Below are 144179 nucleotides of genomic sequence, written 5' to 3'. Positions count from 1 at the left end.
CTAAAATTAATTGTTTCTTGGCTGCCACAAGACATCTTAGGGGTGCAGAACTGGTCCTGTAGCAGCATTATCTTCCAATATAATATTTGATAGTCATCATGAGAAAGACTGTGTGAAGAGTCTGTATAATGTGTGCAATATTAGTTAACGGGATTTGCATTCATCTTTAATATTCTTTAAAAATTCCTTATATGCTACCAATTCCAAGACACAGAAGTCCCATCTTTGCATACAGTTAAGATTCTAAGCAAGGGTCAATGAAATCGATTGAGAGTCCACCCATAATGACCATAGTATTTGCTCAATGACCATGGCAGCCACTTTACTAAAAGCTGCATTTGTTTAATGACCACCACAAGAAAGGTCATAAAATTGGATCATTCATGTGACCCACCCATTTTATGGCCATTACAACTTACAACTGTGATGGGCAGGCTCTATTATTGTTGTAAGTCAAGGACTATCTATACAAATTATATGAACATATTTTTGTGGCCTATTGCCAATAAAGTTATATTTGTAATCTTTTAAACTCTTTCTGTAATTGTGCCATCCTTACTTTCATCCCCCGATTTAAAAATACAGTTTACTTCCAGAGTTGTTGTTATGGGAAAAATTGGAAGAGAGAGTTCTACCTGGGGCTCCTTGAAGAAAAACAGAACAAGATAACACCTTAAAAATGGCAACCTTTTATTTGTATATAACCCTCCAAAGTAGGTGCTGCAGCTGCCAAAAAAGCCAACACAGTGCTAGGCTGCATTAACAGAGGGATAGGATCAAGATCACGTGAAGTACTAATACCACTTTACAATGCCTTGGTAAGGCCACACCTGGAATACTTCATCCAGTTTTGATCACCACAATGTAAAAAAGATGTTGAGACTCTAGAAAGGGTACAGAGAAGGGCAACAAAGATGATTGGGGGACTGGAGGCTAAAACATATAGGGAACAGTTGCTGGAATTGGATATGTGTAGTTTAACGAAGAGAAGAGCAGCCCCCAATATCTCAGGGGCTGCCACAAAGTAGAGGGAGTTAAGCTATTCTCCAAAGCACCTGAAAGCAGGACAAGAAGCAACGGATGGAAACTAGTCAAGGAGAGAAGCAACCTAGAACTAAGGAGAAACTTCCTGACAGTTAGAACAATTAACCAGTGGAACAACCTGCCTCCAGAAGTGGTGAATGCTCCAACACTGGAAGTTTTTAAGAGGAAACTGGACAGCCATTTGCCTGAAATGGTATAGGGTTTCCTGCCTGAGCAGGGGGTTGGACTAGATGACCTCCAAGGTCCCTTACTTATTATTATAATCTCCTGGTTTCTAACTTTGTGCTTAAACCACTAGTTAGAAGCTCCAGAATTACCAGGAGTTCTCCTAATGCTTGTCTGTATTTTGCTAACCTTGTTGCCACAGTGACCCTCAAATTTTACCATCATAAGTAACAGACCCATTCAACAATTTACGAATCGAGAATAATTACAAGGAAGTTAGAGTGCTTGGGGCAATACTGCAAATTAACCCTACTGGCTTCCCTCATGCGTATGCATGTGCTGTATGAAAGAAGAATTCAGTTTTCAATTTTATGGGCACGTTGCATCAGGTTATACAAAGTTCAGTTGCATCAGCTACTTTATAACAATTGCACAGTTGTGTCCCAGACCTCTTCCAATGCCAAAATATACATTTAGCCATAAAACCTACTTACAGTGCTAAACTCTCACCAGTTCAGAGGGTACTCAATATTGGATTTGGACAATTCCCAAGGATCGTGATTTTGTTGGGCATTAACATCTAGGGAGAACAGTTTATTATGAATCTCAGGTGCACCCATACATTTATCATTTTGGCTCCAATTCACTATTACTGGGTGATTTTTATCGAAAATAGCCTACGGATGATGAAATACTACTGCAAATGCACTCATGCACTTATGACAAAAAATATGACAGCAGATGCTGCCTGAATAAGCAGAATTTGTGTAAACTATCACGTTCTCAGAGAAATAAGTTTCCAAGCTGGAAACTTCAGTACAGTCTTGACTAATATTTTTTATTTAGAAATTCTTCATAACAGTTTGTCAGCAAATTTTACCTTATTAGGAACAGACCTTGCTGATCCTTTTTCATTTCCTTTTACCTATTAGACTAAAATCACATCAATCAACAGTTTCTTTTATTATGCTTACAACTATATGCTCCAAAACCATGTTAGTGCATTTTTCAGGGCTTAAAATTATCATCTCAAATTCTGATAAAGATGTCCCTATCTAACTGAGGTTTGGTTCAGGGACTAGTAGGGACACAAACTTGTCAGAGGTAACATCACAAATGTGACTTCCCCCTACATCATATTTATTTATTTATTTATTTATTTATTTATTTATTTATTTATTTATTTATTTATTTATTTATTTATTTATCATTTTTCTAAGCCACCTATCACACTTGAAAAGAGACTCTGGGCAGTATCAGTTAAACATCAACATATGGAATACTATGTAAAAATTAAAATGTTAAGAGTTAAAATTTTAGAATTAGAAATTGTAAAATAAAAATTAAAAAATCAAGCTGGCAAGAAGAATTAAACCCTGTTAAAAATCAGTTGACAAAAGCAAAGAGAGGACTGTTATGGGACCAACCAACCCCACAACTGCATCTTCTTTTGAACTCCCCAAGCCAGACCATAGAGCTATGTTTTAACTTCCTTTTGGAAGACCAAGAGAGTCCATCTCACCTCTGGGGGAAGAATATTCCATGGGGCGGGGGCAACAGCAGAGAAAGTTCTTTTTCTAGACCCTGTTAGTCAGAGTTCTTTAGCTGAAGCTTCTATTCATTTTCTATTCATTTTCAACATGATTTCTACTTCTACTGTCTTATTTGGTCTTCCCTATTTTCTTCTCCTGGAAGCATTTACCCTGTCTTCAGAAGCTATTAGAAATGGATTACTGAACAAAATAGACTTTTAACTGATCTATCCAGCAAGGCACTTGGGAACCATTTTATGTATCAATGAGTTTTCTGGTTTTGCTTCCTGCCAATCCCATCTTAAAGTGCTTAGAAAACGTAATTAGAGGAGGCATTTTTGAAAGATGGATTCGGAATATAATTCTAATGAGAAAGATGATGTCTCTATCTGCTAATTCAAATATAGAGAGAGCCAAGTCATATAGACTAATAGCCTTTTGCACTTCAAAATCAGCTTCCTGTATAATATGGAAGTGGTTTAAAAAGCATCAGTGCGAATATAAGTGCTATCCATATCAATTTAATAAAACTTATCAGTGTCATTAAAACCAGTTGACTGGGTGGCTAAAGTGATGGGACATATGGGAAAGGAAATAAAATGGAAACCCCAGTTTGACTATTAGTCTTGGATAAATGATTGCCCTCAATACTGCAGGTTGAAAACCAGAGAACATACAGCATGGGAGATCTATGAGCATTCATTTTCTTCTGTATTGCAAGCATAGTAGCTCCAAATTTCTCATCCAGGGAAATCACCTTTTCCTACCACTACAGTAGCTCTCACAAGGAAAAATGCAACAACTCTGCCCTCTTTCCTATTAGCTTTGTTCCAATCAAATTTGTAGCTCTCTTTGCCTGCTTAATTTTATTTTGTTTTTATTTTAAATAGCATTTGCTATTGGAGTCATGGTGGTGCAGTGGTTACAATGCAGTATTTGCAGGTTAAATCTGTCCACAGCCAGGAGTTCAATCCTGACCAAATCAAGACTGTCTCAGCCTTCCATCCTTCTGAGATCGATAAAATAAGGACCAGATGCTGGCATTGTAAACGCCTCAGAGAGTGCTACAAAGCACTATGAAGCAGTACGTAAGTCTAAGTGCTATTGCTATTACTATTTGCTGATGCAACCACAGATTTTCCTTGTTCCATGTGATTTCCCTAGATTAGAAGACTTGCATTCAATGAGTTTGTTTTACTCAATCTACGTCTGTACCTTTGCCCCATGACTAAACTTGGTAAACATCTCTCAATGGAAATGAAAAGATATTTCTCTAAACTACATCTTTTCAATTAGCTGATAACAACTATTACCAAATCTCCTCAAGGAAAGCATCCATTTCCTACTAAATTTCTTAGGAAAACTTATGCAGCTTTCACATTGACGACAGAAGTGCAAAATATTATATTTGCAAAACATTATAGGAAGGAAAGAAGGAAGGGAGGGAGGGAGGAAGGGAGGGAGGGCTGGATTAAGGTGTCTTAAAAGGCTTCAGGTTCCCAGTTCAGCTTTGACAATGATGCAATTTTTGTGATATTTTCATAAGTCTAGAAGAAGGGAAGTATCACTTTCCTTGCCAAAATTATGGTAATACCTATGGGAAGAACCCAAATGGAAAATGCTTTGAGCCAAATTTAACTAGGTGCAAAGCCAACAACCAGTCTATATTTGTGATATAGATTAGTTTCTCATTTTTCTATTTGTTTTTCCATGTTTCCATTATCTTTTGAGAAAAGCTTTATGTATGCTTACTTTAAATATTTGATTCTGACAACCATTTTATCCAATAGATTCCACTTCATGAACATGCAGATTCTTGTGGAAACTTTTTACTAATATTCACATTTTTATAGGAAACTTGGAAAATTCATAGAAGTGCGTACTAAAGAATAAGCAATTTTTATTTTTCAATTTAAAAAGTGCAAGATTTTTAAGTATATTAAAATGTGAACTGCATAAATTTGTCTGACAAAACCATGTCTTTGCTTTTATGATGTGTTTTCTTTGCCTCATGGATATATCAGATTAATTCAAAATAACAGGATAGATCTGTGCTGTTACAGATCTCCCAATAGATACTAAAGATTATAACCATATTTGATATCTCATTTCTTTATTAATTACTGAGGCTTCTTTTTCTAATTCCCTTTAACTTTTCTGAGTACTCTACATTCCTTAATATCTCTGAAATTTTATCAGCTATTTCCTGTAGCACCTTGGGCTGTATGTCATCAGCCGCCATTGACTCCATATTAACAAAATACTCTGTACATTCTTTTGTTCTCCCAAGTTATACCACAACCTTTTTGTGTTTCTGCCAATTATGCCAATTATGTGATCGTCATTTATTTCCTGAATAATGAGGCACTGTGAGCACAGACAGACTCTGCCTTCACTAAGCTTTATTTAGGTATTCAAAGCCACAAAAATCATGAGAGAAGAGAGCAGGGATGCCCTGACTGAGTCTCTTCCATTGCTGGCCAGTTTCAGCTAGGAAAGCCTTCCATTTGGGTTTGTCAGTCAGGTGACCAGTCTATGCCACAACAACAGGTTCACCCTCATCTCGTTCAATTCGTGATGGGAGTGTGATTGCATAATTAGCATAAAATTGAGAGTGCATTTCCACTGCTTCCCTCAGTGAAGAAAAACCAAAATAACTGAATAGGAGCAGGACCAAAAGGACACTCCAAGAGCACCACTTGAAGAAGGCAGTGTCAATCAGGCCTAGTTGATTTTCTTGTTGCTGCTGCTGTTCAGTCTTCAATTGCTTCTGACTCTCCATGGCCTGATGGACATCATTTCATCAGGATTGTCTGTCAGTGACTGCTTTATTGAATTCTTATTAGCTAGTGCTTGTGTCATCAGTGACAGTGACTGGTCCCTTCATGTTAACATTTTGTCTATATCTATCATACTTTCTCCCAAGTAATTTGTTAGTCAGAGGAGATGCTACCAGTTTCTTTCTGATTTTTGATTCCCAAGTAGCAGATGTCTCTTCATTTCATTATAATTGGTATCCCTGTTAATTTTTGAATACAGGAAGCTTTTTTCTCTGCCTCTTGTCATTGCCTTAGCACAGACATGTCAAACCCAAGGCCCGAGGGCCAGATCCGGCCCACGAAGTGGTTTCATGCGGCCTGCGAAGCCATCCTGGAAACAGTGAGGGAACAGCCCCCACTGCCTTGGCCCTGGCCCAGAGACCCTCCTTCTGCCAGAGACCCTCAAATCTGTCCCACTCCTGCCCAGGCCCCCATCGGCACCCTTGATGCAAACAATGTAGAGCTGGCCATGCCCACCCAGTAGGCCATATGCACTCTAGCCACGCCCACCCAGAAGGCCACGCCCACCCAGGCCATACCCACCCGGCCCCCTGAGGGCAACCGCAATGCTGATGCAGCCCTCAATGAAATTGAGTTTGACACCCCTGCCTTAGCATATCCTACTGACACAATCTTTTTTTTTTTAATACTAAGCAGCAAGGCAACTTTTGTGCTGTCTTCTTTAACCTTCAACAAATGATTCCTAGTTTCTTGTATCTACCCACCAAAATGGTATCATCACCACATCGGAAGCTGTTTCTCCCAGAAAGTTTAATTCCAGTTACCTATATCTTCCAGTTCCAAATAAATGTTTTTAGTATAAAGTACCAGAAACAGATTCCACTTTATTCTGTAGTTATGATGATAGCATGATTTACATGGGTTTATGGTGTAAAATTGCATATACCCAAAGCTTGGTTTATAAGGGACGCGGTGGCTCAGTGGGTTAAGACGCTGAGCTTGTCAATCAGATGGTCGGCAGTTTGGCGGGTCGAATCCCAAGTGCCGTGTAACAGTGTGAGCGCCTGTTACTTGTCCCAGCTTCTGCCAACCTAGCAGTTCGAAAGCATGTAAAAATGCAAGTAGAAAAATAGGGACCACTACGGTGGGAAGGTAACAGCATTCCGTGCACCTCTGGCATCTAGTCATGCCGGCCACATGACCACAGAGACATCCTTGGACAAGCGCTGTCTCTTCAGGTTTGAAACGGAGATGAGCACCGGCCCCTAGAGTTGGAAACGACTAGCACACATGTGTGGGGGAACCTTTACCTTTACCTTTTTAAAGCTTGGTTGGTTGGGTTGATGTATCATTTTTGCTCTAGTGTGTCAAGAGGTTAAATGGGACACAGCAGGAAGAGGAATGTTACTTGTATGCTTCATAACAAACATCATATGTGACTATCTTCCATCTTCAAGCAGGACTTTATGCTACCCATTTAGCATAGAATCTATACAATAACTCTTCTGCTATGAGCATTTTTCTCAAAATGTTTGATATACTTGACTCTTTCTTTAAAAACTCCCTTACTTTTAATACCAAGCCCTTACCTTCCCCTTCCTTAGTCCCTAAATGTGCCTAATGTTCAAAGCATAAATGTGTGCTATCAGTAATGCTTAGAAATGCATGTGGTAAAGTAACTACATTGTGCAGTAAATTGATTTGTTGATGCTGAATGGCACTACATTTCTTACAAGTGGCCTTCTTACCATTCATTTATTTCTTTCAGCACATAAATATGCTGGCCTGCTTTCTATAAAGTCATATCTTGGTTCCAGTTAGCCCGGGATCAGCTCCTAAGGTTTCAAACAGAGGTCTTTTCCTTTCATATATTTTGTCCCTCTGAGCATACGGTTGGGAAACCTTTTGGATCCCAAGGGCTGCACTGCAACCAATTTTGCTTTCAGGTCAACTCCAACATATGCACCCTTATTCTGTGTTGGAGGATAATTTCCCATCTCTTTGTTAGAAGAAAATATAAAGACATGAGAATTTTATATCTGTGAAAAGTTTGAAAATCATTTCCTGATGTGGGTGACTTTATCACTGGGAAAAAAGAGATGCCTCTCATTTTGTGACTGGGACAGCATTTGCAGAGATGATCCAATGCATTGTGGGGAAGAAATTTGCCTGGCAATATAGCAGCCTCTCTCACTGGAAGTGATCCTCTCTCTTTTTTTTCTTTGTTGAGGACAGAGAGGCTTCCAGACATACTGTAGGAAGGAAGGTCAAATAGTTCCAAAGCTTCCTTACTCCTTCTCATCTAGAAATCCTGTCAGTTACACTTTATACTTTGCTACATGCGATTTACAGGGACGCGGTGGCTCAGTGGGTTAGGACGCTGAGTTTGTCAATCCAGTGGCGTAGCGTGGGTTGTCAGCACCCGGGGCAATTTGCGCCCCCTAACCCGGTGACGTCATGGCACCGCCGAAAAGACGCGCCCCGCAGCGGCGTAGACTTTCCAAGAAGAGTCGCGCGCATGCGGGATGCTTCCGGGTCCCTCTCGAGGGCGGCTGGGCGGGGCTCCGACCTGCAAAAGCCGCTGCATTCAAGCTCGCACGTGAGCCCCGCTAAATAAAGCCACGCATGCGCACGAAGCTAGGCCAGCCGGCCGGCGGGTCCGTCTTCGCTCGGCCAAGCCTGCCGGGGCGCCTGCGGGGCGCTTGGGGTTGGCCTGAGCCTGGGCGGAGAGTTGGGCGCTTCTATTTATTTTATTCAGTTTATGTGGCCACCCATCTCACCTGCCGGACTCGTTTCGCTTTGCAAGAAAGAGCAGCTCGAGAGCGGAGCCAAGCCACCTTTGTGCAGCCCTTGGGGCTCCCTGAGCAGCTCAGTGCGAGCGCGCCCCCCCCAGATGTTGCGCCCGGTGCGGCCCGCCCCCCCTGCACCCCCCACGCTACGCCACTGTGTCAATCAGATGGTTGGCAGTTTGGCTGGTCGAATACCGAGTGCCGCGTAAACAGAGTGAGCGCCTGTTACTCGTCCCAGTTTCTGCCAACCTCGCAGTTCGAAAGCACGTAAAAATGCAAGTGGAAAAATAGGGACAACTATGGTGGGAAGGTAACAGCATTCCGTGCACCTTTGGCGTCTAGTCATGCCGGTCACATGACCACAGAGACATCCTCGGACAAGCGCTGGCTCTTCGGCTTTGAAATGGAGATGATCACCGGCCCCTAGAGTTGGAAACGACTAGCACACATGTGCAGGGGAACCTTTACCTTTACCTTTACATGCGATTTATATTTACAAACTCAGGGTCTCAATATTTCCTAAATTATATGCATCCTTTGCATGTATTTATTGCAGAATCTCAATGTATCAAACCTAATTTATTTATTTCCATCCCTTTCCATTTTTTTTCTTCCTACAAAAAAGAGATAATGAATACAAATAATAAAAATGTGATACCATGTGTGCATGTGTCTGTGTGCACATTTGCACACAGCTTGCAGAATTTATTTTCTGTCTGTACAAGATAGGCTTCTGGCTTCAAATAGTATGATTTTCTGGAGCCCTACTGTCTAGCTGCAGAGCAAAATCCATTGCTATAACCAGCCTCTAAATCAGTTCCTCTAAAACATTAATAACTCTCTCCTTATTCTCCCCTGGCTTTTTAAAGAAGGAAAGTAAGTAATCCAAAGCCAGTGAAAAGACCAGAGTTGATTGACTTATGGAAGTGTTGTTAACCATTTCTAGGAAGTTATTTGGAAGCCAGTCAAACAGTGGCAACACACTTAGCATAAGATTTCAGCCAAAATTACAAAGATGGCACTGGGTTTTGTCAGAGATACAATGACCTCTGCTGGCTGCCTGGAAAGCAGAATGTGTGTGAGCATCTGTCGTTTGTTCTCATGATCCCAGCAATGAAAAGAGGGTTCTGCTGCCAAACATCCAAGAGAATGACATATCTGCCAGACTAGATTTGTGAAGGGATTCTTCTTAGAGGCTGGTCATCCCATTCATTCATAAAAACAAGCTCATCCATTCTAACTTGGTTTTCCCATTCATTAGAAATGACAAAGGCAACTTCTTAACTCCAAGATTTTTTTTTATAGGCTTGTTAATGATTGTGGTTTAAACCAACGTTTTAATGAGTTATGACACTGAGGAGATGGTATTTGGGCAGAGGCCTTCAGAGTTGGCTGACAGTCTGTGGGAAATGATTTGGAATCAATAGTTCTACCTACTGTGATGGCAGATTAATTCAGGACTCTTGCAAACACAAACAGTGTTTCCATGGAATTTCAGATGGTATCATCTTTGTGGTAAAATACTGAAGGTAACTTTATGAACTAGAAGTTGATGATTCTCTCTGTTTTGAATTTTCTAATGTTTGCATTTTTCCCAAGTATGAATTTATTCCAGCTCATTACAGCATATGTTTACAATGTTTTAAAAAGTCCATATGAAAATTCATATGTGTTTTATAGCACATTTATTTATGCGTGAAATTCGTAGGCATTTTCCTTTAATATGCACATTATTTCCAAACATTTTCCTAATATATTCCTGTTAATGTACTCTGTTTTTACTCATTTGCAAATTTCTATATGTGCTTTAAAAAATAGCACTGCAAAATTCAGAGAAGTACAAAAATGGAAAGATAATTATATCAAGACATTAGACCAGTTCTTATTACTTAAAAGTCGAGCAAATTCATTTTCCCCATTTCAGGTCTGCAATTTCAAGCTGTAGTGTTTCTTGTAACAATATTGATGGCACTAGATGAAATCGCTGCGATAGTTAAGAGGTACGGTAAGTAGAAAAGCACAGTTACATAGAATGGGTGAAATTAACTATCAGGAACATTCTTGGCACCATGGTGGCGAACCTATGGCACGGGTGCCACAGGTGGCATGCAGAACCTTCTCTGTGGGCATGTGCACTGTCGCCCCAGTTCTAGGTTTTATAAAACCTTTTCACTTTAGGCCTCCACTGTCTGTGCAAAACAAAAAAGGTTCAATCAATCAATTTCAACTTCTCGCAGGGAAAAAAAACCTTGCAAAGTTGGAATTGACTGAACTTTTTAGTCCCACCCAGTCTGCCATTACCACCACAGCCACTCCCACCCAATGGGCCACGCCCACCCAACGGGCCACGCCCACTCGGCACCCAATGATACATAAGTGGGTTTTGGGTTGCAGTTTGGGAAATGTTAACAAATACAAGATTTAAAACTGTCCTACAGTTCTCTATATTCTTCATATCTCACTTGGTCCCTCAACACCTGTTCCATAATAAGGAAGGCCCATCAGCGTCTTTACTTTCTGAGGAAACTGAGGAAGGCACAACTTACACCACACATCCTCACAATCTTCTACAGAGGGACTATTGAGAGCACCCTGAGCAGTTGCATTACTGCCTGGTTTGGAAACTGCACCGTTTCGGATTGCAAAACCCTACAGCGAATAGTGAGGATGGCAGAGAAGATCATCAGGGTTGCTCTTCCCTCTGTCATGGATATTTACATCACACGTTGCATCCGTAAAGCAAGGCTGATTACACACACCCCTCACGCACACTCTTCACTCTTTTGCCATCTGGAAAGAGGTACAGGAGCATTCGGGCTCGGACATCCAGATTGTGTAACAGTTTCTTCCTACAAGCCATTCGAATTCTCAACACGAAGAAACTGGAACTATAAATACTTGTATTTGTAGTTTTTTAAGTTTTTAGTTTAGAGTTATGTGTAGTTTGTGTTCTGTTCTTCTTTTGATTTGTGTCGTCTGATGTAGCACCTTGGTCCTGGGGAAACGTTGCTTCGTTTCACTGTGTACTGTACTGTATATTGTTGAAATGACAATAAAGACTACTACTACTACTACTACTACTACTACTACTACTACTACTATATAAGCCTTGTTGTTGTTAGTTGCGAAGTCATGTCCGACCCATCGCGACCCTATGGACAATGTTCCTCCAGGCCTTCCTGTCCTCTACCATCTTCTGGAGTCCATTTAAGCTCACGCCTACTGCTTCAGTGACTCCATCCAGCCACCTCATTCTCTGTCGTCCCCTTCTTCTATTGCCCTCATATAAGCCTAGCATCTGAAATATCTGGCATACTGGGATTTTGGCCAGGATCAAATACTGTACCTAAGCAGACCCCATCAGAGCTGATTCCTTGTCTCCTAGGATAATACTAATAGCACCGGACAGTCATCTAATCCCAATTTGTGGTGCTATTGCAAAAACTAAACCTGCTTACCTGAGGCAGAAACAAGGCCGTAGTGCCAGATCCCAATGAGGCATCAGTGGAAGACTACAAAGTTCTTTCAAACCCTGGAGATGGATCAGTCTATGGAATTAACACGATGTCCTCTCTGTAACATTTAAATATATGTAACAAATGATAGAGGGGCAGCCTTTGCACAAGAAATGTAAAATAAACAAAAAGAATAATAAGCCACTGTCACCTTTTCTCCACAGGTGTACTACAAGATGAGAATCCCTAAAATATTTAGAAGAAACATTTTTGCTTCGAAGTTCAACCAAAGAAGGACACAATCTACAAACTATAACAGGTTGAAGGGAGAAGGGAAAGATGCAAAATAACATTCCTTTAGGTCACAGTTGTTTTGTATTTCACAGAACTGCAGGAGGAAAGCAAACTATCTGCAGAAGTTTCTTTTGGGGTCTGCTTGCTATGGTATTCTACCTGACTGGCATCCCTGTTTACTGGGGTGTCCACAAGATTTGGTCAAAGGAGTAAGATAGTGGACACCACTGTGCAATCAAGGCTCCATCCATTGTTTATGTGTGTTTTATAGAATGGCCAGAGCTTCAGTTGCATCATTGCAGCTGCCATCATGCCTTTTTTGACTGTACCCTCAGGACATCTCTGTCCAGTTGCCTGGATCAGAAGCTGCCACCCTTCAGTTCTGTGGTCTGTTGTTCTTTCATATAACATCTACACTGAAATAAAAACCTACAGGAAAAAGCTCTTAATGTCTGAAGGGAGGGAAAGATAATAACAATGATAGATTAAATGTAAAGAGCCGGGGGTGGTTGGAGCCAGAAGCGTCAAGGACAAATTGCCAAAAGACAAGGGGAGAACTGATGCTTTTAGAGAGTCTTGCACAACAGATTTCTCAGGACCTCTGATCATGGCTGGGAAGTAGTCTTTGGGGTCCCAGTAAATATTTTGGAAACTTATTTTAAGTCCGTGATTTTCTGCTTGAAATATATTTAGCCTGACTGATAAAAATGCATTAAATTCAAACTAAGGCAGCAGACATTTCCCATACCAAGACACTCTGCTTTGTTGTTCTTCAAGAATAACTGAAAGATGGTTTTCTCCGAGAAAAAACTGCCTACCAGCTGCACAGAGAGCAAGGATCTTAGCTGCAGCACTGGAGAATTCAAGACAATATGCTCAACTATATAGGTCTGAGTCTACTGGTCAAAGACTAGATGAGAGACTACATAGAAAATTCGCATTTATCACTTTGTATTCTGTGTTAGAAGTAAAATGAATGTATTCTTTAATATTGGGCCTTGGTGGAGCAGTGGGCTAATGCCTCCTTAAGTAACACCAGCTGCCTGCAATTAGTGCAGGTTCGCATCCCACCAGGCTCAAGGTTGACTCAGCCTTCCATCCTTCCGAGGTAGGTAAAATGAGGACCCAGATTGTTGGGGGCAATAAGCTGATTTTGTAATAATGCCGCTTGGGGGTGTGTGTGAAAGCCCTAATAAGCAGGCATATACATAGAATGAAGGCTACTGCTAAGCTTGTAAGCCGCCCTGAGTCTTCGGAGAAGGGCGGGATATAAATGGAATTAAAATAAAATAAAAAAAATGAAATATTAATGTGTTGGCCATAGCAATACACAGGACCCTTCTGGGATAGGGCCTTTTTATGGAACTTCCTAACTGAAGTAACTTTCAGACTGGTTGTGAGTATTCCACAGTACCAGAGTTGGATTGCAACAAAAATAAAGCAACTGAAACACCAGAGACAAGAGAATGAAGCCATTGAAAGAGCGGAATCACAGCTTAATTCTCAAGAATACAGGATAAGGAAGAGGAACGGTACCAACAGCAGAGGAAAAAGGCTTGCAGGGGAACAGCCATTACTAAGGGCACATTAATTTTTTCCTGGTCCAGGGATGCTTGCTAAGATGAACTTCCTTGAAGCTGTTTGTAGCTTCTGGAAAAGGGAAGTGTTTTACCCACATGTCATAAACTCCATCTTCTTTTTCTTTTTATATATTTGCAAGGTTTCTTTTAACAAGGGATGGTTTATATGCATAAATAAAAAAAACCAGATATTTGAGTTGAATGCCTATGATTTCTTGTCATATTTCAGTATTTCAGAAACATGGGTTGAATACCACCACATTTAATATCACTCTAGCCCATGGTCAGTCCAATATTTTTTCCCACCCTTCTCCTAGTAGTATTTTCCTTGGGGCTAAATTAGAATAGAAAATGGACATTGATACTGTCCTCTCATTCTGAATAGAGTTCCTGGAAACTATGCTATTCAGCACTAATAACAACAGTTCGTAAATCTTGGGTCGTAATGCCAGAAGGAGTGGTTTCACATCATCTTATCTCTCACACATGAGCCAAGGGCCTTCAGTTAATATTATTTATTAAGAAGTCCTTGAAGTAAAGTTCTGTCTTGCCCAATTCGCTAAAGCTTTTTGGCGAGAGCTAGGAAGACATTTTGAAGTCTTTCCATTACTGGCTGAGACACTGAGTTGATAATATGCTGTCCTAAGGAAAGAATTTGTGTCTAAATCTCTTCACTGATTGCTGAAATAATTTGCCTGTTCCTACTTCTGCCTGACTTTCACAGTGTTTTTCCAGATCAAGGTGGAGATCTCTTACAGTAGTGAGGAAAAGCATACCTAACACTCACATTCCCATGAAAATACCCATGGAGTATCTATTATTGTGCTGGATCCCAACTTTCTCTTGCCACAATCAACATTTTAAGGGAGCTGAAATATGGAAAATTATATGTGCCCTGTGACAGGACATGGCAACGTTGGCAAGGGGGCTCTCTTGATGGATCTATACCCAATAAAGAATAGGCTAAAGGTTTCAGCTAGATCCAAAGAACTGTATCTAGCAGATAAAAAAGCAAACCTAATTTCCTTTATTAATAGGTGTTTTCTAAAGGAGAAGATGTAAGTTCCATCAATCAGCAGGATATTAAACATGGACTTTAAGAATGCATTTTAATAAAAAGAAGAAGAAGGAAAAACTCAACTCAGATGGAAAGATATGGAAAAAAAACCATGTAGCATTAACATGCAGTTTGACTTTCTCAGGCAAACTGAATGGGAGCTGTGTCCCCTATGACCTTGCCTATACCATCAACCACAGCTTCCCCAGGGAACAGTGTTGGGGAAAGGGCCTTTCTATTTATACAGTGAGATGGTAGATGCAAAAAGCTAAGGCCGTTTCCAAACTCTAGTGAAATGTGTGTTATCTATGAATTTAGCTGCCTTATTCAACCTGGCTATGAACCACATTTCTCATCATCCTTAATCCCTCAAAAGGAGGATAATTAGAGTGCTCTTTTCTGTGTAAACATTGCTTGAAGTGGTTATTCTTATTTCTCCTATGTGATGCATACACCAACACAAACTAGTTAAAGGTACAATTTTAGAAAAAAGCACTAAAATGTCAATCGGTGCTGTTTCCTCGCCTACTACAGTAGTAGGAATCACCAAGTCCCATTACTGTTTGCTCTGCTGGATAAATCTATAACTAAGGCATACTTTCTCTAACAAGAAAGGAAAAATTGGGCAATGAAGGTAGAAGAAAAGTATTATCTCCACACACCCAAAACTTTAACCTGATCTAGATCAGGCCCTCCTGCAATTTAATTTGCCCCCCCCAAAAAAAGGTGATTCAATTCCATATACTTCTTATCTCTTATCTCCTCCAATTTAGCCTATAAATACTTAGTCAGAAGGTAGTATAATTGTGTTTCATTAAAAGCTCAATTTATTGGCTGTTCTAAAAATATGAGGCTGGGGAATCTGAGGTCCACTTGACTTTACTGAACTGCACTTCCCAGTAGTCTACATTAAAGGATGTTGGGGGTTGTTGTTCTTCAACTGTGGCAGTACAAAGCCAGGGATGATATAAATGACTTGGTGCCATCCTCATTTAATAAGGATCCCTGGAGTAAATAATTATTGGGTTCCCATCTCTAAATCAAAAACTTAAGAGTGTCTCAAAACTAAAAGCCCAGTGAGTTTCCAGGAAGAACCTCTCTAAGATGAGTGGGTTTCTTCTTCAATGTCCATGTCTTCAAGAACTGGAGCAATTAGGAGCCAAGTGTACCAGATAACTTGCTCCCTCCCACTGAATTGCTGTCATAGGTCTGCAGAAGGAAAGCCTTCATATTGTACTTGTGCAACTCCAGGCTTTCTCTCTGCAAACAGCCACTGTGATCCTATAAGTGCTTCCAAAGACTTGGGATAATTTGACTGACAATGGTGAGGGGCAGAGCTTAACTAGAGCAATTACTTAATGAGCTCTTGCTGTTTGAATGTCTCAGTGGATTCATTATGCTACAGTGATAACAGAGTCCAAGCCTTTCCCATCATGTAGTCCTGAATTCCAAGATGTGTTGGATTCAAGCATATATAATAGCAACGTGCTGAAGGACAATCTAAGCTGGACATTTATTTCCTTCTTTTCTTTAGAAATCCCCCTGTATCCAAATTACGACTTCTGCCAAGAAACTAAATATAAATTTGCAAATAAGTAATTTCAGTTGCCAACAGCTGTACTAGCGTACTCTGATTTCAACATCAAGATTTAACAGAAAGGATTTGTTAAAGCTGAACCAAAGCAAATAGGAATCTATTTGCCTAGCCCCCCAAAACAGAAATACCGGTACTTCCTCTACCTTCTCACTGTAGCAGCAAAAGCTAAGTTAGGTACAGGTAGCCCTCAACGAAAGACCACAATTGAGCTCAACATTTATGTTGCTAAGTGAGAAATTTGTTAAGTGAGTTTTGCCCCACTCTTCTTGCCACATTTGTTAAGGGAATCACTGCAGCTGTTAAATTAGTAAAACGGTTGTTAAGTGAATCTGGTTTGCTTGCCAGAAGGTTGCAGAAGGTTGCAACCATCATAAATCTGAGTCAGCTGTCAAGCGTCTGAATGTAAATCACATGACCATGGGGATGCAGCAACAGTCATTAGTGTGAAAAATGGTCATAAGTCACTTTTTTCAGTGCCGTTGTAACTTCGAACGGTCACTGTTGTAAGTCGAGGATTACCTGTTACTATATGCAGCACTGTTTGTTAGTGAGCAGGTTTAATGCATAATCACTGTCCCAAAGTTCAGATGACTCCTGGAATAATAATATACAGCAGGGGTCTTCAAACATAGCAACTTTAAGACTGGTGGACTTCAACTCCCAGAATTCCTCAGCCAGCCCTGTCTTAAAGTCGCCAAGTTTGAAGACCCCTGATATACAGCATCCCCTCACTCATAATTTCAGGGGGATTCATCTATCTTTCATAAGCTATTTTTGTACCTGAGAACAGGAGTAAGATAAGTTACAGAAATAGCTTGTTTAATTTCTCTCCTCTTCCTCTTTGAAAGCAAAAGTAAAAAACTACATTCTAGCCATCAACTGGAATGAATAGAAGTGGCTGAGTTTTTCCACGCAGCCTCATCTTTGCCATTTTTGTCTCTCTTTCAAACAGTTGCCTTTGTTCTCCCCATCTCTTAAAGTCGCCCCCCATTCAAAGCAAATATTTCTCTAATCCCTTATGAGTTCCTCCCCAGCCCCCACTCAAACATTACCTTTGAATTAGGGCTGGGGTGTGAATAGGCCCTCTGCATTCCCCCCAGCTTCTGCCCTTTCCTATAGCAACCCTATTGGGAGCAAATGTGTCACACAGACCCTCTGTGTATGACGGACCTTGTCACCTATCCTTGTGGAAGCGAGGGGGGAGGTGTCTGCCACTTTGACGCTGTTTCTAGGAAGACCATGGCTGAACTCCTTTAGGGCAAGCTGGACCAAGGAATAAAAGCTAACATCTTCAAGCTGAGCTTGACCTCTAGCCACTCTGCTCCTCAGTTCCACAAGCCATGCGGTTGACGTAGTGCGCATACCTGGATTTGATTTCCTTTGGCAGATTGCTGAGAATTTCAGCATTTCTAAATATCCCAGCTTTGTTGCATTTTATAATAACTGAGCCTAGGAAGAGGTCTCACCTTGAGAAAGAGATTTTTACATCATTAGTTGCTCTCAGAGCTAATCATGTCTTGGACCCCTCTAGATGTTCTCTTGCCTCTTGCTCAAACAACAGTTTTTCTTTGTCCATTCTCACAGCCAAATCTAAATGACCTCATAGCTAGAGTGGGGGGGGGCAGGGAAAGATGTCCCCCATTCAGAAAAGAAATTTGTCTCTAGTTGTTTTCAGAGGAGCAGCAGAACAGCAGAACAAAAAGACCTGCGGCACATTAAAAACTCGCACATTTATTTATGGCAGGCATTGATCCCACACTAAGTCTACTTCATCATATACAGGAAATATTATCCCAGGCTGTAGGTACATGTGGCTTGGACTGGGGAGGGAATGAAATAAAATACAGGCAGTGACAATTCAATGAATGTTTGAATTTATGCCCCAAAGAGTTGCTTACTTCACTTGGGAGTGTCATATCAGAGTAAAATGATATTTCAACAGTGTTTATCAAGGAAGGATGAAAGGAACACCACATTAAAACTTATTGATTAGCGCTACTGTATGAGATCTGAGCTGCATGGCAGCATAAAGATACAGATAACTTACTATTTGATTGTCTGATTTCTGTAGCTCAGAATGGTTAGGGTTAGGGTTCTTAACAATGTGTAGGACTTTAAGATGGAGGCAGTTAAAGACATGGCCTTTTTCTGCCTAGCTAACTGCCTTAAAATACATTTCTTGGCACTGTCATGAATGAGCCCTCCCAATTTTTCCCATGTTAGCAACAGCAACAAAAGGAAGAACTTCACACTGTGCATTAATAAATCATAGAATGTTACCACAACATGTAACCAGGAGCACTTTGAATGGCTTTAGAAAAACAATGGACCTGCATCAATGGCTATTAAGTCTTGATGGCAAAATGCATTACCTCTAGCATCAGAGACTTTGAATACCAATTAGTCAGGGACATGAATAGGAAGATGTTCATATGACTCATATCATCCTGCTTCCAAATTTCAAGACAGCTGACTGGGAATGAGCTTTTGGTCTGATCCAGGTCTTGAAAAAGGAAGAACCAAATATGAAATTAAGTTATGCCACTTTGTTAAGGGTAGTTGAGGAACAGGATAAGGAAAGGGATTGTTGGCACCCAGAATTGGCTCTCAAAGTGCCAGTTCACCTGCAAGTAGCCTATTTGGAAACACATTTCTGTACATTTCCATGTCATACAAGTCACTCTGTAACAGTAGTTACAAGAAAAGGGTATGCATTTTCTATTTATTTTTTCTTCAGTTCTCACAGCTACTGCAACCATTTCAAAAACTACTGAGGAAGGGAATTTTGTCTGAGAAAAAAATGTTACATTGGTTTTAAGCTGCACTGTCTCTCTTCATTCATCCCAAGAGGATTTCTGACTGCTAGACTATTTAAAACTTGCTGCTTCTTTTGTCTTTTACAGGACACAGATTTTACAGTCAGAGGAGATTATCTGGCTATTTTCAGACTCAGAACTGCATGAATTTTAGAAAAAAATATTTCTGAGCAGTGCTTAGTATTAACATCCAAATGTATACATTATTCCAAGACAGACACAACAATATGCTTATTTAAATCTGTATTTTATAAGTGCTGACATCCAGAGCAATGGGCCTAACCCTATTTTGTTTTATAAAAGCACTGTTGGTATCTATGTTAAAGGGCACATGGTACACTATTTTGATTAACCACGAGGAAGACAGTAGCTTGTCGATTTCATTAGACCTCCATATTACATACACACGTACGTGCAAGTGCATACACACACACAAACACTATACTATAAACCAATATTTTTAGCATTGATTTATGGGCACTCAAAATTAATTCAGTCATTTCTGCAAACATGCTGCAGAAACCCAACCTGGTTATTATGGTGATAATTTCAATTAATGTACTTTTAACATACATAGCTGCTAGGATAAATCTGTTTCCACTGAAATGCTACAGTCTTGATAACAGTATATTTTGCCTGACTGTAGCACCTGCCCTGGATTCACTTTGTTTGCTCTGAGACTACTGGAGGACTTTTTGCATGTTTTGCTTTGGTTAGTAATGCTCAGGTAGAGTAAAGAATAATAACCAAAGTCATTTAAAACCTTCTCAATTAAACTTTCTCACAGCCATCATTAGGGCCTTGCATGTATGCTCTCATTTAGGGCTCATATTGGGACAGAATTTCAGAAGTGTTAAGCAGTGAAATGGTATCTTAGGCTATTCCAGTGTTTAAAACACTCATTTCACATGTTAAAAGCCATCAACTTCCCAAGTTCTTGTCTTTAGTAAAGCTATTAAGACCGGTTTGTTTCCACAGACATCTGATTTCTTTTGGTCACCATTTTATACATTATATTGTTTAAGGTTTTTTTTTAACATTGTATGCTAATATTTCTTTGTTCTTTATGTGTTTTTCTTGCACACTGCACAGGGTTGAATTATTCAGCCATATAAATAAACAAACAAATGTGTGTGGGGGGGGAGGTGTTAATCCAATTTTTTGGCTTAATCCACTATGGACAGCCTTGGGACTGCAAGCATTTGTTGCTAGGCAGGATGATGAGCAACAAAAAGGACCACCTCTCCTTGATTGTGTCCTCCTATCCCACCACAGATTCAGTAGGAGAGGCATGCTATGGATCCCATCCAGTAAAGATTGCTACTTGGCAAGACCCACGAACAGAGTCTTTTCTGGCATGATACTTCTTCCTTGGAACCTCATCCCCCCCTGAGATCAGATTAGCCTCAATTTTGTGGACTTTTCATAAGGCCTTGAAGACTTGGCTCTATGAGCAGGCATGACCCTCATGGCTTGGCTACGACTACACTGGGGAGCCAGAACACAAAGTTGTGTCTATGGTATGGTTGGGCTGATGGTTACTGGGTTTTTTAAAATCGCATTGTACTATATTTTAGCCATAATGTTGAGATAAGCAGCCAGGTGAACTGAAATAAAAAATGAAAGGAAAACTCTCTTTGCATTCATACCCTTCATAATCTCTAATAATCCCTACTCACAATCAGTACTTCAGTATCCTATTATGGAGTCTCACCCAGTTACAGATTGAAGATTTAAAAGGTGGCATCCATGTCTATCTTCAGATTAAAGAGCTTCCTGAGTGGAACAAATTCCCAAACCCCTGTTCCAAAAGTGCAACAAGAAAATTAAGTTAGCGCAGAGACTGGTGCCATGCAGAAGCAGTCCTACTGCATAAGGAAACATATCTGTTTATAATATCACATGTAACTTAGTTGTGCTGATTTTTTTAAAGAGGGAATAAGTTACTGAAAAATGATTTCATTAAAAAATAATTTTGTAACCATACAGGTTTATATTATCTTTAACTTGGCCCAAAGGATGCTGCCAGCTAATAGTGTTTGATCTAGAGGGAGGGTGAAAAAGAACACTTTATCATCTTGATTAATAGTAGGTTTTTTATTATTTGACAGACAAAAAGATGTGCTTATTCTCTTGTATCATGCCTGCGAGATGATTCAGGACAGGCTAAGCAGTGGCTATTTCCTTGAAACTAAAAATGTGTCACCCCAATGATGGGACAGACTGTTGTCTACATGTGTGATCTCTTCATTACAATAGTTTCATTATCTCTGGATTAATTCTGCCCAGATTTTTTTTTACTTCCATAAACATTAATGCATTGAACTAATCCAACAGGTAAGATTTTGAAAAGACAGACACTACATCCAATTCTCCAATCTAAATGCCCTCTGAATGTGCTCACTAGGAACTCTAGGAGTTGGAGTTCAAACGCTGGAAAGGCTTTCATATAGAAGCAGGATAGAAAAATACGGGTTATGGAAAAATGTGAATGGTTGTGTAATAAGCTGGCACTTAATTGACTTTTTTCTATTAACTTCTGGGAAAAATATATAGTCGTCTTAATGTAAACAATGGCAACATAGTCCTTAATGACAGCCAACAAAACACTCCTGTTTCTCCTTTTCTTGTCAGTTCTCCATTATTAAGATTTTTTCTAGCATTAGGAAGTAGGGCTTTGATGAAAGAAGGGACAAATGGGTGAGAATTTTGAGCATCTCATGAAACAAAAAAGCATCTCACAGAGTATAAGGAAAACAATACAGTGGATTCTTCCTTCCTCCAAAACTGGAACCAGCCTTGAGAGCCATCTCAACTGCAGAGGGATGAGAAACCAGAAGCTGTTCTTCCATTTGCAAAACGCTCTGCAAATTGCACGCTATTCATAGATCTGTGGATCCATCCTTCATAAACTAAAGTATGTCTACTTTAAGAGAAGAGAAGAGAAGGGTGAGGGGTGACATGATAGCAGTGTTCCAGTATCTCAGGGTCTGCCACAAAGAAGAGGGAGTCAAGCTATTCTCCAAAGCACCTGAAAGCAGGACAAGAAGCAACGGATGGAAACTAGTCAAGGAGAGAAGCAACCTAGAACTAAGGAGAAACTTCCTGACAGTTAGAACAACTAACCGGTGGAACAACCTGCCTCCAGAAGTGGTGAATGCTCCAACACTGGAAGTTTTTAAGAAGAGACTGGACAGCCATTTGCCTGAAATGGTATTAGGTTTCCTGCCTGAGAAGGGGGTTGGACTAGATGACCTCCAAGGTCCCTTCCAACTTATTATTATTATTATTATTATTATTATTATTATTATTATTATTATTATTATTATTATTATTATTATTATTATTATTATTATTATTATTATTATTATTATTGTCTTGACAGTATGACTAGGAAAAAAAATTCCCATTTTTTTGTGCCCAGAGGAAATGCATCAGCATTATCTGAGAATTAGATTGTGAAGATCCCTGCAATATATCATCCTGTTTTTAATGAATGCTATTGAACATTCTTTTTCTCCCTTGCAACTGATGAAAAGAGAAGAAAATATTGTGTCATTTAATTAAGTTAAACTCTATGAAGGAGAACGATAAGGGCACCATTGTTAAGGATGACCTTCCTTGTGGTTTCCCGTGCCAAGGCTGAGTTCCAAGCAATACACCTCTTGAAACAGACAATCTCTTATTGTCTAGCAGCTAGAAACCCAGTCATTTCAAATGAAATTCTCTCCTTGGCACCATGATTACCATACCTGGGAAGCAAAATAAGCAAAATAAGCCCATCACTCCTTCCACCTATTCATATACTTTGGATCCAAAGGCTTCTGTTTTTGCTGCTTAATAAGACAAACGTTTCCTGAAAAGGAACACAGAAAGCATCCCGTCTGTTATATATCCAAGTCATCTGCATAGCAACAGCCACCAGGGGGCATTGGCCTGGACGGTTTTGGCGGGAAACCCAGTTTCGGCGGGAAACCTAGGGCCAACCCCATTGGCTGGTCGCCTACCTGGCTGGGTATTTAAGGAGGCCAGGTAGCCCTTGTTCTGGCAGTACGCTACCCCCCCCCTGCAATAAAGAGCTGAACACGTACTCCGGCTGGCGTCTCTTCCTTGCGTCGGACCCACTACATTACACCGTCCTCTTCCTGGGATTTTAGAACTCAGCCTATGTCCTCATTTGACTTCTCAACTGGCAAAAATGAAGAATTTCCCAACCTCTTCCATCCCAAAATCATGAAACTTGTGGTCTGCCTGTCAAGTCTTGTTTTAAGCTTCTTGGACTTGACTTTTTTAAAAAGTGGTTTCTATCTAGTAACTCAGCTAGAGTGGCTATTTCAGCTACGTTTTTTTTTTCCCCTTAGCGGTTGGTGGGTTCGAAAGCATGCTTGGCATTTTTCTGCTTAGAGCGGTGTGGCTTCTCCAGGTTATTGTAAATGACGTATCAGCTTGGTTTCTCTTATTGGAAATCAACAAAATGATTTGGGAGTAAGCCCAAACAGCCTAGTAATAGTCAAAATAGTACATTATGACCTTCTGGTCACAACTCTCTTTTACGCATGAAGGTTCAATCATCTTTGAGTGTCTCTTTCACTTGTTGGTTGTCCAAATTTGGAAGAGAAACAGCAAAGTGGCATTTATAATGTACAGTAGCTTTGGGGGAACTACAACTTTAAAATTGTATTATAAACCCAAATAAAATAGGAGATACTTTGAAGTTTCTTCGCAAAAATAGCAGCAGTGACATTAGAATGTACTGAAATGTAAAACTGTGATATTTTTTATATTGTATTATGGTTTTACATAATGTAGCAAAGAAATATCATTCATGCCTTTTGCATATTGTCATGATACAGGTAATTTTAAGTCACTTATTGTGTCACCTACAAAAGAACAATTACAAGAGATAAATGCCATAATTTAGATGGAATGAGAATCTGCGTCTCTCTACGCATTTGATACATGTGGCTTCTTTCTCCAAATAGCTCTCTTGTAAGAATATGGAAAGTCTAATTTACTTTTAAAAAGATATGGTTGAACGTCTGTGTCCAGCCAAACCAAAATCACTATGTGAATTTCAATGTAGTATTGAAGCCACCCAATTATCCTGTGTTCATGCAAAAACCTAAAAATTGCAAAATGGGATCCAAATCAATATTTTTAATTTATATTGAATTTGAATTTTGAATTTTACATTCAATTTTAAAAAGAAATCAGTTGTGTTCACTTTTCATGCTGTCATTTATTGGCTATTTCAGAAATCAAACCCTTACTTAGATCTTCCAGATCAATTAAAATTGGTAGCTTCAACTATTATTTCGACAATAGCCACACATGGAGTACATTTCAATAATCAAGATGGGGAATTTCCAAATTTTGAATCACTTCATAGGGAAAAGTAACCAACCTCCCACAACAGGAAAGAATTTATAACATTGGCTGGAAAACTCTCTCTGTGTGTAAGAAAATGAAGGATTCAGCTCTTCATGTGACAGCCAGCATAAGAGTTTCTTTAAGACTATTATGATATCTTTTTCGGAGAAATGTAAGGCCCCAGAGCCTGCCAGAGCAGAAAGTCCCTCTCCCATTTCTTAATCCACTCCTGACTGGTGTCCTGACCCCAGCCTCCACTGTTGTGATGTGCCTTTAAGTTCCCCCTGTCCCACTGGAAAACTGACTTGGCTTGGAATTTGCTCAGAATAGACAGAGAAAAGGAAATGAATTCCCAGACCCCTCAACCTACACAAAGCCTTAGAAACGAATGAGAAAATGTTATTAAAGAATAATAACATTGATAAAAAAGAAACACTTGGATCCTGTTCAAACCATGTGCAGGATAGCCACAGGAGACCTTTTTGAAAGGGAATGAGAATCAGTCTCATCTGAGGTCCAGTTCACAGCGCCTCGGGCAGCCAGTTATATTAACTGTTTGGGCTTCTGCTGAGAGCCAAATCCATGATCCTTGACCAAGTCAAGCTGACTTCAGGTTTCTCCTGGACTTCCTTCTCCCTTCCCCCTCCAAAGTTCACTGCTCCTTTCCATGTACAGAATGGCTCCTTTCTGAAAAAAAAGGGGGACATTTCTGCAGCAATACGTCTTTCAGCAAAGGGGATTTCCTCAAACTAGAGTCAGGGCTTCCCCTTTAAACCCTTGCATCCATCCCTCATGAACAGACAAAGAATCAAGGATATCTATTAGTTCAGGCACATTTTGCAAACAAAATAAATACCTGAGCTGGGTCACATCATAAAAGTACCTCATCACAAAAGTACCTTTGATCCAGGTTATTATAGATTGTCCCAGACCCGAATGGATCGAACTCAGACCATCAGGCCTGCTATCTGAGCTTTCTTCCCCAGTCCAGTAATTTATACTTTCCCTTTGCACAAGTGAAATACTGCAGGAGAGCAGATTAGAACAAAAACATTATCTAAAGTTACTTCTCCCAAGTTATTGCTCTACACCTTGGCAACATTAACATCCATGGACATCAACTCCCAGAATTCCCTGGCCAGCATGCAGCATCCATTAACATGGCCACAGTGGAGAAACACTATTCTAGAGGTAGGTTAAAACTTCATTTCTAGCATTTCCAGGACATGTTAGGTCTTAGCCCATCTGAAAGCTCATTGGTTGGAAAACATTGCTTTATACTTTTTCAACCCACCAATTAATTTTACAAATCTAACTTTTAAACATTCCCTTTGGTACATTGATCCAGAAGTGCCAGACCTTCTCTAGCTCAGGAGTTTCCAAACTTTTTCAGCCTAGTTAGTTCAAAACAATCATTTTTTGAACCCTAGATCTAGAAGAGAATATTTGTATCTCAGGGCTAAAGTGTGGAGTCCTTGGTGATCTCCAGCTTGGTTATTCATTAGTTAAATCCAAAAATATAACAGAAATCTTGGCACTCAGACAAATCAACCATCAACAGGCACATAGAGATAAACAACGTTTACATACCATTCAAAAGAGACAATCAAAAAGCTAACAAAAAACCCAAAACATTTCCCTGCCAACAATCAACATCCAGATAAACAGAGAATAACACCAGGTTTAATACAAGACCAGCAATCAAGTAGTAAATACCCCAATCAACTACCAACTCAGACAAACAAACAGCAGACAACAACCTAATCAAGGAACTGCAAAAACCAAAACAACACTAATAGGGCAAATCATTGTATATAAACAGAGAGTATACCCCACTCCATTCTAATACAGAAGATGTTCCTTGTTAGGTAACAAAATATCCGCAAGAAAATAGCCAAGTGCAGAGAGAACCAAGCACTCAACAGGCAAAACTCTAGTGATAGAAAACTGACAATAAAATGAAATGAGGAGTAATTGCCACTACTTGCTGCCTGTGTATACTAAAAGATTGTTTCACAGAGGGAAGAATTGGGGGGAGGGGGGGTTCCTACCTGATTCCACCCAAATTATCCATTGCTCAGGTGAAGGGAAGGAGGGAGGCAGGGATGATGCAAGAGGATGTCCATTCTTCCAAAGTCGGTAAAATGAGTAGCCAGATTGTTGAGAGGGCAATATGCTGACTATGTAAACCGCTTAGAGATTGCTATTAAGTACTATGAAGAGGTATATAAGTCTACATGCTATCTTAGCCAGCATTTTTACTCTTTCCACTCTACCTCAGAAAAAGTGCTACGGACTCTTCTAATTGCATTTGAGTAATTGTTGTTGTTTTTTTTGCACTTAGCCTTTTACCGAACACCGTCAAGTTCTTGTGAGATCTTTTGGCTTCCGCAAAACTGCTGTAGTTCAGTATTTCTCAACCCAGTAACTGTTAATATGTGTAGACTTCAAACTCCCAGAATTCCCTCTACAGATGTGCTAGCGAGGGAGGGGGAGTTCTGGGAGTTAATATTCACGCATCTTAAAGTTGGTGAAGTTGAGAAACATTGCTCTATTGCAGCAGAAAATGTTGTCTAGCGTTTTTCTGTAACATGATATAATCTTGTAATGAAAGCTAAATTGCATGCCTCCCTACAACAGAAATGATGCAAAAACCCCTAAAGTAATACATCTGTTGCTACTTTTGTCCAATGTAGATATCCAGCTGTGAGACTTTACTCATCTCCTAATTAAATGTCCATCAGAGAGAGGGAGGACCTTGGAGACACCCTTAGCACAGGCAATGCATCTCAATGTACTTTGCATGAGAACTGCGTCGCAGCAAAAACTCTCCCCGCCCCCGAGGTTTTGTCAACAAAAGCTGGATCTGAATGATCCTGAGCATTGCCTTTTACCTTACATCCTGTGTAAGTGTGTGGCTCCCGCTATTGTCTGGTTTCTCTGAGATGATGCAGAACTACAGTGTCTGGCTTTTCTGTCTGGCAGCTGCTTTGTTTACCACGTCTAGTCACAATATGAATGTTACTTAATGAGGCCACATCTCCATTTTTCTTCCGTAGGATGTATTGCTTCTACAGCCAGTGCTATCAACGTGGCATGTTCCATGGCTTTTATTGGTCAACTGCTCAGAGTCACTTAAATAGTGAGACGGGTGTTGCATAAAGTTGACCAGCAGATGAATAAACACATAAAAATAGCTCACTTCACCAGCCTTCAAGCCACTATAGGAATCTACCCCTCATCTCTCACGTGCGGCTTTCTACCTGTTTTTTACACTTCTCGTGTGGCTGAGGGAGTCTCTTGTGACTTCACTGACACAAATCCATTTTCTTATCCAACAAAATTTCTCAGTATGGCCACAAAAGGGGGATTATTTTGACATACAAATGAAACTTTCAAGAACCAAGGGAATGGTAAGCTAAGCAAGCTGAGGGTGCATCACAGAGCATGGCTGCTGTATCATCAGAAATCAAGGAAAATAAAATTAACCCGAATCAATCTTGCCTCCTTCCTACAACTGATACTTAATATGTAACATTAAAGATCAGTCTAAATCAGTATTTTTCAACTCCCCATGCTTCCTGAGGAATTCTGGGAGGTGAAGTCCACACGTCTGAAAGTTGCCAAGTTCGAAAAACATTGATCTAAAAGAAACCTTGATATTCTCTGTCTAAACTGCATATTGGATGCTTTCTGCCTCTGTCAGTAAAAGGAATTTCTAAGGAACATGCAGTCAAAACATTTACTCCCCTTTGTTTTTATTATTATTTGAATCCAGGGCTAGGTGCAAAAAAAAGAAAAGAAAAAGTGAGACCTCTTTGAAATCTTGCTCCCTTAAGGAGGCGGCACTTAGCTTCTTAAGGTATCCATCTTGCTAAAAGCCTGGAAACTCACACAGAGTCAGAATGACAGCTTTTCTGGTGTCCTGTTAATTTCTCATCAAGAATCTGTCCCAGCATAAAGGGGTTCAGTCCTCCTGTTTGTCATGCACAGCAGGCTATTACTGTTCTAAATTTCCACCCCCAGCAAGGAGCATGTCTATTGATCTTGTATCATGCAAATGAGAACACTGCCACTTTGTTTTCCATTGAGATTCCTGCCAGATGGAATGAGGTACTTTCCCCTTTAAAGACCTGAGCAACCAGTTTAGCAAGGAAGACTTAGAATAATGTACTTTTCCCCAACCTGGTGCCCTCCGGGTAATTGTACTTCTAAAAATATAAAGTCAGCTTTAAGATTAGCTCAGTTCTTGGTAACTTCATGAAAATAACCAGAAAGTTGCCCTGGAAACCAAAAGGAAGTAATTTCACATTGCTTTTTTATGGGATTTTTTTTTTCAGTGACCCGATCTAGCCATATTGGGAGTTTGCCTGGCAATCTTTCATCAAAAGAGCCAACTAGATCTGAATCAGCTTCCCATTTACAATTATCCAAGTAATAATAATAATAATAATAATAATAATAATAATAATAATAATAATAATAATAATAATAATAATGATGATGATGATGATGATGATGATGATGATGATGATGATGATGAAGAAGAAGAAGAAGAAGAAGAGGAAGAAGAAGAAGAAGAAGAAGAAGAAGAAGAAGAAGAAGAAGAAGAAGAAGAAGAAGAAGAAGAAGAAGAAGAAGAAGAAGAAGAAAAGAAGAAAGTTTCTCCTTAGTTCTAGGTTGCTTCTCTCCTTGATTAGTTTCCATCCGTTGTTTCTTGTCCTGCCTTCAGGTGCTTTCAAGAATAGCTTGACTCCATCTTCTGTGTAGCAACCCCTGAGATATTGGAACACTGCTGTCATGTCCCCCCTCGTCCTTCTCTTCATTAAACTACACATACCCAATTCCAGCAACCGTTCTCTATATGTTTTAGCCTCCAGCCCCCTAATCATCTTTGTTGCTCTTCTCTGTACTCTTTCCAGAGTCTCGACATCTTTTTTACATCGTGGTGACCAAAACTGGATGCAGTATTCCAGGTGTGGCCTTACCAAAGCATTGTAAAGTGGTATTAACACTTCACGTGATCTTGATTCTATCCCTCTGTTAATAAAGCCTATCACTGTGTTGGCATTTTTGGCAGCTGTATCACACTGCTGGCTCATATTTAAGTGATTGTCCACTAGGACAACGAGATCCCTTTCACAGTTACTACTATTGATCATGGTACCACCTGTGCATTTGGTTTTTCTTGCCTAAATGTAGAACCTTACTTTTTTCACCATTGAATTTCATTTTGTTACATAGCAACCAGTGTTCAAGTCTGTCAAGATCCTCCTGTATCTTAAGTCTATCTTCTGAAGTGTTGGCTATTCTTGCCAGCTTGGTGTTGTCTGCAAATTTTATGAGTTCCCCATCTATCCCTTCATCCACATCATTAATGGGCCCCCACCTGCCTCCTTTGCCCACAGCTCGGCCGATGCCCTAGTGGAAGCCTGGGAAAGGGCGGCCACAGAGGCACTCGACCGAGTTGTACCCATGTGGCCCTTGACCCGACGCAGATCCCAATGGGCTCCATGGTTCTCCATGGAGCTCCAGGAGATGAAGCGTCGGAGACAGGGCCTAGAGAGCTGTTGGAGGTCCAGCCGGTCCGAATCCGACCGGTTATGACTAAGGTTGTTCACGAGAACTTATCTCGTGGCGATGAGGGTGGCAAGGTCTAACCACTTTGCCACCCTCATCGCATCCGCGGATAATCGCCCGGCCGCCCTGTTTAGAGTAACTCGCTCCCTCCTTAATCAGGAGGTGAGGGAGGAGCCCTTGCAGGGTCGTGCCGAGGAGTTTAGTCGATATCTGTCAGACAAAATCGCTCAGATCCGGACCAGTCTGGACTCCAACTGGGCAGAGTCTGATCATGAGGATACGGGCAGTCTTGTCGATGTTATCTGGGAGGAGTTCAATCCTGTGACTCCTGAAGACGTGGACAGGATCATGGGGAAGCTGAGCTCCACCATGTGTTTGTTGGACCCGTGCCCCTCCTGGCTGGTTTATGCAGCCCGGGACGGGACACGAGGCTGGCTCCAGGCAGTGATAACTGCTTCTCTGAGGGAGGGTAGTTTTCCCGCTGCCTTGAAGGAGGCGGTGGTGAGACCCCTCCTCAAGAAGCCTGCCCTGGACCCAGCTGTATTAAATAACTTTCGTCCTGTCTCCAACCTTCGCTTTCTTGCAAAGGTTGTTGAGAGCGTGGTGGCACATCAGCTCCCTCTGTTCCTGGAGGAAGCTGATTATCTAGACCCGTACCAATCGGGCTTCAGGCCCGGGTACAGCACGGAGACGGCATTGGTCGCGCTGGTGAATGATCTCTGGCGGGCTCAGGACAGGGGCTGTTCCTCTGTCCTAGTCCTATTAGACCTCTCAGCGGCTTTCGATACCATCGACCATGGTATCCTGCTGCGGCGCCTCAGGGGGTTGGGAGTGGAAGGCACAGTTCTTCAGTGGTTTCTCCTCCTACCTACTGGGGCGTTCGCAGTCGGTGTTGGCAGGAGGGCAGAGGTCGACCTTGAGGCCCCTTGTTTGTGGAGTTCCTCAGGGATCAGTCCTCTCGCCTCTCCTGTTCAACATCTACATGAAGCCTCTGGGTGAGATCATTCGTGGTTTTGGAGTTGGTTATCATCAGTACGCTGATGATACCCAGCTTTTTATTTCAACCCCAAACCACCCCAGTGATGCCCTCGACGTGATGTCCCATTGCCTGGAGGCGGTCCGGGTCTGGATGGGGAGGAACAGGCTTCGACTCAACCCTGACAAGACTGAGTGGCTGTACGTGTCGGCATCTCAGGATATTCAGAATATTCCATCTCTTTCTATGGGGGGTGAGCTATTACCCCCCGTAGATAGGGCTCGCAACTTGGGGGTCCTTCTAGATTCATGGATCTCCTTAGAAGATCATATAGGAGCTGTGACTAGGGGGGCCTTCACCCAGGTTCACCTGGTGCGCCAGTTGCGGCCCTATCTAGACCGAGATGCCTTGCGTACAGTCACTCATGCGCTCATGACCTCTTGTTTGGACTACTGCAACGCTCTCTACATGGGGCTGCCCTTGAGGACCACCCGGAGGCTTCAACTGGTGCAGAATGCAGCCGCGCGAGTTGTGTTGGGGGTCTCCCGATACTCCCATGTTACACCTCTGCTCCGCGAGCTGCATTGGCTGCCGGTTGCCCTCTGGGTGAGATTCAAGGTGCTGGTTATGACCTACAAAGCCCTACATGGCATGGGTCCGGATTACCTACGGCAGCACCTGCTGCCGGCATCACCTTCCCTCCGTCCAGTGCGCTCCCACAGAGAGGGCCTCCTCAGGGTGCTGTTCTGAACCAGCCCTCTTCTCGCAACCCCTATTCGAAAAGAAGAGACTGGAAAGCGTCCAAGGCTAAAAGGCTTCTGCCAAGATTTAATTACGCAGTTAACAAAAACACTAGAGCTTGTCTTCTCAAGCGGAAAAGTTGCTTTCAGCAACCAGCCCCTCCCCAAACACTCCTTTTATAGAGAGCTCAGGGCGTGGTCTCCCTGAGCCTCCTCCCGAGGAGTCCTGCAGCCTTTCTTTGTTTGTTCCTGCTTGACTGCCTCCTGCGTCGGGCGTCCTTGAACAGGGCCAGCTGTGGGTCATCTTCCTCCGCACTCTCGGGCTCACGCAGCTGAGAAGAGGTCCCCGGCTGAGGACTCTGCAAAGCCTCCAAACCATCATCAGCCGGTTCGTTTCCCTCCTCCAAACCATCATCAGCCGGTTCGTTTCCCTCCTCCCCCTCAGAGTCATCCGATACATCAGAGCCGGCTGTCGGACCCACAGGCTGGCCCTGAGTCACAACAGGTGCCTCCGATCAAAGAATGTCGATTGGTGGCCCCCAGGGGGAGGGCGTTCTCTGTGGGTGCGCCAGACCTGTGGAACCGCTTGCCGGTTGAGCTCCGGATGGCTCCCGACCTGCGCTCCTTCCGGTGTGATTTAAAAACTTATTTATTTGAACAATCTGGCCTGGTCTGATGGGTTTGGGGTTGGATTTAAATAAGTTTTAACACATTTTTAGTATTGTATTATTGGGCATAATTATTTAATTCTTTTTAATCTCTTTTTTAACTTTTGTATTTATATTTTGATATTTATTGCCCTGTACACCGCCCTGAGTCCTTCAGGAGAAGGGCGGTATAAAAATTTAATAAATAAATTTAATAAATAAATAATGAAGATGTTGAAGAGCACTGGGCCAGAACAGAACCCTGGGGCATCCCACTACACACTTCCCTCCATGTAGATGCAGTTCCATTGAGGACCACACACTGAGTACAGCCGGTCAGCCAGCTATGAATCCATCTGGTGGTGATGCTGTCTAACCCACATTTTTCTATCTTATCAAGTAGTAGGTTGTGATCTACTTTATCAAATGCCTTACTGAAGTCCAAATAAATTATATCCATATCATTTTTCTGGGCCACTAATTTTGTCACTTGGTCAAAGAATGCAATAAGATTTGTCTGGCATGATCTGTTTTTGACAAACGTATGTTGGCTTTTGGTAATGACTTCGCTGATTCGTTGCTTGATTATCTTTTCTAGAATCTTCCCAGGCATTGAGGTCAGGCTGACTATATGCTGCCATCTATTTGGTAAATTGGGATAATAATTTTTAACATCCCAGAAACTGTAGATTTAATAAATATGGTGGTTGCCAGATGTCTCACTTCTCATCCAAGAAGCTTCTTCAGCTCTGACTGGATGGTGGGGAATGGAAGTATTTATACTCCTTGCAGACATTGTCATTTGTATTCTTTTAGAGAGTCGTTGAGGTCATTTGGATATTTATCTATGTTCTCAGGGTCACCTGAATAGTGCAAATGGATGTGGAGCCTTCTTGGAACTGCTGAAAGGACCATGTTGTAGATTTGATGTTGTATGCCTCCCCCTCTGTTGAGAGAGGGCCGATCAGTATTGACATAGATGGCCTCTTTGACCCCTCTTTCAAACCAGTAGTCCTCTCTGTCCAAAATATGGACTTTGCTGTTTTTGAAAGAGTGCAAATTCATTCATTTGCACACTTACTACAAAAATAATGCACAAAGAACTGAAAAAATGTAGCTAACCATACAAGGAAAGTTAGAAGCCTAAACCATTTTTAATTATACAGCATAGTGAAGCTACTGTAGCTCTAGTGACAGCTACACCCACACCTGATGTAGTGCAACATTGCTTGGTTGCATTGGGAAGGCTCAGTATAATGCTACTCTGGAACTGGAGCTACTCTGTCTTTCTTTTTATGATGAGAGGTCCTTCCACCTTCCACTTCCCATAAATCCATTTTATAATCCATTTGAGATTGATTCAGAATTATATGACTTTTTGTAGATTTATCCAACAATCAAGACTGTGAACATGGCTTTTTTATGTTGGCAGTCTAGAGAAGCTTTTCTCAACCATTCATCCTTGAAATAATTTTCAGATTTCAGGGAAATACTGTATAAAAATCACAGTCATATGAAAACTTTACAATACATTTTGCTTTTAACCTACACAATCCACATATTACAACATTATACCTGCAGACTAGCAGCTGACCCATGGGACTTTAAAATTCCCATCACTGCAGGTGCTGGCATTACACAGCATACAATGGTAAAAAAAATGAAGTTTATTTTCTTTTCACTCACAATCCCTGATGGTATCCCTAGTGACTTCTCACAGAATCCAGTTGTTGAAGGCTGATCTAGAGGTTGGAGAGAACCATCAACCAATTAAGTGCTGAATTTTTTCTGTTTACAAAAATGCACACAAGCAGTGAAAGCTTCCCGCTTGCCAGGAGTGTCTGGTCCCAAGCTCTGTAGGCTTTGTTACTCTGAAGAAGAAATTAGTGCAAACAGCACTAAAGTAAAATAACTGATCGGTTATTTTATTGTGCCTTCTCCAAACTATCATGACTGGACAGAACTAAAAAAGTCATTCTTGTATTGCAAGAGCTACAGCAATTCTCCGTGGAATTATAATTGACAAAAACTGACTGCCTGTTGAGGATGACTGAATACCATCAACATATTAAATTTCAGTTCATTGTTTCAGTTTGCAAAGTGAATCCAGCTCCATAATATTTTAACCCTACTAAGCTGGCCTTGAAGTGTTCAGATATAAAATTTTCCATATAACATTTTCCATTTTAATGTGAAGATTTTGAATGCAAAATTTCAGATTTAAGGCAAAAACTCTGAATGTAAAATGTTACTTTAAAATTCAACATGTGAATGATTTAGCCATGCTGGTGCATTGATTTTGGCAGGCATCTCAAAAATTATTAATTTATCAATTATTGTTGTACTTCCTCTACGGAATCTGATTCTACATACCACTGCATGACAGCTAGCCGATGTTGCAAGTATATCAAATATCCAAATCAAATACGGAAATTACATATCTGTAATTATCAGATGTTTGACACAATATATATTTATTTTAGATAATAGCTAGTAAATATTTAACATGAAATGTGGAAATTAATTTTGGGGAAAATGTTTCACATGATTTTATACTAATCATGTAATTACAACTCAGCTATTGCCAGGGATTTAAATAGCTCCAGCACCAGCACATTGTATGTTGTGGCAACCCAGCACTTTTCAATATTCACAGAGAAGTTTTTTAGTATTGCAAATTTAGACCTGTTTGTCTTGCTAGAGCACAAATTCCAACATTTCTTATTTATTTATAAAATTTCTATACTGCCCATCACCCTTGTGTACCTTCAGGTGGTTTATAACTATGAATGAAAACTAACAGTATCTTCATATAAAAGGTTGAGGGTTTTGCTATGCTTTCTCTATTTGAGATGTTTACAATTTTTTTAAATTGTAATTTTTTTTCACTGTTCTAGAAACCAAGACATTATATAGCAATAGCACTTAGATTTATCTACCATTTCACAGTATTTTACAGCCCTCTCTAAACAGTTTACAGCAGGGGTCTTCAAACTTGGCCCTTTTATGACTTGTGGACTTCAACTCCCAGAATTCCTCAGCTAGGCACACTGGCTGAGGAATTCTGGGAGTTGAAGTCCACAAGTCAAAAAAGGGCCAAGTTTGAAGACCCCTGGTTTACAGAGTCAGCATATTATCCCCAATAATCTGAGTCCTCATTTTACTGATCTCGGAAGGATGAAAGTCTGAGTCAACCTTGAGCGGGTCAGGATCAAACTCCTGGCAGTCGGCAGAATTAGCCTGCGATACTGCATTCTAATTACTGCACCACCACGGCTCATACTCTATCACTCTGTCAGAATTCTTGTAATCTTTTTACATTCCTTTTATACTTATATTATTTTGTAATTGTTTTTATATAATCTTTTTATATTGTCCAGCAAGTTTGAGCAAGGAAACCTCTTCCCCGTAGACTGTTGCATGAACTGTGTTTGTTTGTTTGTTTTTTCAGTAGATCTTCTCTAGAGCAGACAAGGCTGAATACTTTGATTCTCCACCCCTAGCTTCTTTCTTGATTTTACATATTAAGGTCATACAGTTTGGTCAGTATGTTTGGACCCTGATGTGGAAGAGATCTTCCCTTCACCTCCCACCTCCTTTATATGGAGCCAGAAAAGTCCACATCTGAGCTTTACTGTAGTATTACAAAACTAGTAGCAGCATTTTGCCTCATCGTCTGGAGTGGGCTTGGCCTGATGAAAAATGAGCTGAGCCAGTGGCTGCTGCAGATCACAGATTAAGATGTGATTCACCCATAGATCCCTGAAATGGTTCGCCATTTGGTTTAGTCAACGGTGTGCTGATAACTAGACCTTGCTGAAATTTGTTTTGCGATATACCAGTCTGAGTCACATCCTGGATTTATTCATCATTCTTCTGTCATCCTCTGTCATCTAGTCAGCCCATCAAGAGTCACTGAGTCAACTAACCTGTAGATTCTATCTGTGTTACACACATTTTGAGAAGGGCTGGGAGGATATCCGGTCAAAGCAATGATGCAAGCAGCATGCCTCTTTACACCATGCTCTTCGTTCTACCTTGGTCTCTGTCTGAATGTTGGTACTCAGTAACTACAGTGACATCATCCTACTCCACCTCTTTAATGCCTATTTGCTCTCCAGCTTCCACAAGCTGCAGTTTTTCACACACAAATGAACCAGCTGCCAACTCAGGCTTGGGCGTTTTCCCTGGCCTTTCTCTGACTGCAGCAGCCGATGGGCTTGTTCTTTCCTTAGTTGCTAAAAGGCCTAAAGAATGTCAGACAGGGTTCAACTCTCACTTTCCTGACTGGTATGCAGGGGGGGGGGCTATTTTTTATTTTTGCAATTGAGGAAGAAGAATTAATCATTGGGCGGAGGAGGAGAGGCCGTGGAAGTGCTTCAGTAAGCTCCAAATAAAATACATGAGGAGTCTGTGAAGCCTGGACAGCAAACCAATTTAGAAAACCATGGAGCTCACAACCCCAATAATGCTGGCCAGGAATGTTCAGAGTTATAGTCTTCACACACCTCTGGAAGGCATCATTTGGAAAAGACTCAGTTTTAAAAGAAAACCTGAAGCATCCATCCTCTTGATATGGTGTGGCTGGAGGCCAAACCTTTGTGCTTTACGCACTCCTGAGACAAAATGGAAGCAACTCTAGGTCCAGTCCAGCTGAGGCATATGGTATGCGGTTGACAAAACCCATGACATGATGTTTCTAAACAAGGAGCCATAAGGAGCCTTCCTGAAGTCAGAAAAATCTTATAGCATTTTTCAGGTGGAGGTGTCACAGTTTCCTCTAATAACTGCCAGATGACAAATGCTATAATTTGTCATTTCTTAAAATAATTCTTCTCAATGTGTTTTAATCACTACAGTTAAGAACAAGGAGGGGAAAAAAGTATACTCTTGGGTAAAAAGTGTACAGTATGTGTGTTTCATTTTCCATTAGACATTACTGTTTGGGAGGATGAGAGTTCAATTTAATTTAATTTAATTAATTTGGAGAGTAGCAGATTGGCAAAAGATAACTTCAGAGATCATTGGGAAGACCAGAACAAGGCCCACGATCTTCCTATGTGAAATTAAATCCCTTCCTTTTTCTTGCTATCAAATGTGGACTTTCAGATCAATCTAAACTTCCTGGATTTTTTATTCAAAACGAGAGAGAGGCAGAAAGAGACATCTTGTTATTTACAGTATTACATTCTGCTGAGATAATTTTTCAGCAAAGAGAGACCAAATGCCGTTCAGTAAAATTGTCCTATTAATGTTGATACTTTGAGTATCTAGGACCTGTTTTGAAGAAACACCCCAAGATCTTACTTCATCAGGGGTTCCCTGCCCTCCTTTCCTTCCTATGTTAGCATTCCCATAGCCTCCCTCTTGAATAGGAGTCTTCTGAAATCTTTTCATTTATATTCATCTGTTTTCCTCTCCAGCAGAAACATGTCACCTATTTTTTCACACCCCTAGTTATTACACAGCTGGTCTTTTCTGTGGTTAAATGTTTTCTGAAGATAAATTGTGCATAACTTCATTAAGCCTGGATACATACATTCATGCACGCACACACACGCACACACACACACACACACACACACACACACAAACGGGGGGGGGGGAGAGTGGGAGATTCCTGCCATTTGTATGCTTCCAAGATATGTTACACAATTGTAATTCTCAATATAAAAACAAGCAGTTAAGAGCATGATGAGAGAATGCTTACTATAATATATTTTATTTACATTTCAGATGTCAAAGAAATGAAATCAAATTTAATTGTTCTCCTGGCCCCACTGTTTGAGAAATGGAATTAATTTGGTTGTCTTAAATTGCTTCTTTTTACATTTACGAGGCCCTCAGCCTAGTAACAGTTCTTTATTTCTGCAAATTATATCCCAAACAAGGCTCTAAGCACAGAATGGATAAATAATCCTATTTCCTTTACTTCTAAGTAATCAAAGCAGTACATGAAAGGCAAATAGAGTCGTTAAAAACATGAGCCATAGAACAAGAATTCTCCCACTTATTATTTAATTGGTTGGGTAGCTTTAGTCAAGTTCCTGTTTCCAATCTGCAGTATGGATTTTCATATTATGAGTAAAATAACACTGGCTTATAAGCACTCCTCATGTCATTTTAAAAAACAAAAATCACACAAGGACTATTACCACATTTTCCACCTAACAATGCAAGAAAATTTTTAAAAGCCCATCCCTTTGGCTATTGGAGAACAGAACAATGAACAGGACATTTGATCAGATATATTGTAGTGTATTCAAGTCCCCTGGCACATTGTGCTAAAGTGCAAAAAAGCAGCCTATTGACCGGGAATTATGGGAATTATGCTCTTACTACATCTGCAGAGTGAGGAAGATACTCTAGTGGTCTTCTGAAATGCAGTGCCAATAATAATGTTCATGACAACATTCTTGTAACACTCTATTCTATCACATTGTAGGGTACTCATTTTACATTGTAAGCCACTCAGAATCACTTCAGACTGTGAGATGGGCGATATATATAAATGTAATTAGTAAATAAAAAATAAAATATTCTTGATACAAAATCAAGACTAATGACGTAAACTTGCTGATTTTTCTGGTTGCAGATGAAGTATCAGATAAAGGCATTCTCGCACACTAGCCTCTAGGTCTCAAGCAGCAAAGAATTAGTGAAAAAAATACAACAAAGAAAAAAAGCTATATCATTTTAACATTAAATAGTTCAAGATACATATATATTTCTAATACAAACACATATATCCATCTAGAGGCCATCTACAGGCAAACAAGGCTGTGAATTTATTTTTGTACCAGCTTGCCATCCATATTAGGAAAATGCAGGAATGGGAATTTCTGGTCTTCCAAATGTGGATTAACTACAACTCCCAGCATCCTCAGTCAGCATGACTAATAATGAAATCACCTGGGAGTTGCATGGAGCAAACGTTAGAAGGGTACAGTTCCCTTAACGAGGACAGTGTGTTACATTTGAAGGCTATAGGATATCTTGAAGATTCCATGGATACTTCTTCCTCTCTTTTTTTCCTAGCCTTCCAAAAATAATCCATTTCTCTGTAAAGAAGTCTATTCTACCTTTTTTTTGTCATTGACTGACTAAATGAGAAGAAGGCCAGAGGGAAAGGGACTATTCTCACCTGGCTTCTTTTCTTTCTGCAGCTAATCTGCACAACCTGCTTGCAGTACCACGACTGGAAGACTGGATTGCAGGTTTTCCAGGAGGCTAATAATTCCACTGGGATTCAAAACCAAAAGCTCCGCAGGACCTGTATGCCACCTTTCCTCCTTTATTACGCTCAATAGCCAAATTACATTAGGGGGCTTCTCTTCTTCCGGAAGCTAAGGATAATATACTGATTTTATCCAATGGGATATTGAGATGTGATGTGAACTTTAAAAAAAAGAGACTCATTTGCACAGCTCTCAGCAGCTCCTCCAAAACAGAGATTTGGGGACAGCAATTGGTGGTTAATTTTCCTATCGATTGATGATACTCAGACCTTATTCACAAGCAAACTATTGTTTGGGAGGAGGCCTCCCTCAGAACCAGAAAAGCTGGTCAACTACAGGAGCTGTATGTCTGCTTCTCTCGTGACTTTCTTCCCAGTTTCTCTTCATATTCCCACCATCATCCACAGAGACCCTACTTCTGTACATTGACTCCAAATTGCCCCTATTTCCTGTATCAGATACAAAATATAATCAGCAAAGCAAGTTTTAAAAGGTATCTTTCAAACTTGGGAGAGAAGATACAACCGTTTCATAAGCATCTTTCTTATCAATATATTTTTCTTCCCCTATCAACCCTCGTTAGAATCCTCATTTGACGATCCCATAGCAAATCTCACAATAACAAAGCATCCTCAGAAATCCCTTATGCCCAGTACACTTGCAAACATAGCACTTGTCTTGCTCTACATGCAGGGAAGAACACTATCTTGGGAACTGTACCCTCATTTTGAGTATGTGATATTATTCTGCCTGTTAGCCTAGATCAGGGGTCGGCAACCTTGGCTCTTTTATGACTCGCGGACTTCAACTCCCAGAATTCCCGAGCCAGCTATGCTGGCTCGGGAATTCTGGGAGTTGAAGTCCGCGAGTCATAAAAGAGCCAAGGTTGCCGACCCCTGGCCTAGATGCATCCTTCCTCAGTCTGATTTCCTTGAAATATTCTGATTTACAATCATGCCACAGATTCACGTATTTGCTGGTAGGTCTCAGTGACTACAGTTAAATGTATTTTAGTGAAACTGTGCACTTATAACTATACCTTTAGAAGTAACTATGTTGGTCTACTTAATTACTCAAGCAATAATTAGGATCAATCCAAGTTTTGTTAACTTCTGAAAGATATTCTTTTTAACAAACTATTAGATTTTCCTGCTTGCTGGCTCATTCTGTGTGTGTATATTTGTGTGCGTTGTGTTGCCTTTTTAGCATAGTATGTTCTTTTACAGTGCTATATTTTAATTGTTTGCAGGAGCATTGGTCTGTTTTTGTTAGCTGTTTTCAATATATTCATTGGGGATAGATGAAGGAAAGGAAATTATGGGATAGATCTTTTATTATTAACAAACAAACAATTCAGGAGTGGCAGTCGAAAAGGCCTCTCCCAAAATTTCACTGGTTGATCAACATAGCTGAAGCTGACAAAAGTTCCAAGATAAGTGACAACACCCGTCTGTGAGTTCTACAGAAACACACACATGGAAATGTAGCATGCAATTCTATATCTGGATTGTGTTAAGTGAGGACGATGTTTCCAGCTGGATGGACTTTATTCTCCTTTTGAAGGGCCAAGTCAAATGGATAATATATAAAGTTTCACTGACTGATATATGCCATAGACATTTTCTCCATGTTTCTTCACAGAAGATACTACTTGGTATATGTCAACTCTCTGAGCCAGTTTTCCCTTAACCTAGAAGTTTTCCCTCCAGAGATTTTTTTGGATATTGATTCCCAAAAATTCCAGAAAGTATGATCTTACAGTTAAGAAACTAAAAGTTGAACATGTCCAGAAATCACCAGATCAGTAAAGACTATAGTAGGGTATGAAGTGTGTATGGTTACAAGAAGAAGACCATATTCAGTAGGCATAATTTTCTTCACATGGGTATATGAAAGAATCAGTACAAAAGCTACGAGTAGAGCCATGAAAAGATACATGCTCAGCATTACAAGAAGAGATAGAAAGACCTGCACATGGATTAGAGAACAAACAAAAGTATATGATATCATCAAGTGATATGCAGGTTCTGAGGTTTTGCTTGATAAAAAATACAGGAAACCAGAAGTTGCCTTCAACTTCTTTATTCAGCTGAACAAAGACAGGCTTCTCTAAAAAAGAGAGAGAGAGAAAAAGCCCCAAATATCAGGAAAACCTTATTTTTATACCTACTTTGATTACATAAGCAATTCACCCAGCAAAGCTGACACACATAAGATAAAGACTTTGCCCTTTAAGGCTGGCACACGGTAGATAAGAAAGGAAGAAAGCAGAAGTAGCTAAATATTCCTTTTGGGTGTTCCCCCAAGACACCATATGTTCACTTTTGGGTGGTTTGGGTATTTCCCCAAGACAGCATATGTTCCCGGGTGGGTTAGGATATTGTGTGTTTGCTGTCCTTTCATGACCTTGCATCATGGTTCTGCAAGTGGCCAGAGAAAGCGGAGCCATCTGCACGTATTCACAATTGATACTGTCCCCTAAGTCCGGGTCAGAGTAAAAGAATTGAAATGGAAATGGGCTGGTCACACAGGAAGAAGAACTCATGGCAGGTGGACCAAGGCAGTTGTAGAATGGATCCCACGATAAAAAGCATCCACGAAAGAGACCTAAAACAAGATGGCTTGACGACATCAGCAAGTATTACGGGCCCAATTGGAAAAAAAAAAAAGCTCAGGACTGTATCAGTTGGAAACATGAGGAAGAGTCTTTCATCCTGCAGTGGATAGACAATGGCTAAAATGATGATGATGATGATGATGATGATGATGATATTGAAAGAGCAAAACAAGGAGCAAAAATCTGAGCTTGCAGTAAATCACTTTTCTGATTTTGAAAAAAATTTAAAATTTAGCACTATAATTATATTCAGGAAAACCCCATTTTGTCCATAAAATAAGAACCATTTCGAGCATTACAGTCTTCGAGTGGAGCAAAGAAATTGCAAAGGCTGTCACTGACAGCATTTTTTTTCTCCTTTCCTTTCCAAGTAAATTTGGGCCAAGGACTCACAATTTTCAGGTCACAAGATAATATTCAATAAATAATACAAACATGATGATATTACTGTTTATGTAACTGTTCCTTCCCAAGTGATTTACGCTAACAAAAATTTGTAATCCTTTCTTATATTAAATAAACACCAAAACATTCAACCGGGCTTTCAGTTTTGGTGCTTTTAGATCAGGCTTGGAATGGTATGTTTTTTTGTTTTTTTATTTTAATTCCATTTATATCCCGCCCTTCTCCGAAGACTCAGGGCGGCTTACAAGCTTAGCAGTAGCCTTCATTCTATGTATATGCCTGCTTATTAGGGCTTTCACACACCCCCAAGCGGCATTATTACAAAGTCAGCTTAATTGCCCCCAACAATCTGGGTCCTCATTTTACCTACCTCGGAAGGATGGAAGGCTGAGTCAACCTTGAGCCTGGTGGGATGCGAACCTGCACTAATTGCAGGCAGCTGGTGTTACTTAAGGAGGCATTAGTCCACTGCTCCACCAAGGTATACTTTTTTTGAAAGGGACATTGGTTTAAATATGTGGTTTGTCAGGTATACGTATCTAAATATATAATTTAACTTTTAATTAAAATGGGCAGTTACAAACTTCCCATTTTTAAGAATCACCTCTGGTAGAAAATTCTGTTTCATTTGAACATACATATACAGATATATTTATTTATTTTGTTAAAGCCCTAATAAAGAACAGTTATCGCTACTAAAATAAGTGATAGGGCTATGCCAGAATTGAACTGTGGGCTGCAATTCCCCAAGGAATTATAAGCAACTAAGAGGATATCAACATCATTTTTTAAATGATGATCAGGCTTACCAGGCAAAGCAAGAACATGTCTAAACTTATCCCAACTTTGTCTGGACTGGCTCATAGAAGGCTTACCCAGAAAAGGCATAGGGGGAAAAAACCCACAATGAGTTTTCAGAGATGTCTAAACTTGTGGCTCTCTCTGTCTTTCAAAACAATCAGCCAATCACAGCAGCACAGTGGTTTCCTGGGTGAAGTAGAAAGTCCACAGCTTGTGGAGTATCCAGAAGTATGTAAAAAGAATTTGGAAGATAATGAGGTTTTACTGCTAATGTGAAGAAAGTCTGGCTATTTGGTCTTTCTTACTTTTGTGAAGAGGAAGGCACTCAGTTACTGGCAAACTATAATGTAAGATTCAACACAGTGAAAACAGAAAGAACAAATGGTGTTTGTTACTCTGGAGACATTTTCCTAGAATAGCAAAGAGCTGATAGAATCTTCAGCAATGTGCAGTATTTCATTGGCTTTCAAACTTCATTGTAACTAGTAAGGAAGTAGTAGTAGTAATTGTTTGTTCCACCTTATACCTACCCCACTTCCTGACTTTTATAGATTTATTTTTTCTAATGTTTAGGAAATACTGGCTATTTTCCCCCAGACATGAGAAAAATATCTGTTTAGTACCTACCTTCATTCACACATTCCATGGCTATAAAGTGTCTACTCTCTCTGCTAGGATAAATGGGTCTATTGTAAGGTTTTGTTTTCTATTGCTGTGGGTTTAAGAGGGGGCTACTTTGGGTTTTGGGTTTGTTTTTTTGTGGAGAGGAGTTTGATTTTTCCCCACTCTCCCCAAAAACCTCCAAACATTTCGTCTTATACCTTGAAACTCCCCCAAACTGCTAAATATCTCCCCACCCCAAATGAGCGCTTTTTCTGCTGCTTCCACAGCTGTTTGTATATATTTCATACATCTCCTATCGTTATGTTTATAGTTCTACAAACAGAAAGAATCGGATCACTTTCATTTTCCAGCTTCCAGAGTCAAATAGCCTCTTGCCTGGCTTATTTCCCACAACTCTTTTTCACCTCTGACTGATTACCCAAACTTATGGTTTGTAATCCACAGCTCACTCATGGAAAACCCCTGCAAATCCTTTTCATCATATACTGACATTCAACTTTCTCATCTGTCTCAGAAACAAAGGAAGTTCCAACTTCTGCTTCCGAGAACTCATTCTCTGCCATTCAAAATGCAGGGTGCGTGTGGCCTGGAAGCACGTTTACATGCAGCTTGTTCCGACTCGGAGCAAGGCTATTTTTCACGTATGTTTCCAGACATGAGTCAACCACTCACCCAGTTTAGAGTTATTATGGCTGCAGAAGTAAGATTTCATTTGTGTCATGACAGCTTTTGGAAATAGCAGTGTCTAGCCAAGCCACACAGGAGAGTAGAATGAATCTGAAGGAACCAAACCATCACCATTTGGGGAGATTGCCTTTATTCGTCATGTTCATTTTATATATAGACAAAAGTATGACTAGCATTGAACTAATGCCTTCACCCTCCACTTTCTTACCACCTCTTCCAGTGGTAAAATGTTTCAGGGCATATGAATTCCTTATTCAGGCTTCGTCACTATTGGGACAGTGATTACTGAGCAACCAAAGAAATATGAACAGATCTCTCCCCCTCCTTTCCTGTTGACAGCAGTCAGTTTCTTTCTCAATTGAGCCTTTTCTCACTTGCATCTAACAGCAGGACAAACATGTCCCAAGCAACATGTTGGGTCCCCGTGATGTTGCCTGCCGCTGAACACAGCTACTCCGTGGCAGTGTTAGGTTGTCCTCAGATTTACCGTTATTAAAGTCATGTAATATTAATTTTAAATTTAATAATAATAATAGTTTTCCCCTTATTCTTTCCCCTATCATTGCCTGGTGACTTCCTTTGTATATTTGGAGAGAAAGTCTGAAGACGAACGTATTACATTCACTTGAACCATGATCCAAAGGAACCTTTATCCTAATATAAGTTCTAAATTATACATGAATTGTATTACATTCAAGTGAATGTGAGCATAGTGTTCCTTTAGATGTTTAGACCTTCCCTTTTGAATGAATGGACACAAGCAAAGGGCAGGACCAAGAACAGCTTGCACACCACATTCATTGCCTCCTTTCAAACCCCACGCATTCAGATGAATACCTGAACTTGGTTACAAGGCAACCAGATTCCCAGGGCTTACATAAGGATAGGGAAGACTTTCAAGGACTTGCAGAGAAGAACTCTGGGTAAATACAGGTAATCCTTCCATACCAATGGTAACTGGGGCCAGGAACTCCATTGCTAAGCAACACAGTCATAAGGCAGGATGGCCATCATCATGCCGATTACGATAACATTTCCGGTTGCCTGTTACCATTGTTAGGCAAATCTCACCTACGGTAGTTGCAGCATCCCATGGTCACCTGAGTGCCACTTGTGACCTTCTGCCCACTTCCACATTGACTTTGCTTGTCAGAGACCAGGGCTTTTTTTCTCATAGAACGCTCAGAACGGAGTTCCGGCACCTTTTTTGGATGGAACCTCGTAGAGTAGGCAAGGCGGGTTGTATGACATGTGTGAGTTCCGGCACCTTTTTCTTTTACAAAAAAAGCACTGTCAGAGACCATCAGTGAAGGTTGCAAATGGTGATCATATGACCGTGGGATTTTGCAATGTCATAACTGCAGGCCAGTCACCAAACTCCTGGATCATGATCATGTCACCCTGGGGACGCTGCGATGGCAGCAACTATGATGGTCCATCACCAGTTACCCAGCACCCTCCTAATTTCAAATTAGTACTACCTATATGCCAGGTATGTCTTCAGTTCATGAATGTCCTCTTGAAATTGTTATGTCATCGCAAAACATTGATTCTAGGGGCATGAGTGACCTCATTTTATTTATTTATTAAATTTATAAGGCCACAGAGTTCCAGGACACATGGAAGCACTGGAAACAAAGTCTGTGGCCAAACAGAGCTTTTAAATAGTAATACTGATACAGTCATTCCATCACCATATGTTTTTGATGGCTTCACCCCATTATTGTTGCTGCAAATCCAATGAAGAAGGTAGAATACTGTCAGTGTTTTCCCCATGTTCTTTAGATCTTTTTCTCCTCTTCTCTCAAAAAACTTCAGAATCCCTATTAGGCCACTTGGTGAATTTTAATACTGCTTTATTTTAATTCACAAATGGCAATAATATTGAGCTTATAGAAATTTCCCATGTTTTTTATTGGTCCAGTTTGTACTCAGCCATTGGAATCTACTTGCCCTAGTAGACAGACAATTTAAAACAATTACTTGTGTTCAGTATCTGGCTATACAATATAGGCAAATTTCCCAAGTTGGCTTAGATCTGCCTCCAATCAAACAAATGAAATTTATGTGGCACTAGCCAGGAGGAGATTAGATGACAAATCTTGTCCTACTGCATTTGTATCACAAGAACATCAAGCTGAGGCGAAGATCCAAACACTATTGACAATATAAAATCCACATTAGCGGATGTCAAAATGGGTGGCATATAGATAATAAAATAAAATAAAATAAAATAAAATAAAATAAAATAAAATAAAATAAAATAAAATAAAATAAAATAAAAAAATAATAAAATAAAATAAAATAAAATAAAATAAAATAATAAAATAAAATAAAATAAAATAAAATAAAATAAAATAAAATAAAATAAAATAAAATAAAATAAAATAATAAAATAAAATAAAATAAAATAAAATAAAATAAAATAAAATAAAATAAAATAAAATAAGGCTAAGCCTGGCAAAGATGGACTCCCATCCCCAATCTGGCACAAATAGCTGAGTATATAATATCTTGATACTGATCTTTCGAAATACTTTTTCCATTTTCTCTGAAAAGCATTGAATAAAGCTGGAAATAACGTTAGTAATGTGTTTGTATGCATCACAGTTCTCCAGAAAGGCTTACACATCAGTCACATCTGTAATATACAGTAATAGGTATTGTTGTTTGGCAAAACATAATAAAAGTCAGCTGTCAAAGAACATATGGCACTTGAACTCTATCTTTGGAATTGCACCTGCTTTCTATCAAAGCTGCATGACAAAGCTTGACACAAAAGGTCATAAATTAAACAGGTTTTCCATAGCCTTCCCAAGCTCTCTGGATTATTAATTAGGTTGACATTCATCGCTGAAACAATGTACAAGTAAAATATTGAATAGGAAGTCAGATATTGTTTTAAAAAGAATTACTTAAAATCTTTTTAAAATTAAATTTGAATTCAACTATATGAGGATCCAAGCTAGCTATTCATAAACTAGAGATTTTATGTAATACATTCAAATTCTTCCTGTCACTAGTATGAAACAAATCCCAAAATAAGGGGTTCTGGAAACACTGGATTCAAAGTTCTTCAGATGCCTCGTGGATTTTTACCTGGCACAGATTTTTTTTTTTACTCTTAACAAAATCCACGAGAGAATTTTTGTTGAAAAAAATAACAACCCAGAGGAAAAGCGGGGAAAGTACATCTCCTCCTTCTTCAGAGGCTCTGGCCAGAACAAACTGGCAAAGTGGTAGAGAAATTATGACAGTTCTCTTCCCCACCCATTTTAGGATTGCATAGCTAATCTCGTAAAATTTAATACGTGACTGACTATCAAACTCCGTGAGGTGAAGCCTGTTTTTCCTGCATAAAAATTAATTTAATGGAGAATAACACCCTTGACTTTTGCAATCAAATCAGAGCTGTGTTTCAGATATGTACTTTCCCAACTTGGGGTAATTCCAAATAGATTGTCTTATACCCAAGGTGGAGCAGATAAAGCTAAAATATCAGACTTTATTCAACACGTCCCATGAAGTTATGATTCCAGTTTATTGTTTGAAAGTTCCAGCATGATGTAAACAACAGCACCACAGCGATTACACCTAAAAGAAGGAAAATTAAAGCATCTGGTGGAGAAGGGAAGAAGACAGAGGATTTGATTCAGTCTTTCATTCAAAGTGATTCTTCATATCGGACCACTACTGGTTTCCTCAGACAAGTTTCTTAGATAGATAGTGAGAACATATGCAGCCGCGTGAGTTGTGATGGGAGTCCCCCGATACTCCCATGTAACGCCTCTTTTCCACGAGCTGCATTGGCTTCCAGTTGCCCTCCGGGTGAGATTCAAGGTGCTGGTGATGACCTATAAAGCCCTAAATGGCTTGGGTCCGGATTATCTGAGGGAACACCTGCTGCCGGCATCAACTCCCCATCATCCTGTGCGCTCCCACAGGGAGGGCCTTCTTAGGGTACCGCCGGTGACGGATTGCCGGCGGGTGACTCCCAGAGGGAGGGCCTTCTCTGTGGGTGCACCTGCCCTTTGGAACCAACTTCCTATGGAACTTAGAACTGCCTCCGACCTCCGTTCATTTTGCCAGGACCTAAAAACTTGGCTCTTTGAGCTGTCTGGCCTAGACTGAGGGGTTTTTAATTGGGTTTTAAAGTTTTAACTTTTGGGCTTTAAATTTAATTAATTGTTTTAAATTTATTTTAACTTTTGTATTGTATGGTTTTAATTGCCCTGTAAACCGCCCTGAGTCCTATGGGAATAGGGCGGTATATAAGTCAAAATAAATAAATAAATATGAGCAAGGCCTTCTGATAGTGATTGAGCAGACAGAGATGGCAGACAAACTGTAGAATGGTCTTTGACTATATTAGCTATTTTGGAGGGAGATCTTTGCAAACAACAGCTAAGATCTGGAATTCTAAAATATACTTTTATGATTAATTATACTGGGTTTCAAAAGTTGCAGCCAAACATGAAAGATACAGGGACTGCTACTGCAAGACTTCCAGGATCAATATAGAACTTTGGGAATGGAAAATGCCCTTTGTCTCCCTTACTCTCCTGATACAAGGACTATTCCTTTCCTATTTTCCCAGTTACTTGGATCACTGGGTTTGCAAGATCTTGGAACGGACCATTCCTCTATGGGGAGCTCCTCTAAAGAGTTTTCTGAAAGAGCACTGTTTGCAGAATCCTTTCATGAAAGTACCTTTAGTGACAAAATTGTATTGATACTGCAGCATTATTTTCCATAGCAACTAACTACACAGTATACTTTCAGGTATCTGCATCCTTAAAACATTTGCATGTATGTGACCAAGCAGCCTAACTGGGCTGGAGTTGGAAAAAGCATGTACACCAGAAACACCTTGTTTTTAGTAGGAAAAAGGAAGATTCTTTCTACATACCTGGAAAACCAGGTATCTAGAAAAACAGGTATATAAGACTTCTCAGGAACAGAAAATGAAAAGAATTTTCTTCGCAAGGAAAATGAAATAAAGTTGGCAACAATAAAGGAAAAAAATGACTTTTGTCTATGCAGTTTCCTTGCAATGGCCAATTTTTTCTTGTACTATATACCGTAATTCTGTTCCGAACTAATGCAGCTTTTCCAAAGCTATCCTCCTCCAGATTCACTGGAAATGCAACATCTGGAGAGTATCAGGATGGGGAAATCTATTTTGGCAAGAGGCTAGTCAAATTTTGCCTCATTCCTGGATACCTAAAAGCAATTATGGTTAGATTAGCTGCCGAAAATTGGTTTTTAAAAACTTCTAGGAATCATTCGTATGGAATCATTGTTGCCAATGACCACTTCTTTCTTTCCAATGATTCAACCCTGAGTATCTTGACTGTAGGACCCTTCCCCACCCCCACCCACTCCCGCCTGCTCTACATCTACTCATGTACTTAAAAATAATTTGTTAATACTATCCTCTGACCTTTTCTGGAAAATTAATACCACTGCAATGTCATCCTCTTTGGTTCACCAGAGCCTTATTTGAAACAGAAGCTTAGCAAACCACAAGGCAACTAGTTCTTGTGACTGGAGTGACAAATGAGTCCAGACTCCAGTAGTTTTTGAACATCTTCCAAGAATTGCTGTTCCTGGAATCTGTGGCCACAAACACCAGTAGACACCATTCAGATCCTTTCTGTTATATTTACTATATTCTAAAAGTCCAAGCACTTAAAAATCCTTAGCAATCTATAGCAGGTAATATTTATATATGGGGAAAAATAATCTTCACAAGGATGCTATTGCTTTTAAGTACTAAAATATTCATTCAGGTAGAATGCATAGACCACCTCCTTTCATGTTTTTGTTAGTAATAATTTGGGGCTTATAAATCTTTTTTTTATTGAAAAGTTTTACAGTGCATTTTTAAATACAAAACCCCTCCCCTCCCCCTCCCCTCTCCCCAAACCTCCCTAACTCTCCCCTCCCCTCCCCCCCTCCCCGACTTCCCCCCCCCGACTTCCCAGAGCTAAATACAGGGTATAAAAATACAAACAAACATAATCTAAAATATGCAAACAACAATAAAATATTAAATTCTATCGTACTTTAACTCTTAATAAAATAACTACAAGCTAGTTATCCACTACTTATTCAAATGCTCTAAGGCTGGCAGCTGAGACCAGCCCATCCACTCAAAACACACCCCCACCCAATCAGAACACACCCACCATTCAAAACACACTCCCACCCAATCAGAACACACTTAATCCCCCACCCAATCAGAGCACACCTCCACCCACAGAACACACCCCCTCTGGCAGTTTAAAAAAGAGGAACAAACAGCCACTACCACATGCTTCTCCCAGAAGAAGGAAGCAGAAGCCACCAGCCTGATGATGACGGATGGGATTCCGTCGAAACGTTGCGCCTACACCTTCATTTCTACGCGGGAAAAAACCCGAATGACCAAAGGTCCACATACAGACACCCGCGAAAACCTCAGAAAACATATATATATATATATATATATATATATATATATATATATATATATATATATATATATATATATATATATAACATATATATAACTGGAAAGACCATAGCCTTGACTATACGCACTTTTGTTGACAGGGTGATGTCTCTGCTTTTTAGTGTGCTGTCTAGATTTGCCATGGCTTTCCTCCCCAGGAGCAAGCGTCTTTTAATTTCTTGGCTACAGTCCCCATCTGCAGTGATCTTGGAGCCCAGGAAAATAAAATCTGTCACTACCTCCATTTCTTCCCCATCTATTTGCCAGGAATTGAGAGGGCCAGATGCCATGATCTTGGTTTTCTTAATGTTAAGTTTCAACCCAAGTTTTGCACTCTCCTTCTTCACCCGCAACAAGAGGCTCTTTAGTTCTTCTTCACTTTCTGCCATTAGAGTGGTATCATCTGCATATTTTAGGTTGTTGATATTTCTTCCGGCAATCTTAATCCCAACTTTTGATTCATCTAGCCCTGCCTTTCTCATGATGTGCTCTGCATATAAGTTAAATAGGCATGGCGACAGTATACAGCCTTGCCGGACTCCTTTCCCAATTTTGAACCAATCAGTGGTTCCGTGTCCAGTTCTCACTGTTGCTTCTTGACCCGCATATAGGTTTCTCAAGAGACAAATAAGATGGTCTGGTACACCCATCTCTTTAAGAACTTGCCACAGTTTGTTATGATCCACACAATCAAAGGCTTTAGCATAGTCAATGAAGCAGAAGTAGATGTTTTTCTGGAACTCCCTAGCTTTCTCCATGATCCAGCGTATGTTGGCAATTTGATCTCTAGTTCCTCTGCCTCTTCGAAATCCTGCCTGTACTTCTGGTAGTTCTCGATCCACATACTGCTGAAGTCTAGCTTGTAAGATTTTAAGCATGACTTTACTAGCATGAGAAATGAGTGCAATGGTGCGATAGTTTGAACATTCTTTGGCACTGCCTTTCTTTGGAATTGGAATGTAAACTGATCTTTTCCAATCCTGTGGCCACTGTTGAGTTTTCCAAATTTGCTGGCAAATTGAGTGTAGCACTTTTACTGCATTGTCTTTTAAGATTTTGAATAGCTCAGCTGGAATACTGTCACCTCCACTAGCTTTGTTGTTGCTCAGCTTTTCTAAGGCCCACTTCACTTCACATTCTAGGATGTCTGGCTCGAGGTCAGTGACCACCTCATTGTGATTATCTGGGATGTTAAGCTCATTCTTGTATAGTTCTTCTGTGTAATTTTGCCACCTCTTCTTAATCTCTTCTGCCTCTGTTAGGTCCCTGCCATTTTGGTCCTTTATCATGCCCATTTTTGCATTAAACGTTCCCTTCATCTCTCCAATTTTCTTGAAAAGATCTCTGGTCCTCCCTATTCTATTGTTTTCTTCTATTTCTTTGCACTGTTCATTTAAGAAGGCATTCTTATCTCTTCTAGCTATTCTCTGGAATTCTGCATTCAATTGGGCATATCTATGTTTTTCTCCCTTGCCTTTCGCTTCCCTCCTTTCCTTAGCTATTTGCAAAGCTTCCTCAGACAGCCATTTTGCTTTCTTGCATTTCTTTTTCTTTGGGATGGTTTTGTTTGCTACCTGTTGTACAATGTCGCGAACCTCTGTCCATAGTTCTTCAGGCACTCTGTCTATCAGATCTAATTCCTTAAATCTATTTGTCACCTCTACTGTATATTCAACAGGGATATGATTTAATTCATACCTGAGTGGCCTAGTGCTTTTCCCTACTTTTTTCAGTTTAAGCCTAAACTTTGCAAGGAGAAGCTCATGGTCTGAGCCACAGTCAGCTCCTGGTCTTGTTTTTACTGATTGTATAGAGCTTCTCCATCTTTGGCTGCAGAGCATATAGTCAATCTGATTTCTGTGTTGACCGTCTGGTGATGTCCATGTGTAGAGCCGTCTCTTGGGTTGTTGGAAAAGAGTGTTTGCTATGACCATCGTATTCTCTTGACAAAATTCTATCAGCCTGTGCCCTGCTTCATTTTGTACTCCAAGGCCAAACTTGCCTGTTATTCCAGTTATCTTTTGGCTTCCTACTTTAGCATTCCAATCCCCCATGATGATAAGGACATCATTTTTGGGTGTTAGTTCTATAAGGTGCTGTAGGGCTTCATAGAACCGGTCAATTTCATCCTCTTCAGCACTGGTGGTTGGGGCATAGACTTGGACTACTGTGATATTGAATGGTTTGCCTTGGATTCGAACTGAGATCATTCTGTCATTTTGAGGATTGTATCCCAGTATTGCTTTTCCTACTCTTTTATTGACTATGAAGGCTACTCCATTTCTTCTGAGGGATTCTTGCCCGCAGTAGTATACCTGATGGTCATCTGAATTAAATTCACCCATTCCTGTCCATTTTAGTTCGCTGATACCTAAGATGTCGATGTTCAGTCTTGTCATCTCTTGTTTGACCACGTCCAGCTTTCCTTGATTCATGGATCTTACATTCCAGGTTCCTATGGAGAAAAAATCTTTACAGCATCGGACTTTCCTTTCACCACCAGACACATCCACAGCTGAGCGTCCTTTCGGCTTTGGCCCAGTCGCTTCATTCTTTCTGGTGCTACTAGTACTAGCCCTCTGCTCTTCCCCAGTAGCATATTGGACGCCTTCCGACCTGAGGGGCTCATCTTCCAGCATCATATCGTTTTGCCTTTTGATACTGTCCATAGGGTTTTCATGGCAAAGATACTGGAGTGGGTTGCCATTTTCTTCTCCAGTGGATCACGTTTTGTCAGAACTCTCGGCTATGACCTGTCCGTCTTGGGTGGCCCTGCACGGCATAGCTCATAGCGTCATTGAATTACGCAAGCCCCTTCGCCACGACAAGGCAGTAATCCATGAAGGGGATATATATATATATATATATATATATATATATATATATATATTATTCGTAGATTTTCACGGGTACAGTTATGTAGGTCTTGGCGTACTCTCAATCTTACATGGGAAAAGACCCGAATACACCAAGACCTACGTGTGTGTGTGTGTGTGCGTATAGATAGATAGATAGATAGAGAGAGAGAGAGAGAGAGAGATAGAGAGAGAGATAGAGAGATAGAGATAGAGATAGAGATAGAGATAGAGATAGAGATAGAGATAGAGATAGAGATAGAGATAGAGATAGAGATAGAGATAGAGATATAGAGATATATATATAGTTATGGACAAGATAAACAAGAATAAAATAGAAACATAAAGACTGGGAATCTGAAAAGTTTGGCACAATATTTATCATCTACTTATTTCCTCAAACTAATATTGATCTTGTTTTTTTTAAATTTAATTTTATTATTTTGCCTTTGAGTCAGTCTTGATTTCTGGCTCCTGCAGGTAAGGGAACAATGTGAAAAATGAAACTTATGTTTGCACAGTACAGAATTTGGACATAGAAAATCACCTAGAAGTGGAACTGTACGGAACAAGCCAGTACTGTAATTGTATGGAAGTCTTAGAGTAATTCCTTCAAAACGTGTTTCAAAGGTGCATTGTTTTTCCTTCGGCAACGGCACTGTTTTGTTTGTTTGTTTCTTGAGGAAGAAGAAGAAAACGTTTCACTTCTCATCCCAGAGGCCTCATCAGTTCTGACAGCAGGAAGATAAAAGAATAAGTACTGACAGTTGTTGAAATCCTTTGATTCCCCCACCCCCACCATCATCTTCTATCAGAACCTATCCTTCCATTCCCCCCTCCCCCCGCCATCAGAACTGATGAAGCTTCTGGGATGAGAAACAAAATGTTTTCTTCTTCTTCTTTCTCAAAAAAAGCCCCAAAACAAAACAGTCCAGTTGCCTTTTGAAGGAAAAAGCACCTCTGAGATAACTATGATCTGGGTGACTGGGAATCTCCACAGACTTTCCTTCCTGACTTGAGCTTTGGAAATTTAGTCCTGGAAATACTGAAACCAGATTTCTCTTCACTCGTGAGAAATGTGTATGACAGTATTAATTTCCACATAGGTGTCAATTCCACATTTTCTTCATCCCAGTCCCAGCAATATAGCTACCTCCTCCATGAAGGTGTGTGCAGTTGGAACCTTTTTGCTCCATTTATCCTGCTACGTTTTCTTTATAGTTGTTCTAATTGTTAAGATGCTGGAGATGATGAATAAGGAGCTTGCCTCCCTATTCTATATAGTCATAAAGCCCTGTCTTTTTTTTCCTGTTTACTTTCTGTGATTAGCTTGGCTCTAGGCACCTTCAGAACTAAAACGATTCATCATTATCTTGTATTACCAGGCATGAGAAAAGATCAGATCTGTCAAGAATTTATAAAGTAATTCTCTGCACTTCCATTTGCACTGAAAAACAGAAAACAAACAGTAGACAACATAATCAAGTAGACCACATGGACAATACATTGAAGCGATCAAGGTGAAACTTGCCTCCTTTGCAATAAGGTAAACAGATTACCTTTTTTGATTTATCACTGTTTTGGACATTCTTATTTGAAAGGCCTTTAAAGATAGTTCAGTGATTAAGATCCCTGTAGTAGTACAATAATTATGATGAAATACAACTGTAGCTGTAGTTTTACATAAAGTTTGTGTCCTTCACGTGGTTCCACTCCCTGCCCTATTTTTGTTTAAAAACTATTTTAACTATTAAAGCATTAAATAGAAAACTAGCACATCAAATGTGAATCACCAAGACAGCACTGAAATGATTTCTGGAGAATGTATAGAAGAACTGGGAAATATGATACAAATTGTATCAAAAAGATATCCCTCCTGATCTGTTAAATAAATGGTAATCTTATCAATGACACCTCCATTTTCCTTGGACTTCATTTTTAAGAATCCTAAATTAACACAAACAAAAATGAAAAATAGGAAAATTGAAGCAAACTATTAGCCTGCAGCAGCACCTTTATTTTGGAGAATGCATTCTCATTCTCATATGGGCTTCAGTAATTATGAGAATAAAAAGAAATGGGTGATTAATGTCCAATGTTTGGCTTTAACGTACAGTATACCCATCTGTCATGGGGGAAAAAAGGATAAAGTTACATAGTACTAGAAATGGTCCTGAGCTTTGTACTCTTTCAGCTCTTATTAAACTTGGATGGACAGGTGGATGTAATCAGTGATAAAACATGGATGATGTTGATCCACAACTTAATGTACTTTCATCATATGGCTGATTGCAAGCATGTAAGCATAGCACATGCATGACGACAGCATGAAGACTGATGTTGTAACATCATCGTGATTTGCTGCAGACACCTTTGAGCATAAATAATACTGTACGAGATTTCCAGGAAGTTGGCAAGTTGGCAATGAGCAATCAACCCCAAACCATTTTCTAAAAATTTGTCTGTTTCCATATCTATGGAGATTCTCATCCAGGTCATGGTTGTCCCAAAGGTGCTTTTTCAAAAGGCAACTGGACTTGATTGATTGAAATGTTCAGTTCTGTCAGAACCGAAGAAGCTTCTTGGATGAGAAGCGAAACATCTTCAAGAAAAAATAAAGTCCAGTTGCCTGTTGAAAAAGCATCTTAGGGACTGTCTGTTTCCATGTTTTTGGCTTCTAGTCTAAACAACCTAACATAATCAGTATCTATGCACAGTAGCTGCCAGCAATAGCAGTCCTAATATTTGGATGACAACTAGGTATGTCCCGATTTACTTCTAGTTTGCTGCCATTCTCTATAATGAAGCAAATTTCTGGAAGCAGGCTAAATTGGAAAAGGTTTCAGAGAATTTAAAAAGGTTTTAGAGAATTAAATAAGAAAAGCTCTCATATAACTGAAATGGGAACAAAGGAATAGAAGAAAGGGGGGGGAAACCATCTGGTTTCACATGTGATTCTTTGCACTTATTTCAAAATTTAACTTTGTCTTTTACGGTTAAACAGTAAAAAAAAGCTATTACTGTAAATCGTATTCAGAAAATTGCGCCTCTGTTACTTGACTGCCCCCTATCTTGTTACCATTCTGGATGGATTTGCAAGAAAACAAATATAAACTTTTGAATCACTGAAATGAATCAGCAGAAATGCCCATGGAAACCACTGTACATACATTCTTGCAACATCCTTGCTGCCTTTGAACATTTTAATTAATCCAATCCAATTATTTACTTTATAGAGTTCTACAAGTTTTGTAACATTATGAGCAATAAAAAGCTTTTTATCCTGACATATGAGTAATTATTATATACTATAAAGCAAAAAGTTATTCCTCTGAATTAATATGTCAATTAAGTAGCTGAAAATAGCATAGTGATTTCATGTTGTGAAATATCTTCCTTGTCATCTGTTAGAAAGCTGTCAATAGAAACAGGATACAGCAGAAATTATCAACTGAAGGCATTTTTGACAAGATTTTTGCACTTAATGATGATGATGATGAAGAAGTTGGAAGGGACCTTAGAGGTCATCTAGTCCAAGCCCCTGCTCAGGCAGGCATTCACCACTTCTGGAGGCAGGTTGTTCCACTGGTTAATTGTTCTAACTGTCAGGAAGTTTCTCCTTAGTTCTAGGTTGCTTCTCTCCTTGACTAGTTTCCATCCATTGCTTCTTGTCCTGCCTTCAGGTGCTTTGGAGAATAGCTTGACTCCCTCTTCTTTGTGGCAACCCCCGAGATACTGGAACACTGCTATCATTTCCCCCCTCGCCCTTCTCTTCATTAAACTACACATACACAATTCCAGCAACCGTCCCTTATATGCTTTACCCTTCAGTCCCCTAATCATCTTTGTTGCTCTTTTCTGCACTCTTTCTAGAGTCTCAACATCTTTTTTACATCATGGTGACCAAAACTGGATGCAGTATTCCAAGTGTGACCTTACCAAGGCATTGTAAAGTGGTATTAATACTTCACATGATCTTGATTCTATCCCTCTGTTAACGCGGCCTAGCACTTTGTTGGCTTTTTTGGCAGCTGCAGCACACTGCTAGCTCATATTTAAGTGATTGTCCACTAGGACTCCAAGGTCCCTCTCACAGTCACTACTATTGAGCAAGGTACCACCTATACTATACCTGTGCATTTGGTTTTTCCTGCCTAAATGTAGAACCTTACTTTTTTCACCATTGAATTTTATTTTGTTAGATAGTGCCCAGTGTTCAAGTATGTCCAGATCTTCCTGTATTTTAAGCCTATCTTCTGAGTATTGGCTATTCCTGCCAGCTTTATGTCATCTGCAAATGTGATGAGTTCCCCATCTATCCCCTTGTCCAAATCATTGATGAAGATGTTAAAGAGCACTGGGCTCAGTACAGAACCCTGGGACACCCCACTACACACTTCCTTCCATGTAGATGCAGTTCCATTGAGGACCACACGCTGAGTTCAGCCAATCAGCCAGTTACGAATCCATCTGGTGGTGATGCTGTCTAACCCACATTTTTCTATCTTATCAAGTAGTAGGTTGTGATCTACTTTATCAAATGCCTTACTGAAGTCCAAGTAAATTATATCCACAGCATTCCTCTGCTCCACTAATTTTGTCACTTGGTTAAAGAATACAATAAGATTTGTCTGGCATGATCTGTTTTTGACAAACCCATGTTGGCTTTTAGTAATGACTTTTTTTGCCTCTAGGTGTTCACTGATTTGTTGTTTGATTATCTTTTCCAGAATCTTCCCCGGTATTGAGGTCAGGCTGATAGGTCTGTAGTTTCCTGGATCTATTTTTTTCCCTTTTTTGAAGATGGGATCTACATCAGCTCTCTTCCAGTCCTCTGGTAGTTCCCCAGTGCTCCAGGATCTTTGAAAAATATAGTTCAGTGGTTCTGAGATCACGTCTGCCAGTTCCTTGAGAACTTTGGGGTGTAATCCATCTGGTCCTGGTGATTTGAACTCGTCTAGGCTGGACAGGTGCTCATTTACCATTTTCTTGCCTATCTTAACTTGTGTTTCTATTCTGTTTTTTATGGCACTATTTTTGATAGGTTGGACTGTTTTTTCCCTTTGTGTAAAGACAAATGCAAAAAATGAGTTAAATAGTTCTGCTTTCTCTCTGTTGCTTGTCACCTTCTTGCCAATTTCCCCCACTAATGGACCAATCATTTCCTTAACTTTTTTCTTGTTTTTTACATGTTGAAAGAAGCTTTTTTGTTATTTTTGACTTTGGTTGCAAGCCTTATTTCATTTTGAGCCTTAGCTTTCCTCACTTCATCTTTGCAGGCACGGGCTATTTGCTGATATTCTGCCTTAGTTATGTGCCCCTCTTTCTACTTTTTATACTTGTCCTTTTTATTTTTCAATTTATCAGAGAGCTCTTTATGCATCCATGCTGGTTTCTTTTGAAAGCTGTTATTTTTCTTCTTTGTTGGTATTGTGCTAGACTGGGCCTTTATTATCTCACTTTTCAAAATTTCCCAAGCTTCTTGAGTTGTTTTCCCCTTTAGGATTCTCATCCATGGAATCCTTCCCAAGCTCTCTCTAAGTTTATTGAAATTAGCTCTTTTAAAGTCCAAGACTCTAGTTTGACTGTCTTCTATTGCTTGTGCTTCCAGAATGTTGAATTCCAATACTGCATGATCACTTCCCCCCAAGGTTCCTGTGGCTTCAACACCTTCTATCATTTCATCTCTGTTAGTGAGGATTAGATCCAATATCGCTAATCCCCTAGTTCCCTTCTCTACTACTCTTCCCTTCTCTACAAAACCAGATCCTAATCTCTCTGATCTCATAACATCATCTGAATACAGGAGCCAAGTAGACTTATTGCTGGTTCAGTTACAATATAGTAGAATTGCAGCAAAGGAAAAAAATTGTTTTGGAATCCAAGTTGACAGTACAAAGAAAAGCTTTAATTTTAAATATGAAACTCTGGTAAGGTTATAACAATGGTAAATATAATGTGGAAAACGTCCTGAAATATATCTGTTCAATGTCCACGACTACAACAGTTCATCTAGTGACTGTTGAAAGTTACAACAACCCTGAAAAAATTTACTTTTGATCATTTTTCACACTTATGACTGTTGCAACATCTCTGGGGCCATCTGATCAAAATTAAGATGCTTGGCAACTGACTCATTTATGACGTTTGCAGTGCCCTGGGGTCATGTGATCAGCTTCTGCAACCTTCTTACAAGCAAAGTCAATGGGGAAGCCAGATTCACTTAACAACCATGTTACTAACATAACAACTGCAGTGATTCACTTAACAACTGCAGCAAGAAAGGACATAAAACGGGGCAAAATTCACTTAACAACTGTTTCACTTAGCAACATAAATTTGGGGGTCAGCCAAGGACTACCTGTATATCAGAGCAAAACCTTTATTAAAATATCTGATGGATTTAAGATAGGACAATCAAACAATAGCCTTCTCTTCATCTGTATTCTGGCCTGAATTTTGAGATTTTCATTAAAGGCTTTTTTCTGCTTAACTCATATTAGTGTCACTAAGGATTGCTTATCAGACAGAAAGCCTGGCCAATGGTGGTATCCTGGCACTGTCATTCTAGTATGAAACAAAGATCTTTTAATTTTCTCAGGTTGTTCCTTAATGCTAATACAGCATCACCACTGTCAGAAAATGCAAGTTAACAATGGTTTTGTCTTCTTGGACAAAAATACTGTGACTTGGTTTCATTGGTACATTTTGCTGTCACTCCTCACACCCATCCCAAAGTTGCCAAGTTACTTCCAATTTACATAGCATGGTAATGATAAATGGTCAGCTGACTGTGAATGCACAAAAAAAATTCATTTCCTGATTTATTGCTTGCAGGGTTTTCCTTTTCCTGCAGCCAGTTTTGTAAAGAAGAAAATCACTAGTCCCTAGCAAATGTTTTTTTTAAAAAACAACTGGACTCCTTTTAGTTTACATTTTTTATATATAGAATTGCACCCCTTTGTATAGATGTGTATGTGTCTGCGTGCATGTGTAGTATTTTAAAATCTTTTTTTTAAAACCAAGAAGTTAGATATTTAATATTAGACTTCTTTTCACTGCCCAGGAAAGAAAAAAGAAAAGCAGGATCACAGCACAACTGCCTGCTGCTTACCTGGGAACGGATCTGCCTCCCCTCTTTTTGGCAGGATCTAGAATCAGGGTACATCAAGTTTGTACATCAAGTGCACAAACAGCAAGCATTTTAATTTATTTATTTATTACATTAAATCCTGCGACACAGTACATGCATCTTGAAGTGATTTACAAAATATCGTACGAATAATGAAATAAATTAAAACCACATGAAACCCAGACTCATAACCCAGACTTTGAGGAAGCCAAAGACCTAACACCAAAGACACATTCTTCCAGCAGCCATGCTGAAGACAGGGTTCTTCCTGAGACAACGAAAGGGTGTAAAGTTGCCCCCCCAAAAAACTTCAAGGAGAAGTGCATTTGACTATGTAGGGGCCACAAAGGAGGCCCACCCACAACAAAACCTGTTGGCCTTCCTGCATCTTTTAACAAAGAATCAGTAGCCCAAAAAAGCCACTCGTCTGGAATTGTTCAGTCTGAGAGAAGAACCTTGAGACAGCAAGTTGTTGATGATGATGTGACCGTTTGAAGTACAGTCAAATGACCAATAGTGGGTGTGAAATGTTTTGTGCATACTGGGAAGTGAGGGCACACTCCTTCCTTTGTGGTTTCTAACCAGCCTCCAACTCAGCCACTTCTGTCTCTTTATATATTTGTCACCTCCCTACTCTTCTGTGTTTTGGAAGCCAACTTCCTCTGGGCTTCAGTCAAGCTGGAGAGGGAAGAGGAGGTTGCTTTTACCATTTAATTTCAGGAAGAAGAGGAGGAATGTTTGGACTCATTTGGTACTTACTCTGATCAGGATAGAGAGTGGGTGCTCAGCAGCTAGTCTCCCACCTCAAGGCTTAGTTCATTGTAGACCCATGGCATGGTCTCTATCCCTCCTCTCTGTGCTATTTCTGTCCTATCACCTCTTCCGTATGACTCTGTATTTCATCTTATTTTAACCTTGGGAGATGTCAAATGGGCTCAAGAGGAGAAACCTTAAACCTTAAAGAAGGCAAACAGAGTCCTGAAGTCAGACCCTCCCCATTCCCCTCACACTCCTCCAACTGATGGATGGTTTCATCACTCCATAATGAATGTCTTGTGAGTGTAAAAATGTTTCTTCATTTTCCACAGGGTCATTAGACACAATGCTAAACTACCACATCTGTTTTTGTTATGTGTTAAGCTGGGGTGGATTTTAAAAAGAGAAAATATTTTGTTTACAAAAATAGAATTAGCCATTAATTTCCAAAGAAACATGTGACAAATTACTGTAACTCCATAATTAATATTTAACTGAAAAAATTATACACACAATCTAGGCCCCAAAATATCATGTGATCCACTTTAAAAGTTTAGTGGTCACTAGTAAACATGTCTAAATAACATAACTGTTATGTCGTGGGCTCTCATGAGCAGGAATGAAGAAACACGGTTGTTCAGAGAGCAACTCATTCTTTATTAGTTATGACAGAGCTTAACCCAGGCCGTGCCCAGCCACTATATATATATATATAGCCAAACCCTCTAGCAGCAGCCAATAGAATGGAACCCATGCTACCCACCAAGGTTGACCAATTGCAAGGCCAGAGACAGTCTGTATAGGTTTCAAGGGAGCCATTGGCTCACGTGGTGTGGTACCACAAGCTCAGTACATAACACTCCTTCCCCCTAAGACCAAACTAAATTTCCCCAAACAACTTGACAACAGTCAAGACTTATTAATCACTCCCAATAACCAACATACAAAATAAAACAAAATACAAATCATAAGTAATGGTGCTTTTACATTCAGTGTGGTTATAATGCGACCTTTACAGATGTGACTACAATAAGATTAAAGAACCTCTCAGTGAAAATGCTTGCACCCAGACAGTTCAAATCACTCCTTATTTCTGTAGGTAGAGGTACACTTGTCAAACAATTTACAGCACTCATTTAACAACATAGTCAGTTAGATATGCCGGAGGTTTGTGTATGCGGGATGAACGCCTTGGGGTTCCCCCCACTTTGTGATCTACCAGCTTACCCGGCGGGCTGGATAGACCCAAGTCCCCTTGTGCTCCATTGTCCAGAGGAAGTGGCGTGCTCTGGCTGGCCTTACCAGGTTGGCCCACCCCAGAGTCAGTCTGTTCTGCAGAATAGGCGCAGTGATTGCTGAGATTTGGCTGGTTCGCCTGGTCAGGGGTTCGATGTTGCACTTCCAAGCTTCCTGGTTCATCCTTGGAATCAATTTCTACTGAGGAAGGGAAACCCTGGTGGTCTTGGTGTGGTCTGATTTGGGTGCCCATGTGAGGACCTCTGGAGGGACTTATGCCACGGTCCTTACTTAGTGACCGTTCAGGAACCCTCTTCTTGAGTTGGTCAATATGTCTTCTGACCAGTCGACACCCCTCCAACCCCACTACATAAGATAGGGGTCCTGACACCTTGGTTACTTGACCAGGAACCCACAAATTCCCTGGCCCATAGTTTCTGGCCCAAACCAAATCATCCATTTGCAACCCCCTCAGGGGTTTTGGTCTGGAGGCTTCTGCTGCCACTCTGTCCGGATGCAACCTGTCCAGTTTAGTAATTAAATGTCTCCCCCAACGAAGCTCAGCAGGACTTTAACCTGTAGCTGTGCAGGGAGTGGAATGCTGGCAGAGCAGAAAATCAGCCAATCTGTGATGCCAGTCACCTGTGATAATATGCTTGAGTGCATCCTTTGTAGTCCTCACCATTCGTTCGGCTTTCCCATTCGAAGAAGGGTGGAATGGTGCAGATGTAGCGTGTCTGACGAAGTTAGCCATGAGAAAAGCTTGAAACTCAGCAGCAGTAAATTGAGACCCATTATCAGAAACCAGAACGTCAGGCAACTCATGTGTTGCAAAGAGTTTCTTCAGCACCTGGATGGTCCTAGCAGTAGTCATATTAGGAACTGGGGTGACTTCCAGCCATTTTGAATGGCTGTCTACATCTATCAGGAAAAGTTGTCCCTGAAAAGGCCGAGTGTAATCAATGTGAACCCTGGACCAGGGGGTATGTGTTTCTTCCCACCTGTGAACTGGGGCCTGAGGCATTTCAGGCCTCGATTGCTGACAAGTATAGCAACCATGAACTTGATCCTCTACAGCCTTATCCAGGCCAGGCCACCAAAGGTAGCTTCTAGCTAAGGCTTTCATCCTTACAATGCCAGGATGGCCTTCATGCAGAGAGTGTAAGACTCTATCCCTCAATGAAGTGGGAATTATGACCCTGTTGCCCCATAATATGCAGCCCTTGTGTGCAGACAACTCATGTCTCCTGACAAAATAACTTTTTCCCAGCCAACCCGTGTATACCCATGACAAAACTCTGCTCAGAATTTTATCTGTGGCAGTTTCAGCAGCAATATCCCCAGCGTGGAGGGGAAATTCGGGTAAATCCTGAATGGACAATATTTTAGCAGCAGGTACAGGGTCAGGCTCCATTAGTGGCAGTGGCAGTCTGCTGAGGCCATCCGCATGGCCCATTTCCTTCCCTAGTTTATGAAGTAACTTAAAAGTGTATGCAGACAAAAATATGGACCATCTTAACATTCTGGGTGATAGTATGTGGGGAGTTTGTTTATCTGTTGTAAATAACCCCAAAAGAGGTTTGTGATCTGTGTAGACAGTGAAATCCCTGCCATATAAATAATCATGAAATTTCTTAACACCTGCTACTATGGCCAAGGCTTCCTTATCAATCTGGGCATAATTACGTTCAGCAGATGATAAAGTTCTAGAATAAAAGGCAATAGGAACCTGTTTCCCATTTCTCTCAATATGACTCAAAACTGCCCCCACCCCGTAAGGAGATGCATCATATGCAAGACATACTGGTTTAGACTCAATGTAATGAGTGACAGTAGATTTCTCAGATAAAGACTTTTCAGAGTCTGGAAACTATTTTCATGCAAAGACAACCATTTCCAAGGGGCTTTTTTATCAAGCAGCCTGTGTAGGGGCTCTGCTATTGCAGCCTTATGAGGTAGAAATGTGTGATAAAAATTGAGGAGGCCCATAAACGCTTGCAGCTCTCCTTTTGACTTTGGCCTTGGAGCCATTTTGATGGCCTTCACTTTGAATCCATGGGGTGGATTCCATTAGCATTGATATGGAACCCAAAAAACTCTGTAGATGAAACCCCAATACTACATTTGTTTTTCTTCAATTTGAGGCCCGCAATGCGAAGCCTCTGCAAAACAGCCCTGAGCCTATTGGCCAACACTTCAGTGGATTCTCCAGCAATGAGAACAACATCAAAATAGGGACAGACTCCCTGAATACCCTTAAGTGTGCGTTCCATAACCCCTTGGAAAATACCTGGTGCCACACTGACTCCAAACTGTAAGCGCTTGACTTTGAATGCTCCCCTGTGAGTTACGATTGTCTGAGCCGCGGCTGTGGCCTCGTCAACCAGCAATTGCTGATACACTTAGCAAAAATAGTTCCCCCTTGCAATGAAGCCAAAATATGGCTGACTACAGGAACTGGGTAAGTATGTTGACTAAGGGCCTTATTCAATGTACATTTATAATCTGCGCAGATACGAACCTCCCCGTTAGACTTCAGTGGGGTGACGATAGGAGTTTCCCACTCCCCCCCATCAACAGGCTCTAAAACGCCCTGTTCTACGAGCTTATCAATTTCTGAATCGATTTTGTGCTTCAGGGCAAAGGGAACCCTCCTAGGCTTAATTCTGATAGGTACAACCAGAGGATCTAATTTAAAAGAAATTGGCAGGCCCGTATAAGTCCCCAGATTTGACTCAAAAACATCCGCGTATTCCTCGCAAACAGTCATGAGGTCTGCTGTTTGAGTCCAGTTAATGCCTGTAATTTGAATGCCCAAAGCATCAAACCAATCAAGTCCAATAAGACTCGTTCTTTGGCCCTCTACTACTATGACATCCAGGTGCCCCAAAAACCCTTTAAATTTTACCAGTACTGAGGCTTCCCCCTTAACTTTGTTAGCATACTGAAAATCAGTTAAAACAATATCAGAGGGCCTTAGTTTAACCCACTTGTTGCTGCGCCTGCAAACATAGTTGAATGTGTCTTGTGAAATGATTGATACAGCCGAGCCGGAGTCCAACTCCATTTTACAAGGAACTCCTTGTAGCTCTACTGAGAGCTTGAGTTTGGGCTTGAGTGGGCGACAAGCCCCGGTGTGGCAAATGCTTCTCCAGCTTCTGAAGAAGCCCACACTAAGTGGACCCTGGGCCGCAGTACCTCTCCTATTCGGTTCCTCCAACTGGTGCTTAAGTGGTCTGTCTCTCTGGCGGGCTCTGCAGACCATGGCAATGTGGCCGGTCCTTCCGCAAGCTCTACATGTGGCCGAGTGGAATCTGCAACTGGTGCAAAGATGGCTGCCTCCGCACCCCTTACATCTAGGTAAGAGAACTGCCTTGTAATCATTCTTTGCTGGCTTCTACGGTTTTGCGTGCTTGGTTGTTGTTGGAGCTTGTTGACTTTGGGTTCTTCGTCTTCTGACGATTCTCCGGCATGTTTGGCGACCTTGGAATGGACTGAATCTTCAACCCTCAGGGTTTTGGAGGGCTGTACGGTCTGCACAGCTCCCCCGGTGGCTTCGTCGGCCATGATCTCATCCTGTGCCTCTGAGAATGTGAGGTTGGGTCTCGCAAACAATCTTTGCTGTAATGTTCTGTCTCGGAGGCCGCAGACAAGCCGATCTCTCAGACATTCCTCTAAGTTCGAAAACTTGCAGAGGTGTGCGGCCTGCCTTAGGCCTGCAATAAATTCTGACGCTGTCTCTCCAGGTAGCTGCACTCTCTGGTTGAACTTAAAATGCCATGCCATCTCTGACATTTTCGGCTGAAAATGTCCAGTCAGCTTCCTTTTGAGATCTGCAAATGATACAGCTTCGATGGGCGTTGGCGCGAAGAGATTTTCAGCTAGATCGAAAGTTGCTGGTCCGCAAATGCACAGCAATGTGGCAGCTTTGAGGCCTTCCTCTGCAATCTGGCTTGCGCATAAATAGTTTTCCACCTGCGAGAGGTAAGACGGCCAGTCCTCTGGATGTTTAATGTCGAATTCTCTGAGTTTGCCGACCTTCGGCATCTTTCTTGATTCCGGTGCTCAAGGATCCTGCTTCGAGAGGCTCAGGAATGCTTTCACTGAGCACGCAGCCGCTAGTGTAGCGTTACTAGCTGGCCTGGAGGGGGGGAAATGCCTATTCCCACCAGCGCATCTTGCCGACCCCTCGCTGACTTTAGCTCTTTTCAAATGGTGAAGCAGGATCCCACCTTCGTCGCCACTGTTATGTCGTGGGCTCTGATGGAGTCCTGGATTTCCAGGCAAACTTATCGACACAATTCTTCAACAGGCTGAAATAATTTCTTGAGAATTAGCTAACTACTGGTTTAGCTAAGCTGGCTTGTGTCTAGCTTTCAACTGTCATTATCCCTTACAAGCTGTGAGATACTGAAATTAATGAGGAAAACCATCACACAAGAGTAGGCATCCTTTATCAGACAAATTCATGATATATAGTCCACCCACAAGCCACACTGTTGCACTTTAGCTTTAGTAATAGGTCTACTTGTGTAATCACAGGCAACTATAAATACACATGGAAAAGAAAAGCAACACAACTCTGACATCAGGATTCAGACGATCAGAAGAATTCTTCTGGAGCAGATCAAAAGTCTATCTGTCCCAGTATTCTTTTTCTCCCAGGAAATGAGTAAATGCCTCCAGGAAGCTCACAATCCAAAACAAACATAGAAAACTCAGCTAATCATATTCTCAGCAAAGGACATTAGTGAGAAACTGGGAGCAGGTTCTCTTAGGGAGGCTCTCAGCCTTTTCTAGCAAGATATATTTGACACATACAGCAGAGGACTATAAAGATGGCACTGAAGAAGGTATTCAAGGGGTTTTATATAAACATCAGTTTAGCCTGGAAAGAGAGACTTGAGTGAGAAAGAAACTAAAGATTGCTCTGCCTTGAATCTCTTTAGTATAAGAATCCCCATCAGGCTTTCAAAATTCTGTTATCATCCTCTAACAATAAGTAGAGTTCCAATCATTTTTGTGGTTTCTATTTACTGACCTGGCCTATCTCTTTGAGCTTACATCAGTTTTGAAAGCCTCATTATTTTTTATCCAAATAGACATTGAACCTTGCCTTTGATTGCAGAGATCGCATCAGATCTATGAGGCACTCCACCATCCTCAGAACAACTTATTGAAGCTCCAAAGATCAAAAGGATATACAAATAACAGTGCCATGGTGAAATTCACATGCCATTTGGGACAAGACTTGTCTTGTACAGCAATCAACAGCCCAGCCTATATTTCTGCCCAGTCAAAAAAGCTTATCAGAGAAATTCAAAAGAGCACAGGGTCAGCTTCTGACTTTCACAACTAAGTGCAAATTATTTATGGCAAGTCAGCCAGCAGAATTTTCTCCAGATTGCTTCAAAGTGATATTTTGTTCTGAGCCTGCTGACAGAAGGACAGCCAAATAAGCCACACCCCTCACTGAAGGCAATGATCCCGTACTGGACAATTATCAGAATTTCATGCAAAGATTTAAAGCGGAATTTTAGTAGCAAATCAAGCTGAAGAAAGGTAAGAACAGAGTTCCTGGATACATACTAAATTTTCAATTAGTGGTCAGTGATCTGGAAGGAATGATCCTACTTTGACTGACCAAACTCAAGTAAGATTTGATGGGAGATGACTTAGTGAGATAAAGCATACACATACACTCAAGAATTTGGAAGAGGCGTCCAATATTATGTGTTAACTGATGGGCATGTGGAGTAGTCAAAGTATGGAGGAATTAGTAAAGGAAGGAGATCAACAACCACTCTTCATGCTTATTTCTCCTTCTCTGCAGCCTCCTTGAATACAAGAACTTCTCATTCTCTGCAACCTCCTTGAATACAAGAGCTGGAGAACCCATGCAGTAGGACCAGTAAAAAAGTTCCTCAACAGAGAAACAAAAGTGGAGAGGCTTTGGTTTATATGCCCACTGTTTTAACTTTACTGCATGACCTAGGTCCTAGGTTCTGGTATTATGAAATAGCATAATAGCAGAGAAGAGACAAGGGTGATTCCCTGAGAATCAATACAAGAAAAAATGGATATTCTGTTGCATCATTAATAAACTGATAAAGCAGAATCAGGGTATTTGCTAACAAAATAATCAAATACTTCCTGGATTATTAGGTGTAATGGTATGTGAGCGTGAAGACAAGAAGAGCAGCCACAGACGAGGCAATGGTAAGAATACAGTAAGAGGCAGCTGAGCCCACAGAAGGAATCAGCGCATGCCAAATATCTCAGAAAGAAACCCTAGTTTCTTGGGCTGCAAAGGTGACAGGGAAAAGATGTACTTTCAGAGTAGCAAGATTCTGTTAATGTAACATTACAATAAAGACAGAGCTGGTACATCTGGATGTGTTTCTTTTCTGAACTACCTCACAAGTCTGATACTAGGTAAGCTACTCTCTTAAAATATATTGATGATTTTTAGAGCCTGCCTTTATCCTGACCATGTTATAGAAGGCTAAATATTGGAAATCATTCTTTATTGGATGCAATATTTTTTTTCAAACATAGGTTTGTATAAAAAAAATTCCATTTGTCCATAATAGCAATAGCAATATCATTTGGACTTATATACCAGCCCCTAGTGCTTTACAGCATTCTCTGGGTGGTTTACAAGGTAGAAGCATTATTTATATATTGTCTCCAACAATCTGGGTCCTCATTTTACTGACCTTGGAAGGATGGAAGGCTGAGTCAACCTTGTGCCAGCAGGCCTCACTCCCATCATTCAGAATACACCTTGAGATGAACATTAATTTTTTATTTTCATATTGTATTTTTGTGAATATTTAATAATGGAGCAAGAAGTACTACAAGGCTAAAATGAAAGCATAGAAATCTAACTGTAGGAAATGTATTAATTTACAAAGTAAATTTCATGCAATTGAAACAAAAAAGAATTAAGAGAAATTAAGAGAATTAAGAAACTCTTACCAGCAAAATGACACTGATGCTAAACATAATATAGACGATATACCAAAATATATGTGTCCCCTTCCCACCGTGTGTGTGTGCGCGCGCACATGTGCGTGCACACACACATAAATTTAAAAATACATAACCTTTAAATATGTGATGGTTTGGGGTAGGACAACTACATAACGGACATCTGTGTTCTGATTGAATTTTGTGATTTTCATCAAATCTTCCATTTTTTTTACTTCAAATTTCAGATGACACAAAGACCAGGCAGGCATTTTAGCTGTGATGCCCAGCTTTAGAAAGCACTCTCTAGAAGTAACCATCAAATAGCTAGACTTCCAGAAAAATCTGGCAAAATCCTCTATAAGAAATAATAATAATAATAATTATTATTATTATTATTATTATTATTATTATTATTATTATTATTATTATTATTTAATTTTTATACCGCCCTTCTCCCGAAGGACTCAGGGCGGTGTACAGGGCAATACAATAAAATACAATATATAAAAATTAAAAGAAATATTAAATACAGTAGCCCAATTAAATAAATTAATACAAAATGTTAAGATACCCCTAAACCCATCAGACCAGGCCGGCTTGTTCAAATAAATATGTTTTTAGGTCACGTCGGAAGGAGCGAAGGTCGGGAGCCATCCGGAGCTCCACCGGTAAACGGTTCCAAAGGTCTGGCGCGCCCACAGAGAACGCCCTCCCCCTGGGGGCCGCCAGTCGACACTTTTCACACTGGATTAGTAATGGGATTCTCCATATATCTGCAGCAATAAGTCCTGGTTGTTTTATTTATTCATAATGCAAATCTTCTATGTCTGAGAAGCAGCAATAATAAACAGAAAATCTATAGAAGAATTCAGAGTGCTGGTTAAGAAAAAGTCAGTTGTTTCTTCCTGCTATCTGCACACAGATTATTCACCTTCATCATGACTCTTGGAGAACGCTGCTTTCTTGGACCATTGAAATACAATTACCATACAGCTTTCAGCTGCTCTTCTATCAGTTGTTAAGAGGCACTGCTTTAGGACATCCTTATTAATTGGTTAGCACTTGGTTGAGGAAGTTCTCTGGAAACTTCTTGATTAACCTTTAAAAAACAAAGATGTTTTTGTTTTATAAAGGTAAAGGTAAAAATTTCCCCTAGCAAGTTGTTTCTGACTCTAGGGGACGGTGCTCATCTCCGTTTCTTAGCAAGAGAGCCAGCATTGTTGAAGACATTTCTGTGGTCATGTGGCCAGTATGACTATATGCTGAGGCACACAGAACGCTGTTTCCTTCCAAATAGCCAAAGTGGTGCCTATTAATCTACTTGCATTTACATGCTTTCGAATTGCTAGGTGGGCAGGAGCTGGGGCAAGTAACAGGAGCTCACCCAATTGTCCAACACTCAGGTCTCAAACCCGGGCGGTCAGCTTTCGAAGCTCAGTGTCTTTAATGGTTGAACCACCGTGCCCCTCTTTCATTTTATAGATGAATATTAGATATGGCTAGCTGTAGCAAACATATCAACTGCAAATACTCTTTTACACATTTTAAGACTAATCAAACAATATGAGAGAGACCTGGAATATAATGAAAGGTGTCCCTGCTACTTACTTTTAAGATAAAAAAGATGGAATAATTTCAACCACTATTTTCTCTACAAATTTGATTAATCGGTTAATCTGTTCATATCAACCAAGCAACACAATCTTTTTTTTTCAATATCCAGTAATACTTCTGTCTTGTAGTTGAAAATTGTAAGGTTGTTGGATATGGAGAATTAACATCAAAACTGATATTCAGCATCCACAGATTGTAGAAAACAAGTTGTGGGAAAGAAAAATCTGGATCTTGTAGACAACCAAATAGACAATCTTGTAGTTCTGGATTTTGCCCAGGAAGGTCTTGCAACCTCATCCTCTTCCAGGAGGTCTAGTTGGGGCCAAACCATCTCTTGATCATGAGACAAACTCACAGGGAGAAAACTGGCAGGAACTAATTAGGGTTCCTGGTTAACCAGAATGTGTCAAAAGCACTGAGTGAATTCTGAATTCCAAGCAGCAGTGTCAATTTGTTTTAAGACCACACATACACAGAGAAACATTGTCACAGTCATATTATTTCTCTGCTTTTTTATGAATTCATCAGTTCAACTGGTTAATTCTTTTTTCATCTGTGTGATCATGTCATTGCTCTGAACCAAACAAACCAAGAAAATGCCTTTTTGCCATTTTGTCCTCCATAGTGAGCAGATCTCTATGGGGTCTGAGATTATTTACAAACTAGCAAATAGACAGATGTGTGGGACTTTGTTTTTTCTAGTGTCATCAGTTGAGCTCTGTGTTGAGTAGCAATAGAGAGGGAGGAGGGGAATCCACTAATTATAAAGCTCAGTGGTCGAAAGATGAGAAAGACAAACTTTTCAGTTACTGGAGACTCTGAGCCAAATGCACTCTGGCAGCACATCTCGAATGAAGTTATAACCACTTTTTCTTTAAGAGACAAGCATACCACAGTGTGCCCAGCATGATAATCTTCAACATTTTCATACCTGCCTGCATTCCTACATCATTATGAATATTTTCATGGCTCCATAGTTATCTACACGTCACTTCTTTTGCTTGTGAACGTAGTACCCCTTTGGGTCTGTGTGTTTGTTTCTGTTTCTAACAGGATCTTTGCTTAACCAGAGGGGAGAAAGAGGAAATCCGTATGTACTGAATCTGTTTATTTTACAGAGCTCCCTACGGAGGGACAAGGGAGCAAGAGTTATGCAAAGCTTTGGCAGTGGCAGCTGCTGCTGGGAAGGCTGTATCTGGTTTTCATTTCTGCCAGTAAGTAGAAGTGACCACATCAGGCAAGACCTGGTAAACTCCCAACTGGAAGAGCAACACACTTTTGTGGACCTGTCAGACTTCATCTTGGCCGTTAGCCCTGCCCAAGGCAGTCCTCGTCCCTCTCTCCCTTCTTTTTATTGCCGCCCAGGGTTACCATCTATCCTAAGTCAATAGGCAGTTAAGAAGTGCTTAAAATTAGTATTAACCAGCAATTATATTATAGGGCGCTGGAGCCAAATATAACTCTTCTAGAGCCTTGCCTCATTCTGGGACTGGCAAAGCTTTATCATTCCTAGTAGCTTCCCACAAAACTCTCTCTCTCTCTCTCTGTATGTGTGTGTGTGTGCACACGCACGCACGCGCGCACATGCATGCCTTCAAATTAGTGTTGACTCCTGGTGACTGCCTGGACTAATCCCTGCCATTTCCTTGGAAAGATATTTGACTTTGCCACTGTCTACTTCCTTGGGCTGACTGGCCCAAGGTCACCATCTGACTTCACGCCTAAGGAAGAACTAGAATTCATGGTGTCTAGCCCGTACCTTAACCATCACACCAAACTGGCTCTCTTTTTCAAAATGCAAAGATCCAAATCTCTGTGTCACTACAACAGGCCAACGTTATACTTGCTGCGCGGAAGATGAGAGTGCAAGGTATAATTTAAAATACAAAGGAGATAGTTGTGTTTATCCAGTCTTGGTGAAGTCACTTTTCTGTCCACATAGAGGTGAGTCAGTTATTTTGACCCATCTGATCCAGCCAGACAGGGTGGGTAAACTTCAGGCCCCATTGACTAAGGAATATTAGTTGGTGGAGCCTAAAAGATATACCTTTTCCTCCATAGCACCCACCTTATGGAACATTCTCTCTCCTGAAACCAGGACAGCCTTGACTCTGCTGACTTTTTGTAAGTCTTTTAAGATCTGGCTCTGTGGTTAGTCCTGGGGCCCCAGGTAGTCCAGAGCCCTGTTTCTTAGTTAGATTAGTGATCATGGTATCTGATGTATTCTTGGATGCTGTCTATTCTAACTTTTAAATTGTTGTTGTTATTGTTGTTGTTGTTTTAAAAAAATAGTAATAATAACAATTTTGTTCACTATCCAGCATCACTTGCTGAGATGGGAGACTGAAATAACATAACATAACATAACATAATTACGGTAATATTGTTGGCTTTTCCATGCTAACACAATACATAGTGTGGTTTTTATGTGTGTGTGTGTGTGTGTATTCTGTATATTCTACAGACAAGGTTTCACTTCCTTCCATGTACACCATCTCAAGTAACACTGGAGTGCAGGGCAGAATTAAAGCTATCTTTGTTAGGATACTTAATGGGATATTTATCTCTTTTCATTCCCACTTTCTAAAGTTCTAGCAGCAAGATCATAGCAACATACTGCTTTTATTCTTAGCCAAGAATATTTTGGGAGCTCATCTAGTTTCAAATAAGATGCTGACTTTTTTTAAAAAAAAAAAGTCTGAGTGATTTGCATGCAAGACAACAACTACTAATTGTAGTGATAGAAAACATTTTTTAAAAAAATGGAAATGAAGAGGACACACTTCTTACAATTTGTGAAAGCTGTCTGAAATAACATTCCTGTAATTTTGTTGCTTTGGAACACACTGTAATAATTTTTTTCAGTGGTAATAGAAAATAAAGTAAGGAACACTCATGCCACAGCTAAGAGAGATTAATTGAGGAAGAATTATGTTACACAAATACATCTGGGAAGCATGAGGATCTCTTTCTCTAATATAGTGGAGCTGAATAACAGGTGGAAGTATAAGAAATTAATTCACTGATCATTACTAATTGTATAAAAGTTAAAATCTGGACTAGATCTACTAGCCAGATAGGTCACAAAGCCCCTTAACACAACTGGTAAAGTTGACAAATTAGTTGAACAGAAATGATGTCAGTAATAAAATTAAATATCCCTTTCTATCCCCAAATTCGCTCCATCCCTTTTGTGGTTTACAGTAACTTCCCTTAAGATTTTGGCCTCTGTCAAATCCAGTAGATACCCATTAAGAATTCAAAAACTGATTTTGACGAAGTCATTCTTCTAAACCAGGGGTGGGTAGGCAACCTTGGCTCTTTTATGACTCATGGACTTCAACTCTCAGAATTCCTGAGCCAGCCATGCTGGCTCAGGAATTTTGGGAGTTGAAGTCCATGAGTCATAAAAGAGCCAAGATGGCCTACCCCTCTTCTAAAGCTTACCCAGTAAAGATTGGTTGATGAAGATCACTCAGGACGTATCTGCTTTGTTGAGTGAGGGAGTAGCACTAGCTGCAGTGAAAGAGGTGTCCACACCTTCTCAAGAAGCTATTCCTACGCAGTGGTTCTAGACCATTTTTGTCCAGTCTCTAACCTGCCCCAAGAAAGTTGGGCTGGAATTTCAGAGAGCTCTAAAGAAAATTGATACTCCTTCCAGTCTGGATTCAGGCCAGGATATAATTCTGACACAGGATTGGTCATGTTTATTGCTTACTTCTGGTGGAACCAGAAGAGGATAGTGCAGTCATCCTGATTCTCCTTGGTCTTACTGCTTGCTTTTTAAAGATGGCAGCATTTTCCCCAGGTGCCTACAATTCTTTTATTTGCATCTTAAACTGTTTAAATATATTACAGATAGTCCTCAACTTACAACCACAAGGGAGGCCAACATTTCCATTGCTAAGCTACAGTAGATAGTTGTTTGGCCCCATTTTATGATCTTGCTTGCCACAGTGGTTAAGTGCAGTTGTTAACTGAAATTGTTAGCAACACGGTGGTTAAGTGAATCATTGACTTTGCTTGTCAGAAGGTCTCAAAGTGATCACATGATTCTGGGACACCCGCAACTATCATAACTATCAAGCAATTGCTAAGCATCTGAATTTTGATAACCATGGGGATGCTGCAATGGTTGTAAGTGTGAAAAAACTATCATAAGTCACTTTTTCCAGTGCTGTTGTAACTTCAAACAGTCACCAAACTAACAACTGTAATTCAGAACCTGGTTTGGAGGAGGGAAAGGTGGAACTAGGACCATCCAGTGGGGATGGCATGTCTCCCTGGAACATCAGGAGAGTCCAGCAAATGAGGGTGATGCTGTCCCAGGCCCCTCCAGCATTGTGGGAAGTGATGGACTGGACAGGTAGCCTTCATGAACAAAGGAGAGGATTGGCTGTAGATGGGCAGCGGTGATGAGAGACAACAGATCCCCTCTGATGAGGAACAGCTTCCTCCCCCATCCAATCCGAGAGAACGGAGAGTGGAGTGGAGGGAACTCAGAGGAGGCCTGCAGGAGGCTACCCTGCACCTCCTCACAAGGAACATCTAGCTTGAGCTGATTTAGCCGGAGGCCGGGAGGGGAGGATGCCTTCATCGGGAACAACTGTGTGTCTCAGAACTCACCCCCCTGACTTTTGGAAACCTTGACGCATGGATTTTAACTCATGTTTTTGCATATCTTGTTTTGCGGACGGTGCGTCTGGATTGTGGCTTACGGACTTTGTTTGGCAACCTCTGCACCAGGTTTGTGGACTTCGCCTTTCTTCCTGCTTGGGGGCTTGTTTCTGGTGACTATTGGACTCAGTTGGTGGGACTGTGTTACATTGACTGTGGGTGGCTATTTGGGGGGGGGAAGTGGAGTGGAAGTTTGCCAACATCATTGGAGGGTAGTCTGTCGTGGTTTAGCAGTGCAATAAAAGACTTCATTGGTGTCTGCATCTGCCTACGCGACCTGGGTCAGAACAGGCTACCCATATGCCACTCAGAGTTGCAACAGAGTCAGGCTGTCTTATAAATATAATAAAGAAACAAGACAATGTTATTATGATTGGTTGGGCTTCAGGATACTTACACACTTAAGTGAAACTGAATCCTTAAATGCTGACTGAAGTTTTAAAATATGTAAGTTTCAGTTGCCTTGCGCCAAAAAAATTATCTCGAACAAACTTCATCAAAATAGGACGCAAATAAACTGATTTTATTTAAACTCTTTAAAAAGTTTATAAAACAACTATCTATGTATCTACTACACAAATATACAATCTTTCGGCAACTATAGCTCATTGGAAGTAAACAAATATTATTATTAGATATTATTTTTTCTTCTGTTTCTTTTTTTTATTATTTCAGTTTCAATAAAATTAAATATAACATTATCAAATGCTTATTTCATCAGAAATTGCTTCCATCTTGTTGATCAAGAGCAATGTTATTAAGTATATAAATAAATAAGATGGACAAGATTGGATCAAAAGGACCAGAAACCAGCTGTAAATCAGCTAAAAACTGTTCCTGCGTTTAAGGCTGAACAGCCACAACAAAACTAATTCTAGATTTTTCTAATATTAGTGTAAAAAAAGTATATCAGTTAGGAAAGTCTATTGAGTTAGAAGAGACAGATTGTTCTCTAATGAGGAGCATCAGATTGTATTAATAAATAATCTAAAATATTTGTAATGTATTGGGCCTGTTTTACTTGAACTGTACCACGTGTCTTGATTGCTGTTTGAGATTGCTTAATCAGGGAGTTGAGTAACGGTCGCTGGCTCCTCAGACAAGCAGTCTCCAGGACCACCATTGGTTGGCTCTAGGGCGGCAACAGGCTCCTTCAAACCTATTGGCCACCGCCTAGTGGTCAGCAGTATAAATAGCTGTATAGAAGCCTTGGTTAACAGTTCAGTTCCTGCACTCAATAAAGCATGTTCCTGCCTGAACTCTCTCACCTCGTTTTCTGCTTGCTGCAAAGAACCCAGTACACAACAATATTAATCATATAACTAATACATTTAATGTAGCAAGCATTCAGACATTCATTCTCCTGTGCAGCTGCAAAATGAGTTATAATTCTTTTTATTATGAAGAGAGTTAAGACCGAGAGAAAGTGATTCTGAGATCTATAGGAATATGCAAAAAAACCCTTCAAAAATATCCATTCTTTACTAAGATGGATGCTGTTAATAACACAAACAACAGAGGGAAACTCAAGATTGTCCTTTACTTTGGAGAAATGCCCATTTGCGAAAGCACCACTTTTAAACTCATCCAGCATTTCTCTGCAACCACTTTACTTTTGGCTTTGTTTAGATTTTCACTAAATGAATACAAAAGCCCCACACCAAAAAAAAAAAAACCCAACCTCACCTTCCTGAGTGGACAAGAGTCTAAGCTTTGGACACACTTTGGACACACTTTGCTCCAACTTCTCAAGTTGTACACAGACACAACCCAAGCTCAAACTACTAATGAACTACAATTGCAATGAATTGGCCCAGCTACGTAAACGTCAATGTCATGCTACAGATCAACACTGATCTTGTTTTTCTAATCTGCTCTTATTAAAGAAAACTTTCTCAAGTATTTTCTTCTTTGCTATGATCAGTGAGCTTAGGGGTAAAACAACAAAGGAACAATATTCAGATTAGTGCATGTAAGAAAGTAGCACGAGCAGTCTTCACTTACTTACAGCAATGCTACACCAGATGCTTACAGATTTACCAGTGCTTTATAAGTACCGTACGCACTGTCATTGTGATAATAGGCAGCCATGAAAATGACTTGTTTGTTATTACTGCTTATTCAGTCATTTATTTAGCAACATGTATAACCCACCCCAATCCCAAAGGACCATTAGATGGCTCGTTCCACTGAAATTGTGAAAGCTCCACAATTTAGCATTTTATTTGCAGGATCTGCTGAGATTTTAATTTCGGAATCCTCTGGATGAAGCTTCTTCCTCTGTAACTGTTCTGCTAATAAAGGGCCAGTTTAGATAAGAGACTCAGATTGAAACCATAAGTGATATAAGATGTCAGGGTGGGGGAATTGCACAATGTGCTATGATGTCACATCATACATGGTTTGAATTATATATTAAAAGAGAGAGGAGAGAGACACACTGAGCAGCAATACCATCAGCAATACTATTCCATGCAGCTATTACCTATTTTGGTCACAGGAGACCAGAGAACTTCCTGAAATGATATGCTGTTGTACCAAGCTAAGAAGGGCAAAGGAACTGAATGGCTGAAGTTACATAACAAGCCAACAGTAGCAAAGGCAGATCAAGGATACCTCTAGACTACAACTCTGAGTCTCTGTAAAAAGTACTATCCAACTAAGACGGACTGGTTTCATCTCTCCATACCAGCAGCTCTATCTCTATCCAATGTAGATTAAAATTCAGGCTAATCAGTGTCAGATGCTGAATCAGAGCTTTTATGTAAACCAAATATCAAATGCCAGAGCTAGAAAGGAAAATAGAAATGAGAATTAAGCAGGTAGACTGCTTAATTGTGATGGAACAACCTCCTGAGAATGACTAGGTCGGAGCAATCATCTGCCTTTTCCTTCTCTTGTTGCACCAACAATGTCTCAAATATCTTCTCATGGTACTTCTGGGAGAAATTAAATCCACCTCGTGAAAAGGCCTTTGTCTCCTAAATAGCAGAAAATCAAGGGGTTCTCTAGATCATAGCAGATTTCACATTTAAACCACAGTTTTCTGAGTTATGGAAATGACTCTCAGTATCAACAAGCATTCGTTGAGAAATATGTAATTCAGAATAAAGTGTACACACATTGATTAGAAATGAAGTAAACTGTTCTGGATGATATAACTGTCAACATGAACCTTCACCTAAAATTTCTAACTCAATCAACTTGAATCTTTATTGAAATCTCACATCCACCCATTAAGAGTTTGTAAGATCAAAAACATCATTTCCCTTCCAATTTTCTTTTTGGTCTGCGCTTTACCCTCCGAGAGGTCACCAAAAAGTCACCTGCTCTGTCCAATTTACAAGAATCCAAAATATATTGAGGAATTAACACTGGATCTCTTCCAGGCTTACAAGTCAGGCTGGGAACCTGAAATCAAACTATTTAGAGCTGACAAAGAGGAAACTTAGAGGATAATACAAAATCAGGAAAGACAGCCATTATTAATGCAACTCATAATGTTCAATGGTTTCAGAAAATTGGAGGAAAAAGACTAAATGGTCCAGAGTTAACTGCTACATTATTTTTTTATAGCACCAACTTGTTTGCCTGAAAAGTGCTGGCCCCATTATTAAACATGGCAAATAAAAATGGATCTTTCAAAATAGACTGAAAACATTTTTTTCCTCAAATTGATTTTAAAAATGGGGAGTTAAGTCACACATCTATTTAGAATGGGAAACGGAAAAAAGAGAAAAAACTTGGCTGTACTGGAGATGAACAAAGACCTCCTACACAGCACAAAGGCCTGAACAGAAGATTAAAACCATCTGGCTGGAAATGTCATAGGACAGCCCTGCAGAAAATCCGTATTGTGGTTCTCTGCTATCAGAATATGTGCTGAGTCTCTCACACTGGTGCTGGAAGTAAATGAAAGGAAGAGTAAGCACAGAGCATTTTCTCCAGAGTTTTATCTATTTGATGAAATCCCCAATAATTGCAAAATATATCAAATGAAGTGGAAGGAAAAAAAACCCGAGATTTATTCTATACTTCACATGCATATCCTGAAACTCATTTCAAATATTACCTGGATTCTGAAACCGAGGATAGATCTGCACTTTCTGCTTGGCTATCACTAATATGGTCACTTCCTCCTTGCCAAGTGCAGAAACAGATGGCATTGTCTCCTCTCACTCCCAGCCCATTGGAAATGCATTTCATATCCACTCTTCAAAACTTTCCCCTAGCAGCCACAGTCTTCAACTGTGGTAGGCCAAATCAGAAAACCTTGGTTCTCCATAGCAGGGGTGCCCAAGCCCCGGACTGCAGCCCACTATTGGGCCATGAGCTGTTTGGAACCAGGCCACAGAAGCAGCGGGCACGTGTGCCTGTCACTCACACAAATGGAGCTACGTGCATGCTTGTGTGTACTCTCCGCTTGCGTGAACGGAGCTGCATGCATGTCCGTGTGCTTGCCGGCTGCTCGTACAAATCCATCCCTCCTAGTGAGGAGGCCACAATCCCTAAAAAGAAAAGACAGTAGTAGCACACCACTGCACCCAGGACCCAAGGTTTGTCTTTTCTACATGGACAGGAAGGGTAAGAAGCTATGAAATTATCAATCATGTCTAATATTAGCTGGCGCCTGGAGTTACCACAAGCCTAGCTCCCTTGCTATCCACTGCAACATAAACTGAGACTTCCATTTTTGGCTTAAGAAGCAGCCTGAGGCAACATGGAAAGCAAGCAGCTTAAGCTGCAGAGCAAATCTGCCGAGTCTGAAATGGAGACAGTGATACTAACACAACAGAGTACTATCTGAATTTGCAATGCTGAAGCCAAATGTGGAACCCTAGTCACAAAATGGAAAATACTACATATCCCCAAATGGTCAAACAACAACCAGCTAATAAATTAAGAGTCTACCAAGTGACTCTGGATAGCTTACAATATGCGTATATTGTAAGAAGACATCATGTATTTATAACACAACAGTACAAAAGAGTTGAAAGGGACTTGGAGGTCTACTAGTCCAACTTCCTGCTGAAGCAGAAGATCCTATACCATTCTGGACAAATAACTGTCCAATGTCTTCTTAAAAACCTCCAGTGATGGAGCAACCACAATTTTTGAAGGAAGCCATTCCACTGATTAATTGTTCTTACTATTAGAAAATTTCTCCTTAGTTCTAGGTTGGATCGCTCTTTGATAAGTTTCCAACCATTACTTCTTGTCTGGCCCTCAGGTGCTTTGAAGAATAGGTCAACCTCTCTTCACTGTAGCAGCCCCTCAAATATTAGAAGACTACTATGACGTCACTCATAGTCCTTCTCTTCATTAAACTATATAAACCCAGTTCCTGTAACCCGTTCATTGTATGTTTTATCCTCCAGTTCCCAATCATCTTTGTTTCTCTTCTCTGCACTTTTTCTAAAATCTCAACATCTTTTTTGTATCTTGGGTGACCAAAACCGGATGCACTTTTCCAAGTATGGTCTTACCAAGGCATTATAACACGGTACCAAACCTCACATGATAAAAATACATTTAACTTAAAGACCTCTTGCATCATGTGGCAGTTCATAGCCCACCGGACATACTTCATTCCCAAATTGTTTTTATGGCTACTGAAGCGCCTAGAATATTTTGTTAAATGTTGCCAGTTTCCCCACCACCGAATACACATTCAGTAAGAAACAAATGGTACATTATGTCCACAACAAATCAGATTATGCAACAAAATGTTTGGTCCTGCCCTTTCCAATTTACATCACTATGTCATCATTGCACTCTCAGAAGTTGATTTAAAAAAAAACAGAAGCAAAAATCTCTGATCACAATTATTTTTCCTTCCTGTCTCTCTTGTTACAATTAGGATTTGATGAAGAAAAAGGAAATGGCATGATTTCCAGGCTTTAAATCTGCACTAACATTTTTTTCCCTTTATGAATGTACACTTGAGCAGAAAACAATGATTTCTTTTTTTTTATTAAAGAGTTTTACAAAAACAAAATTTTACAATATATCCCCAAATCCCTCCCACCCCAAACCCACCCACTTCCCCCCCCACTTCCCAGAGCTAAATACAGGATTATAGTTACAATAATCATATTCTAAATAAAAATTATGCATAATATACAATTAACCAAATTCATAATGTGCTTTAACCCTCTTTTAACATAACTACAAACAACGTACCAATAACAATATCCCACTAAAATCTACTCATAAGCTAAATGGTACTTTTTAGTCCCATATTTGTTTTGAATATAATTTATCCATCTCCTCCAAACTGAAATATATCTTTCCTGTGAATGATCCTTCAGATAAGCAGAAATCTTAGACATTTCTGCAAGATTCGAAACTTTAAACACCCATTCTTCTACAGTGGGCAAACTATCCTTCTTCCAATATTGTCCCACCAGTAATCGTGCTGCCGTTATCATGTTCAACATCAAGTTAGTTTCTTTAACATCACAATCTACAACAATGCCCAATAAAAACAATTGCGGGGAAAACTTTATCTTTCTCTTAAAAATCAATGATTTCAAACTTGAACTTGGTTGCAACTTCAATTATTTTCCCCACTGGAGCTGACTTGTTTACATTTAGTCTGAAAGAACCCTAATAAAGTTACGATAACTAATTTACCATGAAAAAATATTAAATCCAGTAGGAAAAGCGGGGAACCCCGGAAATATAAACGTTTTCAAGTGTGTCTTCTCCACTTTGTCATCCTGGAACCTATTCTCCTGTTTCTTTATCCAGTATATCATCATTTGCTGTTATTTATATTTTTCCACTCTGAACATTTCATTGTGTGCTCTTTAGCTACTCTTCTAAATCAAACTGGCAGCAAATATTTTCTATTACACATTCTAAATATATAATCAGGGTCACTGTTCTAACATTCTTTCTGTGCAAAACCATGCACACCAAATCAGTCTGAAAACTCTGCCTGTCCCTTTCCTTTTCTTAGCAGAGAAAGGAGGGCAAAATTGCAATGTACCTCTGCCTTTTGCTCAGTGCATTCCTTAATTAGCACTCTTAGGGTTCCAGGGGCTGGGGAGAAATAATGGAACAGCACATTACCAACAAGGCTGAACTTTCAAAACGTCTTAGGTCAGTGAGTTTCTGATGCAAACTTTGGAGTCTTTGCAGTTATTGTTCTTGAATTTTTGTAACACAGCAATGTGCTGCAAATTGCAATTATAGATGCTCCGGGAGCTTCACCAAAAACTTTGGGGACTTCACTGGTTCTATCAAATGGGCTTCCTTTCCTATTAGGATGTCCTGTGCTGTCAAAAGCCAGGAAGCGTTTTTGTCCAGCAGGAACAGGGTGACCACAAGCATCTTGTTGGCCATAGACAGACTCAAGATAAGGGGGTAAAACTAAGTACCTTTGTTTAAAGGGATTAAACTTACAGAAGTCAACACTTTTGACTCATTGCTAAAATACAGGCTAAAATATTCCAATAACCAAAGCACACAAAGGAGCCTCTGAATTACAAAATGCTGTAAAAACTGTACAAAAATCCTTATGGTGACCCAATCAAGCTACCAGCTGATCCAGAACTAAATAAACCCACCTCTTTTCCGACATGCCGGCTTTTCATTTCATCAGCACTGATTGCATTCTCCTGGCTGGAGAAAACGAACCAGGGGAACTTTTCTTCCAGCAACAGCTGCTGCTTCTTCTCTGTTTCCTCCCTGCCTGCTAACCTCTGTCCCCATTGTCTTTTTTTCCCTTTCCTGCCCAAACCACCTCCTATTATAGCCTCTCCTCTCCCCTCCCCCCTTTTCTTCATTTCACCTCCAGCTGGAGCCAATTAGCTGGAGCTCTGTGGTTCCTGGGCTTCTGCTGAGCCCAGACAGTCTTGCAGCTGCAGCTGCCTCTCCCTCAGGCTTGGCTCGCTTTGGCTCATTCCCCTCCCCTGCTACACTTGGCTAGCAGTCAGGTACCACCTGCTACGTGGCAAAGTACCACAGGTGGTACACATACTACTGGTTGAAAAGCTCTGTCCTAGTGGACAGTCACTTAAATATGAGCCAGCAGTGTGCTGTAGCTGCCAAAAAAGCCAACACAGTTCTAGACTACATTAACAGAGGGATAGAATCAAGATCACATAAAGTGTCAATACCACACTTGGAATACTGTATCCAGTTTTGGTCACCACAATGTAAAAAAGATGTTGATACTCTAGAAAGAGTGCAGAGAAGAGCAACAAAGATGATTAGGGGACTGGAGGCTAAAACATATAAAGAACGGCTGCTGGAACTGGGTATGTCTAGTTTAATAAAGAAAAGGACTATGGGTGACATGATAGCAGTGCTCCAATATCTCAGGGGTTGCCACAAAGAAGAGAGAGTCAAGCTATTCTCCAAAGCACCTGAGGGCAGGACAAGAAGCAACGGATGGAAACTAATCAAGGAGAGAAGCAACCTAGGACTAAGAAGAAATTTCCTGACAGAAAAATTAATCAGTGGAACAACTTGCCTCCAGAAGTTGTGAATGCTCCAACACTGGAAGTTTTTAAGAAGAGTTTGGACAATCATTTGTTTGAAATGGTATAGGGGCGTGGTGGCAAACCTATGGCACGGGTGCCATCGGTGGCACGCAGAGCCCTCTCTGTGGGCACGCGTGCCGTCAGCCCAATCCTAGGCCTTCAGCTGGGTTTTATAAAACCTTTTTGCTTTAGGCCTCCGCCATGTGCAAAAAAAAAGGTTCAATCAATCAATTTCAACTTCTTGCGGGGGAAAAAAGTTGTCGCAAAGTTGGAATTGATTAACTTTTTAGTCCCACCCAGTCTGCAGCCATGCCCACCCAATGGGCCACACCCACCCAAAGGGCCACACCCACCCAAAGGGCCACGCCCATCCAGCACCCAATGATACATAAGTGGATTTTGGGTTGCAGTTTGGGCACTCGGTCTCTAAAAGGTTCACCATCACTGGTATAGGGTTTCCTGCCTGAGCAGGGGGTTGGACTAGAAGACGTCCAAGGTCCCTTCCAACTCTGTTATTCTATTGTATTCTACTCTAAAAATAAATAATAATCTAGTCCAAACCTGTGCCTACCAAAAGGATCCCTTACACACCCTACCCAACAGATAGTCATCTAGTTTTAGTTTAAACACCTCCAGTAAACGAGGCTCCACTACTTCCCATTAATTCTCCATTGGTGGACAGTTTTTATAATTAGGACTTGTTTTTCTCTGGCATCCAACTAAAATAATTCTATCCTGTTTTTCTATGACAGCTTTTCAGATATTTCATAATTAATTTTATTTTTATTTCTCTTGTTAAAATACCAATAGATTTCCATAATCTAGATCAGAAGAGGGGAATCTGTGATCTTTCAAGTATTGGATTTACATTTATCCTACTTAATGTATTTTTTTTACAAAAAAATAAAGCTTCAAGCTGTAGTTCACTATACTTTTAAGAGCCATTGTTCCCATTCCAAAGCTCCTTAACAAAAATAAAAACTGGTTTCCTGAACATTTATATTACCAAAACAAATTTTCTCAGCCAAACATGATTAGACAAAAATGAACTCTCCTGAAAAGCCTCGGGGAAAAAAATATTAGGATATGGCAGGTTGTATATCCCGTTTCCAAAATGTTGGGTCATGGAATTTCTCCAGGATTCATCTTAAGGTTCCTATTAAAAAACAACAAGAGTTTTACTGACTCAATACCCTCAAGTCATGTTTGATGGAGATAACTGTAGAAAACTGCACACCTTTTTTCTTCCTTCCAATGTACAAAGAATAGCTGAAAGATTCTTTTCTTCTTCAGGGGAAGATTAAAGATATAATCTTTCCAAATTCAGAACTGGGAAGGGGGAATCTGAATATGATAAGCTTACATTTTAAAGGGCTTTCTGCTCAAATTGGCATAGAGTTTTTAGCCTGAGGACTAAATCACTTATACGTAACAATCATGAAAGAAAATCCACTCCAATCAGATAAGTAAAAAGTAAATAAAGTTTCAGGCTGTCTTCTGGTTCCAATTTGCTACAAGAACAGTTAATTTGCATTAAATTAGGTGACATTTTATGCACAATTGCTCTTAATTATGTCGCTATTAAGAGGAAAATATAACAACCACCATGAAAACTGTATTAAACTAGGCTCATAAGTAGCTACTTGCCTTGTCAACAGTGGTGAAAATGAATTGCTATCATACTGCAATACAAGCTAATCTCTGCCATGAGTCAACTGCAAGATGATACTTGTGACCTTAAGCATCTATGGTTTTACATAAGAGAAAATAAACTTTCTAGAGTATAAAGGAAAGGAAGGGGCCTAAGGGAAAACGTCAAATGGACCATGCAACTATACTGGGCAGAACATGCTCAACACTTGAAAAGTAAAATCTTTTTCCTCAGCTGAGAAAAGACAGGCTTATGCACTTGCCCACAGAAAAAAAATAAAGAGACACATTGGGACAAACCTGTTACTCCCCTAGATTAATAAGAGGGAGGATAGAATTGTGGACTCTTGAAAGTGTGAAGGCAATCTGAGGTATCCAACGTGGAGCAATGTTAATAGCTGAGTAATGGAGCATGAGACTATGTTCTCCCACAGCTTCATCTAAAGGTCTTCAGGAAAACTAGATTTACTGGAAACACTGCAAGATACACACCCAGCTCTCCAATAGGAACTAAATCTAGATGAGAGCTGTTTTCTTTCTATTCTCCATCTTGATTCAAATAATGGACACATATTGCTTCATTATCCAAATTATCCAAAAACAGTATCATCATTGCAGTTCTATTGGTGATGGTGAGAGCTGCTCATAAGCAAAGTCAGCAATTTTTCTATTAACACCTGCCATTTTATGATTTTCTATGTGACATGCTTTTCTTTTCTCTTTCCATTACTCTAATAGGAATTATGTCTCCTTTCTTTCCTGAATTACAGATGAAGCTGAGGACAATTGTTTGCTCAGCTTAAATATTTATTATTAGCTACCGTGCAGTGGTAGGGCTCAGCTGGTTCGCACCACTTTGGCAGTACCAGTACCTAATTTTTTGTTGGCCAGGCCCAGAATGGACTTCAGGAAGTGGCATCCACAGAGAGAACCGGTTGTTCACATATTTGAATCCCACCACTTCTACCACATATAGAAATTCTCCCATATAGAAATCTAATAGTGTGCTTGTTTTCAAAAACTCCAGCTATTCCTGTTTACTAGGAAAAGAGCTATATTTTAATATCAATTCCTAGAACACTGACTTTGTCATTCAGGGAGATAAAATTTTAAGCTGTTTGTATGAAGAGATATTATTCCTTTGGTTCAAATTCTAAACGAGAATCTTTAAATTACATTTCTTACTAGGCTGCAGATGCATCTATCCTGACTTCAGTATATAGTTAGAAAACTAAGGCCAAGAGTCAAAATAATTGTTAAAGAATTGTTGACAGATGGAGTAAGTAAGATCCATGTCTGTATATATATTTCCAAATTGTCCTAATATTGTTTCTGATCAAATATATATTTAAAATGTTAAAAAGGTAGTTTTCAAAAAGCAAACAGGGATATATATTCAGGTATTCAACTTTGTATCTAAACTTTAATGCTATCAGAACTGGACTGCAAAAATCCAGATGGCCATGAGACTACTTTCCATTTATTTCCTAGGTTATACAAGAAAAATTAAATGGGGAACAAAGTGGGTGTTGGGAAAGCAAAGCCCACTTCATCCACAATTTTGCTGATTCCACTGTTGCAGTTCCCTCCTACTTATAATATATTCCTTTCATAGATTGCTATGGAGATTAATCACAACAGCAAGATAATTACATTTAAGCAGCTTCTGCCACAAGTCTGGAGAGGGAAGTCAGCATCACAAGGACCTGTACTGGAACAATTGTTAGCAAGGCACTCAGACTGCTTTTAGGGGGATGTGTGAATGAGCCCTTATGTAGTATTTTCAGCCTTTCCTAGGGTTACCAAATGTCCAGCAAAGAGAAATATGTCTTCCTTTTTGATCTCATGTCAAGTAAGCATAGCATTAAAAGCAAGTATTGCCTGGCTTTTGAGGTACTTTTTTTAGGGGGTGTGACTGTTTTCCAACAATAGTTATTCAAACTTCCATGTATTGTGACCTTGTAAATTGTTTTCTTTCCCTCATCCATTAACAGATTCAACAGCCTAGATTTGACTATTTCCTAATTCTAGCAATAAGGTTTGATTCAGCCAATTGAAATCTATGATCAAGTCTGTAGATCACAATTGGTCATATGTTTCTATGGTAAAATTTGAAAACCGCATTGTATTATTACTAACGCGTTCTTGAAAATACTATACAGATTTGTTGGAAAAATATCGCAATTGAAAAATCAGTATTTCCAAAGCTGGAAATAGTAATTTTACATACATGTAGACCCCAAGTACATTTTTGGCCTTTTTTGTGATGAATGCCAAGAAAGTCCGAGTTCTCCTTTGCCAGTCAAAGTATCTGGTAACTCTGGCTTTTTCCTATCCCTCCAAATTGTGTCTGAGAACACCGAATCAGCAGTGTAAGAATTAAAATCATTGATGTTTCTTAACAAAAAGCAGCACTTCGGGGTTCAGCTTAGAGCTCGTATTTACAAAATAAGAAATCCACGCGGAAAGCCACAAAATCCACGCGGAAAGCGAAATCCGCAGGCGTCCCATCCTTCCCGGGGGGGGGAGGAGGCGGAACACTGGGGTTCTTTAACACGTAGGAACCCAGGACTTCGTAACCCATCGTTAGATCAAATGCATTTCGTGGATGAGATCCTTGTCTGCCGTACTGGAAAAGGCTAAGCTTCCACAAACGCATTTCAAATCCCAGGGAAAGCCTCCCGCCAGTTGTGAACTAGACACCGGGCAGCGCTTTTCTAAGCCGGGAGAGTTCCGGGAGGGCGGGGGGGGGCGGAGTCGGATACCGACTTGCTCCAATCGCGGGACTCTGAAAGCGGAAGAGGAAGCGCCTCAGCACTTCAAAGATGGCGGCTCCCGCAGCGGCGTTGTTCTCTCGATTTACAGCGCTTTTGCCTCGCTTCTTAGGAAGCGCCTGGACCCGGCTTCCGTTTCGCGGACTCCGGCAGGGTGAGTGCCCGATGTGTCCTTTCCACACGTAAGGCTTCAAAAGCAACGTCCGGGCTCCAGCGCTGGCCGAGGACAGAGTCGTTGAGCATCTTGGGCGCCTTCCTCCAAGGCGATGTCTGGCAACCGGCTGGAGAGAAGTGCCGTTTCTGTGCAGTTTTTACAGTCTTTCGCTCAGAGTCCGGGGATGGATGGGCACGTACTCGTAATCCCTGTGATGCACGGGTAGCGCAAGGTAGAAAGGCAAGAGCGGACTCCACACTACCAAATACCCAAATATGTAAAATTCCTATGCCCGTATACAGCTATGGGGTATCCACCATCTCTTTCTCCTCCTCCTCTGGGATCTGTATGGTCGGAGAATTCACTCTCGTAGCAAAATGCACTGGAGTACAGATGGTCCTTGACTTACAACAGTTCATTTAATGACCGTTTGAAGAAAGTCATTAAAGTGACTTGTGTTCACATTTACAACCATTGCGGCATCCCCATGGTCACCTGATCAGAATTCAGATGCTTGGCAATTGACTCATGTTTATGACAATTGCAGTGTCCCAGGGTCATGTCATCACCTTTTGCAGCATTCTGACAAGCAGAGTCAATGGGGAAATCGATTCAGTTAACAACCATATTACTAACTTAACAACTGTGGCAAGAAGAGTCGTAAAATGAGGCAAACCTCACTTAACAAATGTTTCACTTAGCAGCAGAAATCTTGGGCTCAGTTGTGGTCATAAATCGAGGACTACCTGTATTGAAAAGTTCATGTGTAATAGAGAGAGTGCCTTGGATTGGCCCTCGTGATGCGGATTGGGGCGGGGAGCCAGTGCATCTAAACTGGGGAAAAGCTGCTGTAGTAAGAACATGGAATTAGTAACCTTACAATAGTATCAAACGTCTATTTTGGGAAATGAAAATGTTTGCAAGAAAACAAGTTCAGAGAGAATCAAGGACCTTCAGTCAGTGTAGAACTAGCCTTGTGGATTAAACTTGAGGAAAGAATCTGTTAGGGGAAATGATTGACCGCAGCCTAGCTGAAAACAAGTGCAAGAGGAAATCCCTGCCATCAGCACCTAAGGAAAGCACTGGTTACAGGAAAAGGTTCGCTGTTCCCTTTTACTCCAGAGAGAATAGCTTTAATTCTTTTCAACCATGAAACAGACAAGGAGATGACCACCAGCATTTGGGGCTAAGAGTGAGATTTTCCAAAGAAACATTCCTGAAATTGAGGTGTTACTTTTTCTAAAGGAGACAGGAATACACACTCTGGGTGTTTGAAATTATCAGGCAGGAACAAAACATGCACACATAAAATGGATTATACTTAACCACAACATCTTTTTCATGTATTGGACTTCAGGATTTGAAATTCATTCATTGACTAGGACAAAATAAATATCTTCCCACTTTTGGAGGTGACTAAATAGCCATTTCCAAATTAAGTGGCTATAAATGATTGTATTTTCATTATTTGTGAATATGTATCATAAAAGGAGATCATTTATAGTACGAAAAGTGCTGAACTATTAGGAAGTATTCTCTGAGATGTCAAAAAAGAGGATTTTTTTTTTGCTGACCCCATAACCATAGTGATAAGAAGCTTTGACGAGATTACATTGTGTTGACTCTTCCATCACTTGTGCCATCGTCAATTTTCAGCTTGTTTATTTCTCTCAGAATATCAAGTTTCTCCACTCAGTAGAGGATCGTCTCCACATTCCCCAGAATGGCAAGACATTTAGAACAGGGGACCCCAAGCCCCAGTCCATGGACCAGTACCAGGCCACACCATGCCAGCAACGGGTCCACACAAACAAGGAAATCCCCATCCCCAGGATGCAGGCAGCACACAAAACCACGCCCCCTCCAGTCCATGGAAAACCTCTCTCCACATATTACGTGCTACCTATTATTTTCAGCATGAAAATATTTGGTATGCTAATAGGTTCAAATTATTCTCACATAATTACTGCTGAGGATTAGTGTATAATGTTTCAGTTATCTGGAAAACAGGACAGATTTTTTCCCTTTCATATAAACTGAATTTGTTTTAATTGCCCTTTCTCCCTCTGAGAGTTTTGTGGAGTGATACTAGAGAAAATATTTGGATGAATGCTGAGTATTGAATTTCATATTAACTTTCTCAAACATCATTTCCATTCTAATACTGTATTTATTACTAGGTCACAGGAATTGTAAAAGTGCTCTTCATGATCCCAGTTTCTTTACTGGATTTAAAAATATCTTAACATTTTTGTGTTTGCAGTTGTAGAAACTACTGAAGGGAACACCACAACGGTAAGTTTGCTATACTTTCTGAATTACAAATATTAACTTTTATAAACCATCAACTTTCAAGTGAAAAATGGAACAGTAACTTTCAACGAATAATCAATATGCATTTAAATCTCAGTATGATTTTGAACAAAGCTTACCTAACTCTTTATATTAGCCTTCTGAATATGTTTTCAGAACATAATATCATAATCCCTAGTTACTTCAGTAAAAACCACAATTTCTTACAGGGTAGGGTATGCCTGCAGATCTGGAAAAAGACTATGAACTTCCAGGACCCTCTTTAAAAACTTCTTAAAAGGAAAGAACTGAAATGAGAAGAGCCTTTTAGATTCCTTCATAGATATTATTAAATTGGAGTAGGGGTCTTTTTTTTTCTAGCTGTCTGTTAAAGAAGAGCTAATAATTACATTTTAAAACATGGTAAGGTGAAAATAAAAGCTGTCTTGAGTCAAACCCAACTCCAAGAGCTTTCATAGACATGTCTATGTAGCTTGTTATACTGTTTCCTACATTGATAGCTTACTAGGATACAGGGAATTCTGTGGAAAACACAGACATTTTGAAGCGCTGCAAATGTATTGTTGTGGCACAGATCTTTTTTTTTTCCTTGAAAGCAAGGATCTCTTACCACAAAGGGTACTTAGAAGATAGCAAGGCAAAATACTTTGATTATGAAGCACAGAATATTCTTTCTCTCTAAGATGCTTTTACTTTTGTGAATAGTCACAAAGACTACAAAAATGTACTATTGCCCTTTAATACTAAATAGTGACATTTTCATGGCCTCTTGAAGAATTATAGAATTTGGAGGTGGTTCACTGAAAATTCCTTTGTGTGCTTTGGTGGGTGAATGTACTCACGAGAAAAAGAATATTCTGTGATGTTGACATAATACAGATAAACTTAAATATGCTTTGCAAATGTTGGTTTTTATTTCTCTCCTGGTTTATAAGTGTAAACTGAAAATGTTTTCCTGGATAGCTTGCTTCTCTCCTTTGTATCTTAAATGTCAAGTTGAAAAACAAAGGCAAAGAGAGAACCCTTTTGTTGGAAAAGTAGATTGCCTTCCCATCCAGCACTTAGCGTGGTTTTGTGAAAACACTTGTGGTGAGGGCATGGACATACACTTCGATTTTCAGGACCTTTCCAAAGTAATTTATGCTTCATATGGAGTTGTGTAATGAAGTCTTTTATTGTCTAAATTGCTGTACAGTTTTTTTGAGCCAGGTGACACTAACATTCATTTGAATACAGTTCTTGTGTAGTAATAACTACATTAAATCAATTTGAGGCTTAAACTAATAACTCATTTTACATAAAGGGTTACAAGTTTTAATATCTAAAAATTAAGTTCTTTTATTTATCCACTTTATGAATAAGTCATTTCAAGGTGGCAGCCTTGTCTATGTTAAGTGTGGATTACTAGCCCTACAACTGTGTCCCTATTTTTTTTATTAGCGGTACTAAATAGTGTTCAAGACTGGTTTGATGGCATCAAAATATGTCAAGAACAAAATTCAAAGCACTTTCAGAAGACTTAGTTTTATTTTTAGAAATACCTTATTGCACTGAAGATAAAACAAAAATAAGGGGCTTTAAGCATTTGGATCTTAAACCCAGCTTCTGCCTTTAAACCTTTCCAAGAAAATGATTAAATATCTTTTGCAGCAAGCAAATTTCCAAGTCAGATACTTTGTGATTATGCCCATGATAATTTGCCACATTTTCAAATACGTCCTCAGACCTTCTTTTAGAATAGGAACAGGAACCTAGTTGACAGAAAATGCCTTTTGGCAAATAAGTTTTTTGTTAAAATACTTCCCCAAAGAAAATGTTACGAATTCCCATAACTTTAGCCACTTTAAAGTTAGTGGAGCGGCTTTGGGAAATGTGTAACATCCTAGTCATTCAAGAAGCAATTATGAGATGTTACATCTTTGAGCATGATTAGCTATGACTCTGGGCTCTATTGCTTTTTGGAGAAATAGATAGACAGACAGACAGTCAGTATCCCCTTTGTAAGACAGGATCCTCCTAATAGGGAGTTTCCTAATATTTCAGAAGGTTGTGGTTCTGGCAAAGCACTACTTAAAATTCAAAGTATTTTTTTCCTTTTTTTCAAGTTCATTCTCTGAAATGTAAGTTGGTAGCAGCTAAGTCTAATTATCCTTTTCTGCAGTTTGATGTATTGATGTTGTATGTGCTGAATAAATTAATGTAGGAATTCAAGCATCAGTTTTTGAAGCTTGGACTCAAAATTTCCCTGTTCTTAATATCTTAGATCGAAGGCAAAATTATAGAAGATGTCAAAAGCCCAACCCCTCCAAATCCTTCTGGTAACTGTCCTATTTGTCAGTGGAACTTGAAACACAAGTACGATTATATGGTGAGTTTTTATTCTAATACTTGCTAAAATATAGCCATGCTGACATCCTCCTGCTGAGGATAAAGTATAGTTAAATCAAGTTATTTCTAGATCGTTCTCATAATTGTATGCCTGGTATTGTCTAATGAAATAATCAACTGTCTTAGAGGTCAACTCTTCTTTGCGCAAAATGCCAGGATTTCTGAGAAGCAAAATTACATGTGTAGACTTTGTTACTGCTAAATTACATACCAGCAAAACCTAATGCCTAGAACATTGTTTTTAGTTGAAAACAATAATTTACATTCTTAGAGGCATCACACTAAAGGAAAAGAATAGAGAAGAAAAAGAAAATTAGCAAGCAAATTATCATCATGGTAGTTGGCAGTAATTTTTCAAAGGGAGAGAATTGTAGTAAAGCACAGGTGTCAAACTCGATCACATCACGTGACATATCATGACATTTTTTTGCCTTTGTGGAGCCAGGGTGGGCGTGGCTGCGCATATCACATCCGGCCCGCGGACCGCCAGTTTGACACCCCTGCAGTAAAGAATGTGATCATAATGTGTACATACAGTATGCACAATGTTAAGATACATCTAACTGTATTTTGCACACATAAGCATGTATAAGTTACCTCTCTACTGACGTTTGCTGCCTAGCAAAATGATCTCTTTCATAAATATGACAACTTCACGTGATTTGACAGGAGAAGGTTTTTATCTTCTTGGATGGGAATCTAGGAAATTTCTAAAGTTAGTTACACTAACTGATTGCCAGGGTCTTAATACTGAAATCTACCCCAATCCTACCTAGAAAGACCAAGGAATAATAGCCATTTATTCTTCTTAGGAACATTGGTGATCATTTATACACACAGTAGAACTAGAATCTGTAGTTCTACAGATTGTTAGAGCTCACTTTATTTTCACGTTGCTGACCAGCTATGTTGTTGAATGTAATATAACTTACGCATGTTACAAGCATTCTGTCACGATTTCATGAAATCATTGATTTTGTGACTGATTGCACATTTAAGAAAACCAAGTTCTAATCAGAGGTCTGCTATTTCTGGCAATTTCTGCTAAGTAAACACTAAGGATTCCAAGATAAATAAAAGAAATCAGTATTATAGGTCTACCCTTTTATTTTCCAGTGAGTAAGCCTTGAATTTAGACAATATCTTTCCAGCTGTAGTTAAAATTCTCAACAGTAAAATACCATAATGTTGAAATCCATATTAATCATGGACTGGATGAAAAAAAAGAAATTGACACATAATCCAAACTAGACAGCTGTGTCCCTGGTTGATTAAAAGGCACGTCAAGGAAAGTTACTAAATAGTTTTAGCAGTATTATTTAAGAAAGGCTGGATATAAATCTTTTTTTTTTCAAGTATGCAGTGTCATTTTATTTAGCTTATAATCCATCCAATGAATCTGCAGCCTCAATATCACAAAAGAGACAGAAACTGGACATTTTGGCAATGCAACTTTTTACAGTGCATGGGAAAGCACAATTTCTGAGCTGATGAGCATCAAGCTGTCCTAACATCAAGTCTTATTCCAAAAGAGAATAGATTATGCCCACGAAATAGGAGGAAAGAGAATTTGCAGCTATGCTTTTAACTCCATGTATATCAGAAACTCCTCATATTTATAATACATTATTTGACTGACACATCCAATTTTGCAACATTTGTCCCCCACTCAGCTATATTCCACTTAAAAAAATAGCAAACTAAGAGACTGGGATACAACATCTGACCGCAAAATAAAATCTGACTTTGAAAGATCATAGTCACATATTCACCAGTTTTAAAATCCTGAACTTTGGAACAATTATGGGCAGAAAACATTTCTTACAAGACTCTCCTTCTCTGGGTCACTGTTCACCTAGCCCTGGAGATTTGAATACTTTGAAATAAGAATTCCATAATCGTTTTGGTTAGTGTTTTTTTTAATGGAACACATACCTCCTCCTTTGGGGAAGAATGAGCCATAATAGTTGTTGCATCATTGGAAATTGTTATTAAAGTGCTTTAATGCAAGGACAGGGAACTTGTGATTTTCTGGCTTAATCTAGCCTGCACGTGCACAAGGAAAACTTCTTCCCTAGAATCCCTAATCCCTCTCTGATACTATTAGTTACTTTCCCAGTTTGCCTCTACTTCAGCTGCTTTCTCCTTCCCCCGTTGGGAAATGTGAGTGAAACCCTGCCCATGGGCGCCTGAAACAGCTTCCGAAAGCAAGACCAAGTGATTTTCCCATTTGGAACAAGGCACTGAACTCAGGCTCTGCTTGGTCCTGCAATTAAAAACTTACCAATTCATCTTCTTTTTCCCCCCCACATAACAGCAGACCAGGAGACTTCAGGTTATTTGAAAAGTTTATGGAGTTGAAAGAATTAAAAGAAGCTAATTATGTTTTGAAGATAAAGGGAACTTTGTTTTTATTACACTTTTTAAGTTTAATAACATCTTAGTTACTTAATTATGTTTAGCCTTTTTAAAAAAAAATATGGCTTTGTTTGAAACAGAGGTGGTTAGAATTGCCAGAAGAGAGCTAAACAATAAGCAGCAGATTTTGTGCAACCCAAAATAATAGCATGGGATGAGAGTGTGCTGGTTGTATAAACAAATCCCGAAGGTCATTTAGTCAAATTATTAGCACTTGTCAGGAATCCAGGTGGCCTTGGGTATTGGTCCTGCCCACCATTCCAGCCAGATTTCTGCTTCCAGAGAATACATTGTTCATGATGGATTTTGTTTACCTAGCAGGAGAAATCAAATACTCTGTCCAGATGAAGGCAAAGCTTTATTTCCTCTTCCCTTGCTTGGAACACGATTAGTCTGATCATGAGTAAATGTCATCTCACTTTGGCAGTGGAGAATGGAGACCGAACTCCAGTCTTTGCTTCTGAGTTCCAAATTAATTCAATCCAAGTTGTTTTCCTCAGATCCTACAGATTACAGGGGTGGGAATCTGAGTTCAGCCTCTCCCAGGAGCTGCCCAGTGATTAAAGCAAAGCTGCAGTTGTAGTCTTGGCTGCCCATTAGCGCACAGTGTTAATTTCATGGGACATGACGGCAGGGCTAATCTCTGCCAGAATACTCTTTTCTTTTAACCCTTTTGCACTTGTTTCTCTGTTACCCTAAAACACTGTTTCTTTCCATTGCCTTGTAGCAGAGATGAACTCTGAATGAGCAACACTACATTGTTGGACTTGGGGCCTGTTTGTGCATATAAAAAGATAAAAATTAACCAACTAATATGGAATAAAGATAAGAGGGGAAAAAGAAAGGCAAAGTAAAAAGTGCAAAGGAAGGAGAATAAGAAAAAGCAGCTTCTGATTTTCTTTACAGCAGTTATAAGTATAAATGTGCATTTACCTCTTACTCTATAGTTACAACATAGCACTCTCTTTTCTGTAATCTGATTTTCAAAATCATAAATTCATTTTTTATGTTTCACGCAAAAAGTCTGTAAGCGTTTCCAGTCAACAATAAATAAATATGTTTTTTTCTCTGATCAAAGGGGTCAGTTTGAGCATCTCAGCAAATTTCATCATCCTCACCATCCATTTCCTCAATTGTGGGTAGTGTCCAGTCTTTCCATCTTTTGCATATAATTGTGCATTTATTGTGCACAGAAGACTTGAGGCTTTTGTTAACAAGCAGCAAATGGTTTAATGCAGCCTGCAGGCCTGAAGAGGGTGGAGTCTTATTGTTTTGTTTTAAAGTGACATTTAGAATTGAGGAACACATGGGGTAATGCTCATATTGGGTCAAATTGAATCTGGAAACAAGCACTCTCATATAACGGGGCTAAGAAACAGCATCTTTCCCTTATTATCATTCTCTCTATTTAAAATGTTAAATACATTATATTTCTTTTCAGCAGGTGACTGCTACACGCAATAAACTGGAATATAATAGATGTAGCATTTTCAGTATGTTGTAGGAGATGCTCTTAGGCAACTGAAAATTTGCTGCTTCTGCTTCATTCCAACAACATCCATAAAATATCTGAAGCAAATGTCTTTGGAGCACTGGATGTTGAATTCTGTTTAAGGTCATTCGGTCCCTCCTTGGGAAGGGTTCTGATGAACATTTATAGGGCTGTGCGGAGGAATTTGTTGAGTACCTGATGGATAAATCACTCAGATTTGTTCTCAGTTGGAATCCAAACATGGAGCAGGTCCATTGGAGATCCCAGGGAGTGGACTCACCCAATTATCTGGGAGCTATTTGAATATGTTGGACCTGAGGAAGTGGACTGGGTCCTCGGAGCTGTTAGTGCAAGAATTTATTGATTAGATCTTTGTCCCTCCTGGTTGGTAAAAGCGCCCGTGAGAGTGACAGGGGGGTCCAGGCAGTAATTAATACATCCCTGCAGGAGGGGTTATTCACAGGACAATTTATGGAAGCCTTGGTCTGTTGCCTTCTTAAGAAATATTCACTAGATCCCACCTGCCTAGACAATTTCCATCCAGTTTCCCACCTCCCCTTTTTAGGGAAGATGGTGGGAAAGGTGGGTGTTCCAGAGCTTCAGAGGGTCCTGGCTGAAACGAACTATCTGGACCCCTTTTAGCCAGGTTTCAGATCTGATTATGGGACAGAAACTGCATTGGTCATACTTATAGATGGGAACGGGATAGGGTAGTGCATCCATCCTTGCTCTTCTTGACCTCTTGGCAGCTTTCGATACCAGCAACCTTGGTATCCTTTTGGGCCAGTTATAGGAGCTGGGGCTGGGGGATGAAGTCTTGCACTGGTTCAGCTCCTTTCTTCAATGCCGGTCCCAATTGGTATTGATAGGGAGCAAGAGGTGCTTTGTGGAATGCCACAGGGCTCAGGGCTCTCTCCACTCCTTTTTAACATTACATGAAACTGCTGGGTGAAATCATTCAACACCATGGGATGAGGGTATCATCAATATGCCAGTGACACCCAATTTTACATCTCCATCCCCAGTGATCCAAGAGATGATGTAGCTGTCCTCTCAGAATGCCTGGAGGCTGTAGGGGTTTGGATGGGGGACAACAGGCTTCAGCTGAACTCTGGTAAGATGAAGTGGCTGTGAGTTCATGGAGCCTCAGGATTTGTAGGTTTATCATCCTTAGTTCTGGATGGAGTTGCACTACCCCATAGACCTGGTACACAATCTGGGGGTGGCATGGCTGGCTCAGGGATTCTGGGAGTTGAAGTCCACGAGTCATAAAAGAGCCAAGGTTGCCTACCACTGTCCTAGTGTAACCATGTGTACTATAATTCTGGAATTTCAAATATTAGTTCATCTGAGGCTGAAAAAGGAGATTTAGCATTGCTCAAAAGTTATTTTCAGCTGAGTAAATTAATTTGTTCTGTGAATAGTTTACATTGTTAATCATTCTGCTTGTAATTTTAGTAAATTCTGGCTGCTTGATTCCAAACTCCATAATCTTGACAAATAAGCCTATGAAATAGGTGCATTTCCAGAGAGGTGGCCACTATGTTTGAATTTTATATTCCTCACATACATTGTAGAACAATCTTAGAACAATATAGAGCATAGTTTTCATGTTTTTACTAATGTGTTTTTTTTTAACTTTAGTTTTAGATTACTCCATGACTTGCTGTGTTGTCTTAGTTCTGTATAACTTTGTAACAGTAATTTAGTAACCTTAAATATTCTAGTTATACTTTCACCCAAGAACATCTAGAAATGCTTCTTGTGGCTTGTTTTGCCTTATAATCATTGCCTGAGAATGTTAGTTGAATGCCTTGGAATGCATTCCAAGAAGAAAACCCCTAAATAAAATCATATTTTTATTAGTTGGGAGAAAAATTAAAGAAAGTTAGAGCATTTTCAAGTTCTTTTTTAAATAAATTTTATTTCTATAAAGATAAAACAGAAGAAGAAACAAAACACAAAGATATGTACATCATCCAAAAAAAGGCAAAAAAAAGTGTTAACATAGGGATAGAATAAAGATCACGTGAAGTGTTAATACTACTTTATAATGCCTTGGTAAGACCACACTTGGAATACTGCATCCTGTTTTGGTCGCCACAATGTAAAAAAGATGTTGAGACTCTAGAAAGTGCAGAGAAGAGCAACAAAGATGATTAGGAGACCAGAGGCTAAAACATATGAAAAATGACTGGTGGAATTGGGTATTCTGATTTAATGAAAAGAAGGACTAGGAGTGACATGATAGCAGTGTTCCAATATCTAAAGGATTGCTAAAAAGAAGTCAGCCTATTCTCCAAAGCACCTGAAGGCAGGACAAGAAGCAGTGAATGGAAACTAATCAAGGAGAGGAGCAACCTAGAACTAAGAAATTTCCTGATGAAGTAGTTAATCAATGGAAGTACTTGCCTCCAGAAATTGTGAATGCTCCAACACTGGAGGTTTTTAAGAAGAGACTGGACAACCATTTGTCTAAAATGGTATAGGATTTCCTGCCTGAGCAGTGGTTGGACTAGATGACCTCCAAGGTCCCTTCCAACTCTCTTATTCTGTTATTCTGTCATAACAAGTGTTTAAAGTAAGTGAAAAAAATACATCAGAAAAAAATAAAATATAGAGTATAATATATCATTACAATAGTAAACAATTATAAGTCTACATATTATTACCTAATGCAAACAGGCAAATATATTCACTTCTAATACATTTAGATAATGATTATGCTTTTTTACCTGCTGTATTTTTTATAAATGAGTCTCAGATTTTATTATATTTATCCATATAAAGTCTATGTCTGTAGGTAATCCACTCAAAAATAGCAAGTGTAAGCAGATCTTCAATCCGTTGAATATACTGTATTTATCTTTCTAACATTGCAATATCAGTCTTTCAGCTGTAGTAAGGGCATGGAGAATCCATTTATGATATGCAGTTGTCAAATTCTGTGTACTAGGCAAGCAATTCAAGAGAATGTTATTAAGACAGAAATAATACAGTAAAAACTGAAGATCTTGTTCATAGCAAAACCCTCACACTTTTGACTGTTCATGGCTTCATGTATCCTTTGCATTTCTAGGCACCATCAGGGAATAATTTTAACATGGAACAGAGCAAAATATCTGATAGTGATATACATATCGTTTATGCAGAAACAGTCAAATGGTTAATTTCATAATGCTTTTCAGAAGCTTTTGCGTCCCCATCACTTGCAAGCTTAACTGATATTGGTATTTCTGAATTCCTTTGCTCCCTTAGGATGTCTTACTGCTAAGTCAGTTCATAAACTCTAGAGGAAAGATGATACCTCGTAACATCACAGGCCTTTGTAAAGAAGAGCACAAAAAGATTAAAGTGTGTGTGCTAATGGCTCACCGAGCAGGTATCTACTTTCGAGTTTCCTTGTTTCTCTTTTGTGTGAATGGGAATCAGCTGGGAAAAATGAATCTTAGTTGCTCTAAAACGGGTGTAAAACTGCCGGCCCACGGGCCGGATGCATCACACAGAAGCCATACCCACCCCGTTGCCGGCAATGGCAAAACTGTCCCAATACGTTGCATGACGTCATGTGACATCGTGAGATTGACATGTCTGCTCTAAAACATCATTCTCAATACTATGCTTCATCACCTTGCAAACATCCCAGCAGTAGAGCTCCAGTTCTATTGTTTATGGTTAAACTGTGATAGAACTTTACAGTCATTGTTCTATATCAGCGTTTCCCAACCTTAGGAACTTGAAGATGCGTGGACTTCAACTCCCAGAATTCCCCAGCCAGCATAGCTGGCTGGGGAATTCTGGGAGTTGAAGTCCACGCATCTTCAAGTTCCTAAGGTTGGGAAACGCTGTTCTATATGATGCGTTTAGTAATCCATAGCAAGATACATCAGCAAATGGATCAATAATATAGACCCTATTCAAGAGATCCTGTTAATCCTGTTAGCTCCAGTGTTACAAAGCAAATTGAGGCGGAGCAGTTCCTGCTCTGATCTCTTTGGTCTTATCCCATTGTCCAAGATATAAAGAGCCAAAAAGTTACATATAGCTGCATATGACCAGATAAGGAACTACCATGGAACTAAAAGTCAGTCACATTTTGATAATAAATCGAGGCTAGAAATCTGATGGATTGTAGCATCTACTGCAAGATTCTGTGTAAAACCAGATTGCTACAATGAGATCATCCTACTAACCAAGTATAATTTTAGACCCTTTAAATAATCATTTGCAGCTGATTTTTATGCTTTGAAAATAAAACAAGGTACAAGATTTCCATTTAGTGGAGATGAATGGGTAGCTGTATTTGAGTTTGTCACATAACATATACTAGAATTGGATGCATATTTAGGAAATTGTTTAATTTTCTTCCTTCCTCTCTCCCCTCCTACCCATCCCCATTTTTAGGTTTGCTGCCAGATCATAAACCTAAACATCCTGAAGGTTTTGTGCCCAAACCTAAGCAAATCCTCAACAGGTCAGGTGCTCTTTGACTACTAAGTGGGTGAGAGGGAGGGAAAATCTTTGGAAACCTTAGAAGTGGACTGGAAAAAACAGTATAGGTAGTCCTCAACCTATCACAACCGAGCCCCAAATTTCCATTACTAACAAGACAGTTGTTGAGCGGATCATTTGGTCATTAAGCAGATCTGGCTTCCCCCATTGACTTTGCTTGTCGGAAGCCAGTTGGGAAGAGTATAAATGGTGGTCAGGACAGTGCAGGTGTTCACAAATATATGCAGTTCCGAGCATCCGAATTTTTATCACATGATCATGGGAATGCTGCAATGGTCGTAAGTGTGAAAAACAGTCATAGGTCACGTTTTTCAGTGCTGTTTGTCACTTTGAACAGTCGCTAAATAAACGGTAGTACGTCAAGGGCTATCTGTATACCTTAGTATAGTTTTATTAATTGATTAGTCTTAACGACCACGTCAATAAAAGAAAACAAGGACACGTGATCTGGTTCTGAGATTAAAAAGATAAAAGAAAGTACAGTGATAAAATGCAGATGTGGTAATACTAGAGTCGGCAATCAAAACAATGCATCACCTTTACAGGGAACCCCAATTAGCTCGTTGTATCTGGATCTTAGTTCAACTGCATTAATTATAAACTTAGCGGTTCTGTTTTTACACTACGTACATCGGAGCCCAGAACGGAATATGACAATCTGTGATTGAGATCCCAGTGGGCTGTTTTTGCCAATAGAGAGGATGAATATCTGAGCCTAAAGGGGTGATGACAAGAAATACATCCCTGATCCAGTTTGTGGGATATAATATCCCTCTTTTTTTATTGAAAAGTTTTTCAATACATTTTATCTTTAACAATCCCTCCCCCCCACCCCCTACCCAACCCTTCCTAGCCCTCCCTAACCCTCCCCCCTCCCCTTCCCCCCTCCCCCTCCCCGACTTCCCAGAGCTAAATACAAGGTATAAAAGTAAAAGCAATCATAAACAACCATATGCTAACAACAATAAGCTATTAAGTCTATCGCACTCTAGCTCATATGAAATGACTACAAGCAATACTAATATCACATCAAAACTTATACAAATGCTAAATGAAACTTTTTGGTCCCATATTTGTTCTGGATGTAATCAATCCACTTTTTCCACTCCATAATATAACGTTGTTGCGAATGGTCTTTCAAATAAGCCGAAATCTTTGCCATTTCCGCCAGGTCGACTATAGAAGAATGGACTTTAAAAGTTTCTGACCTGGCGGAAATATCCCTCTTAATTGGAGTAGAAGTATTTCTAATATACGGGTTTCAGAACCCACTGATCCTACATGTGTACATATAATGAATCTTGGTAGTTTTTGTAAAAAAAAAAAAGTAAACCATATATCAGACTAACCAACTGGCTCTTTTTAGGTCTTCGTGCTTTCATTTTTTTCCATCCTTTAATTTCCTTGTCTACCACTTTGTAGTTTACCTAAATTTTGTGCCTTCTCTCTTCCAGTCCTCCAGTCTTTTTTCTCTCCTCCATCCTGCTTTCACACCTAGCTCCTTAAATGGGGAAACTTAAACCTCCTGTTGCCTTTTTTTTTTTGCTTTGCTGTCTATTCAGAGGAGCTAATCCCTTATTTATGACCTTGTTTTTTGTTCCCATGGAGATGTCAAAGCACTTTATGAAGAGACAGTATTTGCAAGCCAGGGGGTTACCAAATGCCACAGGAAAAATCAGAAACACTTAAGGTTGCATCCTTGTCCTTTTCCAGGAATGTGGTCATAGTTTAGTCGCTTTTTCTGTTGATTGTATTATGAATAAATTTTATATTTTTGCAAGGATGTATATTTTAGCGACATGTTTTATGTGTGTAGACAATATCTGTATATGTATAGACTCTGTTTAAAAAAGTAAAAAAAAGAAACAGGATGCCTACTACTCCATAGGATTATTTTTTATCAAATTTGGACTTTCACAGGATGATTTATTAACTCTAGCCGAACTGCACTGGTCTAAATTCAGCCTCCTAGATGAAGGCAGCAGTGATGAATTATATCCTTTTCTCCAGGAAACAGAAATAGAGTTTAAGCCAGGGGTCTTCAAACTTGGCCCTTTTATGATTTGTGGACTTCAACTCCCAGAATTCCTCAGCCAGCAAAGGTTTGCTGGCTGAGGAATTCTGGGAGTTGAAGTCCACAATTCATAAAAGGGACAAGTTTGAAGACCCCTGGCTTTAAGCCAAGCAATTTAACGAACTGCTGCATAGTTCCTAAAGAGAGATTTAATTTTGGTAGCTCTCGTGTGTCTGTCTTTCCTTTGCTTTCCCGGTCTAGAGCTCGCAATCCTGGTGGGTAGGAAAGAATGGAAAAGAGTGCTAGGTGGAATGAATTTGATAACGGGGACAAAACAAGGAATCGTATTTGAAAGTGACAGAGCATTAATAACATGCAAAGTTTTTGCAACAGTAAGTAGGGACTAGTAGGGCAGAGTTGCCTTTGCTGAAGCATTTTTAGGAACGCTTCTCCAATTCGTTGGGATTTTGTCTCTGTCGGCTGCAGAGAGGAAATGTTGCATTTTTGGACACTTGCCATATCTCAACCAGGACAAGAAGGTTGTGGATTTGGCTATGTGCCTACCCCCCACTTGTGCCTCCCACATTGATTTCTGGAACAGCCAGTAATGCAGAGAAGTGTATGCTTTTTATACATTTCTTTTCACAGCTCTTAGGGGTTAAGTTGTAACACACTACTCAAACTGCCACATCCTATATTCAGAGCAGCCTTAGAAGAAGCAGTGGGCTTTAAGGCACAGAATCCACGTTTGGAAGTTTGTTTCCAACTTTGCTATGATTTTGTGCTCCCTGTTCTCACATGCACAGTATATCTAGTTGGAGAGAAAGCACCTAGGTCAGGGGTCCTCAACCTTGGCAACTTTTAAGACTTGTGGACTTCAACTCCCAGAATTCCTCAGCCGACTTCAACTCCCAGAACTCCTCAGCCAGCAAAACTTTACTGGCTGAAGAATTCTGGGAGTTGAAGTCCACAAGTCTTAAAGTTGCCAAGGTTGAGGACCCCTGACCTAGGTTATTGACATGGTAAAACTGTGAACCAGAAAGCTAACATTTCATGGCGTCTCATTTAAAAATAATGGCAAGATGCATTTGGTATAGTTTAGGAACTATATTATGTATGAGGAATAAATTATTCTCAGTATATATTACTTCTTCCATTTCTTCTTTTTTAAGTGAGAAAAGCATTGCTAAATTGAAACGCTGGTAATGGTTGCAGGAAATAGTGGCCTAAAAATATTGCAGAATATGATTAATGCAGCCTTTGTGAAAATAGATTGCAATTCTCTCTGAAAAATACCAGAATGGAAAAACTGCTTCCACCGTGGGTTCTTAATACATGTTGTTATTGTTACTATAGTACTAATTTTGATTTCCCAGCTTTTCTGCAAGATGGCTGGACAGAGCCCTTCCCTCGTGTAGGAAGGATATTATGCACAGAGTTGGCAATTAAACAGGGTCACTCGGACAGATTCATGGCCAAGTAAAGATTTTAATCCAGTTTGCACCAGTAATAGTTGAACACAAAACCCAGTGCCATACTGGCTATTTTCTCTCACCACAAGCTTTCAAAGTGCTGAACATTGCCCTCCCCTGAACAGGATGAAAACAAGAATTTTGTTCTGAAACTTTCCCCGAATTGAAGGACAGGTCAAGCATACAGAGTGCGTGACTTCATGGGAAATTTTGCTTTACGTGTAATAATTAAATCTTTGCCTTAACCTGAAGGCCGTTCTCTGTGCTCATTTCCCCTAGAAATTCTTCTCATTATTCCCATAAGCAAAGAGACAAGTAACCCTTTGAATATCTTGGCTCGGTGCCCTGCCTTGATGAAGGTGTAGAGTTCTGGCACTCTCCGCTGGTAGCAGATGAGATGATGACTGCACGAAACCTTGTCTCAACACCACTTGATCCTAGAATCCCAAAAATCACACCACTGAAGTTTGACAGCAATTTGGCTAAATTTCAGATTTTTGCACAAATTTTCATATTTGTTAATATTTTTCCGGATTTTTTGGGGGGGAGGGGTATTATTTGAAAAATATTAAGTATATCAACTATCATACAAGGGACTGAAATTACTGGGGGGTGGGGGGCAATTCGAGAGTGCTTTCCAAGATTTGGAAGAACTCAATGCAGGTAGTCTTCGCTTACCAGTAATTACCAATTGCTATTGGTAATTACTAAGTAAATGTAAAGGTAAAAGTTTCCCCTGTCCAGTCAGATCCGACTCTAGGGGGCAGTACACATCTCTGTTTCTTAGACGGAGCCAGCGTTATCTGAAGACTCCTCCGTGGTCATGTGGCGGGCGAGGCGCTTGGAACATTGTTACCTTCCCACTGAAGTGGTACCTATTTATCTAACCCCAAGGGTAGGCAACCTTGGCTCTTTTATGACTCATGGACTTCAACTCCCAGAATTCCTGAGAATTGAAGTCCATGAGTCATAAAAGAGCCAAGGTTGCCTACCCCTGTCTAACCTTAACCCATTTGCATGCTTTCGAATAGCTAGATGGGCAGGAGCTGGGGCAAGTAACGGGAGCTCACCCCATCGTGTGGCTCTTGGATCTTAAACACGGGCTGTCAGCTTTCCAGATGATAAGCTCAGTGTCTTTAACCATTAAGCCATCATGCCTCCCCCCCCCAATAATTACTATTTACCAATATTAAACAATAGTAATTGGGAATAGGAACTCTGTTACTAAGCAACACAGTTGTAAGGTACATCACACAACTGCACTTTGTAACAGCAATTTAAGCAACCCCAGTTGCTGCTGCTAAGTGAATCCCGTGCATTTGCAGCATCCCCACAGCATCGCATGGTCATGCGATTGCTATTTGCAACCTCCTACTGGCTCAGCAGGCCAAATGCCCATATTGCAATCAGCTGATTACAGAGATGCTGCATAGCCACAACTACAGGGACCCATCATAACTGCTCCTCATTCAGCACTATTGTAATTGTTGATCAGCCACTGAACACGTGGATGTTAAAGGGGGCTACTTGTATTGGAATGGTAGGTACACGTTATAGTCCTTAATTGCTTCACAAAATATTGTGAAACACCACCACCACCCAAAAATGGGTTCAGGCTGGCAGCAGGATTGGTTTGCTTCCCAGGAACCTCCTGCTCCCATTTTCATTCATTCATTTTTCATCAAAAGAAAACCCCTTATCTCCTGCAACTATTGGAAGACTGTAAGGAGCCCATTCCTGATGTAAAAGATTTCTTTTACCTGGTCCTGCTGATCAGCATCGGGCCCCGATTGGGTGTTCCATGTTGGAGGTGGTTGGTGTGTGAGGAAGAAAATCTCCCCTCCACCCATAGGATTCTAGGTTGTTTTTTTTAAAAAAAACTTACTTTGATTCATTTTAATATTTAATGTTTTATACCTTTGTTTTGTGTGATGCTTGCAAGCCACTCAGTTGCTTGACAGTGAGATGGCTGGCATATAAATTTAATAAATAAAATAGTGTCCTTCATCAAATCATAATGTAAATGCTCACTGAAAGCCTAATCCAGTCCAAGAGAAGACTGGACTCCAATTGAACATTATACAAAGAGAAAAGGGTTGTGCATCAAAGCAGCACAGCATTCATCCCAAGTTCAGAATTTTCTTGCCTGTCCTTTTCCAGCCACCCCGTCTCTCTCTGCCAGGGCCCCATATTTACTGTGCAGGAGTTTTTCTGGACCATCCTTGTACCATTCTAGGATTAGTTGTTCTTTAAAAGTAATTTAAGAACTTTTTATCTGTTGTCATCCCAGTTGTATAGTTTTTAGATTTTAGTATATGTCATATCATCGCCAGCATCTGTTTCCCAAAGCAGCAGTAAAATTATGTCTAGACTATTTGGAGAAGATCAACACCTGGTAAATTACATCACATAAAATAATATTGTAACATGTGTGTATATGCTGTAATAGGGAAGTTAATCTGATGTTGTGCATTACAAATTCATGGCCTTATATGAAAATATAATACGGAAAGCTTATGTAGAGGATGTTTCACCTGAAAATAACGAAAGATTTAATGTGTCTTATTTTTACTACGAAGGCCATGATATGGCTATTGAGTATTACATTGGAATCTAAACAACCCTAAGTGAATTGTTCCTCAGACAAATTTTTAAGATACTAACGGCTGATAAAGAACAATAAGACTATAAGGAAGAGATCTGGACTTGATTTATATGCTTTAATACTTCACTTTTTATCTATTGCATTTTACTTTACTAAGCCTAAAGTAGCATCCAGCATGTTCATCTCTGTTCTTATCTGATCTTCAGGTTTCAGTCCAGACTTGACTGCTGTTCTGAAATTTTGCCCATTTCCATAAGCAGGCTTGGTTCAGCTCACTTTCTGCAAGATAGTAGGCCAGGTTTTGCAAGGGAAGGGGGAGTTCAGTTCTAATCTTAGTAAAGCAGACAGAGACAAAGCAAAGTTTATAACCACATTCTACACAATACAGTTTAGGCAGCCCTACTGGAATTGGCATATGTTCCATATTTCACACCGCCATATTAAATATCTATAAAATTAGCTAGGCAAGTTATGATGCATTGCAGTGAAGTATTTTTTCTGCTCTTCCTGTAAAGTTAGTTTCTCCATAGAGTTTAAATTATAAAGAAATTTTAACCTTTGATTTGTCCTGTGTAATGAAATATTTTTTTTGGGGGGGGCGGGTATCTTTGGGTTAGTTACTTTCTGGTGACTGCACGAGTCCCTGCAGTTTTCTTGGCAAGATTTCAGAAGTGGTTTGCCATTGTTTTCTTTCTAGGGCTGAGAGGATTGACTGGCCCAAGGTCACCCATTGACTTTGGGCCTAAGACAGAACCACAGTTTACAGTCTTCTGGTTCCTAGCCTGATGCCTTGACTGCTATTCCAGCCTGGCTCTGATGAAATGCACTGAGCCGTTAACTATTATTAACTCCAACTGTTTTTTCCTAATGATTCTCAACAGTCTCCTCTTTTTTATATCTAGAATGAAACATGAGTTCATTCGTGTTAATGTAATATGCTAATAAAAAAAATCAACCTTTACTAATAGTTTCAACATGAGAGATATTATTTCTTCAACTCCTTGATGTCTGTTTTTTAATTTTTGAACTTACAGCTATTGCAACGTGCTTACAACTTGAGCTTTTAGTTTATTCACTTGACAGCTTTATTTCGGCACCAGAGAGCAAAACCTTCTTTGGAATCTCATTTTGAAAAGTGTTGAAGCGATGGGAACGTTTTTATATGTTCGAAACTGCTTGAGACGGCTGGGATTTTATTACCATTTTGCACATCCTAAATGGGCAAAGAGGCAAATCAGTTTTACACAGCTCCCATCAAAAGCACTTAACATTTCATGTATCCATATTATTGCTCACCAGAGGCATACGTGCAATTTTATTGATCACTTCCTTGTCTGCATTGTTGCATTTATAAAGAAGAGTTTTGTTAAACTGAATTGAGAATTCTGCAGGAAAAAAAAACCTTGAGAGCAAAATGCTGTGATGATTCTAAATTGACATATTTCTGGCTAATCTTGCCTTCAGAAGCTAGTGGATATAACCAGTCCAGTTACCTTTGGTCCTTTGTGAGTTCTCATAGGAAAAATGTGTTTGAATCCTATTTAACAAGCATCTTAACTCATTCCTTTTTTTTCTTTTCTCTCCTTTATTTAGTTTCTATTATTATTTTTCTTTTTTCTTTCTATATATATTTTTTATATTGCAAATAATAAAAAAAACATTTTAAAAAAACCTTCACTACACTTTCTTATCGGAATGTGTGAAAATGAATGGTCCTGCCAATCCTTATTCTCCTGTATTAAGAAAACCTAACCTAGTTTTTTTAACAAAATAGACATCAATTCCTTTGGCAATTCAAATCCTTCTCAGCTTAGTAGAGCTCCCTTGTGCCTGTCTTGTGAACACAGCAAAGATTCCCCAGATAACTTGATATCGTTTCAAAAGGCTGAAATAGAAATAAGATTGAAATTAGCCAATGCGTTGAAATAACCTGATATCCAGATATAGACAGTCAGAAATGGATTTTGCTGAAGAACCAGTATGTGCCTGATTTTATTTTGAAATAATGAAATGGAAAGTGAATGAGAAGTTAATGGCCATTGACTGGATTTCAAAACAATACCTAATAGGAAATTAAAATGGAAGAGTTGCTTATTTCTTGCCTGACTTCTACAAATCTAAAGCAGCACTAGGCAGAAGCATTTTAATTAATTACTCCCACTATTGTAACTGAAGTAGTACAGCCCACAATTAAGGTGCTTAGATCATTTGATTGAAGCACATGGGGCCCTAGTTGTCACATGCTAATAAAAGTAAAAGGAGGATGTTATTTGTAACTATTTATTGCATTTCAAACATGTTTTGTGATTGCCAATTTTATTCATGGCATGGTTTTCTGCTTCTCTTCACAGGTACCATACCAGATATTCTATCAAGGCTGTGAGACCCATTTACAATAAGGGGAGAAAATGGTGCAAAGTTCCCATGCCTATATCACATCCAATACTTAAAGATAATATTACTTATGGATCAAAGCCCCTTCGTTTTAACCACTGAAGGAGAGCGCAGCTTGAGTTGACAGTAGATGACGATCATTTAGACCATCCTGTGTGCATCATAAATGTTTTGTAGAGTCTGGAAGAAACCAAATGATTGCAGATGGTAATCTTATTTGCTGGAGCCTGGGAAGGCTAGTTGGACAACCAATTTGTTACCTCTATGGAGGCATATCTCATTTCTGTGTATATTCCGATTAAACTCTTGAGATGAATTTTTTGTCATACGTTTTTTCCGGTTGGATTGTGCATTTTGCATCCTACACTACCCTAAGCTAATTGCTGAATAATACAATCATATTGTCAACTTCTGAAACGAACCTGGCTGAAGCCATGTTTGTCATTCTCAGTTGCCACACAGGTTGGGGGGGGGGGGGAAGGAAAGCGAAAGTATTGCTAAACACAGAGCAGTCCCATGGGAACCAAGGTCATTCCCAAAGGTGCTGGAAGGTGGAGAGAAGAAGCATCATGGAGCCTGCCAACTGCTTTCATTGGGAAGCATGATCAATTACATAATAGAGGGAAGGAAAGTGTTGCATTTAGTTACACTGAATTCCTGGGGGGGGGGGAGTTTTAGAGTTGGTTTTACTTTTGACTGCCAATATGTATCCAATAAACATGTTCTTTGAGGAAGCTTTAAGCCTCCCAGTTCTGATTTGTTTGGGTCCGTTAGTCGGAACCTTGACACATATAAGATTTGGAAGGATTCTTTTAAAAAATCATATAGTCCAGATCCCTACCCAGTACAAGAATCACCAGTGCTTAAATAAACAAAAAATGTCCAGTCTCCTAAGGTAGTCTATTGTTGAGTAGCATAACATTAAGTTTTCCCATCCATCCACAGTCTGCTTCCTTGTCATTTAAATCATTGTTTTTCATCCCATCTAGGATTTTCTTCCCTTACAGTTCCTTTATTATCTGGTTACTGTCCTATGGAGACACTACTAAAGTGCACATCAAACATTGGATGCAATATCTTCAGTGGGGTCTCACAAATCCATTTTGACTCTATACTTTTGTGGATGTAGCCAAGCATTGCATTTGATTTTTTTTTTGTAACTATTCTGCAGCACTCCGATTCTTTTTGCATATACCCCTGCCCAGTATGCTTTCCCACCCCCAACTCTATATTCATATGTTTGATTTGTTGTGTGTGCATGACCTATTGTAAATGTCTATGGAGACTCTCAGTCATCCAGGTTACGGTTGTCCCAAAGGTGCTTTTTCAAAAGGCAACTGGACTTTCTTAATTTTCCCTTGAAGACGTTTTGCTTCTCATCCAAGAAACGTCTTCAGTTCTGACTGAATGGTGGAGGATGGAAGAATTTATATTCCTTGCAGTCATCTGGTCATTGGTACTCTTTCTGAGAGTCATTTAAGGCCACTTGGAGATTTATCTGTGCCCTCGGGGTCACCTGAATAGTGCAAAATGGGTGTGGAACGACTCAACTACTCTAAAAAAGAGTGCTAACTAAACATTTTTAAAATATGGATCACAAGGAAGTAGACTGATTTCACACTGATTTATTAAATCAAAAATATAGATATAAGTACAAAATAATTATAACATTAGGAGATAGCTTCCTTAATTTTATGTGTTTGTGATCTTTACAACATGAAGGGTAAGTCTATGTTCCTCTCCCCGTTGCCAAAATAGATATAACCGTGCTGTTTAGTATTAGGAATATGGTAGAATGTGAGTCCAGGCCAGAGTAGACTTCGTAGCACTACTATTCTGCCTCCTCTCTCTACCTGGATGCTCCAGGACCCTATAGAAAAACAAATGTGTTGAATTTTACTAGAAGTAATTACAAGACAAAAGTTGTTGACGCAACACAAAATAGGATCAAATAATTTAGCAATCACTGGAAGATAAGCAGAAAATAAGTTTAAAAATAGCAAATTTAGAAAGTTTTGACATTGATTTTAGATGGAGAGGAACTGGTTTTGACTCAACGTTGGCAAGACAAAGTGTCTGAGTTTTTGGCTCCCCAGGCCCAGATGATATTTCATCTCTGACTCTGGACAGTGTGGTATTCCTCCCAGCTGAGCTGTACTGCAATTTGATGTCCTAGACTCACAGCTCCTGTTCATGGAAGAGGTGGTATCTGCAGCGGAGGGGCCTTCTGCACAGATTTGTCTTTCATACCAGGAGACCTTGTTCATAGTACTACTACGCTCATGTCGGAAGCACCTATCATGATGCTTCCAGGTTGAAAGGATTAGCCAGTGACATCATCGTTGCCTAGAGGACACCCGAGGAGGCTCCTTTCATGTCGCAGATATTTTCCCACCGAAGTACCTATTTATCTACTTGACTGTGCATGCTTTCCAACTGCTGGGCGGGGCAGGAGTTGGGACAAATTGACGGGCTCATTCTGTCACACAGCTCGTTCTCAGGTTTTGAACTGCTGAGCCATAGACCTCTCAATGATCTTCTGACTCTGTTCTAAGCACTGAGCTGCTCATGGTCAGTAATGCCTGGCTCACTTCCCATTCAGATTACTGCAGTGCATTCCAGCTGCATCTGCCTTGAAGACTGCAAAGAAGTTTCAACTGATCCAGAAGATGGTGGTGAAGGCAATGCTAGGTTTACCCATGTAACACTTCTGTTGTGCAAGCTGCACTAGCTCCCAATTTCCTTCTGTGTGCAATTCAAGATGCTAGTTGTTATCTTTAAAGCCCTATATGGCCCAGGGCCAGGTTATCTGAGAGACTGCCTCTTTCTAAGAAGATCTACCCATCCTAATAAATCAGATAGGGTAGACACACTCCTAGTTCCTTCCCTTAACCACTGCCACCTTATTCTAGGAAGCATGCCTTTTCCATGACAGTCCCTATCCTACAGAATACTCTTCCACCTGAATATTGGCATGGGAATCTTTCATTTAGCCTTTTAATGAATGAATGAACCTTTATTGTCAAAGTACAACCATGTATACATTGAGATTGGCTGAGCCTCCCTTCGTGCCCCCACCCCCAACTTACAGTGATACAAATCCTCCATAAGTAGCATTTTTAAGGCTATATTTTTAATTTTTCAGTGTACCATTTTGGTACTTTCTAAAGAGATGTTGGGACACGGTGGCTCAGTGGGTTGGGATGCTGAGCTTGTCAATCAGAAGGTCGGCAGTTTGGCGGGTCGAATCCTGAGTGCCACGTAGCAGAGTGAGCACCTGTTACTCGTCCCAGCTTCTGCCAACCTAGCAGTTCGAAAGCACGTAAAAATGCAAGTAGAAAAATAGGGACCACTACGGTGGGAAGGTAACAGTGTTCCGTGCACGTTTGGCGTCTAGTCATGCCGGCCACATGACCACGGAGACGTCCTCGGACAAGCGCTGGCTCTTCGGCTTTGAAACAGAGATGAGCACCGGCCCCTAGAGTTGAAAACAACTAGCACGCATGTGCGGGGGAACCTTTACCTTTACCTTTAAAGAGATGTTATATTAGTATCATAATAAGTCTCTTTTTGGTTCAGGATAACTAATTATTGCATCCATGAAGAATTCTGAAATAAATATTCAACTATCCAGTTTCTTAACAACTCTGCTTCAATATAAAATTATCTTCATGATCAACAGTTTACAAATATCACCATATTCAGTGAGATCACAGATACGTAACAGAAAATCAGCAATAGAGGAATTAGGAGCAGCAAACAGATAAATTGTTCCACACAATCTATGTACAGTAATTTCTTCTGAAACTGCAGTAATCTTTCCTGTAAAAAATGCAGCATCTCACCATTATTCCTATGTGTTATTCACATATTGGAAATGAAAAAAATACAATATTCCTGTGAGTCATCTTAACTCTCGTGCAGTTCTTCCTATCTATCAGATTTAAGGTTTGAAAAACAATATGTATTGTGTATATACAGACCATATACCATGAACAGTAATGTTCATCTAGCTCAGACATGTCAAACACAAGGCCCGGGGTCCAGATCCGGCCCGCGAAGTGGTTTCATGCGGCCCGCAAAGCCATCCTGGAAACAGCGAGGGAACGGCTCCCACTGCCTTGGCCCTGGCCCAGAGACCCTCCTCCTGCCAGAGACCCTCAGATCTGTCCCACTCCTGCCCAGGCCCCCATAGGCACCCTTGATGCGAACAATGTAGAGCTGCCCATGCCCACCCAGTAGGCCATACGCACTCTAGCCACGCCCACCCAGTAGGCCACGCCCACCCAGGCCACACCCACGCGGCCCCCTGAGGGCAACCGCAGTGCTGATGCGGCCCTCAATGAAATTGAGTTTGACACCCCTGATCTAGCTCCTAAAATAAATCTAGTAATATCTACAAAGGCCCCCTATCCGAGCAGGAATAATGTGCTTCTGTGTGGATATTTTGCACTTGTTTCGTTATGCAAAATTAGTTATCTTCTCCTTTTCTACTGGCAGCCAATCCCTTCTTAAATTTGTAGCAAGGGGCAAGGAGGAGAGAAGTGCTCTTTTCCCCTTAAAGCAAGAATATATGTATTGAATGTCATACTCTTTTAAAAATTGTGATGAGGTATTATTGTTCTAAGGATAAAATTAGTGCTTTATTTCTTGAAAAGCAAGTACACAAAAGCAAGGGGGAAAAACGGCAGAGAGAGTCACAAAGCCTCCATTGGTTTACAGAACAATTCATTTTCCTTGGTGTCTTATGTGGTTCCAACTTTGAAGAAAAGGAGTATTAAGGTAGTAAAGGGATTGGTTTCAGTGTTAATTTTGCTTTGGTGATGCCAAGGATATTAAAGTAAAATTCAAACCTAGACTGATCAATGTGTTCTGAACTAATAACCAGAGAACCATGGGAGTGAAAAAGGAGTATTACAGTGCATTTGCTTCATCCAAAGAAACTTGAAAAGATTGGAGAATTCCAATAAATATTAAATAAACAGAATTATTTACAGATGGAAATGTTCAGGTAGTTCCTAGAAAAATAATTATAGATACTTAATACAGAGAGGTTACAGTGCTATTCTTGTGGCAAATTCTTTGTGCTTTCTGAATTCCATATCAAAATGAGTGTTCAAGAACCTATATTAGATACAACACTGAATACATAAATTATGCTGATCCCTATACAGTAACTCTGGTGTTAAGATAATAATTTACTCAACGGTGCTCTTTGAATACTTCAGTGACACACACTATTATTTTCTGAAAGTTGAGCTGACCTGTCCCTCCAATTCAACCTGCAATAATGATCTGTGTCTTTCCCCCCATCCGATTTAATTTCCACCACATACTCTCCTTGGGATATCCTCTTTGGGACTGCCATTAAAGGCCATTCACAAATTACAGCTGGTGAATAGAGCAGCTGCTTCCTTTATAAGAAGAAAACTACATAACAAGCACAGCTTTTTTACCCGTTTCCTGCCAAGCAAATGTCAGATCCACTGTTTCTCTTTGTAAAACTTTAAGCAGCAAACTCAAAGCTTGACCTAATCCAATACTGAGCCTTATCTTTTTTTGTTATAATCAATACAAAAATTCACATAATCAAGTTCAAGGCAGAATTTAATAAAATTTCAACTATAAGTACTTTATCAAGCAAGGAGATAGTTTCTTTAAGGTTTCCTTTAAAAGATCAGTCATTCAATTTAAATTCAAATTGTCTACAAAGGAAGGTAATTTTCATAGGTATTTTTTAAAGATGGCTGCCATGATGCTTTCTAGTATCTAGTATCTATCTGCCAGTATCTAACCATGATCAGGAAGCAACTGATAAGAAGCATTAATAGAAGAAAAACCACTTCAGAACAATGGTAAATCATGATTGAAAAGAAAACAAATACTCAGTGTTCCATGAAGACTGTTAAGTCTTGCTCAAATCCAATCTGGTTTTTGGCACTTAGAATACTCTAGTACAGGGGTCGGCAACCTCGGCTCTTTTATGACTCGTGGACTTCAACTCCCAGAATTCCTGAGCCAGCTATGCTGGCTCAGGAATTCTGGGAGTTGAAGTCCACGAGTCATAAAAGAGCCGAGGTTGCCGACCCCTGCTCTAGTATAAAGGGCTGTTTTTGCCGTTCTTTTATCTTTTGTTTCAGTATATGATATGTAAGCCATCCAAATGCCAAATTTATTTATCAGATGCAGAATAAAGGATTATACTATTCATATTGTAGTTTCTGCGAATACACAGAAATTCTGAGATGAAGTGAGAGAAAATCCTTTAAAACATGTTGAATTATTTCAGCCGTTTTTAATATCAACAACAATAACCTTCTGCATCAGTTCTGGGGGTTGGGAATGGGAGACGCTATTTTGAGGTGAATCTCCTCCTTTCTCTGTGACTGGTTCCAGGCGGTGTGAGTGGGGAAGGGGAGGTCAAGCCATAAGCCCCTGCAGCGTGGGGTGCCTCAGAGCTTGGGTCTCTCCCCCCTCTTAACATTTTACATGAAGCCACTGATAAACAGTCTTTGGCTCAGTCTTGACAAGATGGAATGGCTCTGGGTTTTTGGTCTCCCAGAGTCTTGTGATTTGTCATATTTGACTCCGGATGGGGTTGCCCTGGTGCACTGAATTGCAGGTCCTGTATGTCAATTGTGCCTTTTCCTGGACTGGGAGGCTCCGCTCATGGTCACACATGCCTTAGTCACCTCACAATTGGATTATTGCAACGTGTTTTATATGGGCTGCCCTTGAAGACCACTCAGAAATTGTAACTGGTCCAGAATGCGGCAGCACACATAGTATTATAGAGCCTTGGTGGAGCAGTGGGCTAATGCCTCCTTAAGTAACACCAGCTGCCTGCAATTAGTGCAGGTTCGCATCCCACCAGGCTCAAGGTTGACTCAGCCTTCCATCCTTCCGAGGTAGGTAAAATGAGGACCCAGATTGTTGGGGGCAATTAAGCTGACTTTGTAATAATGCCGCTTGGGGGTGGTGGTGTGAAAGCCCTAACAAGCAGGCATATACATAGAATGAAGGCTACTGCTAAGCTTGTAAGCCGCCCTGAGTCTTCGGAGAAGGGCGGGATATAAATGGAATTAAAATAAATAAATAAATAAATAAAATTAGGTGCCCATTGGTTCCTCCATGTTACACCTCTATTGCAAAAGCTGAACTGACATCCAGTTTTCTTCTGGGTGCAATTCAAGGTGCTGGTTATTACCTTTAAAGGACCTGGCTAGTTGCAGGACTGCCTTTTCCTAAAAATATCTGTCCATTCTACTAGATCCAATAGGGATGAGACAGAGTGACTGGCCCAAGATCACCCAGTTTGTGTTGTGCCTAAGGTGAGACCAGAATTCAGTCTCCCAGTTTCTAGCCTAAGGCCTTAACCACTACAACAAATTTGCTTTCCTTGTACTGTGGCAAATGTTAATGCCTGCTAACCTCTTTTAATTACTAGCTTTAGTTAATTGGACAAGTCTAACATGTTTGTAAGTAAAATGGGCACTTCCCGCCTCAACTGTCAATACTGAGGTTTTTATCTTCAGTAGATAGAGGGAAGCAGTAGTAAGTAGACAAATCTTCGAGTAGCTGACAGGACACCCCAGCTGCATTATATCAGCTACGTTGAAGATCAAGTGTATAATATATTCATGAAAAAAGGCTTTGCAGAGGTATTTTTAAAATATTTTTAAAATGATAAAAAAAAAAATCTTTTCAAGCTACACTTGGCAGAGCTACCTAAACCAAGTGTTGTCTCATTTTTTAAAAAAAATTGGCCTGTCCGAGCTCCAAAAAAGGAAAGAGGTGTGGGAGGAAAAAGCCTGGGAAAATTATCCTTTGGATGAAGATTGTGAACTTCCGATTTCCCCTCTGGAGCAGGCTACAGTCTTCATCCTGCCAAATATGGGTGGGAATACTAGGGAGGTGCCTACAATTTTCCAAAAAGGACATTGCTTGGAATGCTTCTTTGCTCAGCCAACCACTGCCTTTTAGAGGGATCATCTATCAGAAGCCATCTATCAGAACCTCTCAGATTCTGCTTTTTGTCTAGTCTGCCACCAAATTCATAACTCACCCTCACATCTGCCTGGGTCTCTGGCCTGAAAAATCTACTGTAAGCTAGTTATGGAGATTATTTAAAAAACTAAAGTTCAACTGAGAAGCTCTTGAAACAACAGAGAGCTGATCCACTTCAAAGTCATTCTTGCATAACGCTGCTGCTTTGGATGTATTTCAATGTTTATATTTTAGTGTGGTGCCTAGTAGAAAAGCAAGCAAGTCATCATTTAGTAAAATTTAACGGTCCCAAAAGGTAGTGTCAGGGTCATAAAAGCAAGAACACCTGACTCAGAAGTTATTACAATTAAGACAGTAGCAGAATTATACTAACACACCTTTATGATGATATAAAATGAGCTAAGTTCATAAACATTTATGTCTTTTATTGCTCATCACTTCCCTGAAGTTAGAATTTCAACAGAATTACACTAATTTATTTCTGTAGCACTCACGTGTGAAGTTCCATTTAGATTTTATACTGTTTGTATCTTTCCCTATATGTTTAGCATAGCAATAGCAATAATAAAGGTAAAGGTAAAGGTTCCCCCGCACATGTGTGCTAGTCGTTTCCGACTCTAGGGGCCGGTGCTCATCTCCGTTTCATAGCCGAAGAGCCAGCGCTTGTCCGAGGACATCTCCGTGGTCATGTGGCCGGCATGACTAGACGCCAAAGGCGCACGGAACGCTGTTACCTTCCCACCGTAGTGGTCCCTATTTTTCTACTTGCATTTTTACATGCTTTCGAACTGCTAGGTGGGCAGAAGCTGGGACGAGTAACAGGCGCTCACTCTGCTACGCGGCACTCGGGATTCGACCCGCCAAACTGCCGACCTTCCGATCGACAAGCTCAGCGTCCTAACCCACTGAGCCACCGCGTCCCTATTCAATAGCAATAATACTTAGACTTATATACCACTTCATAGTGCTTTACAGCCTTCTCTAAGAGGTTTACAGAGTCAGCATATTGGCCCCAACAATCTGGGCCCTCATTTTACCGACCTCAGGACAGAAGGCTGAGCTAACCTTGAGCCGGTCAGAATCGAACTATTGGCAGTTGGCAGAATTAGCCTGCAATACTGCATTCTAACCACAATGCCACCAAGGCTCTATAGAAACCATTATAATATTAAATATAGTATCAATACAATATAATTGTAGTATTATAGTTTTCACAAAGCTTATGCACGTTGCACAGATTTAACTGGAAGGGCAACCCATACTGTCTATTTAATGCTGTTTAATATGATGCTCTTTGGAACATCATTCTCCCATAGAAGAGATTAGCTCTGACCTATTGGCATTTAGAAAATCCCTGAAAACATCGTTCTTCCAGTACATTTGGAGATCCCAGGAAAAGGCAAGCCCACAAAATTATTAACTTTGTGTGTAGGATGCTGGTCCATTCCCTTCACTCTTATTTACATACAAATATAATTGACTGTTTTATTGTATGCCACCCAGAATCACATGAGTGAGATGGGTAGCTATATAAATCTGATAAATAATATCATATACGTACAATTATTTGTGCCTTTCAAAACATGTCCGAATTTATTTTAACATTTAATTGTCAGTGAAGACATGAAAAGCTTAATTTAATAATTGCATTCTTAAAAGTCACCTTATATAACAGCAAAAATCGCATTGTCTATGATAATTCTTTGCAAAAAGCAGGCTACCTAAATCTATTTTATATTCAGTGTGCATATCACCGTGAACCACTGAATAAATTAGTACCAATCTATAAAAATGCTTTCAAGAGCTGTTCTTGGACAATTATTTTAGCCTCCTAATTGCCATGATAGGAAAGCATTCATCTAATAACTATTTTTTTATTCTACGAAGATCTACTGTGAACTTTTCTCTAAATTATTCCCATGGAACAAACTGTACTTGTCCTTGGGAAGTGATAAATCATAGTACCTATCCTTGTACTCACCAAAGTGTTATTTTGTTTTTCCCTTGAAAATGCAGTCCTGAGATGTAGCGGGAGGGACTTGATGGATAGGTACTGAACTTCACCAGCTAAGCAGAACATGCCTCTCTGGCATTCATTGTTAATATCAGAAAAGAGAAAGGAGCTACAAAAACACTCATGCTTTTGTTGTCAAGATGGAAGCTGACTAAAACCTTATTTCCCCCATTTACATGACAGTAATAACTATGGGCAAAAGTAGTTTACTTCCTAATATTTCTTGCTTAAAGCTTATTCCATCTGGAGCTTAGCTCTGAGCCTTGTCTCATCCTATCATGTAAGTTTTTAGATAATGAATACAACCTACTTGTGCATATTTTGCAAGCCTTTTAAGGTCATGACTTAAAAATTACCAAAATGAACCCTGCATTACAATTTTGTCACTGTTTACCTAATTCAGGAGAAAAAAACATAACATTAAAAGACATAAGATTTTTAGTCTTAGAGCAGTCTGTACTAATAAAATAGTACAGATTCTAGTCTATTAATTCTTCTGTTCATGTCCAAGTATATTATTTTTAAAAGGAATTCAGGACAAAAAGTTTGCCAAGTAATCACTAAGATTTCTGTCTTAAGTTCTGAGGGCCCTTAAATTACATGGAACCTTTCTTCTTGGTTATATGCTTCTGCAGGATTTTAATAGAGACAGCAAAGTCAGTTGCTATAGAAACATCTTTGGAACATGCTAGGTAGCACGTAGCATCTACCTGAAAAGCCCTGGATTAATATATCATCTTCACAGTTCTTCAAATCCTATTGATCATGCAGAATAAAATGGAAATAGTCTTTTGCCACATTCATTATATCAAATGAAATTGGGCCACTTTTAAACATTACTGCTAGTTTCCAAACTAAAGTAAATTTTTCAAATTTGTACCCTTTGTTAGAAGACTGATCAGATGATCAAAGAAACAATGACTTACTGTGTTTCAGCATTATGATCTTTCTGCTTTTTAGATATTCTTTGCTTTCACGATAATGAATAGAACAGCAATAGGGAGGCTTTTTGTACTTCGACATTTCTTAAATCAAATTAAAATATTTATTTTTTACAAAAGTTTTAGCCACCTCATGTCTTGATTTGATTATTGGCTTTGACTTAAGAAAAATAGTAATTAGGAGTTCCATTATGATTAAAAGACTGTTCTGAACAGCCTATCTATCCCAAAATAAAGTAAGATACTCTAAGAATGAATCAGTCTGCTAAATATTTTACTCCATCAAATCATGTTTATTATCCAATAAAAAAGGAATATTCTACAAAGATCATTGACTAACTTGGATCATTTTCTACTTCTCTGCTATTCATATGCTAAATCTTGTAGCTAATTAAAGACATCTAAGCTTCTCTGTCATTGGTTTGAATCTAAGTCTCACATTATGGCATATTACTTAATATGTCTTCAATTTCTAAATGGATCCACATATACAATAAACCAAAATAAATATATTAATAATAAAGAAATACAGAAATCATATCATAAATTACTATAACAGAAAATAATAGGTCTATTGATAATCGGTCCTGAATTAATGCCCTTCTCAACAGGTTTGTTTTTAAGGCATTTCTAAAGATCAGTCGTGATGGAGCCATTCTGACTTCTGGTTGATATACAGGAAAAGACCCACCGATGACAAAAGAAGTTTCTCACATTCCTCCAGATGCCAGATATGAAAGTAACTCTAAGCATCTCTGCATGAGACCCAGGCACTGGAAAAGTAGGATTTACTTGAAGTAGATGATCTGAGGATACTCAGGTGCCAATCCATGTCAAAACCAGAGTGGGTACTTGCATAATATTACAGTTTATTATTCTTCTTCCTGGCTATCCCACCCTTTTCCATTTCTAATAGCCTTATACGCCAATAAATCTACACTACTAGACCTGTACGTAGAGATCTTGCTAATGTCATCTATACCAGGGGTCTGCAACCTTGTCAACTTTAAGACTTGTGGACTTCAGCTCCCAGAATTCTGGGAGCTGACGTCCGCAAGTCTTGAAGTTGTCAAAGTTGCAGACCCCTGATCTATACAAAGCAGGGGTTGCAACCTTCTTCTGCATAGGGGCCAGAGGCCATGTCTGTGAATAGATGATAGGCCCTTGTCTCCCTCTCTCTCTCTCTCTCTCAAGTTGGAAGGACTTTGGGGGAGAAACCATCGAGATTCTTCTTAGGGGGAAAAAAAGGGAGGTGTGACCAAACAGGAAAATGAGGACATGATCCACTACATCTTGTCACAACCTTGTTCCCAATCACAAGACTGGGAAGGAAGAGATCTTAGTAAACAAAGGTATGTTATAAAATACATAAATATATTCGCAGTGTATGCATTCTTGTAACATGATCCAAAATCATTACAATTTATTAAAATAATGCAGGTCTATGTCAGGCCTGAGATAGAATTACAAACTTGAATTCTTTTTTAGGACCACCATGGATCAGGTAGATATGCTATTTCTTTTTGGAAGTATGAGCCAGATGTTTTAGGGTGGCAATACAGATCCAGTCTTTGAGCCATAAGTTGCTAGCCCCTGAGGTAAAGCATCTGAAGTTCTTGTTCTTTTCATCCCTTATCTGCTTTTTTCCCAAAACATTAATAAACAGCAGTAAATAAGCGTCACTGTATTACTTTCAACTGTAAGAAAATGAATGGAAATTTTTCCTTCCCATTTTAAATAAATCACAACTCCCTATGTCATCTAAAAACAGAGGACTAATCTATTTAAATTAGGTATAAACTACCAGCAATAGTAGGATTGCATGATGTGTTCCTGCTAAGAAAAAAAAATCTGCAAATTATCAGTTCAGAGTGGTGGTAAAAAAATATCTGTCCATTTTATGGCAGCCTGTTGCTTGGATATTTAATGGGAATTTCATTTTAGTTCTCTACTTTATATCATATACCTAAACTTGACCTTAATCTCTCCTTTATTACACCAAATATTGTGGTAGCCTTTTTCTTTTAAAGAATCTCTAAATCTGTGCCGATAAGGTATTGGTTCTTTCATTTCTATTACATCATATCAGAATATATAATAAATTGTAAAAATGAGTTTCAGATATGACTTACTCCCAGAACATTAATTTTCACAGCAGTCCTGTTATGTCTATTTTTGAAATTTTGTGAATATACTGCCAAGATTAAAAGCAAGACCATTCAATAACTATGTCCATTCATTGCATTAAGTCGTGTTGTGGTTTTAAAAATTCTGGTTTGGAGCAATGAGTGAATCCTATCTTTGTTTGTCATGCTCAACAAAACACATGGATGAAATTGGTCTTGGAATGCCTTCCATATAAAAATAATCCACTGAGTCATATTCAGGATTTCCTTTGCATTACATCCCAATTGTTTTCCCCATCTGCATTTTTCAGTGTTAGCTATTATCTCTATTAGGGGTATAACAATAAATAATAAACTACTTTAAAAAAAATTAAATCAGATCACACAGAAATCAGCTGACAAATGTACTTGATATGTTTTAAATAATCAAGCTAACATCACAATAGATTCTTTTATACAGAGGTGATCAACCTGTGCCCTCCAAATGTTACTGAACTATTTTGTCCACCATCTCCAGTTGAATGATGGAGTCGTTTTTCAGCACATCTGCTTATAACATCAATCTGAATCAGAAACAATGGCAAATGTTAGATTTACCAAACGTTTGAAGAGACACTTGTATAACAACACTGAAAGAAAAGAAAATGTGAATCAGGAATCCCGGTATATATCTGGCAGAGGGTCGGTTAAATCCCTTTAATTAAAATATGAAAAATAATCTGCAGCTATATTCTTGAAATGCTAAAATAATACCATATCTGTGTCCTCAAATATTCAATAGTGCAGGAAAAATATAGGTGGTTAGAAAAACAAAAAACAGTAATTCTAACTGGTTCTGTTCGTATTACTATGTTCCATAAGGACTGAATCCAGACCAAAAAAAAAAAAATCACACTTCCAGGGAACACCCTATGATCAGTGTAGAATAGCAAAATCTCAGTACAGACACAGATTCTTGGCACGAAGAGGATGAGTGTGCGGCCTTTGATAAGAAAAGTCATGGGAGATCCTGATCTGAACAGATAAAACTGTTGGTACTAAGAAATCTACTGAAAAAGCCAATGCGCCTTTTTGAAAATTGTGTGAGCTCCAGCGGAGCTGACAGTCTCCTCTCCATATCCATAGTTCAAGAGGTCAATATATACCACACACAGTCTGGTTCCTCTGTCTTCACCTCACTAAAGAGTCCAAAACTTTCTCATATTACTTCATTAGGGTTTCTTCCTGCAGTGCTATTGAGCCTGGCACCACAGCGCCCCCTACTGGAGTTGGTTGGTATAGCAGCCCAAAGTTTAAACAGTTGGAAGACAGAGGAAAAGGAAAGACAAAGTCCATTTACCTGCTATCTTGGCCAGCAGCCAGATTATTATATCCCACCAGTCTGGGGAATAATTTATTTTCTAAACCGTCAAATGAGTTTGCTACTCCAGCAACTCATATCCGTGGGTCCTGGCATTGCTTCATGGATTTTTCTTTTTTTTTTGTTTAGTGTTGTACCATTTCCAAGTTTTTAAAGTACAGATTCTGAATGCTGCCCTTCTCCACTGACAAATGCACCGGATTCGCTTTTCCTCTGACCCTATTCCACTCCATCTTTCCAGCTTCATCCCCTTCCCAGCTCTATTATTTCCCCAACACAATTATTTTGCCCTCATCCATTACAGGCCTTTTAGTTTCATAAAACAACTTGAAAGGGTCTTGTCCCCGTGTGGCTTTTGGCAGGCTCAAAAGTAAAGTGCTTTGGCTCTTTCACTGGATTGTGGAGATGCTGCTTAGTGTTAAACTATGAAGGGGGAAGGCTCGGGTCACATCTGTGAAACGTTAGCGGAGAGAGGACAAGGAGGAAAGTAGGTGGCCAGCACAGCACAGCACTTTGTTGGGTTTTGCAAGGCCACTTGGGAGATAGGCGGCCATTTGTCTTGGAACCACTTCCATCCAATCCCGATAACAAGCTGCCTTGCCGTCTGCTTGCTGGCTAGGGGGCCGTAAATACCTTGGCAGACTTAGGCCTCTTGAATGGCTGGAGACAGAGCTTGATAGGGGATTAATCACTCCAGGAGGGGGGCTTTGAAGGGGAATTAATTAGCTGTGCTAATGCTTAAGAGATAAAGCAGGTTCATGTTTCTCAGCCTCAGTCCTCCCAGCACTTGTGGCTGTTGCAAGATCCAGAAAAACAGTATCAGAAAGACTTTGTAAATATCTGAAGAAAATCCACCAACAGTCCGTTCATCGCTAGATACCTGAAGGCAAACTTATTTATCTGTTTATTATTTTCTCAATTTCTATAGCCACCTACCTCAAATTTATTGTTTCGGGTAGCTATCAGCATGGGGGAAAAAGTTAAATAATAAAAAAAAGTAACAGCCAAAGTTAAAAACAAAATTACTAATGATAAACCAACGCAGCCGTTGCACAGGATTTGCCACATATTCTGATCCCCAGGCCCAGGCCTTTATGGCCTTACAAAAGGCCAATAAGGTTGGAGTCAACATAATTTCTGGGGGGAATGATGTTTCAAAGGGCAGGCACTATGATGGAAAGATCCTCTTCCTGAGCCCCCACCAGAGAACACTTCCTAACAGAAAGGACTTGGCCCCTTCCTGTCGGTAGTCCAATATTATACAATTCAGCTAAATCTCAGAGGCCTGGAAAAAAAGAGTAATGCCAATCTGAAACCAGAATTAAGTTCTAGTAATGAGCTACGGTATGTTCATCATCTTTCCCTAGTTTGGAAAGAGCTGGCATATGCACAAGCCGTATATAGTTCAAAGAGACTATTATTAAAATATAGTACTGTATTGAACTACTGCCACATGTAGCTTAGGAAGATCTATATCCTGAGACTAATTCTAAAAGCATGCCAACTTAACTGTAGACAAAACCCAGGTCAGCAATTTGTAAAGTACAAAATTACACCACATGTTTAGCATTGTGAAGCGATTCTCACATCTGCTACATTTGAGAAACAAAACATCCATAGGAAGCCTACATTTGCTGAATCCGCTTCTCATATTTCAGATTTCATAGCTCTGTAGTGAGACATGTTTACATTCTCCCAGACACAGAAGCCATCATTCCAAGATCATTTCTCTGCAAATTTGTTTCCTAGATCTATATATATATAGGTCTTTTCCCATCAATCTGAATATATCTTTGGTTATGTATTTATGATAACATGAATGAATGCTGACTGTGACTTACCCTATATAATTTTACAAAACCCACGCTATTTAATAACATCATCTGTACAAAGCAGTATGAATGATGGAAGCCTTGCTTAAAGTCATAAAGACTGATGTGGAAATATTTTTCTTTCTCACTCAAGCATTTTGCTTCCAAAATCTGTATAGTTCATCATCAAGTAAACAATGGCTGGGTCATGTAAAATGCAATTCCTCTGTTATGTCACAAGATATGAACAAGCAAATAAACTTACCGGTAAACATGATAAACTTTATACTGGATGGAAGGATTAGATTAGATTAGATTAGATTAGATTAGATTAGATTAGATTAGATTAGATTAGATTAGATTAGATTAGATTAGATTAGATTAGATTAGATTTTTTGTAGAATCATAGAACTGGCAGGGACCTCAGAGGTCTTCTAGTCCAACCTCCTCCCCTAGGCAGGAGTCTTTATTCCATCCTGGACAAATGGTTGTCCAATCCTTTCTTGAAACCACCAAAGATGGAGTATCCACAACTCCGGAAGTCAAGCTGTTCCATTAACTAATTGTTCTCACTGTCAGGAAATTTCTCCTTAGTTCCAAGCTGCATCTCTAACTTCCACCCATTGCTTCTTGTCTTCTTGTCAAATGCTTTGGAGAATAAATCAACCCCCTCTTCCCTGTGACAGTCTTTCAAGTAATGGAAGACACTATCATGTCACCTCTAAGCCTTTTTTTTGTTAGGCTAAACATATCTAATTGCCTTAGCCGTTCATCTTTCGGTTTAGCCTCCAGATCCCTGATCATCTTTGTCCCTCTTCTCTGCACTCTTTCTGAGGTCCCAGCACCTGTATCATGGTGACCAGAACTGGATGCAGTATTCCAAGTACGGTCTTACTAATGCAGTGCAGAGTGGTTCTATCACTTCTCATGTTCCTGATGCTGTATCTGTTGATGCAGCCTAGGACTGCATTGACTTCTCTGGCAGCTACAACACACAGCTGGCTCATAATTAAGTGGTGGTGCACTAGGACAACCTAGATCCCTCTTACAGTTTATATTGTTGGGCCAGGTACTGCCTATTCTGCGCATTAGGTTTTTCCTGCCTAAGTGCACAAACATACTTTTCTCATCACTGAACTGCATCTTGGTTGGATACAGTCCAATGCCCAAGTCTATCAAAATCCTTCTGAATCTTAAGTCTATCTTCCAAAGATGCAGTCCAGTGGTGAAAAAAGTAAGGGATTTTTTTTCCTCATCAATGAACTTCTTGTTGGATAGGGCCCAATGCTCAAGTCTGTCAAGGTCCTTCTGAACCTTCAGTCTGTCTTCCAAAGGATTAGCAATTCTAGCTAGCTTGGTGCCATCTGCAAATTTGATGAATGCCCCTTCAGTCCCCTCATCTAGGTCATTTATGAAGATGTTGAAGATTATTGGGTCCAAGACAGAACCTTGAGGTACTCCACGCTTCCTTCCATATAAATTTAGTTCCACTGAGGACCATATGCTGTGGTTGGTCAGCCAACTGCAAATCCATCTGGCTGTAGTACTATCTATCCTATCTATCATATATGGTATCGTATGGTATCGTATTACATTACATTATGTTACATTACATAATTCATTATAATAATCCCTCATCATGAGACAGACAAGTTTGTGATATTAAAAAGAATGGTGGGATGAAAAATCACTCTGGTCAAAAATGCTAGGGGAAGGTGTAAATTAGCAGCCCCCAACCAACCCTGACTGCTCTTTAGAAGGCCAGATCCTGAAGCTAAAACTCAAATACTTTGGCCACCTAATGAGAAGGAAGGACTCACTGGAGAAGAGCCTAATGCTGGGAAAGATTGAGGGCAATAGAAGAAGGGGACGACAGAGAATGAGGTGGCTGGATGGAGTCATTGAAGCAGTAGGCGTGAGCTTAGATGGACTCCAGAAGATGGTAGAGGACAGGAAGGCCTGGAGGAACATTGTCCATAGGGTCGCGATGGGTCGGACACGACTTCGCAACTAACAACAACAACAACCTTTTGGACACCAGGAACTGGTTCCGTTAAGAGAGGTTTTTCCAGAGATCAAAGGGGGCATGGTTTCTCATACTATCTGCATCCCATGGATAGGGCTTCACTTGTTTGTGCAGCCCGGTTTCTGGCATGCCATGGCCTGGTGCCGGTCCAGGGACCAGGGTCTGGAGACCCCTGGTCTAAATCTTTTAAAAGAGACAATGATTCACTATGATAACTTTTATTTCTCTTTCTACTTTTTTGCAATAATATCTAAAGGCAAAAATCTATCCCTGGGCTTAAAGTATTTTAAAATTTAAAATTATCCATAATTCCAATTTACCAATTTCAGCTCATAAACAAACAACCTGAAATAAAAACAATTGTTTCAAACCAACTTTGAAATGACATAGGTTTGCTAAATGTAATACAGTTGCCGAGTAAAAAAGAATGAAACAAAAATTCAGAGACAAGGAAAAATCTTTGCTACAAAATCAAATTCCTACCTTAAACCTAGCATTCGTAATTCAAGTCTATGAGCATCTTGCTTTAACATCTTATTAAATATAGTCAAGGAAGCACAAGGAGTGGCATTGGTTAAAGAACTGCGGATTTTCATTGCCTTACAGTAGGAACTACAATTTTTGCATACCATAGCAAGTGTATGGTCACAATTCTCCACTGCTCAAGACTGCTGCAGATTGCCGACTGTGTGGCTAAGTGCAACAGTTCATCAAAGAAAACTTTGAACCAAACCTCAAGATAGAAGGTTAGAGTTAACAAGACCACATTTAGATAAGACAAAGCAATATTGGATGGAAGGGGCATGTAAAATGCTCATAAAAGCTCCTCTATCACTGGTAGTCTTATCTCACACAGCAGGACACCGGCTGCTACAAACCCTTCCTAATTAGGAGGAAACATAAGAGTTTAAACAGCTCAGGGTGCTGACACATGAAGCAGGCAAAACTACCCAATGAAAAGATGTGACAGGCTTTGTATGGCTTTTGTTTAAAAACTCACAGCACCGATCATTTAGTTTGTCATTATGTGAAAAAAGGAATGTGCAGTTCAATGTAATTCGATCCTTAAGTAGATTCTGTCCAGTTTTGTATAAAATTGGTACCATATCTAGTTCTCCTAAGTTTATGTGTGATGTTTCAACATGTATATTTTTGTACACTACTACCCATAACATATACAGGCAGTCCTCAACTTACAACAGTTCATTCAAAGTTACAATGGCACTGAAAAAAGGGACTTATGACAGTTTTTCACACTTATGACCATTGCAGCATCCTTAGGGTCACATGACCAAAATTCAGATGCTTGGCAACTAACTCATATTTATGACCATTGCAGTGTTCTGGGGTCATGTGATCATCTTTTGTGACCTTCTGACAAGCAAAGTCAATGGGGAAGCCAGATTCACTTAACAACCACAGTGATTCACTTAACAACTGTAGCAAAAAGGTTGTAAAATGGGACAAAACTAACTTAACAAATGTCTCACTTGGCAATATAAATTTTGGGCTCAATTGTGGCCATAAGTTGAAGATTAACCTGTACTTTTTGGACACAGCTTTCAAGTTACAAGTTATTACAAAAATGACAATATAAGCCCATCTATTTCCTGATGGTTTTCATTTCATCAAATTATTTCTGTTTAAAAAGGAATTTGTGATTATTTTTTACATCCTTAATGGAACACTGGTGCAGCCTTTTAGTTTTTGCATGTGTTACATACTTTTTTCTGTGGAATCTGATTTACTGGTTATTGTTTAGCTTTTATTTAGGAAAAAAAGTATACAGGGAAGTGAAAGTATTTGAAAGGGGTATTTAACAAAATATACTAGCACTATATAGCACCTTTCCTTAAAGTGCTAAAACAGATGTGACCTGTAAAAGGCTCAGCAAGTTCAGAAACTTTTCTAGTAAAAGTGTCGATGTGCATACAGATAAATATTAAGACAACTACTGAATCTTCTGAAGCTGCCACACCAAGCTGTTTTAACAATTCAAAGATGGTCTTCCATAAGGCATGTGGGCTCTTCTACAAGGTTTTGTATAGCGTAAAATATATTATTTGATTTCGTTTTTTTATTTTGAGAATTGCTGTAATGAAAGAAAGTCATGCCTCTTCAAAGTAAATTCATATACTGAGAGGAATAAATTTTTAAAATGGGAATATTATACACAAATTCCCACTCAATTCAGTCTGAGTCAAAAAAATAAATTTAGTTATATGCACCTGTATTGTCTTGTGCATTCCTCTCCAATTTCAGTTTAAGGATAAGAGAATTGCAGGTTAATCCAAAAGCTAAATGGCTAAAACACATTTGAGTGAAACATATGAAATAATCATTATTTCTTTTACACGACAAAAGGCAAATATCTCTTCTTTACTGGGCCCCAAGTGCCACCCACTGTCTTTTCCAGTTTGCATTTGGGATAATACTTTTTCCTACCTTTAGGGATATCATGTTCAAGAGAATCCAAAAAGTCAATTGCTGGATCCAAGTCAGCTTTTTCCAGCAGAGTTTTATTCTTCAATTTTACAGGCTCAGTAAAATGAAAATAGGAGCTTAACTTTTTTGCTTCTGTCAGGGACAAACCTATTGATGAAAGTGAAAAAAAAGGAAATCAGCACTCCTCAGTAGTCTCTTTTAGTAATGTATTTCCATTCTTCAACTTACAGCAAGTTCACTTTCTTAATTGACCTATGAAATATTTAGGCATTTTATTTGACTGATTAATTAATCAATTGCTTTACTTGTACAACTTAAGGCTTGTATACATACGGCTTCTCCCTCTTATTTTTTCCACCATACCCGAGGCACTGATGGTGCTATTTATCTAAGTGGACAAATAATTAGAAATGGGTGGTGAGACGTTTTAAGTAATTTCATTCACACTAACAAATTTGAGTTGATCAAAGAAAATCTTTCAGTGGTAAAGTCCAACAGAATTCTGAAGCATACATGAAATGTTGCAATGCCTAAACTCAGAGGACATTTCTGCGCCTCGGAGATCTCTCCGGCTGTGAAAACCCAACATGGACAGCTTCCCACCATTTTGACATGGGAAAATATGAAAACTACATTAACTGTAAAATAGGGATATAATCACTAAAAATAAAGAAATTCCCAAACTCTTCTGCTAAAAAGCCATCCTGACCTATTAATGATATCACTTTGCAGCCCTAATCTCCACCCGTAAAAGTTATGAAGAGGCCCTGCTAACCCATGTCATAAAAGAGCTGAGAGGAGAAGACACATATTTCTCTGCTAAGTTTATGTCAGCTCAGCAAATGTGAACATCCAGCTAAGCCCGTACATTGCTAGATGGAAAGCAGTACTCATCAGCATAGGATAACTCAGGAGATATAAGACTATATTCTGCAGAGAGAGGAAACTTACTGCCCTCCAGATGTTTGGGACAAATTCCATGTTTCTTCTCATCAGTTGGAGCTACGTAACACAAAATATCTGAAAAAGAGCTGTATGCATACCCTTGCTTTACGCTCTTGTATACAAGAGAATTCAGTTTCCCAGTGCGCTACTGTAACCTAGCCGGCATGGTAACAGCACTTCTTAGAATAGCTAGAATGTCTTGAGCAAAAACATGAACTTGGAGAAGGATGCCTTTTCCCCCTTATTTTATGGCTACCGTTGCCAGATAATAAACAAGGAGTTCAGACTGCATGTCCCTTTTTTCCCCTCTTTTCTTCACAGTAGCTTACAACACTGGGGTGAAAGAGGAGCTTCTATCTAGATCTTTTCATTATTTTTTTGTTTATTTGCACAATACATAGACACTGCAACTGAGATGGTAAAAAAAGCCTGAGTGTTTGTGTGTGTGTGTGTGTGTGTGTACATTTTGCAAGAACAAAGAAAAAGAATACTGCATGCCTCCAAACTGTTAAATGAGAAGGGTCAGTGTGGTTTAAAGAAGAAAGTGCCCTTTCCTCAGGAGGGTTCCATACAACAACAGCCACCAAGATTTCAAACCAATAAACACGTTAGACGTGAACTTATAAACCATGAAGCAGAAGTTGGAAACTTAACTGCATGGCTTGATATTCATATCTTTCCCCTTTGCTCTTGTGAACTAAAAGTGGAAGAGCGATGTGGAGAAACTCTAAATGCTAACATTATGCTCGATGTACATAAAAAATTGAGTAGCAGCAATAACGTATCCTTTCCTATTCTGAAAACATGACATTTTTGTGTGTGTTTTACACACATCCTGCTTCCTTATATGCACAATACATAACTTGTGCATCTGCCATGTGCACGGGTATGTCTGTCATATATGAGTTGTGACTAACTGTTGAACAAAATTTTAAAAACCCAACATATGTGATTACAGTCATTTTAGAGTTCAGAGACAATGCAGATTTACCTTCAAAGCTCCTGTTCACATGCACAGGTCCAAGTGGAGATTTTACATATGCGCCCCGTGGAACAATGCCAACTTCTTGATCTATCTGATGTATTGTGGCTACCAGACGGATCTCCTCCTTGACCAAGGGCTATAAGAAAAAGCAAACATTAAAATCTATTCTCTATATTTGATAAGAATGAGACTTGGGACAGAATAATATTCCTTTCAATCTAATAGGTATGAAAACTGCCCAGAGTTACTGGAAGTCAGACAGCATAAAAAAATGATAAATTATTGTTATTATTATTCCTAGGTTACTAATGAAAAAGTTAATTAGAACAATCATATTAATTCTTTTTTAAAATTAGTTTATCTCCCTCTTAATGAACTTAGAGGTCGATATATTCAGATATATTTACTGTATTTAAGATGTTTTCATTGCAAAAACATTAGTGAAGAGGAAGTAACTTTGTTCCTTCTTAAATACCCTATTTATATTACAAATGGAAAGGAAAATACAATTATGGAGTATTATGGAGAAAACTATTCCATATACAAATAGTATTTAGTTGTGTTCCACAAGAAGCAATACAAATATTCAGTGAGACTAGAAACAGTCTTTCAATACAAACAGTAATGAAGTGGTATTCTAATGTCACCTATAGCCCATTAATGAAAATATTGGTATTCTGAAAGGTTCTTGTGCTATTATTTGCTAAAATATTGTCTGCCAGTATTGTTCTATCTATGCAAAAAAATTGATGTTCACTGTGTCTATGAGCTGTAGATAGCAGAAACAAATTCCCATAATCGCCTCCCAAAGGGAATTAATTACAACTGCTATAAAACATGCAAGTCATTTTTATTTATCACTCTTAGTGCCTAGCTCTACAAATTATCAGAGTCTTTTCATTATTTTTTAATCCTTACACCTAATAGACAGGGATAATTTAAATCCCATTCTGCAAATAGAAAACTGAAATGGGAATGTGGAATATCACCTAATAAAAATCATGAGCGAAACTGAGATTTCAAATCCAGACACCAAACTAGTAAACTCTTCAGAATACTATACTTCAGTGGTGGCGAACCTATGGCACGCGTGCCAGAGGTGGCACTCATTGCCCTCTCTGTGGCCCATGTGCTGTCGCCCCAGCCCCACCTCCCCCATGGCGCCCTCCTCACCAGCAGCCCTCCTGGAGGAGAGTTGCCCCCAGGCGCGGCCCACGCAAAGCAGCGCAGCCTAGGACATGGCAGCCAGGCAGCAGGGACAACACTCCGCACTCGCACCCCGTTACGTGCAGATGCTGCTGCGGGGCATGGGGCGTGGCCACCATGGCGCTGCAGGGCCGCCTGGGCAATCTGCTGCGGTGGGCTGTGGAGGCAGTGGGTAGCCCTGCTAGCGGGCGGGGCTGAAGTGTGGGGTGGGCGGGGCAGGGCAGGGCAGACGGAGCAGGGGGCGGAATGGGCAAGGTGGTGGAGCAGGCCAGGGGGCAGGCAGTTTTTCAGCACTCGGTCTCTAAAAGGGTCGCCATCACTGCTATACTTTCATGTTGTGTCTAGTCGACACGGGGTGTCTGCAGAAACTTTAATTTGTCCATCATCATTCACACAGATAACTTAGGGCCACTTATAAGGAGAACGTGATATCCTCATTATAAAAGCTTTGTGGACTATGGATTCATTTTCAGATACAAATTGCTAATTATAATAAATACAGGTAGTCCTCAATTTACAACCATTCGCTTAGTGACCATTTGAAGTTACAAACAGCACTAAAAAAGTGACTTATGACCATTTTTCGCACTTACGACCGTTACAGCACCTCCATCAAAATTTGGATGCTTAGCAACTTGTTCATATTGATGATGATGGTTGAAGTGTCCCGGGGTCACGTGATCACCTTTTGCAACCTTCTAACAAGCAAAGTCAATGGGGAAGCCAGATTCACTTAATAACCGTGTTGCTAACTTTTAACAACTGCAGTGATTCAATTAACAGCCGTGACAAGATAGGTTGTAAAATGAGTCAAAATTCACTTAACAACTGTTTTCCTTAGCAAGAGAAATTTGGGGCTCAACTGTGGTCGTAAGTCAAAGACAAGTTGTAGGCTTAGGATCAGGTTATATAAAAGATCTATATAAAAAGTGGGGACATGATAGCAGTCTTCCAATATCTCAGGGGCTGCCACAAAGAAGAGGGAGTCAAACTATTCTCCAAAGTGCCTGAGGGCAGGACAAGAAGCAACATATGGAAACTGATCCAAGGAGAGAAGCAACCTAGAACTAAGGAGAAACTTCCTGACAGTGAGAACAATTAACCAGTGGAACAACCTGCCTCCAGAAGCGGTGAATGCTCCAACACTGGAAGTTTTTAAGAAGAGAGGGGACAGCCATTTGTACGAAATGGTATAGGGTTTCCTGCCTAATAATAATAATAATTAATAATAATAATAATAATAATAATAATAATAATAATAATAATAATAATAATTTTCTATAGGAACCTGACTAGGTTTTTTAAAATGTAGAGAAAGTAGGGATCAACAGAAGCAAATTTGGCAGGAATAGGAGAAAGAATATCTCAGTAGTGGCTGCCACATTTTGAAATCCACATTCATCAAAGGCCTGGTTAACTCTGTTGGCCTTGGTTTAAACTTATGTTGGTTTTATCTGATGAATGTGACTTATTTCTCAATATACTTCATTTATACTTGATTTTACATTAATTACGATTGTCTACATCTAAAAATTTAGTCTGTGTTGAGCAATTGTTAGTGCTATTTTAATAGAAAAGTAGACAAAAATGAAGTAAATATACACTGGGTCACAGGAATTTCTGATATTGATTGATGCAAAAAATATATACCTTGCACTTATACTCTGCACTAAGAAGTTCTAAGGCAAATATAAAAATTCAGTCATTTTACATTTAAAAATTATTTTCCTTTTATATCAAATAGAAATGTAGAATGCAATATTAACCAAAAAATTTAAAGTATTTTAAAGAAAGAGAAATCAAATCAAGATTGCAGGCTAATTTTTTTCCTAACTTTACTCATGTCTGAGTATTTTAGGGGAGAATGAAAGAAGCTTTATTTTAGACACAGCCATTAAAAATAGTTTTTCCATTATCCCAATTAAATATAATGTAGATTTGGCCTGAATGATGTGGACCTTAATTATAGCATGAGTAAATGTAATGTGTTGTGTTTATAACAATCCTTGGAAAGTACTGAGAAATTAATATTCATACTAAAGGTAGTATATTGTATACTTCATATTCTGTATTTTTCTTCAATGCTTTTCCATCCATATTATGTAAACTGTAAGCTCAGTGAACAAGGATCGTAGGATTTGTACTTAGTTATCCATTATTCATCAGAAAAAAATTAAGCCTTAGAAAAAATCTATAACTAAAGTCAGCTTGAACATGTTTGTATTGAAAGTATCAAGTTTCCATTCACATTCAGTCATTTCAACATGTTTTCTCATATCTGATTAATAGCTTTGTGACTATTAAGAATAACTCAGGGTGGGGAAGAAACTCTAGCTGAAGGGAAAAATGCCCAATTCTACCCTGCCAAATGATGCAGGGCTAAATGTGAGTTTAAAACCTCTTGTAATCTCCCATCTCTTAAAGCGATCATATTCAGAACTCTTTTCCCGATGTAAAGAAAATCAATAAGGAATTATTCTTTCATTATTGCTGCAAGAATAAGAATCTCATTTTCCCTGCTCAGCACTCAAAAGGTCTCTCCTTCTGAGTACTTTGAAGAAAATATTTTCTCTGCTGCTAATCTGAGGTGAAAATCTTGTACCTGGAGAGAAAAAGAATCTACAGTAGAGAATTGTAGAATTTTTATGTAGAAACCTACATAGGCCAGAGACTCCCAGTCCAGAACAAAATAATTGCATATTTCCATCTCCATTCCTTCTATTTGTAAGAATAGCTATTCATCTAGTCAGAAACTTAATTCTCAAGTTTTGTGGACAACACCCATTTGCCTAGTATTAGTCATTCTGGAGTAAACATCAACATGAAATTGCTAACAATGGAAAAAAACAAGAAATGTACTTCCCATTATTTTAGTCATTTTTTTGCGTGCAATTTTATCCCAAATAATTAGCCAAAATAGCAGATTGCTATTTGTGGCTTCATCACTATGAAGCTCACAATACATGTGAACCATCTGAATAATAAGAACAACCCCAGACTTAACAATTGTTGATAAGACAAAAAAATCCAGTCTAAACCACTTTATGTGCCAACCAGGATAATAAACTAACTATCATTATAATAAATCTTTAGCAATTTAAAAATCGTACAAACAAAGGATTTTGTTTTTTTCATTTTGGGCAAAGGGGGTCATGTTCTGCCTACAAATCTTTTTCTTTCTCCAAAAAAAGTACATCACTGAGAACACAGTCTTTTTTTTGTTTGTTTGTTACACTATTCCACAAAATTGCTGCTGGCAAATGTGTGGGTGAGAGTCTAAAATACCCAAATTCTGAGTGTGCCTACCAACGCCTGCTCTTTATTTCTTCCATCTGTAGCTGGATAAAGAATGATCAGCTGAGAAAAATGAAGAGGAAACAGCAGACAGAACTATCTTTTCGGTCAACTAGCTTTTCATATCATCAGTTCTTTTCAGGCCAGCAGCACCCAAGGATTCAATTATGGAAGACATATCTTGAACTTCCCACAGCTAATTAACCCATCTGCAGTTTGTTAAAATTGATTTGTACATGCCTTGGTTTTTGGGGAGTGGAAGGAAGGAAACAAATGACCAGCAGGACAGAACCTCTAATTTAACGAAAAGTTTTCTTCCTTTGGGAATTTGAAGGAAAGGATCAACAGAATGTCTATTTTTAAATTTAATATTTTTAAACATTGGAAGTGGGGAAGGAGGATAGGCAAAAGACTATTAAGGCTATATATACTTTCTCTGGATTTCCCCATGTTCCTTTTTTTAAAAACTTTTTTTTCCTTTTTTTTCAAAAAGCTCTGGAGTCACTCCAAGCTTTAATGTGGCCATTGGACCTCACTGTACCCCTGTCTTAAGGTCGCTGTGAGAGAAAAGAATGGATGGAAAATTAAATCTGTTGCCTAAGCCTATGGTACTAGTTTAATTTACAGGATGTTGATTCCTGTCTCAGTGTCACTGAAACCAAGGTCAAAAACAACATTTCATCTATAGCAAAGTAAATGTAAAACATATACTGCATTCTTAAGTACTGTAGTTCATTCTTGAGGCAAAGAATGTTTGACAAATATCTGAAAGGTTAATGGGAATCCCACATTCTCTAATCAGGTTAGACAAAGGACGAGATAGAAATGCCCCAAAAGTAAATAAGCATGATGAAAAGAACATTGTAACAAATATTTTTTTAAAAAAACCCATAGAAATGATATAGAATATTCATAAACAATTATGTACAAAGATCAAAAGATCACTCATTGACTTACTCCAATTTCTTCTTCGTATGGTCTTTCACCTTCTTCTTTTTTCTCGGAGGATTCATACTCATAAGACGGGTCCCCTTGGAAACGTCCCTTTAATCCTGCAGTGACTGCAATCAATTCTTCTGAGGGGGGTGGCAGAAGACTCCAATCCACACCATTCAAGCTATCCACCCAACCCAAAAAAAATAAAAAGGGTTTAGTATCATTAAACAAGGAAAACAAATCAGAAACTTCTTTATAGACATTTATGGGGTCCATCAAAAATCCCCATTAAAATTGTCAAAGGAACAGCTGACAAGCAAGAGTTACAGTGGGGAATAGGACAGGATAGAACAGCAGAAAAGACTTGGAACAGCATGAATGGCTCACAGATTGAATTTTAAGCCAAACAATCTCAATTTCAATTGCAATGCTGCCATGAATCAAGTAGGTAGCCATTCTCTCACCACCACCACCACCACTCCTCTTCATTTGCCATATGGGATATGGTATTAGACCAGACATGTCAAACTCGCGATGTCACGTGACGTCATGCAACGTATCACGACGGTTTTGCCATTGCCGGCAATGGGGTGGGCGTGGCTTCCGCATGACGCATCCGGCCGGCAGTTTGACAACCCTGTATTAGACCTTATGGCAGTTGTAGACATTACAACTTCTTAATGTAACTATGTGCTCTGAATACTTGAAATTCCTGTATATTGATTTTATCCATTAACATGATTTATGTGTGTCTCAAGCATATTCAATAATCACATAAAATCATTAAAAGCAAAATCATAACATGAAAAGAACATATCAAACCATTAATTTTATGTTAAACACCCTTCAGGTCTATGTCCCTATCGATTCACTGAAGCTTTTATTTGCCTTTATTTATGTAACATGTTAACAGAATCAATCTTATTTTACTAAAATCAACACTGCTAATTATTTTTGTTCTTTTTATAATCCACAAAGGTTCTTTCATAAGAATATAGTACTGAATGTTTAAATGTGGGAAAATCACAGAAAATCAGTCATTTCCCATTAATTTATTTAGTTCAGTAGCTTTTCTTCTGTTCCAAGACTGACTGTACAGACCTTAAGATTTCAACATAATGTAAGCCTCTCTCTCTCTCCATGTTTTGCCTCACTTCCTTTTTTATAGTACATTGTTAGACCTGACTAAATTCTTTGAAGGAAAAAAGTAACATGAAATGATTATGCAAGTATGCACACGTAACTTACAAAGCATCCATTTAACCCTGGAAGAAAGATACAAGCAGTGTTTCTTTGTATGCATTCCCACCCATTGCAAAACACCATTCTGCGAAGATTTGCATACCCCTTATTTTGCCTGCTTAAAAGATGAAGTGATGACAAATTATGATTGTTACAATTTTGTTCATATTTAGTTGGTCTTACTTAATAAATCATTCCTGATCACGGATTTTATTTTTTTTAAAAGAAATTGGCAGAATCCAATTCCTGGTCTGAGAAACCTGTAATTGTCATTTCACATTGCAGAGTGAATTATACTGCTCTACTGAGCCTACATTAACAGATTTTTAAAAATAGTTTGATTATTTGTAAAATGGTCCTAATTCTTCCAGGTCAATAGTAAAAACTGCAAATGAAAATCCTGTCCCTGAAGAGAAGTTGGGTTAGGCAAGAAAATGGTAAGTGACATCTGTCCAGCCTAGACGAGTTCAAATCACCAGGACCAGATGGATTACACTCCAAGGTTCTCAAAGAACTGGCAGATGTGATCTCAGAACCACCAAACTATATTTTTCAAAGATCCTGGAGCACTGGAGAACTACCAGAGGACTGGAAAAGAGCTGATGTAGTTCCCATCTTCAAAAAAGAAAAAAAAATGGATCCAGGAAATTACAGGCCTATCAGCCTGACCTCAATACCTGGGAAGATTCTGGAAAAGATAAAATAACGAATCAGCGAACACCTAGAGGCAAACAAATTCATTACTAAAAGCCAACATGGGTTTGCCAAAAAAAGATCATGTCAGACAAATCTTATTGCATTCTTTGACCAAGTGACAAAATTAGTGGACCAGAGGACTTGGACTTCAGTAAGGCATTTGATAAAGTAGATCATAACCTACTACTTGATAAGATAGAAAAATGTGGGTTAGATAGCATCACCACCAGATGGATTCGTAGCTGGCTGACGGGCTGTACTCAGTGTGGGTACATGGAACTGCATCTACTTGGAGGGAAGTGTGTAGTGGGGTGCCCCAGAGCTCTGTTCTAGGCCCAGTGCAACATTTTCATCAACAATTTGGATGAGGGGATAGATGGGGAACTCATCAAATTTGCAGATGACACCAAGCTGGCAGGAATAGCCAACACTCCAGAAGATAGGCTTAAGATACAGGAGGATCTGGACAGACTTGAACATTGGGCACTATCTAACAAAATGAAATTCAATGGTGAAAAAGTAAGGTTCTACTCTTAGGCAAGAAAAACCAAATGCACAGGTATAGTATAGGCGGTACCTTGCTCAATAGTAGTGACTGTGAGAGGGATCTTGGAGTCCTAGTGGACAATCACTTAAATATGAGCCAGAAGTGTGCTGCAGCTGCCAAAAAAGCCAACACAGTGCTGGGCTGCATTAACAGAGGGGTAGAATCAAGATCACGTGAAGTATTAATACCACTTTACAATGCCTTGGTAAGGTCACATTTGGAATACTGCATCCAGTTTTGGTCACCACAATGTAAAAAAGATGTTGAGACTCTAAAAAGAGTACAGAGAAGAGCAACAAAGATGATTAGGGGACTGGAGGCTACATATAAGGAACGGTTGCTGGAATTGGGTATGTCTACTTTAATGAAGAGAAGGGCAAAGGGTGACTTGATAGCAGTCTTCCAATATCTCAGGGGCTGCCACAAAGAAGAGGGAGTCAAGCTATTCTCCAAAGCACCTGAAAGCAGGACAAGAAGCAATGGATGGAAACTAGTCAAGGAGAGAAGCAACCTAGAAGTAAGGAGAAACTTCCTGACAGTTAGAACAATTAACCAGTGGAACAACCTGCCTCCAGAAGCGGTGAATGCTCCAACACTGGAAGTTTTTAAGAAGAGACTGGACAGCCATTTGTCTGAAATGGTATAGGGTTTCCTGCCTGAGCAGGGGGTTGGGCTTGATGACCTCCAAGGTACCTTCCAACTTTATTATTATTATTATTATTATTATTATTATTATTATTATTATTATTATTATTATTATTATTATTATTATTGGCATCATTTAAAAAGAAAGCAAAGTTCTTAATAGTTCTTTTTAAATCATTTTTTATTTTTATTTTGTTATCTTTTGTCCACTAGTTTCAGCTCTTTAGGACAGCAGAAGCTCCAGAAGCATACGGATTGCTATTGTGCCTTTTCAGCTACAGATAGTACCCCGCTTATGAGCAATATTGTGTAGTGGGTTTCAATAGGCAAGGAGCAGACCAGCATAGTTACAATATCATTTACTGACTCAAACTAGAACTGGAGAACTGCAGGCAATTGCCTGTAATTTATACTCTGAACCCACAGGGCCTTAACCAATCACAATACTTGACAACACCCCCCCACACACACAAATATGAATGTTCAGTTTCCCTCCAAAACAGTTGTAGTCAGTGCTTTTTTTGTAAAAGAAAAAGGTGCCGGAACTCACACATGTCATACAACCCGCCTTGCCTACCCTACAAGGTTCCATCCAAAAAAGGTGCCGGAACTCCGTTCTGAGCGTTCTATGAGAAAAAAAGCCCTGGTTGTAGTTAACAGTCAGGGTCATCTAAAGGTTTGTTTCATTTATTTCATTTTTATTATTATTATTATTATTATTATTATTATTATTATTATTATTATTATTATTATTATTATTATTATTATTATTATTATTATTATATTATTAATTATTATTAATTATTATTATTAATTATTATTATTATTATTATTATTATTATTATTATTATTATTATTATTATTATTATTATTATTATTTTAGCTTCACAAGCAGTTGGCATTAAGTTACTTAGGGCAAAACTCACTTAACAAATTTCTCACTTAGCAACATGAAGTTTGGGCTCAATTGTGGCCATAGGTAGAGGACTACCTGTACCCTGTTCAAGCACGGGAAGAATAGGGCCAACCCACCCTCCCCACCTGTAGAGGCGGCTTCTGAGCCCAGCCCTGTCTGGTCCCAAGCCCTCGGCGATATAGTACGCTCCTCGGATGCCTTGGATGCGGCCCCAGAGGCGGACCTGCTCGAAACGGTAGTCCCTGCGCACCAGCAGCAGGGAGCTCCTCAGGGCGGCCCGTTTCTCCGGGCTCAAGCATATCCCGTTGCCGGCCACGAGGTCCAGCGCGTAAGGCAGCGTCTCAGCATCCATGACGGCGGGGCTGAAGACTACCGACAAGCCCGGACTACCCGCGTCTCGTTGCCGAGCAACGGTCTCCCGGGCGCCGCGTTTCTCCCGATTATCGCGAGATTTGAGTCTCTCTCTCTCTCTCTCTCTCTCTCTCTCTTTTTTTTTTTTTTTTAACCCTCGGCGGATCTTTGAATTTCCCCGTCCGGAGGAGGTTTTTCGTGTGTGTGTGTGTGTGTGTGTGTGTGTAGTTTGCTGCAGGAGTTGATGCAACTTTTTTTCTTCCTCCTTCCGTTCCAGAAAGGGAAACAGGGTGGTTTGGTGGCTCTTCATCCATTTTACCTTATTCCGCTTTTAAGTGACAACAATCATGACGCTGCCGGGCTTGAATTGTTTGGGAAAGCGTAAAAATGTAATCTTTCTAAATAATGCAGTAGATAAAGAGTGCCGCTCACATTTTGAAATGCATATGAAGAAACTCTGGATACGGGCACGC

General features: G+C 39.6%; 2 protein-coding genes across 3 annotated transcripts; one reads left to right on the top strand and one right to left on the bottom strand.

The window, feature by feature from the left end:
* Nucleotides 1-66526: 66526 nt before the first annotated feature.
* Nucleotides 66527-111523, top strand: MRPS18A (mitochondrial ribosomal protein S18A). Of its 2 annotated transcripts, none has more exons than XM_081330613.1 (6): nt 66527-66629; nt 91869-91900; nt 94182-94286; nt 101475-101598; nt 102621-102690; nt 111171-111523. In XM_081330613.1, the coding sequence occupies exons 1-6, from the start codon at nt 66533-66535 to the stop codon at nt 111313-111315; spliced, it is 573 nt and encodes a 190-aa protein (XP_081186739.1). In that variant the 5' UTR covers nt 66527-66532; the 3' UTR covers nt 111316-111523. The 2 variants fall into 2 exon arrangements, with proteins under 2 accessions (XP_081186739.1, XP_081186738.1); XM_081330612.1 differs by lacking the exon at nt 66527-66629 and adding an exon at nt 89491-89605.
* A 1367-nt stretch (nt 111524-112890) lies between these two features.
* Nucleotides 112891-143707, bottom strand: RSPH9 (radial spoke head component 9; the record flags this gene model as incomplete). Its single annotated transcript, XM_081334631.1, has 5 exons — nt 112891-113083; nt 131944-132090; nt 133880-134009; nt 139331-139490; nt 143481-143707. The coding sequence occupies 5 exons, from the start codon at nt 143705-143707 to the stop codon at nt 112923-112925; spliced, it is 825 nt and encodes a 274-aa protein (XP_081190757.1). The 3' UTR covers nt 112891-112922.
* Nucleotides 143708-144179: the final 472 nt, after the last annotated feature.

This window comes from Vipera berus (assembly GCF_964194415.1).
Source record: "Vipera berus genome assembly, chromosome: 1".
In the NCBI taxonomy this organism is placed as follows: Eukaryota; Metazoa; Chordata; class Lepidosauria; order Squamata; family Viperidae; genus Vipera; species Vipera berus.
This window is presented reverse-complemented; position numbering and strand designations above follow the sequence as displayed.

Excerpts from the sequence above, each read along its gene's own strand:
- MRPS18A (XM_081330612.1), top strand. The coding sequence starts at position 89,503 with ATGGCGGCTCCCGCAGCGGCGTTGTTCTCTCGATTTACAGCGCTTTTG. Across the intron at positions 91,901-94,181 it reads CTGAAGGGAACACCACAACG|ATCGAAGGCAAAATTATAGA; the intron begins GTAAGTTTGCTA and ends TTAATATCTTAG. Across the intron at positions 102,691-111,170 it reads CCTAAGCAAATCCTCAACAG|GTACCATACCAGATATTCTA; the intron begins GTCAGGTGCTCT and ends TTCTCTTCACAG.